The 144,179-nt window shown below is 34.9% G+C and overlaps 1 pseudogene; it reads left to right on the forward strand.

The window, feature by feature from the left end:
* Positions 1-1,897: 1,897 nt before the first annotated feature.
* LOC131058062 (ATPase family AAA domain-containing protein At1g05910-like) lies at positions 1,898-117,014 on the forward strand (annotated as a pseudogene).
* The last annotated feature ends 27,165 nt before the right edge of the window (positions 117,015-144,179 follow it).

The following is a 144,179-nucleotide window of genomic DNA, read 5'->3' on the forward strand; positions in this document are numbered from 1 at the left end:
CCTTGAATCTCTCAGTGAAAATCTCCCAAGTGAGAGTATCTATCACTAAGCCACACTTATATTCTTCCTGTCTCCACCATGTGGAGGCTATTCCTTGCAATAGGTGGACCGCTGCACATGCTTTTAGATTGCTCTCGTAAGAGTGCAATGTAAAGCACCTATCTAGGCTCAAAAGCCATGCCTCTGCTTCTACCCCGTTGGTAGATCCCCCAAAAGATGGTGGTTGAAGACGCATAACCTCTTTGATTAGATCCTCTGGATCTCGATGTGCCCTCTCATAATACACTGGTGCTACGACTGGAGGTGGTGCTAGTAGGTGAATGGACTCGGGCTCATGCCCAGCCTGACTCTCTACGGGATTAGGAGGTGGACTCCTACTCCATTCCCGTTCTACTATTCTACGGCTCCCTGAGTCCTGGTTCTCAACATTATGATCTACTGCCAGAAGCCTATCCTGAACTATGCCAATCAGGTTTTGTAGAGCTACCAAGATGTCTCGGTTCGAGTCAACTGGTCATTCGGGAGGAGCTTCTGGTTTCACTCCCAAAACCGATTCCTCCCTATCGACCTGTTCGCATGCCATGCATTCATGCCTAGGGCCTCTACCATGTTTGCGAACTTGTCATGTAGTTGGAGGCATCATTTTTAAGAAAATAAAATAAAATGAAATAAATAAATATTTTTGGAGAAATATTTTAACTAATTAAAAATAAATGTAATAAAAGTAAATATAATTTAATTAATTAAATAATTATAGCGAAATGTAATGGAGAAAGGTTCCTAGTGTTGGAAACCTTGCTCTGATACCAAAATGTCATGCCCAAACTTTTGGGCACAAACGGAATAAATTTATTTTTATTTTATTTTTTAAAAATACTTAACCTAATACAACTAACCTAATTAAGATAATGCAAAACTAGTTTAGTCTTAACTATGTTTTGAGTGATTTCAATAACTATACCAATTTGGCGAAAAACCATCTAAGAAAGCAGGGTTATAATTCTTCAACCGAATTAATATTATCTTCCATTAATAAATAATTAAACTCACTTAGCAAATAATCTCAACATTAATTGATAGGGAATATTAATAATTCTCATGTAGTCCTTTATTTGCCTAGGGTCTAAATTAATTTGCCCTAGCTCTTAGATTAAATAAACCTATTAAATAAAATTTCCATAAATTTAAATACCTTATAATTTAAAATTTAAAAGGGGCCAACTTGACCCTACATATATCATTTTATTTCCCCCAAGGATTTATCCTCCTAAAGAGTTTTAAAATCTTCTTATTAAAATGCTTCTACATTCATATAATAATTAAAAGTGCATTAATCAATTTACAAATAACTTTTTGATTCCATATAAATATAGAATTTAATTACATATATATATATGTGTGTGTGTGTGTGTGTGTGTGTGTGTGTGTGTGTGTGTGTGTAGATAAGACACACACACACACACACACACACACACATATATATATATAAACAAGTGTGAGGGAATGTAAAAATATATTCACACACACACACACACACACACACACACACACACACTTATATATATATATACAAGGATTAATGGAGCTCTTTTTCTTTATTTACTTTTAAAAGAACCCAAGAGGGTTCATGAGCTAACCCTATTCTCTTTCCTTTTTATTTTTTTATTTTTACCTCACATATTCTTTTCTTTTATTCCTATTTGTATTTTTCCCTAACCCAAAATTAGGGTTAGGGCATGTGTGTGATATTCTTATTTTGTGTGTGCTTTGTGTGAGTGAAATTTCTTTTTTTTCTTTTGGTGTGTGTTTGTGCAGGTGTGGGAGCGGCGGCCTGGGTTCCATTTCTTGGCGGAGCTGAAGGGGTGGGGTGGAGGGAACTGAGCGATGAGTATGGTGAATGGTAGGCAGAGGGAGCATTGTGCAAAGGGTGTCGAGCGGAGGTATTCCTGGATGCCACTGTGTTTCCCCACAGTGGCGGGCCGAGCACCGCCCACTGTGGGTAAACACAGTGTCGGCCGGGTGCCTTACCACTGTGGTTGCCCACAGTGGCGGTCCCCGTGCCGTCCACTATGGGAAACCACAGTGGTGGCCCAAGCCACGCCGGCCACTATGTACTTACACAGTGGTTCGGCCCTCCCGGAAAACCCCTTTTTCTTGCAAATTTTTTTTTATAAGTTTTTTTTTTTATTGTTAAAATTTCTATTTCTTTAAAATGTATTTATATATATATATATATATATATATATATATATATATATATATATATATATATATATATATATATATATATATATATATATATATATATATATATATATATATAAAAGTATATTTATATATATATTTTTGAAATATGTAGACTTCAGAATAAGACATTTAAATGAATAAAAGGTATTTATCAATATATATATATATTGCTCTTTCTTTTTATAATTCATTTAGGCATTCTTATGAGTTTTCTTTTTAACTTTAAAATACATACAGAGATTTTTCTAATATTACTTGTAGTATGTTAAAGGGGAAATATCCTCTTTTTTTTATAAGGCTAGAAAATATATGTTTTATATTCATTATTTTTTTATTTTTTTTTCTGTTTTAAGTATTCTGAAACTAATATCTACATTGCATTCTAATAGCAAGCTTAAATATAATCTTTTCTGGTAAACAAAATAAAAGTAGAATTATATGCTAATCCCTCTTTTTTTTTATAAAATAAGCTACTACTATAGGATTTATTTTCTGCATTAAATGAAAGAATAAATGATAGATTTAATTTAATTGCAGCAGCATAAATAAAACCAAAATCTAATGTATGAGCTTTCATATACCATTTCTATCTTGCATAAGGAATAAAATGAGCTTTTATTTGCAGAATAAATATAAATGCAACAACTTTATTTTTTTTTTGTAAATGAGGATTTTAAACAACTCATATATTTCATCTTCCTTTTGCAAAACTTAACCAAATAGAAGAAATACATTTCTTTAAGCAAATTAAAATACAAGGTAAATATTATTACAAATGGGTTTGAAACCCCAACTAGAACTTTCCCTTCCATAGGACTATGAATAAATACATGCACTTTTTTTCTTTTGGAAAAATCAATACAGCAATGGCTCTTTTATTTTGCTACAAATAAATACTTTTTTTTTTATTTAAACTTTTCTACAACTTAAAACAGCAACAAATCTCTTCATCTTTTCTTCCCATCCCATGCAACCTGAAATAAAAACACAACTTGACCATGGAGAGCTCACCTCCCAACCTAGGCTTACTAGAAGCCACCCCTGAGCTTGGAGAACCAAGCACTAGACGGGTCACAACCAAACAAACAACACAACAAACAAAGGGCAAACACTCAACATGCATTTTCCCATGGCAAGCTACACTCTCACCACAACTTGTGGTGAAATTTCCATGGGTGGAAGTGGACCAAATACCATTGGGGAGATTGCAAGCATAATACAACTCAAGCCACCTCATGGCAAAACAAAATACAACAAATTCATCTCCACTCCCTTATACCCCCCAAAGGCATAAAAGCCATATTTTCTCCCCTTATGACCCCCAAATGCATACACAAGGCTATGCAACAAGGGTCACAAAGGACATCCTTGAGATAACTCTCCATAAGGAGAGCCTCTCATCCAAGGTTGTCATACTTCTTCCACCCCAAGACCATCCTACTCTCCCAAGAGTAGGAGGCCTTGGACACTCCCAAAACAAGAACACATAAACAAAGAACAAGGAAAGGAAAAATTTACACTTTTCTCCTACAAAACAATTTACATATACACATCTCCTCATACAAGCATTCCTTTCTTTCAAAACAACATAAACAACATAATTAAAAGGAAGTAAAACCAACCTTAATCTGCCAATAGGTATGTTAGACTTAGTTGGGGATGAGAAACCCAAATCCACACAAACTCTTCACCAACACTTCCACAAGAATTCTATCCTACAACTCTTTTAAAAAAAAAATGCATAATCTCCAACAATGGAGAGTGGGTGATTACTCACTAAGTCCCTAATCCTTGCCTAAGAAGGCCTCTCTCACACTTCGCAACCCCTTGGGTAAGGTGAGAGTTCCCATTGGTTTCTCTTCCCAACCTCTTACATGTTGCTAAAACTGGAAAGGGAAAAGGTGAGAGAGGATGGGGAAGAGAGTTTGACAACAAAAGGGAAGGTTGTCTATCCTAGGAGGAACCTTCTAAGTTGAATTTTCGCTCACCTTGGGAAAACCACTTTTTGAGGTGACTAAACAGTCACATGGGAGTAGTAACATGTTTAAAAATACCCCTAACCCATAGGTCTACCCTTTGGACCTTTGGAAAAGCCCTAAAACTGACCCTAAGAGTCCATTTGACCCCTTAGAAACCCAACTGAAGTTAACCTACGGGTCAAACCTAAGTTGACCACTCCTAAGACTCCCTACCCAAGGCAAATTTGGGACCACACTCTTGTGTTTGAATGGCTTTGGTAGAAACAAAACTCCCTCCAAGAGACAAGTCAAAATCAATGACACTAATCAGCACATGTGTCAAGTGACACAATAAAATACAATATAAAAATCACACATGGAATTTGTCTCTTATAGGTTTACACAAATAAATAAAATCAAATTAACACACATGCATCATTTACTTTCACAAATAAAATACAATACATATGGGGTGTTGTCTCTCCAAATAGACAACCCCTGGCTTAACAAATGTACATTGGTCTAGGTTTGGTTCTCCATATTATTTCCATGGTCAGATGGATAATTTTCCTGCACATCTCAATTAACACATTAGTAATTCCAAATAATCACAATTATATATATAATTAAACACATGGATTTCATTGCACATCTAACACTCATACATTTGACAATAATAATTCAATATCCCATTCATTTAAATTTGATTCCACATAAGCAATTATCATACTCCTCAAAATTGAACCATTCATATAATAAGCATCCTATTTCTATCATCAAAATGAAGTCCTGCAAATCTAATTATGACGTACATCATTTCAAAATAATTCTATTCTAGCAACATATAAAGTTTCATAATCATAATGTATAAAATGAAGCATCAATATACGTCAATGTGATCCAAATCATGGAATCATATAGGTTCTAAATCCATAATGCATAAAATAAAGCATCCATAATAGTCTCAATATGAAAATAACAGAAAATGTTAGGATGAGTTGGGGTAGGGCCTCACATAGTTCGTAGCAGCAGCAACATACTTAGCTTCAGTAGTAGATAAAGAAGTACTTGATTATTTCTTGCTAATCCATGAAACCAACTTCTTTCCAAGAAAGAAAGCTCCACCAGATGTACTTTTTTGGTCATCAACATCTCCAGCCCAATCAACATTGGTATATGCACATAAAGTAAAGTCATCATCCTTAGGGTACCACAAACCATATTCTGATGTACCTTGTAAGTATCTAAAAATCCTTTTCACCTCACTCTCATGATTTTCTCTAGGATCACTCTGAAATCTTGATATAATACAAATAACATTCATTATGTCAGGCCTAGTCTGAGTCAAATAAAGAAGACCTCCAATCATAGATTTGTATCTTGCAGCATTTACTAGTGCAGAAACATCTTTCCCTGTCAATTTCTCACTTGTAACCATAGGAGTACTTACCAGTTTAGAATCTCCCATACCAAATTTATTCAATAATTCCCTAACATACTTAGTTTGATAGATGAAAATAACTTTGTCAATCTGAGTAAGTTGCAAACCTAAGAAAAATTTCATTTCCCCAATCATAGACATCTCAAATTCTTTCTTCATATTGTTAGCAAATTCCTTACACAACTTATCTTCACCTCCAAAATAATCTCATCAACAAATAGTTCAATAATCAGTATATCATCATTAGTGATATTATAATATAAATTACTATCAGCATTACCTATAGTAAAACGAAGCTTCAAAAGATATTTATCCAACCTTGCCAAGCTTTGAGTGCCTGTTTTAACCGATATAAAGCGTTTTTTAACTTACAAACCATTTTTGTATCATCTGATAGTGAAAAACCATCAGGTTGCTTAATATAAACTTCCTCATCAAGATCCTCATTAAAAAATTGCACACTTAACATCCATTTGATAAACCTTGTTGTTCTTATGGGAAACATAGGCAAGAAATAATCTTACAACTTCAATCCTAGCTAGAGGTGCAAAATTCTGACCATAATCAATTCCTTCCTTCTAAGAATATCCTTTACAAACCAATCTATTCTTACTCCTTACAACTTGACCATCCTCATTCAATTTATTTCTAAAACCCATTTAGTTCCAATAACATTCTTATTTTTAGGCCGAGGAACTAAAGTCCATGTGTTATTCTTCTCAATCTTATCTAATTCTTCTTTCATGGCTTTTGACCAATATTCATCTTTACATGCCTCAATTACTGATACGGGTTCAACTTGAGAAATTAAACATACTCATTAGTTGCCAATATTCTTCTTGTCATTACTCCATGGCTTTTATCCCCAATAATATGATCGTCTAAATGATTCAATCTCACATACCTAGGAGTATTCTAACTCTCTGTTCCTCTTCCCGGTTCTTCAGTTACTATAGAATTTTTTGATACTGTCGGAGTAACTGGTTCAACACACTATTTTGGTAAAGATGCTAAAAATTTAGATATAATCATTTCCACCATCGGTTCCTTCTCATAAACTCTAATTTGACCTCTATTCATCTCATCCACCTTGACATTAGCACTCTCCACAATTCTCTGAAATCTTTTGTTAAAACATCTATATGCCTTTCTTTCATTATAATAACCAAGAATAATGCCTTCATCACATCTAGGATTAAATTTTCCTATGATATCATCTCTCCTAATATAACATTTACTACCAAATATTGTGAAATACTTAACTGTAGGTGTATTGCCAAACCATAATTCATAAGGTGTCTTACTGGTTTCTCCTTTGATATGTACTTTGTTGAATGTATAAATCATCGTGCTCACAACTTCTCTCCATTAGATATGAGGTAGACTAGCTTTCATCATCATTGTCCTAGCTACATCCAAGATAGTTTCATTCTTTCTTTCCACAACTCCATTTTGCTGAGTTGTCCGGGGAGCAAAAAATTGTCTCCTTATGCCATGCTTCTCACTAAAGTTATTAAACTCACCGGATGTGAATTCTCCACCATGATCTAACATCAAACATTTAATCTTCAATCCTATCTCAGTTTCCACTTTAGCCTTAAAGATTTTAAACTTTTCGAATGCCTCAGATTTCTCCCTTATAAAAGCAACCCACATCATTCTATAATAATCATCAATGATTAGCATGAAATATCTATCACCTTGAAAAATTTTAACTCTAGGAAAGCCACACAAATCAGTATGAATAAGATCAAGAACATCATTAGATTTATCTTGTATACTCCTAAAAGAGGTTCTGACCTATTTACCCATTTGACATTCTATACATACCAGATTATAGGGCTTCACAATCTTAGGTATATCTCTAACTGCCTTAGTAGAACTGTTCTTCACAATGCAATAAAAATTCACATGAAATGGCCTCTTATGCCATAGCCAACTTTCATCAATCTATGCAATCGAACATGTCTTCTCATCGGAATTCAAATGAAATATATTACCTTTTGTCTGTGTGCCTATTGCAATCTCCAAACTAGATATGTTAGTCATTTTTCATTTTCCATCCTTGAACTGTAATTGAAATCCTTTATCCACCAATTTTCCTACACTCAGAATATTATGCCTTAAACCTTCAATTTAATAAAAATTATTAGTATTGTTCTTACCATCTAATGATATAGTTCCTTTTCCTTTGATCATACATGCTTTGTCATTTCCAAATCTAACCAGACCACCATCAAATTCTTGCAAAGATAGAAACTTCCCTTTATCTCCAATTATATGATGTGAACAACCACTATCAATTACCCATTCATCCTTGTCTTCAATTTTAGCAGCAAGTGCCTTCTCTTCTGGTACATTCTCTTCCAATGTCAAAACATCTTCCTTGATAGCCAGGAACACCCATTCCTTTCCATTGCTGAAACTACTAGCAAAATCTTTTGTCGGTTCATCATCAGAATCGAAAATGCCTTCCTCATCCACTATGTAGCATGATTTGTCTCTGTTTTTCTTGTACTTATACTTGTTCTGATATCCAGGGTTAGGCTTAAAAGATCTTCTAACTCTTTCTTCAAATCTTGAATTCCTTTTAGGACATCTAGATGCAAAATGACCTATCTTATTACATGCAAAACATTTAAAAGGTTTTTTCCTTCATACTTACTTCCTATCGGTCCTTTAGGTACCCTTCTAGAAAATATGGCTTCAATTTTGTCAAACTCTTCATCTTCTCTCTTCATATCATTTAATTCTTTTGCATACGAAGCTTTCCAATCTTGCTTGTTGGTTGATGATGTAGATGCATGAAAAGAAGGTTTAGACTTCATAGCTCCAGAAGGTCCAAATTATTCAAGCTCAAAAGTAGATAATTTCCCAACCAAAGTATCTCTATTGACAGATGTATTAGCCATTGTCCTCAACTCATTAATTACAGTAGCCTTCATCTTGTAAGTCGGTGGTAGGGCTCTCAGAACTTTAGAAACAATTTCATCTTCACTCAAAGTTCCACCACAACATTGAATTCCCATAACAATCTCATTTACCCTTTCCTTGAAGGCAGTAATATTTTCATCTTCTTCCATCTTTAGGTTCTCATATCTCACCAAGTAACCATCAAGTTTTACAATTTTAACATAAGAGTCTCCAACTTATCCCATATATCCCTTCTAGATGATTTTTTAGTTAATCCCATTATTTGTTGATCAAAAAGTGCACACAAGAGGGATTTTGTTGCTCTACAATCATTCTCAAGCTCCTTATCCAAGTTTTCCAGAGGAGGATTTCTAGATGCCAGATTATCAGGTGTAACACCATTTGGCGTGATCTCCCAAATATCCTTACAAAGACATCTCAGATGAGTCTCCATCTGAATCTTCCATACTGTGTAATTATTTCCATCAAGCCTAGGAATATCTCTCTGGAAGATAGCTCCAGATGAACTGGATGAACTTGAACTGTTAGCCGCCATAGGATCTTCCTCAAGCGGTTAAGCTTTCTGTAGAGAGGAGAAAAGCTCTGACACCAATTGTTAGATAGCTCAAATAATCGGAAAACAACCTAGAGGGGGTTGAATCAGTTGTCATAAATTACCAAAACATTTAGCAATTAAATCTTTAATACCGAAATGCTTAAGAAAAATACCAGAATATCAGTTAAACCAGTTAAGCATAAACAATAATAAGAGAATAGATACCATCCACATGACACCAAGATTTATATGTGGAAAACCTGATAAAGACAAAAACCATGGTGGGAATCCTACCCATAGTCAGATAATACTTCTACAATAAGTATGTGAATTACAATTGAGGGGCCTACACTTGTAGGAATACCAACAACCTAGAGTGCACTACTCATCACAAAAGGAGTCTCACTGACTACATAGAAATCCAAACTATAATCCAAAATAATGAATGAACTGCAATGATATCATCTCCTATGCCTAAGTATAGTTCCGGTTAAGCTCAATACCAGAGGACTAAATCCTCTTACATAAACCCAACTTGATCTCCAATAATCAACCAAATCCTTTGCCTGAATGATATTACATTATTCACATAGATAATCTCCTAATCCCATTCCCATATGATGTGATCTAAAATGATATCTTACATCATATATATACAAACCCTTGACCATAAACAATTAGGTCGGCCACCAGACAATAAACCAATTACATAATTACAACACATGTCGGCCTTAGACCAAACAAATAATATCGAACACAAAAGACATCTTGAAAATACATCAAGAGGTCCAATCCACATGTTACATTAAGCCAGTCCATAACCTAGATCAACTAGGACCCAATATAGGTCCACATGCTAAAGAAATGATCTCCATCCACCAAGTCTCAAACATGATCACCATCAACATCCTTAATCCATACCAAAGGCTACACCAACACCACTTATGCATATCATCAAAGATCTTCATTATAAGATTTGTCGGTGAAACCCTCACCAAAACAACATATCAAAATTTTGGGCAAATAGGATAGCATCTGATCACCAGACCAAAACTAACTGACTGAATATGAACATGAATATCATGAATAAGCCAATTCCATAACCAAACCATACCAGATCCAAACCAACGAGAAACTACTCAACCTACTGGGACCAAAAGGGTGTCAATAAAGCATCCAAAACAACTAGTGTTGACATCAATGAGAAAACATCAATGCAGCACATAATCAATTCCTCTAAATGGCCAACAAATTCCTCAACCGAGGTTTGACTAAGGCAAACCCCTATCCACAACCCTTCTTCCCTTCTTTTCTATGTGCAAGTTGTTAGGTCTGGGAGGCAACTAAGAGGGGGGGGGTGAATCAGTTGTCAAATAAATTCAAACCAAAGCAACTTAACCAAACTTAATGCTTAATACCAATAAACCAAACTTAATGCCGGTAGACTATTTATCAGTTAATTGCAGTACCGGTAAATATTAATGCATGAAATAGAAAGACAATATCATCCACAAAACATAACACCAATATTTGTACGTGGAAAACTTATAAGGGGAAAAACCATGGTGGGAAACATTACCCACAATCAGATGATACTACTGCAGATAGTATGTGTATACAATAGGGGGTCTGCACATGCAGAAAGGCCAACCGCCTAGAGCTCACTACTCAAACACAAATGCGAGTCACACTAACTACAATTGGATGGTTAAATCCAATAATGATGTACTACTTAAAATAGTATCTTCATATGCTGGATTCAGTATCGGTGTAGTTTTGATATGTGTTCACAAAAACCTTCCTTCAACCTTCAAATGATGTTTGCATGTATTGCTCTGCTTATTCTCGCATATACCTTAATACAAATATTTTTCCCAATTGCATATCGATCTTACAAATAAGATCTTACATATATATCAAAACCTAGGACCAAAATGTATAGGTTGGCTTTACAAAAGTTATTACAATAAAACAATTTATGATTAAATCAATAACCAATGCAATATCCGATTCAACATGTCGGCTTAATGCATTTACAACAATAATAAATCATCTCCATAGCATACCGTGCTGATCTGGAATAGATAGGCCTGCTGGTGTTTATCCTTGACCTATTTGCCGGTAACAACAAATATGGAAACACGAATATACCAATGAATAAATATCCAAGACAAACTATCCAAACGATGTCCTTGATATAACCAAGTGTTTTCCATATCATTTCAAGTGTCGGTGAATAATATATCCTGCTGGTGAATAAGATACCAATGACTGTGCATAAAGTCACTTGCTTGTCGGTGAACGTTGCCAAATCTCCAAGTGCCAGTAGGCTTGACCAGAGTTGATAGGTGTTCACATCAATGACAAAACCATATCAACATATCCAAAATACCAACAATCTCCCCCTTTGGCATTGATGGCAACACGGGATGGAAAAACCGTCAAAGTGCCAAAACATAAATGCCAAAAAAAACAACATAACCAGAGATCAAAATTCAGAGAGTAATCAATCTCTCCCAAAATAAAAATCTCTCCCCAAGAGATAAAGTCTCTGCCCCTAGGAGTGACATGTGATTTTCCATATCAATCTCTCCCCCTTTGACATCAAATTCCAAAGCAATACAAAAACTAGGTTCAAATACAAAATACCAACTTATTTAGTATACCAACTACTCCCCCTGAGAAGTAGCTCTCCTCATCAAAACCGGAGTACAAGATTTCTCTGTTAGTTCTGTTGGTTGATGACAAACATCAACTGTCTAAGTTTCTACCGGTGGGGGTATGACCCCAAGCTATTCTCTAAGATATTCAAAAGTCTCCTTAGGCAAAAACTTAGTGAAAATATCTGTAATCTACTCTTTAGTATTCACATAAACCAGTTTTACTTCTTTTGCTTCAACATTCTCTTTTAGAAAATTTAGTTTGATATAGACATGTTTAGGTTTAGAATGTAGTACTGGATTCTTAGATATATCAATTGTTGTTGTATTATCAAAATAGATAGTTATAGGTTCTTTGCATTTTACCTTTATGTCCTTCAACATTTGCTTAAACCATAATACCTGTGTACAGTTAGTTGCTGCTGCAACATATTCTGATTCTACTGTTGATAAAGATGTGCAACTTTGTTTCTTACTAACCAAGAAATTAATATACTTCCAAGAAAAAATGCTCTGCCGGTGGTGCTTTTTCTGTCATCTACATCTCCTGCCCAATTTGCATCTGTGTATGCACATAATTCAAAGTTTTCACCTCTAGGATACCATAGGCAAATATTTGTAGTGCCTTGTAAGTACCAGAAAATCCTTTTTACTGCTGATTCATGATTTTCTTTGGGATTACTCTGAAATCTTGAAACAATACATACTGCATTCATAATATCAGGTCTTGTTTGTGTTAAATACAATAGACCTCCTATCATAGATTTGTACCTAGTTAGATTAATAGGTGTAGATTCATCCCTTAGTGATAATTTATCAGTTGTAGTCATAGTTGTGGTTATCGGTTTACAGTTTTCTCTCCCAAATTTCTTTAGTAACTCCTTTAAGTACTTAGATTGACTCAAGAATATACCTTAATCAGTCTGTGAAATCTGTAATCCTAAAAAGAATTTTATCTCTCCAATCATAGACATTTCAAATTCTTGCTGAATTTCAATAGAAAAGTCTTTACACAAACCATCTTCTCCTCCAAAGATTATATCATCAACAAAAAACTTCTATAACCAAGATGTCATCATTAGTCACTTTATAGTATAAGTTGCTATCAACATTACCTTTAGAAAAACCAATCTTCAAAATATATTTATCCAATCTAGCATACCAAGCTCTTGGAGCTTGCTTCAACCCATACAAAGCTTTCCTTAACGTGCAAACCATATCTTTGTTATCTGTCAAGGAAAATCCATTAGGTTTCTCAATGTAAACTTCTTCTTCAAGATCTCCATTAAGAAATGTACATTTAATATCCATTTGATATACTTTGTATTTCTTGTGTGCTACAAAAGCCAAGAATAATCTGAGTACCTCAATTTTGGCTACTGGTGCAAAGCTTTCATTGTAATCAATTCCTTCTTTCTGTGAATATCCCTTACATACTAGTTTTTCTTTATTTCTGATTACCTTACCATATTCATTACGTTTGTTTCTGAATACCCATTTTGTTCCAATTACATTTTTGTCTTTAGGTCGGGGAACTAATGTCCATGTGTTATTCTTCTCAATTTGTTTTAGTTCTTCTTCCATAGCTTTAATACAGTGTTTATCTTCACATCCCTCATTAATTGATACTAGTTCAATTTGAGAAATAAGACATACCTCTTCATTTGCTAGTCTTCCTCTTGTCATAACTCCTTGATACTTGTTCCCAATTATTTGATCTTCAAAATGATTCAACCTTACATATTGGGGGTGTCTTTGTTTGTTGTTGTTCTTCAGTTATAGTGGAATTTTCAGATGATACCGGTGTAACTGGATCTTCATTCTGTACTGGTGTGTGTTCATTTCTCAGTATCTATGTTGCCGGTTTAGAGTCCATATACCTTGAAGTTCCTCTAAATTGTTCATCAATTTTCACATTTGTAATCTCAACATTTTTCTGTAACTAAGAAATATTCCTTCATCACTTCTAGGATCAAATTTTTCAATATACTCATCTATTCAATATAGCATTTAATTCCAAATATTCTAAAATATTTAAGAGTAGGAGTAATGCTAAACCATAGTTCATCAGGGGTCTTACTAGTTTCACCTTTGATGTGAACTTTGTTGAATGTGTAGACTGATGTGCTTACTGCCTCTCTCCAATATACATGTGGTAGATTTTCTTCTAATAACATACTTCTAGCTGCATCCAAGATAGTTCTATTTTTCCTTTCTACAACTCCATTCTGTTGGGGTGTCTGGGGTGTTGATAATTGTCTTCTGATTCCATTTACTTCACAAAATGTATTAAATTCCTTAGATGTAAATTCACCTCCTTGATCTGATCTCAGACATTTGATTTTCTTACTAGTTTCATTTTCTACCATCACCTTGAATAGCTTGAATTTCCCAAGTGCTTCTGATTTATCTCTGAGAAAAGTAACCCAACACATTCTAGAATAGTCATCAATGATTAGAATGAAATATCTATCACCTTGTAAGATTTTAGTTCTAGCTGGACCACATAAGTCAGTATGAATTAATTCAAGAGCACTATTGGATTTTTTCTGGAATACTTTTAAAAGATGCTCTAACCTGTTTTCCAAATTGAAATTCCTTTCATATCGGATTCTGAGGCTTAACAATTTTAGGTAAGTCTCTAACTGCTTTAGTTGTACTGATTTTCACAATGCAATCAAAATTTACATTACAAAGTCTCTTATGTCATAGCCAACTTTCATCAATATGTGCAATCAAGCATGTTTTTTCATTATTATTCAAATGAAAGATATTACCTCTAGTTTGATTACCGATTGCAATTTCCAAACTAGTTTTGTTCATAATTTTGCATTTCCCATTCTTGAATTGTAACTGAAATCCTTTTTCAACTAATTGACCAACAATCAAAAGCTTATGCTTTAAACCTTCAACATAGTAAACATTGTCAGTATTATGCTTATCATCAAGAGATATAGTACCTTTACCTTTGATCTTTATCATCTCCAAATCTTACCAGACCTCCATTATATTCCTGAAAAGTCAAGAATTTACTTTTATCACCAGTCATATGATGTGAACATCTTGAATCAATGATCCATTCATCCTTAACCTCAACTTTAGCTGCCAGGGCATGCTCTACCGATTGAATAGTAGGTGTCAGTTGATCTTCTGTTATAGCAACAAAGACCCATCCATTGTCTATCGGATCCTCATCAGAATCATCAGTGACTCCTTCATCAGCAAGATAACAAGACTTGTCTTTATTCTTCTAAAATATATATCTCTAATATTTAGGGTTACGCTTGTATGTTCTTCTAGCTTCTTCTTTTAATCTTACATGTCTATCAGGGCATCTTGAAGCCATATGACCAATCTTATTACAGTTAAAACATTTAAAGGGTGCTTTACCTTCATACTTACTTCCAACTGGACCTTTAGGCATTTTCCTTGCAAATAGTGCTCCAAGTTCTTCAAGTTACTCATTTTCTCTCCTGCTTTCTTCAAGTTCTCTTGAATAAAAAGCTTTCCAATCAGACTTGTAAAATGATGATGATGTAGATGAAGTTGATGCCTTAAAAGCTAAATCTTTCTTTATAGTAGCAACATGACCAAAATCCTCAATTTTAGAAGATGAAAGCTTTTCAATCAATGTATCTCTAGTTACTGATGTATTAGGCATTGTTCTTAACTCATTTATAATAGTAACTTTCACTTTGTATGCCGATGGCAATCCTCTTTAAACTTTTGAAACAATTTCATCTTCACTTAAGGTTCCTCCACAACATTTAATACCTAAAACAATTTCATTAACTTTTTCCATAAAAGCAGAAATTCTTTCATCTTCTTCCATTTTCAGATTTTCATACTTGACCTGGAAGCTCTCAAGTTTTGCAATTTTGACTATGGAATCTCCTTCATTCAATGTTTCCAAATGGTCCCAAATAGGTTTAGCAGTAGATCTATCTGATAATCCCATGATTTGCTGATTTGATAATGCGCTCAAAAGTGCTTCTCTTGCTTTGCAATCATTTTCCTCATCTTTAGCCAAGTTAGGTGGATTAGGTTGACCATGAATAGGAGTAGTATAGCCATTCTTTGTAACTTCCCAGATGTCCTTTCCAATGCAATTTAGATCTATCTCCATCCTGATCTTCCATTTGCCATAGTTAGTTCCATCAAGTTTAGGAGTGTCCTTCCTGAAATAGTTAGAAGTCATTAGATCTCCTCAAGCTGTTAAACTTCCACAAAAAGAGGACTAAGCTCTGATACCAATTATTAGGTCCCAAAGGCAACTAAGAGGGGGGGGAGTGAATCAATTGTCAAATAAATTCAAACCAAAACAACTTAACCAAACTTAATGCTTAACACCGATAAACCAAACTTAATGCCGGTAGACTGTTTATCAGTTAATTGCAGTATCAGTAAATATTAATGCATGAAATAGAAAGACAATATCATCCACAACACATAACACCAATATTTGTACCTGGAAACCCGATAAGGGGAAAAACCATGGTGGGAAACCTTACCCACAATCAGATGATACTACTACATATAGTATGTGTATACGATAGGGGGTCTGCACATGCAGAAAGGCCAAACGCCTAGAGCTCACTGCTCAAACACAAATGGGAGTCCAGTTGACTACAATTGGATGGTTAAATCCAATAATGATGTCTACGTGTATTGCTCTTCTTATTCTCACATATACCTTTATACAAATATTTTTCCCAATCGCATATTGATCTTACAAATAAGATCTTACATATATACCAAAACCTAGGACCAAAATGTATAGGTCAACTTTACAAAAGATATTACAATAAAACAATTTACAATTAAATCAGTAACTAATGCAATATCTAATTCAACATGACATCTTAATGCATTTACAACAATAATAAATCATCTCCATAGCGTGTCTTGCTGATCTGGAATAGATAGGCTTGTCCGTGTTTATCCTGGACCTATTTGCCAGTAACAACAAATATGAAAACACGAATATACCAATGAACAAAACTCCAAGAAAAATTGTCCAAATAATGTCTTCGACATAACCAAGTGTTTTCCATGTCATTTCAAGTGCCTTTGAATAATATATCCTGCTGATGAATAAGATACCAGTGACTGTGCATAAAGTCACTTCCTTGCCGGTGAACATTCCCAAATCTCCAAGTGCTAGTAGGCTTGACTAGAGTTGATAAGTGTTTACATCAATGAAAAAACCATATCAACATATCTAAAATACCAACACAAGTTGTAGGTGCATGACTGTAATTGTAAATTTAGGATTCATTTGCAGAGATGGAAAAACCTTTTTCATCTCGCGGATTTTTCGAAGGACTGTGCATAACTTACACACGGTCCAGATGAATTTTCTCTAAATTTATAGGGAAGGTCTTTATAAGTCTAAATACCTTATATCCAAAGTTACAGTGCGATCTCGAATCGGTAGCTCCTTATTTCACCCATTTTGTCTTCATTTTCTGCATAGTCAACAAGTCAACTCTTCTACTTACAAAAGAGGATAAATTGCATTGCACCCTTGAAATTCACTTAGTATTCAGATCCTTATTCACTCTAGGGTTTGGATCTAGTGAATTCAACTCCTCTTTTGAATGTAAAGTATCTCCCAAGTGAAAATCATCCTAGTGATTTCCTTTCTCTCTCCTAGGTGGGGAATCACTAGGGTTTAATTTTCCACTTTACATTTTGCTGAACCCGACGTCCTATATCTTAATTTTGATTTCTTATTTGTTAGATCTGAATAATTGCAATGTGAACTTTAAAATTTCATTTCTGAGTTTGATCTTTTGCGAAATTTAGAGGTTAATTGCATAAAAACCCTAATTTTTCATTTTGAGGAAATTAAGCGTGTGAAGTATATAATTTTTATTGTTTGTTTCAGATCTGATTTCTATTTCAAATTTGCAATTAAAATCAGTCTTTTTATTATAAAAATTAATTGGTTAAATAGTAAAACCCTAAATTTTAAGGGATCTCCTATTTCGACCTTTGACTGCTTATTTGATCTATCTAAACATCTCCAAACCAGACAATTTTTTGGAATTCGTAGTAGAATCACAATATCTTTCATCTCTGAAAATTTCAAAAAATGTTTGTCAGACCATGCGTAATTTACGCACAGTCCTTGACATTTATTCTGAAATTTGGGAGTTGGATTTGACTGTATTTTACTGCTTAAATCCAAAGATTTGGTTGATTCTATCATTTTTTAAACCTCCTAAGGTCAAAAAAAAATCAAAATTGCATGTTTGATTTCCTTGCAATTTACAAAAAATCTAGATTTGAAATTGAACTTGTGCAAAATTTGGATCTTAATTCAATTTTTTAGATTTATCATTATTTTCAGATTTGTCTTCTTACTAAAAATATTCAAAATTTCAATTCCCTCCTTTTGGCAAAATTTCAAAATCAATTGGTTAGGATCTAAAACCCTAATTTTTAAATTAAATTGGAGTTTGTGAAAATTTCAATCAAACTCATTAATTTTTAGTCCTCTAAACATTTTCCAAGTTGGCACTATCCATTAGGTCTGGTATTCTTCAAAATTTTCTTTCAATTCATCATATTTCACAAAACCCTAATTAGGTCCTATTTCAACATTCTGAGCTTAAATTCACCTATCTATAGATCATAAAATCACTAAATTTTTTGGAATTAGTAATAAAATCATCGTATGTATCATACATTAAAAAATCAAAAAGAGTTGAAGGGATCGTGCATAACATACGCACAGTCCCTAGCTTTTTTCCTGAAATTTTGGGAGACTGTTAGACTATGTTTTACTGCTCAATTCTAGAAAATTTGTTATTTTGTCGAATTTGGTTCCCTCTAACATTAAAAATAATCTCCACTTTCAACATTCAATTATCAAGATATAGTTTAAAATTAAGTGGTTAATTAAGAACAACCCTAATTTTAAATTAAAAAATTTCAATTCGACAACTTTGAATTTATAAAATTAACAGATTTTTCAAGACACCCTAATTTTAATTTTCAATCTCTTTTGGATAATTGTCATCATTCCTAGAAATTACACCATTCCTTCTTTAAATCAATTACTAAGGGCAGTGCTGACAGTAATTTATATTATAAAATCACTAATGATGATATACTGATTGTTGAAGTATTTGTTGATGACATTATTTTTGGAGGTGAAGATAAATTATGCATAGAATTTTCTAAGAACATGGAGAAAGAATTTGAGATGTCTATGATTGGTGAGATGAAATTTTTCTTAGGTTTGCAGATTACTCAGACTAACAAAGGTATTTTTATCTATAAAACTAAATATGTTAAGGAATTGTTGAAGAAATTTGGTATGGGAGATTCTAAACCGGTAAGTACACCTGTGGTTACAAGTGAGAAATTGACAAAGAAATAGGTTTCTGTGCTGATAAATCCTACAAGATACAAATCTATGATTGGAGGTCTACTTTATTTAACTCAAACTAGACCTGACATTATGAATGTTGTTTGTATTGTTTCAAGATTTTAGAGCGATCCTAGAGAAAATCATGAGATGGCGGTAAAAATGATTTTTAGATACTTGCAAAGTACATCACAATATGGTTTTTGGTATCCTAAGAATGATAACTTCACTTTATGTGCATATGCATATGCTGATAGGGCTGGAGACGTTGATGACTAGAAAAGTACTTCTGGTGGAACTTTCTTTCTTGGAAAGAAGCTGGTTTCATGGACCAGCAAGAAATAGTCATATACTTCTTTATCTACTGCTTGAGCTAAGTATGTTGTTGCTACTACTAATCGTACACAAGTTTTTATGGATGAAGCAAAAGTTGAAGGATATAAAGGTGGATTGTGATGCACTAGTAGTTATTCATTGTGATAACTCTTCTTCTATTGATATATCTATCAACTATAGCTTTTTAAAGGATAAGGTGGAAGCAAATGAAGTTAAACTAGTTTATGTGAACACTAAAGAACAAATTGCAGATTTTTTCACTAAACCTTTATCTAAGGAGTCTTTTGAGTACCTGAGAGATAGATTGGGGGTTTCTGCCCCTCTGGTAGAGACTTGATTGATGTGGTTTGGCATCAGTCTGGTATGCATTATTAGAAACACTATTCATTCCATCACTGATGTGGGATGCTACTGCTCAGAGGGAGTAGTCAGCTTTGAGATTCATAGGCTAACTTTTTTTCTTTGATATTTCTGTCAGATTTGTGGCATTCATGTCAAATGGGGAGAGATATTGATGTGAAAAAGATAAAGAAAGAAAAAAGAAAATCATAGGGGGAGAGATAGTGATGTGAAAAATTAAGTCAAAACTTTGTAGAGATATTATTCATGGGGGGAGAGACATTGATATTCAGATCTATATGCAGGAGACTGTTGGTTGTCTTCCATAGGGGGAGACTTGTTTGGAATTTCTTGGTACTTAGATTTTTTTCACATCTAGTGTTGCCATCAATTCCAAAGGGGGAGATTGTTGGCCATTTGGTGGAATTGATTATGTGTTGCATTGATGTTTTGTCATTGATGTCAACACTAGCTGTTTGGATGCTTTACTAGCACCCTTCTAGTCCAGGTAGGTTGAGTGGTTTTTGGTTAACTTGGATCCAACATGATCTGGTTAACTCCAGTATAATTTGGTGATGGAATTGGCTTGTTCATAATGGCTATACTCATATTTGGTCAGTTGGTTTCGATCTATTGATTGGATGCTATCCTGCTTACACAGAAGATTGGTTTCTGGTTCCGGCGAGGGTTTCACTGGCAGATCTTTTGGTGGAGATCTTTGATGAATTGAATAAGTAGCGTTGGTGTAGCTTCTGGTAGAGTTTCAGGATGTTGTTGGTAATCTTGTTTGAGACAGCGTTTGGAGATCATTGTTGAAGAGTGTGGGCCTATACTTGGTCCTGGTTGATCTAGGTTATGGACCGACATTAATGTAACATGTGGAGGAATTATTGTATTTCTAGGATGTCTTTTGTTTTAGTCTAAGGCCAACATGGCTTTTAATGATGTAATTGGTTTATTGTCTGGTAGCTCACCTGATTGTTTATGGTTGAGGGTTTGTATAAATAAGATGTAAGATCTCATTGTAGATCATCATGGTTTTTGTAAGAGGTCATGTTCAAGGAATGTAATATGCGAATATTGTAATGTCATTTAGACGGAGGAGTTGGTCGATCAATGGAGATCTAATTGGATGTGTAAGAGGATTTAGTCTTCTGGTATTGAGCTTGACCAGAACTGTACTCAGGCATAGGAGATGCTCTCTTTTTAAGTTCAATACTTTTTCGGATTGTAGTCTAGATTTGTATGTAGTAAGTGAGACTCCCTTTTTTGATGAGAAGTGCATGCTCTAGGATGTTGGCCTTCCTGCAAGTGCAAGACCCTTCATTGTAAATTCACATACTTACTATAAAAGTATTATCTAATTGTGGGTAGGCTTCCCACTGTGGTTTTTCCCTTTACCAGGTTTTCCACGTACAAATATTGGTGTTGTGTGGATGGATTTTATTCTATGATTATTATTTATGCTTAATTGGATGAACTTCTATTCTGGTACTGTGGTTTTGAATTGATAATGCCTTAGGTAATATATGATAACTGATTCACCCCCCCCCCTTTCATTTGTCTTCCGGTTATATGAACTGTCTAATACCGACATCATCAAAAAACTCAACTATAACTAAAGAGAAGCACAAAGAGCCTGAAAATTAGAAAACACCAAGGTATGCAAGGCTAAACCATTCGGAAAATCAGATCATTGGAGACAAAAACATGGGAGTTATGACAAGGAGAATATTGGCAAATCAAGAGGTATGTTTCAATTATCAGATTGAACCTACATCAGTAATTGAAGCTTGTAAATATGAACGTTGGATGAAATATATGGAAGATAAATTAGATCATGTAGAAAAGAACAATACTTTGAATTTAGTTCCCCAACCTAAAAATAAGAATGTTATTGGATCAAAATAGATTTTTAGAAATAAACAGAATGACAATGGACAAGTTGTAAGAAACAAGGCTATATTTTTTTTGCAAAGGATATTCTTAGAAGGAAGGAATTGATTATGGTGAAAATTTTGCACTAGTAGCTAGAATTGAAGTTTTTAGACTATTTCTTGCTTATGTAGCCTATAAGAACTACAAGGTCTATCAATGGATGTTAAGTGTGCATTTCTAAATGGATAACCTGAAGAGGAATTGTTTATTGAGCAACCTAATGGATTTTTACTGATAGATGACAAAAATATGGTTTGCAGATTAAGGAAAGCCCTATATGGATTAAAACAAGCTCCTAGAGCTTGGTATGCAAGGCTGGATAAGTATCTTTTGAAGCTTGATTTTATAAAAGGTAATGCTGATAGTAACCTATATTATAAGATCACTAATGATGACATTTTGATTATTGAACTATTTGTTGATGATATCATTTTTGGAGGTGAAGAAAAATTGTGCATGGAATTTTCTGATAATATGCAGAGTGAATTTGAAATGTTTATGACTAGAGAAATAAGATTTTTTCTAGGTTTGAAGATTACTCAGACTAACAAAGGTATCTTTATCTGTCAAACTAAGTATCTCAAGGAATTGTTGAAGAAGTTTGGTATGGAAAATTCTAAAACCGGTTAGTACTCCTATGGTTACAAGTGAAAAATTATCAATTAAGGATATATCCCCTTTAGTAAATTCTACAAGATATAAATCCATGATTGGTGGTTTGCTATATTTAACTCAGACTAGACTAGATATAATGAATGCAATCAAAATTGTATCAAGATTTCAAATTAATCCAAGAGAATCATGAAAGTGAAACAAAACGGATATTTCGTTATTTGTAAAGAACAATTGAATATGGTTTATGGTACCCTAAAGAGGATGACTTTACTTTATGTGCATATACAAATGTGGATTGGGCAGGTGATGTTGATGAATGGAAGAGAACATCCGGTGGAGCATTCTTCCTTGGGAATAAGTGTGTCTCATGGATCAACAAGAAGAAGTCATGCATTTCTTTATCTACTGTTGAAGCTGAATATGTTGCAGCCGCAACCAATTGTACTCAAGCTCTATGGATGAAGCAGAAGTTGAAGGATATACAAGTGAGCTGTAATGATCTAGTAGTTATCCATTGTGGTAACTCTACAATTATTGACATATCAAATAATCCAATATTTCACTCCAAGAATAAGAACATATGAATCAGGTATAGAATTTTGAAGGAAAAGGTGGAAGCAAAAGAAGTCAGATTAGTTTATGTGAACACTAAAGAGAAGATAGCAAACATATTCACTAAACCTTTGTCTCGAGAATAATTTGAGTATTTGAGAAATAGATTGGGGGTTTCTACCCCTCTAGTAGAGACTTAAATGATGCAGATGTGCATCATTCTGGTATGCATTATCAGAGCTATCCTTTGTTCTGGATTGATAAAATAATTCTACTACTCAGGGAGGGTAGTCAACCTCGAGATGTAGAGTTTTTTTATTTTGTTTGATTCTTTGGCACTATTGTCAAATGGGGAGAAATATATGTGAAAAATTATTGTTATTTATTGATTGCACTCCTTAGGAGGATTTTGGTGGTATTTGATCTTTTGTTTCAAATTTGGTTTAGAGCTTCACTGTTATATTATTTTGCTGGCAAATGCACACTCCAATGAGAAATTGTAGGTGATTGAAGGTATTATCATTGATGGCAACCTTACAATCATGTGATAGTGGCAAGCAGACACAGTCACCGGCACTGGCAGACTCTACACCGGCACCAAAAAGAAGATTACTAGCACCATGGCCGACAAGAATTTTGTATAGATGTATTTTGTAATTAATTGTAAAATCTTTTGTAAGCTGACACGATGGATTGTAATGTGACTCATATATGTATGAGATCATTTTAGATCATTTAGAAGGTGTGTATAATGCAAAGTATGAAAGGAATATAGCAGACCTAATATGCGAATTATTGGATGAGGGTTTATGTTAATTGCAGAGCTTAAAGCAGTACTGAATCTAGCATAGCAGATATTGATCTGAAGCAGTACAAGACATTGGATTTGTATAATCCAATTTTTTAAGTCAGTGTGACTTCTTTTATAATTGAGCAATGATCTCTAGGCACTTGGCCTTCCTGCATGTGCAGGCCCCTATTGTAAACAGTAATAGTCTCTTATTGGCGAGTAAGTGAATATTGTGGGTCACAAATCCCACTGAGGTTTTTGCCACACCAGGTTTCCTCATTAAAATATTGTGTTATGGTGTGCTTTTCATATTGTGGTTGTTGTTCTTATTTGTTGCATTATTTCTGGTTTATCGGGACACAGTTTTAATATGCTTTTCAAGTTATAAGTTAAGAATATTATTTTACCGGTCAGATACTGATTCACCCCCCCTCTCAGTATCTTTGGGAATCCTAACAATTGGTATCAAAGAAAGTGAGTTGGAAGGAATTCAACTAGAAACTCATCTTTCATTGGTTGCAACTTCCTCTGAGAGTGATATGCTAGAGGTATTCAAAAGGGTAGAAAGGAAAAGAAAGCCCTCACAGGCACCCTCACCCACTCCTAGAAAAATAAGACATAAGCAACAGGCAATGAGGCCTCCAGTTAAGAAGTTAACTCCTAAGAAGAAGAAGAAGAAGAAGAAGAAGAAGGTAAAACAAGATATTGCTCCACTGGATAAACTCCTTAGTGAAATAACAGAAGATGGAAAGTTGAAAAACTTTAGCAAACTGTACAACACACTTTCCACTGATGACAAAGAAAGCATAGAAAATAGTGTAATTTTACACTTGGATATATACAAGAAATTTTTAATGGAAATTGTTGATGAAATACCCAATAATTTGTATAGAAGACTAGAAGCTAGAAGGGTAGCCATTGTTGAGTCACCCCCCCCCTCTCAGTATCTTTGGGAATCCTAACATATTTTATAGCAGATTGTTGGCGATCTTCCATTGGGGGAGACTTGTTTGGCATTTTCGTGGCACTTAGATGTTTTTCACATCTAGTGTTGCCATCAATGCCAAAGGGGAAGATTGTTGGTCATATAATGGAATTGATTATGTGTTGCATTGATGTTTTGTCATTGATGTCAACACTTGTTGTTATGGTTGTTTACCGACTTTCGGTAGAAGGATTGGATTGGAAAGATAATCAGTTGATTGTTACTGGTATGATTTGGTTGATGGAATAAGTTTGTATGGATGGTTCATATGCTTCTGAAGTATGTTTCAGTTAGTTGGTATTGTTTTGATGATCAGATGCTATCTTATGTTCTAGTAAGCTTTCTTTATTGGTCCAGTAAGGGTTTCATCAATAGAGATTTATTGAAGATCTTTGATGTAATGCATAAGTGGTGTTGGTGTAGCTTCTAGAAGGGATTCAGAATGTTGATGGTGATTGTGGTCATGCTTCATTTGATTGGTGTCATTTCTTTGACATGTGTGGATCTAATTTAGGTCCAGTGCTATCTAGGTTATGGATCAGTTTGCATGTAACATGTTGGTGGATCCTCTTATGGGCTTCCGGGATGTTTTATTAATTGGATGATATGTATTTATCCTTATTCCAACATGATTTATGATTTTGTTTCAAGATTATGTAATGGATCTATTGAACTATCATTTGTGTGGCTGACCTAATTGGTTAGGTTCTGGGTTAGTATAAATATATGTAAGATTTCATTGTAGATCATATAGGAAATGAGTGAATAATGTAATGATAATTTGTGTAGAGGATTTGGTCGATCATAGGTGATCGAGTTGGGTTTATGTAAGAGGTTTTAGACCTCTAGTATTGAGCTTAACCAGAAATGTAATCTAGCGTGTTTGAGGCTATCACCAAAAATTCTTCTCTCTAGATTGTAGTCCAAATATCTTGAGGTGGTTGACATCTTTGTAGTTAGTGAGACTCCATTGTAATGAGCAGTGCGCTCTGGGAAGTGTCCCTTCCTGCATGTGCAGGCCCCTATTGTAATCATATACTTATTGCAGAAGTATCATCTGACTGTGGGTTGGGTTTCCCACTATGGTTTTTCCCTTTCCAAGTTTTCCATGTATAAATTATGGTGTTATGTGTTATTGTTGCATGGTATTGATTCTCTAGTTTTTATTTATGCTTTAATGCTTAATTGGTTATATCAGTATATAAGGTTTTAAGTGCTTTAATTCACATAATCTATTAACAACTGATTCACCACCCCTCTCAGTTGTTCTCTTGTTATCTTAACATTAACAAATTCTAGATATTTTTACAAAAAACCATTTCTCATGATACTTTTGAGCATGTCTAAAAGAAGTTGGGAGTTATTTCTCCCTCCTCTTGAATAAAGAAGTAAAGGGTGAGGGGAGTGTTGGTGCTCTTGCAAAGTGTTTTAGAAATGTTATGCTAGCAACAATGATATTAGAAGGATTATTGGTGTATGGAATTATGGGGTGTAATGCCTCTCTAACTATAACACGGTTAAGAAGGTATCATGATGTTGAACCTATGCTTAGATACAAATTTAGTAAGTATTATTTATATTGAAATGTTGATCAATGTAGACAAAAATATATGTTAGATCTAGTAATCACTATGATCATGATGTTATAAATTCAGTTAATTATTTGAAAGTATTATGGTTATGTTTCAATGGATACTTAGATAGAAAGGGGTGATATTGAAACACTCAAATATATGATAATGCATGTGATATTAAAATTTTCTTCCAATGATTTTAACACTTTAGTTATTTATAGGTATATGTTGATGTTTGGATAACAGTAGGAGAATGTTTTGATTATACTGATTAAAATGTGCTTATTTGACGATGCTTTTGTTGGAATCAAGGAACACTGAGGGGGGGACTGAATTAATGTTCTGCAATTTTTAACCTTATTAACTTGTCCTTTCAACCACTTAATGAAAATGAACAAAAGAAAGATGTAGAAACACAAAGAAAACAACAACAATGCCATAACACCAAATTTGTACATGGAAAACCAAGTTAAGGGAAAAACCACGATGGGGATGAGACCCACAATATAAGTATACTCTATATAAGTATATAAATATTGCAATGGAAATGCACATGCACTCAGGCACACTGTCTAGAGCTCACTACACAAAAGAAATAAGGGAATTAACCTCAGAAGGCTCACTGCCTTACAAAATCTTTAAAAAAAGATAATTGGAATGCTTGAACTGAAAAATAGCATCTAAAAATGCCAACGTACATTTCCAGTTAAGCACAAAACACTTATTCTCTAGTCGCTTTGTTCCACTATTCTACTTTATTCCAGAGCATAATTCCTTCAATTGCGCATGTGAAAATGTGCACAATAGATCACAAACACTTTTCATGCACACACTGATATAAAAAATGGTCATATCCACTAGTCTTTTATATTTGCACCATGAAATTAAGTCTTCTACATATTGGCTAAAAGAACATTATCAAAATATTGAAACATGCATACATAGTTGGCTCAATCCTAGCTCCAATGCATATGGAGACCAAAAAGAATTACCCACATGCTTCCCGAATGTTTGCTAAACATCCTTGAACACCAAAATTACTCTACTGATTCAACACAACGATCAACTAACCAAAACTTTCATACAACACTATTCATCCTAAAAACCTATATACCGGATCTTCTAGCTCAGTCAAGAATCAACACTAGAGGCTAAGATTCTAGAATAAGGTGCTCCAGACATATAACAACCTTCCTCTAGCTCCGCAACACAATATCTTCAACTGAAATGAAACACCAACCACAACACTGTAAACTTCTAGATCCACTATTCTAACTTCACCAAACTTAACCAAATCTTCATTCTGACTTTCAGTAGCATCAGATCACACATTGTAGATACAATATTTGACTTTGTTTGCCATCAATGAAAACATCAGATGATCTATACAGTGTCTTTGGGCAACAAATTTTATAATGATGTAATGTTTAGATGTTTTATGAGGTTACTTAGAATGTTATGATGTGATCTTGATTGGAGAATGGTTAATGATGTTTTTACTATATTGTATTATGTGGATATGTATGTGTTGGCATTTTGAGTTTGTTGGCATTTTGCATAGAGATTACATTAATGATATGTTGTCATTGATGTCAATTGAACCGGTAATAGTATTCATGTTATTGTTGATATTGTTGTTTTTTATATTGGCTACTAACCGGTTAGAGGAGCTTTGTGGAAGACGTGAAGCAGTATGGTAAGTTTCTGAGTTGAACTAGTAAACTGGTGTAATGGGTTAAACCTTTCTATGCATTGTAACCGGTAAAACCTATCAGTTGTTAAACCCTAACCGATCAAGTTTGTTGGTTTATTATGATGAGCGGTAATGATGGAGATATGTGTGATCATTGTATGAGGATAAGTTCAAATTGTTTTGGCACATTTGTTTATTGTCTACAGAAGGAGAAAAGTGGATTGCATCTAATGCACAATACGTGATGAGTTACAAACTCCGATGAAGCGGTGATCATAGAGCAGTTGTAATTTTCTTGAAGAATGTGAAGAGATTGTCATGATTTCTAATGGTCAAGATTGTATTGACTTGTTTGTAATCCCAATGATGAGAATTAGGTTTTGTTGTGTTACCAACCTAATTGATTTGTATTAAGGTCGATGAAGTTTTTTGTAAAGGTTGTTGGAAAGATTAGCAGAAACCTGTTGAATGTGTAGTTGCCTAACCAGTGAATGGATCTATACTTTGAGTGAAGGCAGATTGAAGCTTAAAAGGATTTGATCAAGAAAATGTAGTGTTATTCAGACAGATCAAGAAAACCTATTGTTTTCTAACAATTATAGCAGAAGTGAAATCCCTTAACTGGGCAAGCTCTAACAAGGTGGGTCATTAGCTTGGATTCTTAAATCCTCCAACAAGGTTACTCCTAACAGGGTATTGTGGCTTTCATCAATGCATATTTGTAAATATCTTAACTGGGTAATTACTAACCGGAATTAGTTCAAAACAGGACTTATTGTAAACCTTTAACAGGATTGGCTCCTAACAGGGCAAACTTTAGAAGAGTTTAGATAGCTATCCTTGTGAGTCTCATCTCACCGTAGTTTTTAACTATTTAGGTTTTCCATGTATAAACATTTGTATCAAGTGGTGAATGTTTTTGTGGTTATGATTTTATTTGTTAATTTGATTAACTTCTGATAAGGCATGATAACTAGAAGCATTGAGAAATGAATATGTTGAGTTATGATTAAGCATTGTTGATGTTTACAAGATTGAAGTTGTTTACTGTTAAGTTGTCACAACAGTCAAACTAGTTGATGTCAAGTATTCTTATGAATATTGATCTTGACTGAGATATGTTTACTTTGTGTGATTGATTTTAAGTTTGGGAACTTTGTATTAGTTTTTCAATATATTGTTTCACCCCCCCCTCTCAGTAGTCTACCAGATACTTATTATTTCATCATACCATCAATATGCACAAGTTTTTGTATATTCTAATCCATGCAAGTACACAACATTGACTCCACTTGGCGTCACGGGTCTAAGTTTGCCTATATTCCCCAATGATGGTTATAGGAGATAGCAAAATGGCCAAACATTATTACCTAGCCTAACCCATCATTTCTAATTAGGATGATTCATCCCTAATTCTCATGATTACACCTCTGGGTCGCCATTGAGGTGATGACCAGTTACCCTTATGCTTATGGTAAATGACCAGTGAAGAGTGTCTGTGCATAGTCAATTAGTCATCCATTATTGCTATTATAGTATGAATATTATTGATATTTCATCTTTAGTGCAATAATGCAATATTTTAATGGACATGGTGTTTTATGAAAATTCAATTTAAAGTGATTTAAGTGATTTTATTTTAGGGGAATTCTAGGAGTTCATTGATCTTGTGAATTTAAATTTGAATTTTTTATTATTTTATATTCCACCATAAACTGAACATATAATGTTGTTTTGGAATTCATTGAAAAACACTTAGTCTTTTCTCTTGTTTTTGCTCTCAAACCTTGTGAGGAGTGTATGAAAATGCAAAGAGTTTGATTCTTTGTGGGTAGAATTTTATGGGAATTGGATTGGAAGGATTAAATTTCTGGAGCTTGACATGTTGTTTGAATTTGAGGAGCTTTGTAGAGTGTAGGCCTTCCTCTTTGCATTTGAAGTTTCTTCTCAAGCCCGAGGTAGGAGTTCTTATTCTTTGATTCACTTCCCTACTTGAAATTATTTTCCCATGCTTAAGATTTGTTTTTATTTGAATTATCACCCTCTTCCTCAAATGAGATTGTTCTTATTCATTGGATTTTAATGTGTGCATTGTCTGATTGAGAAAATGGGTGTTTTGGGGGATTTTGATTCCTAATTTTTCATGATTCATCGTAGGGACTTTTTATTTCAATTTTTTGTTTCTTAGAGGTATTTATCAAATGAGTGGGAGCAAAATTTAGCCCAGTTCTAACCCCAATTGTAAAATTGATGCCCTAGATAGTCTCTTAGAGTCAAACCCCTAGTTCTAACCCAAATTGGTGCTTTTGGCATGTAGGTATTCATTTACTATGTCGAGTGGTCTAATTGATCAAATATGGTTCCATGGAAACCCAAAATGTAACAATTGAAGCCCAAAGTGGTTCTACTGATCACCAATGTGGTGCCTTTGATCTATTTTGGCCGGTAGTCACTATTTGGAATTGTTTAACCTAAATTGATTTTAGCATGAATTTATGATTTTAGCATGAATTTATGATTGTTTCCTTATTTTGAGACCCTACAATTTCTCCTTGGTTGTGAGACCGAATGAATTATTATGTATTTTGAGAGATTATTTATGATATTGTTATTGTTATGTTGACTGTAATAGGTATCTATGCATTGTTCTTATATGTTATCCAGAGTGGCTTTGACTATCGAGACCATTGCTACATTGAGGTGTCGTATTTGATACTTGAACCATGCCTCCTTGAGTGCTTCTAACCAATAGTTTATGTTATGAGTAAAATAAAATGTATACTATGCACTTAATTGAAACTTATTGCGATTGAAGCCTTAGGTTGCACATGTGTGTGCATTTGAGTTCTCGTGTTCATAATGAGCCTGATGTGCCTAGGGCCTAGTTCATGGAGAAAGTTGCGAGGTGGACCTTATTGTGGGACTTATGATTTAAATAACATGAGATGGTGCATTGTGTAGCATTAGTATGCATATGTTTCCCTTATGTTGAAATTCTTGTGAGGGCTTGGGATAAGTTGGAGGAATGAGACCGTCCATGGATGGATGATGTTAGTGGGCTCCTTGTCTACACAAGAGGATTACCTAAACTTTGTGTGAGTTATTGGATCTACACTTGTTAATTCACCATTTATCTCCTTATCATATAGCCCTTTTAGAGATTGAGTAGAGACCCTATTGTGACCTCATGATTGAGTAGTTGACTTGCTTGAGTGTTTGGGTCGTGTGACTATCTCCATCAGAATAGGGGGCGGACTTGAGGGTACCACATGTTGGATATTGTTGAAAAGTTTGCTGGAACAATGTTTGGTCATTAATGTCAACATATTCCTCTATGTATTCCAGTGTTGCAGGCAAATTAAATGAGTTGGTTTGGCCAGTGTGCTACATAGGAGTTGTTGTAGTTTAATAGGTTTTGAGATAGGTATCTCTAGTTGATTCAGTTAAATTTTTTAGTGGTCTACATGATGATTTGATCGAGTTATGAGATCCGGTATTGAGGTTGGTTTTTTAGTTGTTTGCGGTGTTCAATGTTCTAGATTCTTCTCTACATTGCTCTGGAATTGCAATATATTGGTTTGCGTATTTGGGACGTTCATATGTGTGCTCAATTTAGATGGTTCATAATTTGGATATCCACAAGTGAATCTTTCAGTTTGTCAGTCTGTTTAATGCGTGTTCTTGAGGTTCAATATAATGATGATAAATATTATAGTAAGTGGTGATGTTGCAGTTGTTGTTGTGGTAATTCACATTGCTTGTGGATGTTTTTAGATTGTTTTCTATTCATGTTGATGGTCTGCATTGATCATTGTGAACTTTATTGATCATTTTCTTGATCTGGTGGTTTTGTTTGATTAATGCGATATTCATGATGATTGTAGTGTGTTGGAGATGTTCATGGCTTAATTATTTGAGGTGTTGTATGATCTAGGAGTTTATTTGGGTCTAGACTATGTCTTAGTCAACATTGTTTTGGTCTACATATTATGATGTAGTGTGCTCTTGTAATTTGTGATGAGTGTTGAGATGACCTTGGAATATAGGTTGATGACTTGTATAAATAAATATAATAGTCATGTAATAAATTTATCTATGAGTGTATTTGAATGTGTGTCATCAAATAAAAGTGCAAGAAAGTGTTTTGATCTTTTGGAAGTGTGAAGAAGTTTGGCAAAGAAGATCATTCAATGTTCTTAACTAGAACTATAACCAAGCATCAGAAGATGCTATTTCATCAGTTCATGATCCTTCAAATGTAATCCGAATGTTTTTGTAGGATAGTTAGGCTTCCTCAGGGTTGTAGCCCTTCTCAGGTTACGTGGTTTGAGCAATGAGCTATAGGCAGTGTCCCTAAATGCATGTGCATTCCCCATTGTAATATTTTATTTACTCCTAAAAGGGTACTATCTCATTGTGGGTAATTTTCCACTGTGGTTTTTCCCTTAACCGAGTTTTCCACGTAAAAAATATTGGTATTATGTGTGTTATTGATATGGTGTTGATTTGTACTTTAACTGTTAATTATCAGATCTCAATTTATGATTAAGTTGAGTAAAGTTTTTGTGCAAACTAATTCACCCCCCCCCCCTCTAAGTTTGTTGCCTTTTTTCTAACACCACAAGGTCGGGTGGAATTGAACAAATCACCATTGGTGACTGGTGGACATATTCACAAGCACCTTGAAGAGCTTATTCACCCTTATGGTTACTTTTTCTTCCTCTTTCTACATTGTTGGTTTTTTAAGTAAATGTAATTTGATTTGATCATTGTAATAATTGGAAAACTATGTATTAAGAACACTCCATATGGAGGATGATGTAATGTAAACATATTGATATGATTTGAGTAGGCTTTAGTGGACCAATGTTGGAGCTAGCTACAACACATGACTATGTATGATTCTCTTTTTAGTTTTGATTGGTTTAAAGAGTCTAATATATTAATAGTGATAAATAATTACATAATCATTGAGGGAGAAAAATTGAGTCTAAAAATCTCCCCAAATAGTCCATCAAAAACAATCTAATGTACCTAGGACAAAAGCACCCCCATCCATCAGGAATTTTTCCATTATATCACCCCATGATATCTAGCCTAAACAGTTACAAAACATATACATTCGGACTTGCAGTGAGCCACTTTTAGAAGACAAAATGAAACATGGTGTATATACTATAATAAAAAAACTTAATTTACTATCACAATTTCCTTACCTTTTGTGCATGGAGACACCCTTTGAGCACCAATTTATATGAACCTACATCCTAACGATTCTTAGTAGGGAAACCAATCCATAATGTTCTACTCGACTTCTTCATAGAGCCCATCGACCTGGCCTGTTTGTGCCATGAGAAGGAAGCAACATAAGCAGGAGCTAAGAACTTATCTAAGGACCCCATTTCTCTAGCTCCCACTATATTCTCCTTGCCTCCATTGCCTTCAAATAATCCTTCACACCCACCATGCCAACTTGTATTGAGGCCCTTAAGACCTCCTTATTATTGTTTGCACTCGAAATAAGGAAGGGGTGAAGGGGAGCATGAATTCACTCACCTGTAACCACATACCACCTGGAAGACAAACCCCTTCCCTTCAAATGGAATGGACATAAGAATCTAAAAATCCCCACAGCACTCCTCTATGAGGCAGCTATCCACCAACCATTTCACTATATCCTTTGCCTTCAATTCAAAACTCCAAGCAAAAAACATTGAGGTCATAAATGCATTGCATATATATTTGAAAGAGAAATTAAGGTACTCATCACTAATTAAAATTAGGGTGGTTAACCAGCTCAAACACCACTTTTCCAAAATCCTAACACTTCAAATAAAGTGATTTTCTTCATAATTTGACACTAGGCCTTGTAGGACAACAAACAGGGTTTTTCTAGCATAATTTCCCAACCAGGTCACAAAACAAAAATATGATCACCATTTAGGATACCCTTTTTATAATTTTACAACATATATTGAAATAGATAGGGGTTACTTTGGCATGAAGGGATCCAAAAATTGATTGTCCTATTTCTTCACTAGACCTAATTAAGACAATAAATTGGGTTTTCCAGCCATAATTTTCAATGCAGGTGTGAAATAAAAAATGTAAACATGGTTTCAAACACCCATTTGGACATTTTAAAATATATCTCAAAACCAAGGTAGGTTACTTTGTACAAAATTCTTTAAAACTTGATTGTTCTACTTCTTGAATAGACTTAGTTAGATAAATATTCATGCAAAGAAAAGAACAATCACCTATAACTTTCACAAATAAAAGAATTAGGAAAATTGTGTTGGATTGATGATGATAATAGAGTTGTAATAGGTTGAGTGATTAATTTATTTGTGTTGTCATTGATGGCAACCATTTTTTCTTAGTTATCTAAGTCTATTAGACCAACTAGTATAGCTTAACCGATAGTGGAATCTTTCAGACAACAAAACTGCTAAGTTGTCATCAAACCAATAAACAAGAATAAAGCAATGATCAAGCAACCAGTATGGAAGATTGGAGAATAGTTAGATGTTGCGGTTTTGAACATATGTTTATGACATTGGCATGGAGTCTTTGATTGGAACCGCATCAACAGATTGAGAGTATCAAGCAAGTTATGATCGGAAGAACAGTCACAGGCAGGAAGAACAGAGAACTGGTAAAGAAGAGTTACTTTGATTGGTTACTGGTAGAGTTTATATTATATTTTTTATTTATGTTTTGTTGGATGATATAAGTAAAGTGTAATGAGTGGAAAAATGAGTAAGGTGACTAGATTCAATGAACCTATGGAATTGTTCCAAGGTTCTTAGCCAACTTAACAGAGTCTTTATAAGGAGATGAAAGTCATAAGATTTCATGGATCAAGAGTGAGAATTTGATCATGTGGTGGAAGAAGGAGTTAGGTTTTGATGTTTATTCGATGATAGAAGTTAAGCAGAAGTGGATCTAATCAGGTATAGAGATGCTAACAATAGATCAGTCAAACTTGTTGTTCCTTAATAGTTGGAGCAAGAAAATCCTCTCACAAGGACACTCCTAACATGGTGCGGTAGGATCCTAACATGTCCAAAGGTTAAAATCCTCTAACAAGATGACACATTAGCTTATTTTTTGTAAATCCTCTAGCAAGGTAGCTCCTAATAGGGTTGGGTCCTAATAGGCCTTATTGTAATAGCTCTTAACTAGGATAAAGTACTCTTAACTAGGTGTCACCCCTAACAGGGTGTTGTATGACCTTAACTGGTCAGATCTCTATTCTATAGATAGTTGATCCTTAAGGGTACTAATTACCACCATGGTTTTTCCCATTTGGGTTTCCACGTGAAAAATCATTGTGTTAGGGTTTGCATGCTTTGTTGGATATTTTATTTTGTGGTTATATTTCTTACATGGATATTGATTTTTTCAGATTGGTGAAACTTGTTATCAAATTTATTAAGTTTTTTCTTGCACTGATTCACCCCCCCTCTTAGTGCCTTATAAGTTTATAAATTGGTATCAGAGCCTAATTCCCTTAAGGCTTAACCACTTGAGAAGGATCTTTAAGGATAACATGGGTGAAGGTTGAATGAGTTACAGAGAGATTTTAAATAGACTTGCAGAATATGAAGAAGCCTATAATGAACTAAAGGTCAAGTACAAAGATTCATTAGCTAAGAGAAAAGAGTTGGCTAAGCAGTTGTTGGAACTCAATGAAAATAGTTCATCTGAGGAAGCAAACATTGATGCCTTGGATAATGAGGTGGAAAAGATGAATGATAAAAATTCAAGTGTGAGGAGAGAGCTGGAAGCCCTTACCATAAGGATGAGCCAAGAGTTGGAAGCTAGGAGAACAGATGAAGAAAAAATAAGAGATCAGGAGCATAAGATCGTTAAGATGAACCAAGAGATTAGTAACCTGCATGCACATCTTCATGAGGAAAAAGAAGAAAAAGAGGAGACACAAGTTGATCTAGACATGGCTATGTGTCTTAAAGAAAGTCTTACAAAGAAGAATGAGGAGCTTACCAAGGAGTCGGCTGATGCTAATGAGTTACTAGCTAAACTCAACAAGAGCACTATTATGCTTGATGAGAAGATTCATACACAAAGGAATAATGGAGATACACATGGCTTCAGATACGCAACCTTTGAACAAAAAGAGTCATCTAGTACCAAGGACAACATGCATGAAGCCAAATCAACACCAAAGACCAAGAATATCACCGATAAGAGAACCTACAAACCAGTATGTTTTAACTATCATAAAGTAGGTCATACTACCAATGTTTGTAGAAGTAGATCCAGTGCTTTTGATGGATACAGACCTAATGCATGTCAAGGTTATAAGCCTATTACTTTTGATGGATATTGCTTCAGTTGCAACAAGTATGGGCATAGAGATGTTGAGTGCAGGTCAAGAGTGATCAATCAGAGATCTTACATGAATCTGAGGTCTAATGGTGAATGGAAAAGATATTACAGATCGAAGAAACCCTACTTAATTGCAAGAGACCTTATGTGAACCGGTCTAGTCCTTATGAAATGAAGAATGGATGGAATGTGACATGTTCAATCTATCACAACTATGGTCATATTGCTATGAACTACCAAAGAAGAACTGTTAGAGGCAATGCTAGACCCTGGAGAGCATCTGGAATGGCATGGTTCCATTGTCACAAACTGGGACACCTTGGAAGGTTTTGTAAAGATAGAATGAACCAACCGGTTAATCTATTCATTGACCAGAAAGGAAATAAGAAGGTAGATGTGGAAGAAACTATAAGAGAGATGAATAAGATACGAGGGAAGAGAAGTGAGGAGAAACCATCAAAGGACTACAATTATTCACCTAGTGTGGAGAATCCCTCACTAGTAAACTAAGCTATGTATGTAGCTTACAGGGAGCGGATTATCAGATCCATTTCCAAACCCCCTAAATGTTGTGCGGTAAGTAAAATCTGCATACTTTGATGCATTATGTTGTTATGAAGTGATTTTCTGATCAAACTGATATATTTTAATGTTTCATGTGAGTTGGTAACAAGTTTTAGGGTTGAATAGTGATTAGGGTAAGTTCAATTGGTATTGCATTAAATGCAGTTGAATAAAAAGCTATTTTACAGTTTCATTTCTCACCTTGCATTTTCATGAGCACATTTGGAGAGCAACAAAAACACAAAAGAGAGTTTGATTGTTTCTTTGGTGAACTTGTTAGCGGATTGAGAAGATTTATGGAGAAGGGAATTAGAGAGAGTGCATTCTTTGCTTCAACCTTTTCTTTCAAGAAATTATACCTTATAGAAATGTGTTTCTATTTAGAAGGAAATACCAGATTCTTTGACATATCAATAGAAGTAGTATTATCATAGTGAATAACAATAGGCTCATCATAACTTACCCTTATATCTTTCAACATTTGTTTCATCCATAAAATCTCAGTACAATTGGTTGTAGTAGCTACATATTTCGCTTCAGAAGTACACAATGAAGTGCATGATTGTTTCTTACTAAGCCATGAAACCAACTTTTTTTCAAGAAAGAATGCACCACTAGGAGTGCTCTTCTGGTCATCCACATCTCCTGCCCAATCAGAGTCTGTATAGGCACATAGTCTGAAATCATCATTCTTTGGATACCATAACCCAAAGTTTTTTGTACCTGCCAAATATCTGAATATCCTCTTAATGACAATATCATGGGTTCCTCTAGGACCTGATTGAAATTTGGAAGCAATACAAACAACATTCATTATATAAGGTCTAGTCTGAGCTAAGTACAACAATCCACCAATCATTGATTTGTATCTACTTGGATTTAGTTTAGGAGATTCATCATCCTTTGACAATTTGCAACCGATTATCGTAGGAGTACTGTCAGGTTTAGAATTCTCAAGTCCAAATTTCTTAAGAAATTCCTTCACATACTTAGTTTGACAAATGAAAATACCTTTATCAGTCTGAGTAATCTACAAACATAAGAAAAAATTCATCTCACCAATCATAGACATTTCAAATTCATTCTTCATATCATCAACAAATTTCATACATAGACTTTGTTCACCTCCAAAAAAGATATCATCAACAAAGACTTCAATAATTAATATGTCATGATGATCAATTTTATAACATAGGTTACCGTCAGCATTACCTTTGCTAAAACTAAGCTTTGAAAGATATCTATCCAATCTAGTATACCATGCTCTAGGAGCTTGTTTTAATCCATATAAAGCTTTCTTCAACCTGCAAACCATGTCCTTATCTTCTAATAAAGAAAATCCATCGGGTTTCTCAATTTAGACTTCCTCCTCAAGATCCTCATTTATAAATGCACATTTGACATCCATCTGATATACTTTGTAGTTCTTGTGTGCAACATAGGCAAGAAATAGTCTTATCGCTTCAATTATTGCAACCAAAATATAAGTAATCAACTCCTTCTTCCTGTAAATAACCTTTTCAAACCAATATAGACTTGTTTCTTACAATTTGACCTTCCTCATTTAATTGGTTCCTAAAAACCCATTTAGTTTCAATAATAGTCTCATCTTTAGGTCTGGGAACTAATTCCCATGTCTTATTCTTTTCTATCTTATCTAATTATTTTTCCATTGCTTTCATCCAATTTTCATTTTACTTGCTTCAATAAATAATTCTAGTTCAATTTGATAAATTAAACATACCTCTTCAGCAACTAACCTTCTTCTAGTCATCACACCTTTCCTTTAATCTCCAATGAGCTAATCTTTATAATGATTTAGTTTCACATACTTGGGAGTCTTTGAATTTTCTTGAATTACTGACTCTTTCTGTTGTTCAATAGTCATTGTTGAATTTTCTGATGTTGTTCGAGTCACTAGTTCAATGCTTTGGATAGATTCTTTCATTATCAGTTATGGTTTGATAAATTCATCTTCTGGTCCATAGTCATATGATTTGATCTGATTACTGTCTTCCTCATACACCTTAACATTTATGCTCTCCATTCTTCTATTCAATATTTTGTTATATCTATATGTTTTACTCTTAGTACTATAACCAAAAAATATTTCTTCATCTCTTCTAGGATAAAATTTTCCTAATGCATCATCTCTTCTAATGTAGCATTTACTTCCAAAATTTCTGAAATATCTAATAGTAGGAGTATGACCAAACCATAATTCATAAGGAGTCTTACCAGTATCACCTTTTATGTGTACTATATTGAAAGTGTATACCTTAGTATTGATAGCTTCCATCCAATAGATATCAGGCAATTTAGCTTCAATCATCATTGTCCTTGTAGTATCCAATATGGTTATATTCTTTCTTTCCACTAATCCATTCTATTGAGGAGTTCTAGGTGTAGAAAGTTGTCTTTTGATTTCGTTATTTCCAAAAAAGTTTTTAAACTCACTGGATGTAAACTCACCGCCTTGATCTGATCTTAAACACTTTATCTTCAGTCATGTCTTAGTCTCAATAATAGCTTTGAAGACTTTAAAGTTCTCAAGCACTTCTGATTTTTCTTTTAAAAATACAACCCATGTCATTCTAGAATAGTCATCATTAACATAAATATCTATCACCTTGAAAAAATTTAGTCCTTGTCGGTCCACATAGATCAGTATGAATAAGATCAACAATTTCATTTGATTTATCATGTATTCTTCTAAAAGAAGTTCTAACTCGCCTACCCATTTGACATTCTCTACATATAGGATTAAGAGGTTTAACAATCTTCGGAAAATCTATGACATCCTATGTTGAACTGATCTTCACAATGCAATCAAAATTTACACGATACATCCTCTTATGCCAAACCAACTTTCATCAATCTAAGAAATCAAACAAGCCTTCTCATCGGAGGTTGAATGAAGGATTTTTCCTTTGGTCTAGGTTCCGGAAGCAATTTCCAATCCAGATCTATTGATGATCTTGCATTTTCCATCCTTGAATTGCAAATAAAATCCTCTATCCACCATCTGACCTACACGTAAAAGGGTTTTCTTTAAGCCTTCAACATAGTACAAATTATTAGTATTAGTCTTACCATCCAATGATATTGTTCCTTTGCCTTTCGTCCTACATGCCTTGTTGTCTCCAAATCTGACTAGTTCTCCATCAAATTCTTGTAGTGTTAAAAAATTTCTCTTGTCACCGGTCATGTGATCTGAGCAGCCACTATCTATAACCCATTCATCATTTTCTTTAATTTTAGTAGCTAAAGCCTTCTCGTCAATATGAGTTGGTTCAATGACAAGTTCAGGAGAATCATCCTTGATAACAATAAAGACTCAATCTTTACTGGAGCTTCCATTACTGGTTTCACTTATAGGTTCATCATTGTCATCATCAGTAATGCCAAAATCATCATAACCAACATAATAACATGCTTTATCCTTATTCCTTCTAAGTCTAGGTCTACTCTGATATTCAGGATTAGGCTTATAACTCCTCACAAATCTTTCATCATTCCTAGCAGCTCTTTCAGGACATCTAGAAGAAAAATGAACAATATTATTGCATGAAAAACATTTAAAAGGGACTTTTCCTTCATACTTACTTCCATCTGGTCCCTTAGGAATTCTTCTAGCAATCAGGGCTTCCAACTCTTCAAGTTCTTGCTCTTCTCTTTCAATGTCCTCCAAATATTTAGCATACAACTCCTTCCAATCTATCTTCTACTTACTAGAGGCAAATGCTTTAAATGCAGTTTCAGTCTTAGTAGCACTTCAAACTCCAAGTTCCTCAAGCTCAAAAGCAGTCAATTTCCCAAGTAATGTATCTCTAGTAAAAGGGGAACTTGACATTGTTTGGAGTTCATTAATTACGACAACCTTCATATCTCACCTAGACACCTTCAAGTTTTGCAATCTTTACTGCTTGGTCACCTTCATAAATATTTTCAAGCTTAAACCAAATCTACTTTGCATTCTCCAACTCTATGACATTCAATAGCTTTTCATCAGATAGGGCACTCAACAATGATTATTTTTCTCTAACATCATTTCCATCTCTTCTGTTCATCAATAGATGTTGGTGTTCTAGAATCAGGATCCTGAGGTATATACCATTTCTCCATTGTCTCCCAAACTCCATTTCGAATACATCTCAAATGAATCTTCATTCACTCCTTCCATATTTTATAATTTGTACCATCAAATCTAGGACTCTCCTTCTGATAGGGGTTGAATGTAGAACTTGATGCTAATGCCATCAAATCTCCTCAACCAGTAAATATTTTACAGAGATAACCTTGCTCTGATACCAATTGTTGGAATGAAATTATATTGGTAGAAAACTGAGAGGGGGGTGAATCAATTTTCTCACAAGTATGGCAGTTAATGCAAATTATAAGATTTATACTGAAGAACAACACAATGAAAGATAAAGCATGAAAGAACAGTAAACATGACACCAATATTTTGACATGGAAAACCCGGTAAAGGGAAAAAACATTGTGGTAAACCCTACCCACAACTAGATAATACTTATGTAGTAGTATGTGAAATAATTACAATGGGGATTACACTTGCAATCAGGCCAAGAGCCTAGAGCTCATTGTTGGCATTGTATTTTCATTGATGTCAACCAGTATGTATAACATGTCACCAATATGGTTGGTTACCGGTATGCAAGGTGAATGCAAGATGCAAGATGTTACCAGCATGGATGTTCACCGGTAACTCAACATGACCACCGGTAAGAAAGCATAATACAATAGAGAAGAGTGTAATCCACCATAGGCATGATTATAAGGATGTGCATTAATGACATATTTTACTCAAGGATAATACCAGTATGAAGGCAAGTGTAATATCACTGGTAAATAGACTTAGTGGAAGAATTGGTGTGTCTGATGAAAAGTCAAGTCGAACCACCGACATAATAGAGGAAAGAAGGCATGAAGGATAACCGGTATGGTGACATGTACCAACATGGTTAGTGAACCGGTGAGCAAGCACTCATAATATTTCTTGGTTGGTGAATGAATCTAAACCAGCTCAGTGGACTAAATAGAGGTGGATGCCAACAAGGATGATAGGTGGATACCAAGTGGCAAGCATCCAGAGGTCGGTGAAGTGTCCATCAATGTGGTAGGTGATGAGCAGGTCATCTTTAAATAAGGAACTTGTAAACCAAGGGTCAATGACAAAAGATGTGCAGCTCAAGGAAGATCAAGATGTAGAATATTTTTTATGTAAACCAAGCAAGACAATCCAATCTTCATTCTCATTGGTTGAAGGAAGCAACTTAGGCATTAATGGTGATTGACATAGCAAAGTCAAAAAATAAGTTGCAGGTTGCTAAATATAGAAAGTGTGTATAGATGTCATAAGAAAAATAGTAGTGATGTTTGATCTACTATAGATCATCAATCAAAGAGATGAGATCCAATCAGATTTGATACGGATTGAGTTGTTGGAGAAAATCCCTAGCGTGCCATCGTTTGAACTCTAGTCTTAGCGGGAAAGCCAAGTACAAATATGCAGACCAAAAATGAAAGAAGATGATGCTAGATGTCGGAAAAGACAAAGTAACTGGGAGAGAAAAGAGTGATTAAAGAGAAGATCAAAAGCATATAAGTGTTGGAGTTGACTGAAAGAAAAGTAGAATTGGTAAGAGGGTTTATTAGAGGTTTTACTAGTAAGATTAGAGCAACCGACAAGATACAAGAAAGGATAAAATTTGTGTGAACCGGGAAGGGAGATTCAAGAAGAAAGTTGTTGAAGGTGAAGGAGAAAAGAGAGTGTACCGGTGGAGGTCATGCAAGATAGAATGAGGGTGAAAAGGATATAAATAGAGGACAGCGAACCAGTAGAGAACTGAGCAGAGGACAATTGGTAGAGAAGAATTAAATTAGTGACATATTTAGATTGCAAGTGTTACAAAACTTATTTGTAACAAGACTATAACTATTGTATTGTTTATGATCATTGTGATCACTGAGTTGGAGCTCGGTGCAGGGGTTGGTGCTCCTTGGGTTGGTTCCCTAAATATTGTAACTCTGTTTATGGTGAGGCTGGATTGGAGCAGTAGAATCCAATAGAATTTGTCACTGAGGTTTTTCCCACATTGGGTTTTTCTCGTATATCCGATGTTATGTGTTGTGTTTCCTTGTGTGTTTGCATTTGATCACTTTCCTTATCTCACCATTATATCCTCCTTGTGTTTGATTTGCTAACCGGTACCAAGATTTATATTTAAAAGGTTTATAATATTGGGAACCACTGATTGACCCCCCTCTCAGTGGTACATTGTGTTCAAAAATTAGTATCAGAGCCTAGGTTCTCGATCATATAAGTTTTCTCTATCTTGGGTAAATTCTCGTGTTAGAACACAATGGCAAGAAATGAGTTCTCCTCCTCTTCTAAAGCTCCCATGTTTGATTGAACCAACTATGTTTTTTGGTGTAGAATAATGGAAACATATATGTCCTCTCTAGGATTTGATGTTTGTATGTCTATAAAGAATGTGTTTATTGTCCCTAGTGTTCCTCCCACTAACTTGGACTATAAGAAGGAGTATGAGAACAATGCAAATACTAAACATGTTATTCTCAGTAGACTATCAGATAATGAGTTTGTTATGGTTATGCACTAATCATCTACCAAGGAGACTTGGGATAAATTACAGAGATTATTTGAAGGAGATGCGAAAGTCAAGGAGGCCAAGCTGCAATCACTAAGAGGTCATCTTGAAGGCTTGAAGATGAAAGATGAAGAAAAGATTGCAGATTATCTTTATAGGGTAGATGAAACTATGAGCGCCATTAGGGAACTTGGAGAAGAGGTTGTTGATGAAGTTACTATCAAAAAGGTACTTAGATCACTCACATCTAAGTATGATACTAAGGTTTCTGCTATATATGAAGCCAAGGATCTAAAAAACCTTCACAATGGATGAGTTATATGGCTCCTTAATTGCTTATGAGATGAGGACAACCAGAGAAGGCTCTTCAAGAAAAGAAGTTTCTTTCAAATCCATCAAAAAGGGAAAAGAAGAGGTTTCTCATAAAGGATCAAGTGAAGACTCGGATGTAGAGGTAGCAAACTTTGTTAGAAATCTCAAGAGAGGATCTGGTAAGTATAAAGGAAAGTTGCCACTCAAATGCTTCAACTATGGTAAACTATGACACTTTGCTACAAAATGTCCCTATAGAGAAACCGATGGAGATAAGAAAAGGAGCTCTGGAAGAACTTTCATTAAAGATAAAGAGAAGAAAGTTTATTGGCAACGAAGAAAAAATTGTTGAACACAATGTACCATTGGGAGGGGGGTGAATCAGTGGTTCCCAATATTCTAAACCTTTTGAACCAAACTCTTGGTACCAGTTAGCAAATCAGGCACAAGGAGGATATACCGGTGAGCTAAGGAAAGAGATCAAATGAAAACACACAAAGATCTCAATACATAACACTAGATATACGAGGAAAACCCAATGTGGGAAATCCCTCAATGAGAAATGTTGTTGGAGACTACTGCACTGATACAAACTCACAATACGTACTGATTACAAAGTTTAGGGCACCAACCCAAGGAGAACCAACCCTTGCATTGAGCTCCAAATTAGTGATGTACTAAAGATCAGATTAATACAATAGTTTTAATCTTGTTACAAATGAGTTTTGTAACTCTTACAATGAAAAACTTCACCAGTTTAACTCTTCTCAATTGGTTCTCCCTTTCTCAGTACTCTATCGGTTCTTTGTTCTTTGTTTATACCTTTTTTTGCCCATATTTTATCTTGCATAGCCTTCACTGGTACACTCTCTTATCTCCTTCACCTTCTGCAAATTTCTTCCCGAATCCGCCTTGTTAGTTTAAACAATTGTAGTTCTATTTGGCAGCTTGTCGATTGCTCTAACCTTGTCGGTAAAACCTCTAATAAACCTTCTACCGGTTCTACCTCTCTGTCAAAAAATCCAAGACTCAAATGATTTTGATCTTCTCTCTGACCACTCTTTGCTCTCTTAGTTACTCTATTTTTGTCAGCATCAAGCATCATCATCTTAAGTCTTTAGTCTACATATTTATACTTGATTATTCCCATCAACAACTGGATTCAAGCTAGGCATGTTATGGTTTTTTCTCCATCGAGTATGTCTGTATTAAATCTAATCAGATCTCCTCTCCTTGATTGATGATTTGCATTAGATCAAACACCACCACCATTTCTGATGACATCTATACGGGCTTTCTATCTTTAGCAACTTGCAACTTGTTTTTCCAACCTTTCTTTATCATTCACCATTAATGCCTCAGGTATTTCCTTCGACCATCGAGCACAAATATCAAATTGTCCTACTTGATTTATCTAACCAAAAACCTTCTACATCTCAATCTGCCTCAAGCCACACTTCTTCTTGACCTGTGATTCATGGGTTCTTTATTTAAAGTTGACCTGCTCATCACCTATCACATCAAATAGACGGTTTTCCTACCACTGCATGCCTGCCACATGGAACCTACGTGTCATCCTCAGACACCATCCAACTCAACCCAGTCTTCTATGTTGATTTTAGTTCATTCACTAACCAAGACACATGACTAGTGTTTTATCGGCTCATATACCCTACTGATAAATCATATTGACTTGGAATTCTTCTGGTTTTGTGTCCATACTTCATGTGATCCAGCAATCATTCACTATGTTGGTTTTTCTTCTTCATGTCCATACATGCTCACCGATGGATCTCCTTATTGCATCTTCATACTGGTAACATACCTACCAATTGTCATTTCATATCGATTTCCAATATTGTCAATTGATACTCATTGGATTCATATGCGGTCATTGAAGGCAACAAGATTCTGTAGAAGGCATACACTAGCATTGGAGGCATACATCGACAAATACCGGCATTGGAGTAATCAAGGTCATAACCAACACCGACACTGACATCCAACACTTATGTGAAGCCGACATCAGTTTGGGATCTGAAAATTTTTATTTAATCATTTTATAATTGTTGTATAGGGCTAGCATTGAATATCTTTTGTAATGTATTGTAATCTGACATAAGGCATATTGTTTGTAAAGGGTATATAAGTCAGTTTATTAGGTCATTGTGATATAGAAGAGTGTGTAGGACAAGGAAGAAAAATAGTGTGGTGCTAAGGACATGTATATAGATCATTTGTATGTGAAAGTAATATCATGCAATGATCAGTAGATGGTTTGTAAAGCATTCTTGGAGAAAATGAGATATCGGTAAAAGGGTTTAAGAACTGGTACAGAAAAGAGCTATAACCAAAACTCTTTTTGGCATAGCAGATGCATTTTTTGAGCTCACCATTCTTGTTTTATCTCAGCATAAGCTTGTAGTCAGTGAGACTTTTTTTGTGTTGAGCAGTGTGTTCTAGGCAGTGTGCCTTCCAGCATGTGTAGGCCCCCATACTATGCAATATCTTTCACATGGCCAGTGAATTGATATTGTGGGTCATAAATCCCACCATGGTTTTTCCTCTTTGAGGTTTTCCATGTATAAATTCTATGTGTTGTGATTTTCATTCATGTGGCTTGTTTATTTACTTCATGTTATATGTTTCTTCATTTACCGGTTTATATGTGTATGTTGTAATAAGGTAAAATCTTATATTACCAACAGAACATCGATTCACTGCCCCCTCTCAGTGTTCTTGGATTCATTGTTTTCAAACATCCAATACTTACTTGTCAGTTATAATCCCATACTAGTTGACATCAATGACAACACAATACCAACAATCCCCTTATTTGGCATTGATGTCAACACACTCTATTCCTTCACCCTACCCATTGGACCATTCTCCCCCTTTGACAAGAATGACAAAGGGTCAGGGTATCCTTCCATCTAATTCATTCTCCATCGGTTATGCATTCTCCCCGTTTGATCTCTATCCACTCAATCAACAACATATAAGATGGAGGATAGAGACACCAACTGACATCAATTGTTCATAAGAGTCAAATGTGATTGTACTATAAGTGCTACCAATTGGGAAAGTAGATTCTCCTAATGATGAAATTCTCATGGGTATTCCTACAATAATTTCCTTCTTTTGCAATTTGTTCTTCCAATACACCTGTCTAGTGTTCCTTTCACCCGATGGTCCAATTGTGATTTTTATCAAAGTAAAAATTGAATAGACATTGAAGGAACTTTCAAATGAAGACCAATGAGTACTACCCAAAAGCTCAAGCATGTCCATACTGTAGCATAATCACTTGATCTCCCCTTATGTCCAACATATGGTCCAAGAGATAGGAGATTTTACAATGAACTCCCCATGAACCATAGATATTCATACACATTTAAGTGCATGAAATAGGTGATACCACTCCTAACTTGTGTCTCAGATACTCAAAACTCTTTAGTGCTAGAGGCTTGGTGAAGATATCAACCACTTGTTTACCTATAGGGACATACTCTACGTTGACTTCATAGATCTGTCACCTCTCTGGGAAAATGATATTTGATGGAAATATGCTTTGTCCTTGAGTGCATAACCAGATTCTTTGATATGTTAATTACACCAAAATTGTCACATTGGATGTAAATAGGGTCAGAAATCTTTACCTGAATATCCTTGAGGGTCTTCTTCATCCATAGCACCTGAGAATAGCATGTGGCAACAACAATATATTATGCCTCAGTAGTAGATAGAGAAACTAAATCCTGCTTCTTACTATGCCATGACCAATCGATTACCTAGGAGGAATGCACCACCACTTGTTCTCTTACAGTCATCAATGCAGCCTACCAAATCAGCATCAGTGTAAGCATGCAAGATAAAATCCCCTTTCTTGGGATACCGTAGTCCATAATCAAGTGTCCCTTGTATATACCAAAATATCCTTCTGACTACAAAATCATAAAATGTCTTGAAAAAGATCTTAAAAATCATAAAATGTCTTGGAAAAATCTTAAAAATCATAAAATGTCTTCAAAAAGTCATAAAAATCATAAAATGTCCTTAAAAAAACCATAAAAATCATAAAATATCTTGAAAAAAGCCTAAAAATTAAAACATTCATAAAAAGCATTTAATACTGGTAATAGATAAGTGTAGTACCCCTACCCTAATCAATTTATAATCTCGATTTAATTTGTAGGTCTCAGAGACAACTAAGAGGGGGGGGGGGGGGGTGAATCAGATGTCTAATAAATTGAAACCAAAAACTTATTAACCAACTTAATGCTTAATACTGGTAAATCAGTTAAGTATGTCGGTAGACAGTGTTAACAGTAAATTGCTATACCGATAAGAATTAATGCATGAAACATAAGCACAAAGTCATCCACAACACATGACACCAATATTTGTACGTGGAAACCCTATAAGGGAGAAACCACAGTGGGAAACCTTACCCACAATCAGATGATACTACTACAGATAGTAAGTGTACAAGAGGGGTCTGCACATGAAGAAAGGCCAATAGCCTAGAGCTCACTGCTCAATCATAAATGGGAGTCACACTGACTACAATTGGATGGTTAAATCCAATAAGAATGTACTGCACAAAATCGCATCTTCATATGCTGGATTCAGTACCGGTGTAATGCTGATATGCTTCCACAAAAACCTAACTTCATCTTCACATGATGTCTTCGTGTATAGCTCTTCTTAATCTCGCATATACCTTCTCACAATTCTTTTCGCATTCCACACTTGATCTTACAAATAAGATCTTACATTTATACCATATCCTAAGACCAATTTTAGTAGGTCGGCTCTACAAGATATTACAATAAAAACATTTTATGAATAATATAATATCCAATGCAATAACTGATTAAACATGTTGGCTTAATTCATTTACAACAATAATAAATCATCTCCATAGCGTGCCATGCTGATTTGGAAAAGATAAACCTGTCGGTGTAACCCTAGATAACCTGGACCTATTTGCCGGTAAAAGAAAATATGAAAATAAGAATATACCAATGATTATTACTTCAAAATAAAGTGTCCACATGATGTCTTCGACATTACCAAGTGTCTTCCATGCCATTCCAGGTACCGGTGAACATTATATCCTGCCGGTTAATCATATACCGGTAACTCTTGCACAATTTACTGTTTGTCAGTGAATGTTGTTGGATATCCAGAGTAGGTGTATTTAGTAGGTGTTGACATCAATGACAAAACCATACCAAAATACCAACAATCTCCCCCTTTGGCATTGATGGCAACACAAAATGGAAAAACCATCAAAGTGCCAAAACAGAAATGCCAAGTGTAAACCCAACAATCTCCTCAAGGTGACAATCTCTCCCCCTGGAAGCAATTTGATGTTATGCTAGACCAATTTTCACCATAGATATCTCTCCTCAATTGATAATGTGTTTTTCCATATATCTCTTCCCCTTTGACATCAAATGCCAAAGCTACAAAATTTAAGTCCATACAAAAATACCAACTAGTCCCCTTGAGAAGTAGCTTCCTCATCAAATACCGGAATAAAAGATTTGTCCATTTAATTATGTCGATTGATGATAATCATCAACTGCCTAAGTCTCTACCGGTGGAGGTATGACTCCGAGCTGATCTCTGAGATACTCAAAAGTTTCCTTAGGCAGAGGTTTTGTGAAAATATCTGCAAGTTGTTCTTTAGTATTCACATAAACCAGTTTTATCTCCTTTTCTTCAACTTTTTCCCTTAGAAAATTCAGTTTGATAGAAACATGTTTTGTTTTAGGATGTAATACTGGATTCTTAGATATATCAATTGCTACAGTGTTATCACAATATATAGTAATAGGCTCCTTGCATTTTACCTTTATGTCTTTCAACATTTGCTCAAGCCAAAGTACCTGTGTACAGTTTGTTGCTGCTGCAACATATTCTGATTCTGCTATTGATAAAGATGTACAACTCTGTTTCTTACTTAACCAAGAAACTAATCTCTTTCCAAGAAAGAATGCTCCTCAAATGGTTATTTTTCTATCATCCACATCTCCTGCCCAATTTGCATCTGTGTATGCATATAGATCAAAATTTTCATCTTTAGGATACCATAATCCAAGATTTGTTGTGCCTTGTAAGTACCGAAAAATCCTTTTTACTGCTGATTCATGATTTTCCCTAGGATTACTCTGAAATCTAGAAACTATACATACTACATTCATAATATCAGGTCTAGTTTGTGTCAAAAATAGTAAACCTCCTATCATAGATTTGTATCTAGTTGGATTAACAGGTGTAGATTCATCCCTTTGAGATAATTTGTCATTTGTAGTCATAGGTGTGCTTATTGGTTTAGAGTTCTCCATCCCAAATTTCTTAAGTAGTTCTTTCAAGTACTTAGATTGACTAAAAAATATGCCTTTATTAGTCTGTAAAATCTGCAATCCTAAAAAGAATTTTATTTCTCCAATCATAGACATTTCAAATTCATGCTGCATTTCAAGAGAAAATTCTTTGCATAATTCATCTTCTCCTCCAAAGATTATGTCATCAACAAATACTTCAATAATCAAGATGTCATCATTAGTTACTTTGTAATATAAATTGCTATTTGCATTTCCTTTAGTAAAACCAATCTTTAAAAGATACTTATCCAATCTTGCATACCAAGCTCTTGGAGCTTGTTTTAATCCATACAGAGCTTTTCTTAATCTGCAAACCATATCATTGTCATCTATCAAGGAAAATCCATCAGGTTGTTCAATATAGATTTCCTCTTCAAGATCTCCATTAAAAAATGCACATTTAATATCCATTTGATAAACTTTGTAATCCTTGTGAGCTGCAAAAGCCAAGAATAATCTAACTACCTCAATTCTGGCTACCGGTGCAAAGGTTTCATTGTAATCAACTCCTTCTTTCTGAGAATATCCCTTACACACTAGTCTTTCTTTATTTCTGACAACCTTACCATCTTCATTGAGTTTGTTTCTAAATACCCATTTGGTTCCAATTACATTTTTATTTTTAGGCCAGGGAACTAATGTCCAAGTATTATTTTTCTCAATTTGTCCTAATTCTTCTTCCATAGCTTTAATCCAAAATTTATCTTCATATGCCTCATTGATAGCTAATGGTTCAATTTGAGAAATAAGACATACCTCTTCATTTTCCAATCTTCCTCTTGTCATGACTCCTTTAAGTTTGCTTCCAATTATCTAATCTTCAGAGTGATTCAGTCTTACATACTGGGGTGTCTTATTCTATTGTTGTTCTTCAATTACCGTGGAATCCTCTGATGATACCAAAGTAACTGGATCATCATTCTGTACCGGTGGATTTAATGTAGGTCCATTTGTCATAATTTCTATTCCCAGTTCAGAGTCTATATACCTTGAAGTTCCTCTGAATTGTTCATCAATCTTTACATTTGTACTCTCAACAATTTTCTGTAATCTTTTATTAAAACATCTATATGCTTTACTCTTAGATGAATAACCAAGAAATATTCCTTCATCACTTCTAGGATCAAACTTGCCAATATACTCATCTCTTCTAATATAACATTTACTTCCAAAATTTTTGAAATACTTAAGAGTAGGAGTATTACCAAACCATAGTTCATGAGGGGTCTTACCGGTTTCACCTTTGATGTGAACTTTGTTGAATGTATAGACAGTAGTGCTTACTACCTCTCTCCAGTACAAATGTGGTAGATTTTCTTCTGATAACATACTTCTTGTTGCATCCAAAATAGTTCTATTTTTTCTTTCAACAACTCCATTCTGTTGTGGTGTTCGAGGTGCTGATAACTATCTTTTGATTCCACTTACTTCATAGAATGTATTAAAATCTTTAGAAGTGAATTCTCCTCCTTGATCTAATCTTAAACATTTAATTTTCTTACTGGTTTAATTTTCAACCATTGCTTTGAATAGTTTGAGCTTCCCAAGTGCTTCTGATTTTTCTCTGAGAAAAGTAACCCAACACATTCTAGAATAATCATCAATAATTAGCATGAAATATATATCACCTTGTAAGCTTTTAGTTCTAGCTGGACCACATAAATCAGTGTGAATTAAATCAAGGGCATTATTGGATTTTTCTAGAATACTTTTGAAACTAGCTCTAACTTGTTTTCCAAATTGACATTCCTTGCAAATTGTATTCTGAGGTTTCACAATTTTTGGTAGATCTCTAACTACCTTAGAAGTACTGATTTTTACCATGCAATCAAAATTTACATGACATAGTCTTTTATGCCATAGCCAACTTTCATCTATATGTGCAATTAAGCATGCCTTTTCACTGTTATTCAAATGAAATATATTACCTCTAGTCTGATTACCGGTTGCAATTTCCAAACCAGTTCTATTCAAGATTTTGCATTTTCCATTTTTAAATTGTAACTGAAAACCTTTCTCAACTAATTGACCAACACTTAAAAGATTATTTTTTAATCCTTCGAAATAGTAGACATTGTCAGTGTTATGTTTACCATCAAGAGATATTGAACCCTTACCTTTGATTGAACAGGCTTTGTCATCTCCGAATCTTACTAAACCTCCATTGTATTCTTGAAAGTTCAAGAATTTACCTTTTTCTCCAGTCATGTGATGTGAGCATCCTGAGTCAATAATCCATTCATCCTTTGATTCAACTTTAGCTGCTAGGGCTTGTTATACCGGTTGAGCAATAGGTACTGGTTGATCTTTTGTTATAGAAAGAAAGACCAATCCATTGTCTGTTGGATCCTCATCAAAATCATCAATCACACCTTCATCAGCAGTGTAACAAGATTTATCTTTGTTTTTCTTAAATCTGTATCTCTGATATTCAGGATTAGGTTTGTATGTTCTTCTAGCTTCTTCTCTTAGTCTAGCACGTCTATCAGGGCATCTTGAAGCCATATGACCAATCTTATTGCAGTTAAAACATTTAAAGGGTGCTTTACCTTCATACTTACTTCCAATTAGGCCTTTTGGCATTTTTCTTACAAATAGTGCTTCAAGTTCTTCAAGCTCTTCATTCTCCTTCCTGGTTTCTTCAAGTTCTCTTGCATAAAAGGCTCTCCAGTCTGATTTTTCAAAGGATGGAGCAGATGATGTTGATGCTTTGAAGGCCAAATCAGTTTTTATAGTAGTAACAGGACCAAATTCCTCAATTTCAAAAGCTGAAAGTTTTCCAATCAATCTATCCCTAGTTACTGATGTATTAGGTATTTTTCTCAACTCATTTATAGCAGTAACCTTCATTTTATATGCTGGTGGCAAACCTCTTAAGATTTTTGAAACAATCTCATTTTCACTCAAGGTTCCTCCACAACATTTGATACCCAAAACAATTTCATTTACTCTTTCCATAAAAGTAGAAATCCTTTCATCTTCTTCCATTTTCAGATGTTCATACCTGACTCGGAAGCTTTCAAGTTTTGCAATTTTGACTGTGGAATCCCCTTCATTCAGTGTTTCCAAATGATCTCAAATAGCTTTTGTAGTGGACCTATCTGATAATCCTATGATTTGTTGATCTGATGATGTGCTCAAGAGTGCTTCTCTTGCTTTGCAATCATTTTCTTCATCTTTAGCTAAAGTAGTGGGAGCAGTCGTACCAGCTACAGTAGCAGTATAACCATTCTTAGTAACTTCCCAGATGTCTTTACCAATGCAATTCAGATGTGTCTCCATTCTGATTTTCCATGTCCCATAGTTGGTTCCATCAAGTTTAGGACTATTCTTTCTGAAATAATTAGTAGACATTAGATCTCCTCAAGTTGTTAAACTTCTGCAAAAAGAGGACTAGGCTCTGATACCAATTGTAGGTCCCAGAGACAACTGAGAGGGGGGGGGGGGGTGAATCAGTTGTCTAATAAATTCAAACCAAAAACTTATTAACCAACTTAATGCTTACTACTAGTAAATTAGTTAAGTATGTCGGTAGAAAGTGTTAACAGTAAATTGCTATACCGGTAAGAATTAATGCATGAAACATAAGCACAAAGTCATCCACAACACATGACACCAATATTTGTATGTGGAAACCCTGTAAGGGAAAAACCATGGTGGGAAACCTTACCCACAATCAGATGATACTACTACAGATAGTAAGTGTACAAGAGGGGTCTGTACATGCAGAAAGGCCAACAGCCTAGAGCTCACTACTCAATCACAAATGGGAGTCACACTGACTACAGTTGGATGGTTAAATCCAATAAGAATGTACTGCACAAAATTACATCTTCATATGTTGGATTTAGTACCGGTGTAATGCTGATATGCTTCCACAAAAACCTAACTTCACCTTCAAATGATGTCTTCATGTATAGCTTTGCTTAATCTCGCATATACCTTCTCACAATTCTTTTTGCATTCCACACTTGATCTTACAAATAAGATCTTACATTTATACCATACCCTGAGACCAATTTGAGTAGGTTAGGTCTACAAGATATTAAAATAAAAACATTTTACAAATAATCTAATATCCGATGCAATAACCGATTAAACATGTTAGCTTAATGCATTTAAAACAATAATAAATCATCTCCATAGCATGCCATGCTGATCTAGAAAAGATAAACCTGCTGGTGTAACCCTAGATAACCTGGACCTATTTGCTGGTAAAAGCAAATATGCAAATCAAAATATACCAATGATTATTACTTAAAAATAAAGTGTCCACATGATGTCCTGGAGATTACCAAGTGTCTTCCATGTCATTCCAGGTACTGCTGAACATTATATCTTGCCGATTAATCATATACTGGTAACTATTGCAGAGTTTACTATTTGCCGGTGAATGTTGCTGGATCTCCAAAGTAGGTGTATTTAGTAGGTGTGGACATCAATGACAAAACCATACCAAAATACCAACATAATCTTGGTTAGTTTATCATAATATAATGATTATAGTCAAATGTGTTGATTTAGTGCATATCTGTTAATGTGGTTTTCACACCAAATGTATGCAAGTTGTTTAGTGTCCCTATTTCGTGTTATTATATCGGGCTAACGCTTTCATTAAGTTTATATATGTATGCATGTATGACTCTTGGTTGCAGGAGATTTCAGGTACAACGCCACATGAGTGCAAGGTTAGTCTTCACCTCGATTTGCAGGTTTGAGTGTACCTCTTTAATCCTCAGAGTTGGATTGGGTGGTCGTAAGACCCTAGTTGACCATAGTCATGCTCAAGTGAGCATCGTCAGTCGTCGTTAGTATTCCCTTTTGTTTGGGTTTCCGAGTCATCTGTCTGATTGACCTTCTTGGTTTGCATGTTTGATGTGTATGGTTAAATTAAGTAATTTAGTCCCTAGTATTTAATTTGATTAAATATGTGTTTGTGCATTAAAGATTAATGGACTAAATTAAACAGGATTTCTTTATGTGATTTATCGTTAATTTGAATTGCTCGATTTAAATTGGGAGCAAGTTCAATTAAATGGTTAAATTTAAATATTAAATGTATTATGTTTATTCCTAAGAAAAGAAAGATTTAATTTTAATTGAAATAGAATTAATTTTATCTTCTTGGCATTTTGGAAATAGAAAGGTTAAATTGAATTAATTGAGAAAATCAATTTTGAATGGAAAAGCAATTTAATTTATTGATATAGTTGGAAAATAAAGATTTTTGTGATTTATTTTAAATAAAAATTTTAAATCCAAAAATGGGATTTTTGGTCAAACTTTTCCATATAACCTAGACTTTTGGAAAATATGGGGGATTGACTTTTTTTTGGAGAAAAAAATATTTTTTTTGGAAAATATCTTGGATGAAAGATTTGGGGATTTTGGAAGGAGAAGGATTCCTTGAGCTACAGGTTGGGGCTCTTCATCAGATCCTTTCCAGGAATGCTTATTGAGGTAGGAATTCTGGTTATTAATTAGTTATTGTTTAAATTTAAAAAAAATGGGCATTGGATGTTCTTCATGCTATTTGGTTTTAATTTCTCCATTGATTGCCTCAAGGTTATGAATCATTGTGGAATTAGTTGATATTGGTTAAGATTGGCTGATTGCTTGTTTCTTGTATGAAAAATGAGCTTCCTTATGCCCAAAAGATTATTTATTTGGTTGGTTATTCCAACAACAGCGCTCCCATGGGGGTTTGTGTGCTCCCATTGGGAAGTAGCGCTTTCCCAAGGGAAGCGTGAGCTCCCAAGGTGGTGGCACACATGGGGGTCCACGTGGGTACCCTCCCCCATATTTTTTGTATTCTTACAAATTAAAATGTTTTTTTTTAATATTTTTTTTTATTATTTAAAAAAAAAAATATTTATATAATATTTTCGTTAAAAAGAAATATTTTTTTAAATATATTTTTTTATATAAATAAATATATATATATATATATAATAATAATTTATTATTATTAATATGTTTTCTAAATTAAGTTTTAATAAAGCTTAACTATGGCAATTAATTAATAAATTACAATTAGCTGTAATTAATTAATTGTATGAGAGGCAATATACATTAATTAATTTTCAAAATTGTATTTTATTATTAATGCATATTTTTGTAATTAAATACTTAATTTGTTAATTCCTCTATTAATTATTAATTTGTTATATTTAATTAATCGTGGATTAATAAATATATTCATTAATTAATAGCTATTTTTAGTAATTTTCTTTATGTGCTCAAGCAAACAATCTGTTAATCTGGGAATGGATTTTCTTTATTTGGCTTCCTTAAATATGTATATTTCGTTGATCTATATAATATAAATTGGTTTTGGAAAAGACAAATTTGTAGGATTTATTTTGAACTAGTATGTCAATGATGTTTTAATTTGAAGATTAAATTGGTTAATGGTTGTCTGATTATATTCATGTGAACTTGGTTTAAGAACTCATTATGGCTTATTATGTGTGTTCGATCTAAAGAACCTTAGAGAGTTAGAAAACCAAGAACAACCTATACCTAGAGGAGGTATATAACTGTAATTTGTCTTAGATCATTTAGAAAACTTGATCGACATTTAATGTCTAAATTAATTTGGAGAAAGATTGTATCCTCTGTTTAATGCCTATGTGAGTTTAATTTTTGTATTCACTTTTTCTTCAGTAATGGCAAGCCTTGCTTTGTTTGATTAGACCCTGTCGTATGGTTGATTTGGATACTTGTTTCAGTCCTCGGTCTTGAGTTTGATTGTAGTTTTGTGGTGGTGTCGTATTTGGTCATATACCTTTTCTGAGTGCCTCTTTTGAGTCGTAATTGACCAAATGGATGTTCCCTCCTTTTTGAACTTCGTTTGTCTGACCATGTGTATTCCTTGGTTTCTGAGGTTGCTTGAGTATAGTCTTGTGTCGTATCGGAAGTGGCTTTCGATTGGGGGTTGTGCCCAAAGTGGTTGCTGGGTAACCCATCGAAAGTGAGTCTAATAAGTGATAACCTAACAGTAGATTAGAATGTAATCTCTAAGTAAGATAATTGTGCCTCACATATGAGACGACTGCTAACACAGACTTGACATGCTGTGAGAAGGCCTGAAATGGCAAACCATCATCCTTGTCTTCAGGAAAGGATGTGTGGGTCCACATGAGGCTTGGATGGGTCAGAGGTTTGGATTAGGTTGCCAAGGTAACCAAGTGTATGGGGCCCAAACCTATGAAGACCTACCAGGGTATCCATACCAGGTTGTGTGATGACACTTGTCTCTACATTCGCTAGTGTGTGTTGATGTATGGTCTTGATAGAAGCACTTTTGCGGAGTCGTCTTGTTGCTTATGCCCTTGTGAGTACCTGGTTTCATGTTAGACCTTGGGTGGTGATGAATCAGTTTTGTGGATGCTCTTATGGACCTTCTATTAGCTTCGATTATGTTCAGGTGGATCCTTTCCTTTTCAGGGATCATTTATGTATTTATTGACCGATGTGGTCATTTGTATATTGATTATGTTTCGCCTTGATGGCAGGATTGTAAATTATGATAACTTCATGTATTCGTAACTTTATTAATTATCAGAGGGGTCTTGCAGTTGAGCAGACCCAGAAATGTAGCCCTTTAGGGGTGAACTCTGAGATCATCTTGTTGTTATGTGATACTTTTGTCCTTATGTTTCATGTTTAGTGTTATCATGTATGAATAGCTTATGTTAGAATGCATAAGTGGATAAGATGGAATTAACTTTAAATGCTTATATGCAGTCCTTTCTTGAATGTTGTAAATTGGAATATGAAATAATGTAGCTTAGGATAATGGATTATATTCAATCGTTATTAAGGAAATTAAATGTGCATGAAAGATCTCATATGTTTATGATGAAAATTCTAGTGTGTTAGGGCTTATATTTTAATGAAAAGCTTGAATGTAAGGTATGAATGAATCATAATGGATAAACATTAGCATGTGATTTATATTTTTATCTATCTGAAAGAAATTATCCTTGTTTAGGAATTCTCTCGTTATAAGATAATTAGCTTATTGGATTAATTGTGTGAGTTAAGTTAATTGTATAATTAATTAATCACTTTGGGAAACTCTTTAGGTGGTAGTTGATGCCTTCTGCTATGTAATTTGAATCTTTGATATCTTGTTGTATCTTAATGTTGTGTAACTTTAAAAAAAAAAAATTATTGCACTCTATTCTTGTGTTATGGCTTTATCCCTTCGGGGTTTCCTCGCGGGGCATTACATTTGGTATCAGAGCCCATGTTACAAACACTAGGATCTCTAGTTTTGTTGTGCCCTTAGTTGCTATGAGGTGTATTGACCTTACGTGCATGCTTGTCCTCCCTTGTGTATGTGAGTGATTGAGCAGACCTTAACTTGTGTGTAACGTGTGTCTTCACACCTTGTTCTCACCTTCTTGATGTTGGTGTTTTGAATGATTATATGTGCTTATTGATGTCTTGGTCTACGATTACTCATATTCTGAAAGAGAGCCGTATGTACCTTCCTTATTAATCGTTGTGTTCTTTAGACTAATCCATTTGGGTTGGTTCGTGCTTGTCTTGAATCTGAAAGTGCGAACTGTGCTTGTTTAAGAGTATGATCTAGCTTAGTGTTGTCCAGTTGAAGGACTTGTATGGTAGATATTGAATTTTTATTTCGGAGCAAATTGAATGGTTATAACCCTTCCTCCTCTCTCTCCCTCTTTCTGAAAATTAAAATATTTGGGGTATGTGTAATGATCTTAGATTTGAGTTTTCCTTTTTGCAAAAGAAAGGTTGTGACTTCTTGAACCCTTGTGTGAACCCTAAGACGCTTATGTGTTTAGATAATAAAAGGGCTTTGGGTTGAAAGTTAATATTGGTTGTTGGGAGAAAACTGTATGTTTACATTAAAGAATTCTCCATGTGTAATGTAGGAGTAACATAATTAAATTCTATCTTATGTAATGTGCATTAATATGCGGATAGTTGTTATGGGAAACTGCTTTGTTTGTAAAAAGAAGTATTAAAGGGAACATGTTATAGTAGCTTCGAGAATATATTAATGTGTTCTGTGAAAGATTGTTTTATGTGTTGCATTAAACTAGTTGAATCAAGGATCTATTTTAGCAATGCTCCATTGAACTTGCTTTTGGATATATGTAATTACCTTATTATATTTAGAAAGTGTGAATGGCAAGCTTGTTTGATGTGCATGAATTAATATGTATTATTTTGGTGATAGCTCCTCGCTTACCTTTTGATCGTAATTTGATTTTCAATGATAGGTTGCAAATTATGACATGTGTCTGTATTGTATTATAGTAGTGAGTGTTCTCAAGAGACCTTGCATCATCGATAAGATTACCTGTTTTAATCTCTGTTGTTTGGAAAACTAGAATATTCTGTTGCAACCATAATAATTGGAAATGTCATGTTAGTTCGATTAATACTCTTCTAAAACGGTAACGAAATGAAAACCATGCAATTAAAATGATAGGCTTATAGTGAGCAATTTTATATTGTAGTGTGACATTGTTGATCTTGTGTCTTTGTAGGAAATAGTTTGATTATCAAACTCTCTTTCCCTTCTCTTTGCCTAGATTATAAGATTTTTTAGAAATGGTATTAAAGAATGCATTGATTTAAATAGAATGTTTATAATGCATGTGAAATTATACTGTTGCATTTTGGCTTCATATTGAAAGATGGAAGACCTTTTTGGAAAAGAATTTTCATAGTTAGTAATGTGGTTTTGAATGCTTAGTGAGATTCAAGAAATATATAGGAATGATGTTATTTCCTTATGTAATTGTGAATTGTTAATAATTTCAGTACTTGTTTCTAGAATAAGCTTGATTCAGTTATTCATGTGGGGAGCATAATTAAAATCTTCCTTTAATAGATGTTAGCGTACTGAAAAGTACTCCCCATAAATGTGACTAAACCAGTACTGGTGTACTCATGTGTATTGTAAGAAACCAATACTTATTATATGTGCCCATGGATTGGTGAAGTAATCAACCATGGAGGATATGTTGCTTATGAGTATGGGAAACCATACTATTTATGTGATGTTGCTTATTTGTTTCCCTACTGAGTACCAAACCTCGAGTTGTGGGTAACTCAGTATGTTAATGGGTAGTATTAGAAGTCACCATTCCTTGAATAGTATGGATTGGCATACGAGTAATGTTGGCGCGAAGCGACTTTTGCTTCTCTATTTCGAGGAATGATATAGTTATACTATAAAACTGTATCAAAGGTGTAGTCAATACTTTCCCTTTTGATGAATCTATTTATAGGTTTATGTGTGGCAGCCTATTCCTTTCCTTTATTTGAGCATTTTGATGGCATTTCTTGAGAATAGTGATGGTGTATTTTGGAGGATCCTTTGCCTTGTCTTCATGAAAGGTAGGTTTATCCACATGAGCTGCCAGTTAGTATGTGTTGGTGGGCCTGTGGGTGGACCTTAGTTAGGTATACCTATAACTTACGATGAGTATCCTATTAGATATGTCGCTATGCAGGACGTGACCTGCACGTGCTTTTTTTTCCACAAGGTACACTACCATGCGGGATACGTCCATTGCTTGTCTTCTCCACTTGGGGTATTGCCATGCCGCATGAAGACGTGATGCAGGGTGATGGCGAGGTGCACACCGCCATGCCATGTGGGTAGTGTGACTATATTGCACCACATGAAGAGTTGCTGCAATAGCTAGACGATTGTTCCTTCCTTCCTCGTTGCTGGCTAGACACTAGTCACATAGTGGTGTTATGTGCAGTTGTGATATTCTTTATATTTCTTTGGGGACCAGCAATTTATTTTACTTTGACTTTGAAGGTTTAGCCATGATCTTGTGATCTTTTTCACTTTTGATTTGGTGTTGCAATTTCAGATTATTTTATTGCCTTACTGTTGGAATTGATGATTTATTATCTTTATTCATCTATACTTTTGTGGCTAAACTAGTTTATCCTGATTGTTTTCGTATGCTGGTCTTGTGTTGAAATGTGAAATTCCTCTCCAAGGACGTATGATATGAACTTGGTAGAGTGTGTACGAGGAAGTGGAAATAAGGAACCTTGAGGATGGGGGTATGTGAGGCTGTGATGCAGCTAGGATCCACTACCTACCTATGTATGGTGACTATCTCTTGGAGGCTAACCACCTTACTCAACAAGGGATGTTCACGAAGATCTTGTATGGAAGGTAGCACCGCTATGGTGTGCCTAACACCATCGAGCCTTTGAGTGAGATATTGGATATTTATGATCATATTGTTGTTTTGAGATCAGGCATAGAGATGTTGATCGTGCATGTTATCTTTGACCGAGCATTAGACTTGCTCACATGTGGCCTTTTGAGTTGTGCATCCAAGTTATGTGGATGGTTATTCTGTGTATCATGGAGTAAATTGTGCTAACTTGTCACTATGTTATGGGACATAGTCATTGGAAGGCTTTCTTATGCCTGGCAAGTGTAAACAATTGAGTTATTTACGTTGCTCTTATTTCATGAAAGTTTAACTTGGTTGTAGAAATTGAATTTTGAAGCTAGTTCTCTGCGATAAAGTTTTATGAAAATGATGGATTAGTAAAAGAAATTGATCATGATGGCATGTTTTCATGTCATGATTGATAGATGAGTATGGTAATTGCTGTCTACCTTTTTGTAATGCATTAATTTGCTGTAATGAAAGGGAGAAGATTCTTATTTCTCTGCTATGATTATGGATAATTCATAGAATGTTATAAGAAATGTATGGATTTAGATGTATCTTGCCAATGAGTAATGGCATTCGTAAAGGATTTAGCAATAATATTTCATTTATTTATGGAAAGATTCCTATGTGTAATTTCATATTTGTTGAATAAGTTTCAGGGCTTAAGCGTGCGACATGTTCTCCATCTAGCCTTACGACTTCCAGGAGTAAGTCGGAACCTAGGGGGGAGAATGTAGTACCCCTGCCCTAATCAATTTATAATCTTGGTTTAATCTTGGTTATTTTATCATAATATAATGATTATAGTCAGATGTGTTGATTTAGTGCATATCTATTAATGTGGTTTTCGTACCAGTTGTATGCAAGTTGTTTAGTGTTCCTATTTCATGTTATTATATCGGGCTAACACTTTCATTAAGTTTATATATGTATGCATGTATGACTCTTGGTTGTAGGAGATTTCAGGTACAACGCCGCATGAGTGCAAGGTTCGTCTTCACCTAGATTTGCAGGTTTGAGTGTACCTCTTTAATCCTTAGAGTTGGATTAGGTGGTCATAAGACCCTAGTTGAACATAGTCGTGCTCAAGTGAGCATCGTCAGTCGTCGTGGGTATTCCCTTTTGTTTGGGTTTGCGAATCGTCTGTCTGGTTGACCTTCTTGGTTTGCGTGTTTGTTGTGTATGGTTAAATTGAGTAATTTAGTCCCTAGTATTTAATTTGATTAAATATGTGTTTGTGCATTAAAGATTAATGGACTAAATTAAATAGGATTTCTTTAGGTGATTTATCGTTAATTTGAATTGCTCGATTTAAATTGGGAGCAAGTTCAATTAAATGGTTAAATTTAAATATTAAATGTATTATGTTTATGACTAAGAAAAGAAAGATTTAATTTTAATTGAAATAGAATTAATTTTATCTTCTTGGCATTTTGGAAATAGAAAGGTTAAATTGAATTAATTAAGAAAATCAATTTTGAATTGAAAAGCAATTTAATTTATTGATATAGTTGGAAAATACAGATTTTTGTGATTTATTTTAAATAAAAATTTTAAATCAAAAAATGGGATTTTTGGTCAAACTTTTCCATATAACCTAGACTTTTGGAAAATATGGCAGATTGAATTTTTTTGGAGAAATTTTTTTTTTTTTTGGAAAATATCTTGGATGAAAGATTTGGGGATTTTGGAAGGAGAAGGATTCCTTGAGCTGCAGGTTGGGGCTCTTCATCAGATCCTTTCCAGGAATGCTTATTGAGGTAGGAATTCTGGTTATCAATTAGTTATTGTTTAAATTTTAAAAAAATGGGCATTGGATGTTCTTCATGCTATTTGGTTTTAATTTCTCCATTGATTGCCTCAAGGTTATGAAACATTGTGGAATTAGTTGATATTGGTTAAGATTGGCTGATTGCTTGTTTATGGTATGAAAAATGAGCTTCCTTATGCCCAAAAGATTATTTATTTGGTTGGTTATTCCAACAAATCCTTCCAATTCTGGAAACCTCTTCTTGCTAGAAATTTTCATTTTAAGTCTCACAATGAGACTGTTTAAAAAAATGAGGGTTTGTCTTTTGGAAAACTTTTTATAAAACAAAAACAAAAAAAAAAAAAAACCATGTTGCTGGGAATTGGTTTTAAGTCTATGTGAGACTGTTTATTTATTTATTTTTACTGTGTTTAGACAGTAATTTATTTTTAAAAATAAAATTAAAAAAATAAAATAAAATAAATATTATATTGGGTAAACCCACCCTGACCTCGTGGAAAGGGGGTGTTGTGTGTCCCTTTGGGAACAACAGCGCTTCCCATGGGGGCTACGTGCTCCCTTTGGGAACAATAGTGCTCCCATGGGGGCTGTGTGCTCACATTGGGAAGCAGTGCTTTCCCAAGGGAAGCGTGAGCTCCCAAGGGGGGGCCCATGTGGGGGTCCACGTGGGTACCCTCCCCCGTATTTTTTGTATTCTTGCAAATTAAAATGTTTTTTTTTATTATTTAAAAAAATATATATTTATATAATATTTTCGTTAAAAAGAAATGTTTTTTTTAATATAAATAAAAAAATATATATATAATAATAATTTATTATTATTAATATGTTTTTTAAATTAAGTTTTAATAAAGCTTAAATATGGCAATTAATTAATAAATTACGATTAGTTGTAATTAATTAATTGTATGAGAGGCAATATACATTAATTAATTTTCAAAATTGTATTTTATTATTAATGCATATTTTTGTAATTAAATACTTAATTTGTTAATTCTGCTATTAATTATTAATTTGTTATATTTAATTAATCGTGGATTAATAAATATATTCATTAATTAATAGTTAATTTTAGTAATTTTCTTTATATACTCAAGGAAACAATCTGTTAATCTGGGAATGGATTTTCTTTATTTGGCTTCCTTAAATATGTATATTTCCTTGATCTATATAGTATAAATTGGTTCTGGAAAAGACAAAATTTGTCGGATTTATTTTGAACTAGTATGTCAATGATGTTTTAATTGAAGATTAAATATCTTATTTAATTGGTTAATGGTTGTCTGATTATATTTATGTGAACTTGGTTTAAGAACTCATTATGGCTTATTATGTGTGTTCGATGCAATGAACCTTAGAGAGTTAGAAAACCAAGAACCTATACCTAGAGGAGGTAGATAACTGCAATCTATCTTAGATCATTTAGAAAACTTGATCGACATGTAATGTCTAAATTAATTTGGAGAAAGATTGTATCCTCTGGTTATTACCTATGCGAGTCTAATTTCTTTATTCGCTTTTGCTTCAGTAATGGCAAGCTTTGCTTTGTTTGACTGGACCCTGTCGTATGGTTGATTTGGGTACCTGTTTCAGTCCTCGGTCTCGAGTTTGACTGTAGTTTTGTGGTGGTGTCATATTTGGTCATATCCCTTTTGTGAGTGCGTCTTTTGAGTCGTTATTGACCAAATGGATGTTCCCTCCTTTTTGAACTCCGTTCGTCTGACCATGTGTATTCCTTGGTTTTTGAGGTCGCTTGAGTATAGTCTTGTGTCGTATGGGAAGTGGCTTTCAATTGGGGGCCGCGCCCAAAGTGGTTGCTGGGTAACCCATCGAAAGTGAGTCTAATAAGTGATAACCTAACAGTAGATTAGAATGTAATCTCTAAGTAAGATAATTGTGCCTCACGCATGAGACAAGTGCTAACATAGACTTGACATGCTGTGAGAAGGCCTGAAATGGCAAACCATCATCCTTGTCTTCACGATAGGATGTGTCGGTCCACATGAGGCTTGGATGGGCTGGAGGTTCGGATTAGGTTGCCAAGGTAACCTAGTGTATGGGGATAGAACCTATGAAGACCTACCAGGGTAGCCATACCAAGTTGTGTGATGACACTTGTCTCTAGGTTAGCTAGTGTGTGTTGATGTATGGTCTTGATAGGAGCACTTTTGTGGAGTCCTCCTGTTTCTTATGCCCTTGTGAGTACCTGGCTTCATGTTAGACCTTGGGTGGTGATGACTCAGTTTTGTGGATGCTCTTATGGACCTTGTATTAGCTTTGATTATGTTCAGCTAGATCCTTTCCTTTTCAGGGATCGTTTATGTATTTATTGACTGATGTGGTCATTTGTATATTGATTATGTTTCACCTTGATGGTAGGATTGTAAATTATGAGAACCTCATGTATTCATAACTTTAATAATTATCAGAGGGGTCTTCCAATTGAGTAGAACCGGAGATGTAGCCCTTTAGGGGTGAACTCTGAGATCATCTTGTTGTTATGTGATGCTTTTGTCCTTATGTTTCATGTTTAGTGTTATCATGTATGAATAGCTTATGTTAGAATGCATAAGTGGATAAGATGGAATTAACTTTAAATGCTTATATGCAGTCCTTTCTTGAATGCAGTAAATTGGAATATGAAAGAATGTAGCTTAGGATAATGGATTATATTCAATCATTATTAAGGAAATTAAGTGTGCATGAAAGATCTCATATGTTTATGATGAAATTCTAGTGTGTTATAGTATTAGATGCATGGCTTATATTTTAATGAAAATCTTGAATGTAAGGTATGAATTATCCTTGTTTAGGAATTCTCTCATTATAAGATAATCAACTTATTGGATTAATTGTGTGAGTTAAGTTAATTGTATAATTAAGTAATCACGTTGGGAAAATCTTTAGGTGGTATTTGATGTCTTCCGCTATGTAATCTGAATCTTTGATATCTTGTTGTATCTTAATGTTGTGTAACTTTAAAAAAAAAATTATTGCACTCTATTCTTGTGTTATGGCTTTATCCCTTCGGGGTTTCCTGGCGGGGCATTACAACAAGCATGGAGTTTTGCACTTCAACGAATTCATGACATGACAAGATTATGATTGAGAAAACATAAAAACATCTGATTGACATATTAAAACTAAACACATGAACTGTGAACAAAAAAAACATTCGGCATGAAACATATTGTTTGCTTGTTTGCCTATTTTCTCTTGATTGTTTCTGATTTTCTTTTTTGGTGACATAACTTTTATCTTTTCCAGGATGTCTCTGACTAGAGATTTTATCTCTAGAATGTCATTGACTATAAAGGCGAGGATGGGGCATGTTCACTTGTTTGCTGCTTGCGGGATATTCCTTAGGAATATGATGACACGTCTTAGGGCATGATCGCTTAAGATCATCAAGGACATATTGCTCTGATACACACTGAGGCATTCCTTTACTATTTGATATATTTTCTTTCTCGTAATTGGTGTGACTGATTCATTTGGGTCTAATTGATATCCAAATGATTTTTTGCCTTTTGCTATAATAAGATCGATGATGATACAAGCACTTAAAAAGCACAAGAATTCTCATCACTTTTATATCCTCTTTCTCATCATTCTCATGATCATTACTTTTCTCTTCTCATCCTCCTTCTCATCTATCTTTTTCATCATTTCTTTCTTCATCTTCTTCATTCTTCTTATTCTAGTGTGGTAAATCAAACACTTTATCTAATTGATGCAATGTCTTTGAATCTTTAATCTCTTTATCAACCACCTTGCTTCTTGCAATCTCAATGCCCTGGATCAATCAATCAATCATTGGATCACCTTATCTTGCGCTAGCATCAATCCCTATCAACGTAATTAGCTCAATCAGCTTAATTAGCTTATCAATTTGACTATACTATTCATTTCCATCAATTGTTCAGTTACGCCTCATCAACTATGCATTTCTATTAAATGTACATCTCAATCTAATCACTTGTGCAATATCAATCATCCAATATTCTCTCTTGTGATCTATTGAGAGATCAATCTCCATCATTATGTTCGATCAATCTCTCAAGGGGGCATAGCCAATCAATCATTATCCTTACCAGGACACCTCTGGGGCATATATCAGTTGATCATTTTCTTTGAAAGAATGCGACAAGCTGCATTGTCTCAAAGAGGGGCAAAATGTAGACACATAAAAATTTCCATTAATTTGTCCTCATTTAATTTTAAATTTCTCCAAACATCAGCCGAGTCCTTATTATTACATTATTGTTTCTCCATAATTCATTATTCATAATTTCCATCTTTTATTATATTATTATTAATCTCTTATCATTTATCCATTAAATTTATTAAATAAAATATTATATCATATTCATATATACACCTTCATGCATTCACATTATACACATTTCTCTATTTATTTAATAAAACCCTCAAATATCTCCTCCTACCACTTACTATTTCCCATTTACCACTCATCTTCCCTATACCACTCATCTTGCATTATCCCATATTCATCTGACAACATGAACTCGCCAGGAGAAAATTTATTTAAACAAGGCCCCCTCTCTTATTTGGGAATCTCATCTTTATGCGTCGAACTTATGTCAATTTGCATCCCATTATCTTAACATCTTCTCTGCTATCTTTCCATTCTCAAATCTTGATTTCCTCATAGCTTTTTGCATAAGTGCTTCTGAGAGAAAATATATATTAAATGTAAAATCTTGGCGAATAGGAGTGCAATGGAGTGGATTTTTGTTGCATGCATGTGTGTTTTAGCTTAGATATTTGCATTTGCATGTGTGTGTTTTGCAGGTACTTCATTGTTGGATGTTGGAAGATTGAATCTTGTATTCAATCCATTTCCTCCAACTACAGTTATAAATATCCCCCACTTTGGAGCACAAAGGATCCCATCTCATATTAATTTAGGCATTGCTACTATAGGCATATCCATTCTAGAATATCATTTGAGCACTGTTATTATAGGCAATTTCATCTTAGATCTAGTTTAATTTGATCATTTTCTAGCTTAATTGCATCAACATCATAGTTTAATCATGCATATCATTAGCTTAATTATACTCTTGGATCAATCTATCATAATCAGTCTCATCTAGCTTTCATATCATCATCATTTCAAATCCTTCGTCTACGTGTAGTCAAGTCACTGGGATTGCTTATCCAAATCTGAGAGAAAATCCATACTCGCATCTCTTAGGAGGCAATAGGTCTCTTTGTCATGGTTTATCTTTTGTTTGATTTCAATTTGCTAGCCATGCTTGTAATGATCTATGGAGTGTTTGTTTTGCAGCTGCAGCTACCCTACTTCACATGCACGACAATATCTATTACCATATTTGCTTGTTCAGATGTTTTTGGTATTATATTGCTAGATGATTTTGTGTTAGTTTCTTGTAGAAGTTTCCTCATATCTTCACCATCTGATTCCATACTAGGATATGTTGGTGCTCTCCTACTTCTTTGAGATGAAGAGGGAAATACTCGTATTGTTAACAAATTATGAGGTATGTATTTTGAGGGTATCCTAGGCTTGTTCAGTATATCTAGTGTACGTTACCTTGCCTTTGTTATCTTTGGTACATGTTTATATCCCAAACCTTGATTATTTGGGTTTTCATGTGGTAAAACAGGTTCTAATCTGCCTTGCTTCTTTAATCCCAATCATGTGGTACCATCGTGCCCATGTTTTTGTAGCATCATGAAACTGTTGCCATATTGGTGTAGAGGTAACCTGGGTATTGTCATGTCATCTTCTTCTCTATATATCCACTAATTAAAATCTCCCTTTAGAGATTCTTCTTGTAAGTCTCCCCATCTAATGAAAGAGTATGAATCTGAGTACTTCACTATCTCTTTTCCTTTATCTTGCTTCATCACTATGTTCTGAGGCTTCCCAAAAGACCTAGGCAAAAGGGACGATTGTTTGCCATTCAAGGTACTTGAAATGGAATATTACCCACAACCAACTTCCTTAATTTGTAAAGAATATGTGGTAGGTGTAGTTTTTTCTATTTTTGTGACTTTCAACAATTCCAATTGTAAGTGAAGTGGAGATGTTTGATTGTTTGGTACTTGATTGTCTATGCTTGCCCTTAAATAATTGAAGTGTTGAAAAGGGTTTGGGTCACCATGAACGGTGATCTCAATGCCATTGTATGGGAACTTCACACATTCGTAAAAAGTTGAAGGTACTTCCTACATGGCATGTATCCATTAACGACCTAATAGAATATTGTACCCCAATTCTTTGTTTAGGACTTGAAAGGTGATGTCTGTTGTGACTAGTACTATTTGTATTGGCAAAGTCACTACACCCTTAGAAGGGTGTTCCTCATCATCATAAGAATTGATATTGATTCTCTTAGTAGAATCAATATAATGTTCAGAATATCCTAAAGATTTAATCAAATGCAATGTGTGTATGTTAAGGCTAGCTCCACCATATATAAATACTCTTTGAACTTTCTTTTGGTTAATCAAAGCTTTCAAGTGTAAGGGATCATTATGCATGGGTCAATATGTAGGTACATCCTTCTCAGTGAATGCGACCTTTGAAGTTGCCAAGTTTCCAACCATGGAATGGAATGTGTTCTTGTTAATATCTCTGGCAACAACTGAATCTTGTAATGCTTTGTCAAGGACTAACTTATGAGCTGGCGAGATGCGCAGTAACTCAAATAATAAAATTTGAGCTAGATTTCACTTCAACTGATCCACCATATTGTAAATGCTATTTGTTGAAGGGGGATTTGAAGTTACCCCTTGCAATGTGACCTTTGATCTTCTAGTGGTGACAACCACTATGTCATATACTGCACTAAGTTCATTTATGGCATAATAAAATGCAACATTAGTATAATTGGCATTATTGTTTTGTGCATTGGAACTAGAAGCCTTTCCTTTGATCTTTGAAGATGGTATGATCTATGTTTGGTGTCTTACTAGAATCCATAGTAATGTCACCTTGATCAATGAGATCATGTATGAGGTTCTCTAGTTTGTAGCAACTTGTTGTATTATGGCCTTTATTGCGGTGGTATTCACATAAATCATTGTCATTCCACCAAGAAGGCTCAAATGTGTTGGCATATGATGAACCGACATGTTGATATGATGATAATGTATGTTGTCATTGATGTCAATAAGTGTAAGTGAACCGGTATGTAGATTGGAAGAAGTTGGCAAATTGGTATGAAGAAATACAGTGAACCAGTGTCGGGGTTTCACTGAGTGTGACTATCGGTTGGTAGTCTCAGTTATAGGGTTTCCTGTTTGGAAATATCACTTGTGTGATGCAACCGATGACATTCTGTGTTAAGTTAGCTAAGAGATGAAGATGAGATTGTGATGTCACATCATCTTTGTGCACATGAAGGATTTCCTTGAGGATCTTGCATGAGAAGATCGACTACATTAAATGTCTACCTCGGGAATGAACATTCTTCTTAGCGGTATGAGAAGAAAGTGTGATGAGTTACTAATTTCTATGTGCAGTGAAGATTAGATGATGCATATTGTCTTGTGATATGTTTGAAATTGTATTGCTCTATGCAAAGTGTTTGGACGGTTAGGATTGGACCTCTTGTATTGTAAACCTAAAATGCTTAGGGTTTACGGTTTATGCTACTGACCTATAAATGGATGGATCAACCAACTCCATGATGAGCGATGCTCCTATGCTTACTGGCCTGCCTGTCCGTGAAGGGTGATCTGTCTATAAGGTTGATGATGTTTGTTATTTTAAGTTGTTGGCAAATGTTGTGTGTGTATCCAAGCAATGAGATACTTGCTAGACCAGTAAGAGAAAACCGCAGAGTGTGATTGCAGAAGTAGAGGAATTGAAAAGGATCGGCCTTACAATATAGTGTTTTTATCATATCAAAGCTTTACCTATTGTATTCTAACCATTTCAACAGAAGGAAAATCCCTTTGCCGGGTAGCTTTAATAGGCTTACTATAAATCCTCTAACCAGGTGACTCAAGATTCATTGAGTTCTTCAAATCCTCTAGCAAGGTAACTTTTAATAGGGTTTCAACCTTTAACAGGGTATATAGCCATCCCTTAACCGGGTGATCTTTAATAGGATCGGTTCGTAGCAAAACTTTATTGTAAAGTTTTTAACCGGACTAGGCTCCTAACAGAGCAAGCTTCAAAAGAGTTCAAAAACAAGCTTGTGGGGATTCATCCCCATCGTGGTTTTTCCCATTTGGGTTTCCATGTGAAAAATTTGTGTGTCATGTGTTGTGCATTTTTCATGTGATGATTAAGTGTTCTTTGTTTAAGTGATTATGCATGCAGAGCTAATGGTTATGGTATTGGTGACACACCACATGCATATGTTTATGGGTAAAGTAGTTATCAAGTATTAAATGTATTTGAAGTGTTCAGACTTACTGGTCTATGTTGTCTGAAGTCTTACTGTGTTTAACCGATATTGCCATGGTTAAGTTCAGTAATGAAGACAACCAGTTAGTGTTGTTTTAGCTTGAAATGATTGTTAGAAAGTATTTGACTGTACTGATTCACCCCCCCCCCCCTCTCAATACCAGTTAGGGAATATGTTGTTCATCATTATTCATCAATTGGTATTAGAGCAACTCCAGGTCCTCGGTGATATAAGCTTAACCACTTGAGGTAAAATATCCCGCCTTAATGATGAAGAGGGAAGGTCCTAAGTTTAATAGAGATAACTTCAAAATATGGAAGGATAGAATGAAGATCTATATCAATAATTTGGGTGCTCAACACTGGAGCTATGTTGAAACTGTCTATGTAATTCCCACTAGCACTTTAACTGATGATAAAAAAAGAGAGATTCAAGAAAATGGGAAAGTCATGGAAGCCCTTATTAGCATTTTGTCTGATATTGAGTTCATTGATGTACAAGATAAGGACATTCCTAAAGATGTATGGGACACATTGGAAACTATTTATGGCGGTGATGAGCATGTTAGACAATCTAAGGAAGAGAGCCTTAGAGGAAAATTTGAAGACATGAGGATGGTTGAAGGTGAGACCATTCAACAATATGGCATAAGAATCAAGACTTTTGTTGGAGATATCAAGAAAATTGGTGGAACAATTGATGATGCCACCATTGTCAGTAAAGTTTTGAGATCATTGTTACCGGTCCATGCAATCAGAGTTGCTTCTATTCAAGAACTAAGGTCTATTGACAAACCCAAGGTATCCTTAGACTCTATCATTGCAAAGTTAACTGCATATGAGTTGAATAGATATGATGGCAGTGTTCAAAAGACTAAGTCATCTTCTAGAGAATATGTTGCACCAACTGGAAAAGGAAAAGAAGCAAGTACCAGTTATGAATCCATGCAAAGAAGAGGTATGGATGATGAAGAAATTCTAATTGAGTTTGAAGCTCTTCTTGCCAAGAGACTTCCAAAAGGTACCGGAAAATACAGAGGTAAGCTTCCTTTAAAATGTTTTTCCTGCAATAAGATAGGACATATAGCAGTTAACTAGAGAGGTTTAGAAAGTATAAAGGAGGAAATAGAAGAAATTGTCTTGTTGCAGTGGATGAAGGTATTACTGATGAAGAATTTGAGGATGAGGAAAATGAAGACATGGTATTTGTAGTTGTAAAGGAAGAAGTGTCTGACAAGAAAGAACTTGTCTCTTGCATTGACAACTCTAATGAGTAGATAATTGATAGTGGTTGTTCTCACCACATGACTGGTGATGGGAGAAAGTTTTTGTCTCTAGAAGAATATGATGGAGGTGTTGTAAGATTTGGCAATGATGCACCATGTTTGGTGAAAGGTAAAGGATCCATCGCACTGTCTGGAAAAAGCAGTGTAGATGATGTCTACTGGGTAGAAGGTCTTGAGCATAACCTATTGAGTGTTGCTCATCTAAATGATAAAGGACTCATTCTAGAGTTCAAAGGTGGAGTCAGCAGTATAAAGGTAAAAGTGGTGAACTTATTGCCATCGGTAAGTAGACCAGAGGTAACCTGTTTCAGTTGAATGCCAAGATAAGTCAGTGCCTGATGGCGAAGTTTGATGACAGTTGGATATGGCATAGGAGACTTTGTCATATGAACTTTGATAATATTGTAAAGGCTAGTAAGATCAAGGCAGTAAGAGGATTACCTTTTCCGAATAAACCAGATAATTCTTTGTACAGAGAATGTCAACTTGCGAAGATGTCTTTTTCAACTTTCAAAGGTAAGTCTTTTTCAGCAGAAAACTTATTTGATCTTGTGCATATTGATTTGTGTGGTTCTATGAAAACTAGAAGTATTCAGGGAGATAGGTATTTCATGATTCTTACTAATGACTGCTCAAGAATGATGTGGGTCACATTCTTGAAAGACAAGTCTAAGGCATTTGGAAAGTTAAAAGCCTTTAGAGCATTAGCAGAGAAGGAAAGTGGTCAAAAGATAAAATGCCTAAGAACTGATAAAGGAGGTGAATTCACTTCTGATGAATTCAATAAGTACTATGAAGATAGTGGTATCAAGAGGTAGTTGTTTGCTCCAAGGACACCACAACAAAATGGCATAGCAGAAAGGAATAACAGGACTATAATTGAAGCAGTTAGAATAGTGTTGATCCAAGGAAAGGTTGCTCACACTTTTTGGAGAGAAGCAGTGAGCACTACAGTCTATACTATGAACTGGGTAATCATCAAGAAAGGTAGAGTTAAAATCCCTTATGAGTATTGGACTGAGAAAACTCCCACTATGAGTTATTTTAAAGTGTTTGGTAGTAAGTGTTATATCAAGAGAGGTGAGCATCTGAACAAATTTGATGCTAAAAGTGATGAAGGAATATTTCTGGGATATTCCACTAAGAGCAAAGCTCTCAAGTGCTACAACAATAAAACATGGAAAATTGTTGAGAGTATCAATGTCAGGGTTGATGAGTCCCCTAAAAAACCTAAGGAAACCTGCAGGGAAGAAGTGGAAGATGAACCACGTATAGCCTTCAAGGAACCAGTTAAGAAAGAAACAAGTAAAGATCTCGGTGTTCCTGTCCTGATAGAAGTTGCAGTAGGAGAAGAAGAAGAGGTAAGTGAAGAAGAAGAAGAAAAACTAGCAGCACAAGCCAGAGTCATTCCTAGGTATGTAAAATTGCATCATGATCTGAAGCAAATCATAGGAGATAAAGATGCAGGGATACTCACAAGAAGAAAGGTGAAAGAAAACTCTTGCATGATTTCTGAATTAGAGCCCAAGAATTCCAGAGAAGCACTTACATATGAAGACTAGATTAAAGCAATGGAAGAGGAGCTAGACCAAATAGAAAAGAATGCAACATGGTCCTTGGCACCCAACCAGAACACAAGAATGTCATAGGTACCAAATGGGTCTTCAAGAATAAGATAAATGAAGAAGGCATAGTTGTGAGGAACAAGGCAAGACTTGTATGCAAAGGATATGCTCAGGAAGAGGGAGAAGACTATGGAGAAACCTTTGCTTATGTGGCTAGACTGGAAGGTGTCTGAATGCTACTTGCATTTGCAGCATTTAAGGGATTTAAGGTTTATCAGATGGATGTGAAGTCTACATTTTTCAATGGAATCCTAGAAGAGGAAGTATATATTGAGCAACCGGAAGGGTTTGCCTTATCAAAAGATAGTAACATGGTGTGTAGATTACACAAAGCCCTGTATGGATTAAAACAAGCACCTAGGGCATGGTATGAATGGTTACACTCTCATCTTGTGAAGATTGGATTTCAGAGAACAAGTGAGGATAGAAAAATCTATCTAAAATTTGAAGGTGATCAGAATTTGATCTCTGAAGTATTTGTAGATGACATAATCTTTAGAGGAGATGATAAAATGAGTCATGCTTTTGCAGATGGAATGAAGAAAGAGTTTGAGATGTCTCTGATTGGAGAGATAAAGTTCTTCATTGGTTTACAGATTCAGCAAATGAAAGAGGGTATCTTTATTACCCAGTCCAAGTATGTCAAAGAGGTATTGAAGACCTTTGGCATGGAGGAGAACAGACTGATTGGTACACCGATGGTGACCGGCTATAAACTGACTAAGGAAGATGATTCAGTGTTGGTGAATGAGAAGGAGTACCGATCAATGATTGGTAGGCTGCACTATGTGGTGCACAACATACCAGATATTGCTCATGCAGTGGGCATAGTAGCTCGTTTTCAAAAAAGTCCAAGAGAATCCCACTTGGAAGCTGTCAAGCAGATTCTTAGATATCTGAAAGGAACAGTTGACTATGGATTGTGGTCTCCATATAATGGAAACTTTAACCTCAAAGTATATACCGATGCCGATTGGGCAGGTAATGTGAATGATCGAAAGAGAACAACTGGTGGAGCATTCTTTCTTGGTGGAAGACTAGTCTCGTGGACGAGTAAGAAGCAGAGCTGTATTTCTCAGTCTACAGCTGAAGCAGAATATGTGGTAGCATTTATGAACTGCACTCAAGCAATCTGGATGAAACATGTATTGGAAGGTTTCAAAGTACTTGTATCTGAACATGTGAATATATTTTGTGACAACACAAGTGCAATAAATATTTCTAAGAATCTAGTATTGCATGCTAGAAATAAGCACATTGAGCTTAAGTATCACTTCTTGAGAGAAAAGGTTCAGAATAAGGAGCTTGTACTAGAACATGTTTCCAGTAAGGAGCAACTATCAAATATATTCACTAAGCCCTTACCGAAGACTACATTTACCTATTTGAGAGGTGAATTAGGGGTTCTGCCCCTTCATGAAGTCAACTAAAGTTGTGTGATCCACATTAGTCAGGTACTATAGTGTCAAATCTTTCAAGATTGATGTGTTGAAGGATGCTACTCCATAGGGGGAGTAGCATAGTGCAGAATGGAAGCTTGTGCCTCCACTTTGGCATTGTTGTCAAAGGGGGAGAAGATATCTGATGTATGGGGAGAAGATATCTGATGATGCAGAATACACTGGTCTATGATGTCTATAGTTGCAATGCTACACTGAGTATTGCCATCAATGCCAAAGGGGGAGATTGTTGGCATATGATGAATCGACATGATCATATGATGATAATGTATGTTGTCATTGATGTCAATAAGTGTAAGTGAATCGGTATGCAGATTGGAAGAAGTTGGTGAACCGGTATGAAGAAATGCAGTGAATCGATGTCGAGGTTTCACTGAGTGTGACTACCGGTTGGTAATCTCGCTTGTGCGATGCAACTGATGACATTTTGAGTTAAGTTAGCTAAGAGATGAAGATGATATTATGATGCCACGTCAGCTTTGTGCATGTGAAGGATTTCCTTGAGGATCTTGCATGAGAAGATCAACTGCATTAAATGTCTACCTCGGGAATGAACATTCTTCTTAGTGGTATGAGAAGAAAGAGTGATGAGGTACTGATTTCTATGTGCAGTGAAGAATGGACGATGCAGATTGTCTTGTGATTTGTTTGAAATTGTATTGCTCTATGCAAAGTGTTTGGACGGTCAGGATTGGACCGCTTGTATTGTAAACCTAAAATGCTTAGGGTTTAGGGTTTATGCTACTGACCTAGTTGTTATCTATAAGGTCGATGATGTTTGTTATTGTAAGTTGTTGGCTAATGTTGTGTGTGTATCCGAGTGATGAGATACTTGACAGACCAGTAAGAGAAAACTACAGAGTGTGATTGTAGAAGTATAGGAACTGAAAAGGATCTGCCTTAGCATATAGGGTTGTTATCAGATCAAAGCTTTCCCTGTTGTCTTCTAACCATTTCAACAGAAGGAAAATCCATTTGTTGGGTAGCTTTAATAGGCTTACTACAAATCCTCTAGCCAGGTTACTCAAGATTCATTAAGTTCCTCAAATCCTCTACCAAGGTAACCTTTAACAGGGTATATAGCCATCCCTTAACCAGGTGATCTTTAATAGGATTGGTTCCTCGCAGAACCTTATTGTAAAGTATTTAACCAGAATAGGCTCCTAACAAAGTAAGCTTCAAAAGAGTTCAAAAACAAGCTTGTGGATATTCATTCCCACCGTGGTTTTTCCCATTTGGGTTTCCACGTGAAAAATCTGTGTGTCATGTGTTGTGCTTTTTTCATGTGATGATTAAGTGTTCTTTGTTTAAGTGATTATGCATGCAGAGCTAATGGTTATGGTATTGGTGACACACCACATGCATATGTTTATGGGTAAAGTAGCTATCAAGTATTAAATGTATTTGAAGTGTTCAGACTTACTGGTCTATGTTGTCTGAAGTCTTACTGTGTTTAACTGGTATTTCCATGGTTAAGTTCAATAATGAAGACAACCGGTTAGTGTTGTTTTATCTTGAAAAGATTGTTAGAAAGTCTTTGACTGTACTGATTCACCCCCCCCTCGCAGTACTAGTAAGGGTATCTATTGTTCATCATTATTCATCAATAGGTTCACTAAGGGGTGTAAATCTTCTTCTGGGTGCGCCTGCCCTTGGTGGTCTTGGATTGCTTGATTGTAGTGCATTGGTGTTGTTTATCTGAGTTAGATTCTTACTAGCAACATCAACTGGTCCTTAGAGAGATACTATTGGTTGAGCTCTATTTACAACACATGCATCAACAACTCCATCGTTTGTGACATTCTTGTTCCTAGACCAAAATTTTGGTCTTTCATTGTTTGTACTTGTGTTTGGCCCATTATCTTTGTGGTGTTTCATTATCCCTTGATCTAATATGCCTCTTTCACATTTGATGCCTTTTCCCGTGATGTCTTTAAAATTGTTTAGGCATTGCATTTGTAATGGATACTTAATTGGAGGTACATGATTTTCATTGAAAATGTCTTCTTTCTCAGCTTCAGGGATATGACTAAGACATCTGCGGTATAAACCTCTCCAGCTTTGCAAGAATGTAGTAAAGGTTTCTCCTTTATTTTTCTTTGTTGCACATAAATCTATCAAGATAACTAGAATATCTATATTGAATGCAAATTTTTATATGAATAACTCAACCAATTCACCCCACGAAGCAATCTTAGGTGGGAGGTGTGAAAACCATTCTAATGTTGTCCCTCCAAGACTTTTGGAAAATAGCCTCATTAAGTATGTATCATAATGGGCTACCTCGATACATATCATGAAGAATTCACTGACATGAACTCAAGGATCACCTTTCCCTCTATATTTGTCAAAACTTGGAGTTTCAAAATGCATGGGAAAAGGTGGCATGTATAACTTTTTGTCAAAAGGATATGAACAAAGGTCCTCCATTGTATAGCTCCTTTTATCATTGACTATTTGCATACTGGTCATCTATTTCTAAAGATTCTCCATTTGTTGAGTCAGGATCTATGTTTGCATCAATGGTGTATTGGCTTGATGAGTATTTCTCACAAAAGGAACAGTATTGGAGTAACTTGAGCTTTCCAAAATGTTGATTGACCATGTAGTTGTGTACCATAATTCCCACTAGGTTGTGTAAAGTATGAAAATTGTGTATTGACATTCGACTAAGTTGATCTTGTTATCCCTTGATTCACATTTTAGCCACTGTAGGTAGATCCACCTGAAACTGAAGCTTGGGTTATACTTGTTGAAGAAGGGTTTTGAGCAATTTTAGCTTGCATTGTTACACTAGGCATTGTTTGAGATTTAACATTAGTACTTGCCAATGCAACTGTTGATGGTGTTGAAGTTGTATTTACTTGAGTATTTTGAGATACACCCTAGGTTGATGTTGCAAGTGTTGCTTGAGTCTGTGTAATAGTAGGTACTCAAGGAACAAAAGTAATGCAATGTCACACCTGGTGGCAATATAGCTGAAATGTTCACTCCTGGAGGCAATTTGGCCCCATTTTGGACTAATCGTGCAAGATATTTGTCTCTATCATTATTGATGAGAGTGTTGCAAGATCTTGTTGGGCTGCTTCCAATTCTTTTTTAGTTAGATTATGTTGTATTTCATCAATGGAGGGCGTCATGTTTATGTTTGTTGATAAGTTTGCGGGTCTCCAACCCGGTGTTTGTTGATTTGTGGACAAGTTCATATTCCATGTTGGGTTAACCGAAGGGTCATTATTAGGTTCCATCTGATGTTTTGCCTTTTGAGCACTTGCTAATGGCATGAATGTTATTTCAATGTGATCTTGACTCTTTAAGACTCTCTAAAATGCGAATGCAAGACTCAACTAAATGTAACCAGGTATGCTTCTAAGACTTTCTAAAGACTAAAATGCAAACAATGCAATCTATGAGTGAAGACTTGCTATCAACGATTTCAGAATTCAAACACAAGATCTTTAGCGTATTGCTGAAATGATTTTAAATATTCCTCTTCTTTGATTTGATTTTTGAGGTCTATGTCAATTTGTATTGACTTTCAAACTTCCTCATCTATGACAGCTTGGACTATGTCGTATTGGTCTTGATAAACTATCAATTCTTTAGCAAGAATATTTAAACCATCAATTATTTCTAGTTGAACATTGTTCGACCCAAGATTGGGTTGCTCAAATGGGAATTTCTCATCTCCTTTTAGACCGATATGCTAAAGATTATAATGCAAACTATATGGAAAACCTAGGAATGATTGACACTTTGTTTTAAGGAATCTAACGAGGATTTAGAAACTCTGCTATAGTGTTTTCAGCCAATTGTCTGATGGCTTCCTTTTGAGATGCCTTTTTTTTTTTTATAATCTCATTGTCTATGATGGTCTCAACTATATCGTACTGAGCATGATCAAATTTTAGTTTCCAAGCAAGGTCGTCCAAACTATCAATTATTCCTAATTGGTCATTGTTTGGCCCAAGATCGGGCTCAAATGGAAATTCATCATCTACTTTCATACATATGTCTACTTTCTCAGCTTCAGGGATGTAAATAAGACATCTGCAGTATAAACCTCTCCAGCTTTGCAAGAATGTAGTAAATCTTCTTCTTTCTTTTTCTTTGTTGCACATAAATCTATCAAGGTAACTGGAATATCTATATTGAATGCAAATTTTGATATGAATAACTCAACCAGTTCACCCCACGAAGCAATCTTAGGTGGGAGGTGTGAAAACCATTCTAATGTTGTTCCTCCAAGACTTTTGGAAAATAGCCTCATTAAGTATGTATCATCATGGGCTACCTCGATACATATCATGAAGAATTCACTGACATGATCTCAAGGATCATCTTTCCCTCTATATTTGTCGAAACTTGGAGTTTCAAAATGTATAGGAAAAGGTGGCATGTATAACTTTTTGTCAAAAGGATATGGACAAGGGTCCTCCATTGTATAGCTCCTTTTATCATTGACTATTTGCATACTGGTCATCTGTTTCTAAAGATTCTCCATTTGTTGAGTCAAGATCTATGTTTGCATCAATGGTGTACTGACTTGATGAGTATTTCTCACAAAAGGAACAATATTGGAGTAACTTGAGCTTTCTGAAATGTAGATTGACCATGTAGTTGTGTATCATAATTCCCACTAGGTTGTGTAAAGTATGCAAATTGTGTATTGACATTCAACTGAGTTGATCTTGTTATCCCTTGATTCACATTTTAGCCATTGTAGGTAGATCCACTTGAAACTGAAGGTTGGGTTATACTTGTTGAAGAAGGGTTTTGAGCTATTTTAGCTTGCATTGTTACACTAGACATTGTTTGAGATTTAACATTAGTTCTTGCCAATGCAACTATTGATGGTGTTGAAGTTGTAGTTGCTTGAGTATTTTGAGATACACCCTAGGTTGATGTTGCAAGTGTTGCTTGAGTCTATGTAATATTAGGTACTCAAGGAACAAAATTAATGCAATGTCACACCTGGCGGCAATATAGCTGAAATGTTCACTCCTGGAGGTAATTTGGCCCCATTTTGGACTAATCGTGCAAGATATTTGTCTCTATCTTTATTGATGAGAGTGTTGCAAGATCTTGTTGGGTTGCTTCCAATTCTTTGTTAGTTAGATTATGTTGTATTTCATCAATGGAGGGCATCATGTTTATGTTTGTTGATAAGTTTGTGGGTCTCCAACCTAGTGTTTGTTGATTTGTGGACAAGTTCATATTCCATGTTGGGTTAACCAAAGGGTCATTATTAGGTTCCATCTAATGTTTTTCCTTTTGAACACATGCTAATGGCATGAATGTTATTTCAACATGATCTTGACTCTTTAAGACTCTCTAAAATGCGAATGCAAGACTCAACTAAATGTAACCAGGTATGCTTCTAAGACTTTCTAAAGACTAAAATGCAGACAATGCAATCTATGAGTGAAGACTTGCTATCAAGGATTTCAGAATTCAAACACAAGATCTTCAGTGTATTGCTGAAATGCTTCAAAATCTTCCTCTTCTTTGATTTGATTTTTGAGGTCTATGTTAATTTGTATTGACTTTCAAACTTCCTCATCTATGACAGCTTGTACTATGTCATATTGGTCTTGATAAACTATCAATTCTTTAGCAAGAAAATTTAAACCATTAATTATTTCTAATTGAACGTTGTTTGACCCTAGATTGGGTTGCTCAAATGGGAATTTCTCATCTCCTTTTAGACCCATATGCTAAATATTATAATGCAAACTATATGGAAAACCTAGGAATGATTGACACTTTGTTTTAAGGAATCTAACTTGAATTTAGAAACTCTGCTATAGTCTTTTCAGCCAATTGTCTGATGGTTTCCTTTTGAGATGCCTTTTTTAAAAAAAATCTTTTTACTCAATTTTTCATCAAGATGAATAGATTTCCAGATCTCATTATCTATGATGGTCTCAACTATATCATACTGAGCATGATCAACTTTTAGTTTCCAAGCAAGGTCATCCAAACTATCAATTATTCCTAATTGGTCATTGTTTGGCTCAAGATCGGGTTGCTCAAATGGAAATTCATCATCTACTTTCAGACCCATGTATTGAGGTATGTTTCTTAGACTCTATTGCAATACTTAATTCTATATGAGTGGATGCAACTTGATTGAAGACTACTCTTTTTGTGATGTGAGGACTTGTGCAAAAACTTTGTGCAGTATGATGACACTAAAGGACTTATACATTAACTAGATGTCTACGACTTAAGATCACTTGAGAAAGACATGTTTTTTATCTTTGAATTTTGCAAAAGTTTTGGTTTGATGTTGGTGTTGATGTTGACACTTGACTTTGTTGAGGGACTTGATCTTGTTGATGTTTTGACTTAACCTGGTTGAGGTTCCACTTTGTTTTTGGTATTTTCTAAAATGTTTGAATTTGGTGAAATGTAGCAAAGGACATAATAGACACATCAAAAAGAATAATAACATTGAAATAATACTTCTTTAAAGAACTTTTTCAAATTCTCATGAATGTTGGAGTCTTTTTCAAAACCCCATTTTGTTTTCGTTTTAATTGGTCAATCGATAGAACATCAAGTAGACTCTCCTAATGGTCAAAAGGTCACAAGTATTACCACAAACCACATCTTGATACTCCATTAGCTCAAACAACCCTGTCACACCGTAGGGTGCACCCATTTTTTTACCTTTTTTAAGGAAATTAGACCAAAGAAGATTGCTCCTCCATTGGCCTGTTATCCTAGGAGATATATGGTGAGTGTCTTGGGGGGAAATTGTTCCCCACCCTTGCACTGTGATAATCCAAGTGTCTAGTTACTGACAAAGTTGGGTTTCTAATTTCTAAGGTGTTTAGAAAGAGTTTCGTTTGAGTGGTCACAATCAACATTGTTTTACACTCTATTGAGGGAGGTCTCCCAGTCTGTAGATGTTACACTCTACAGATTTTAACGTACCGTATAGGCACTGAGGGAGGCATAATGTTGTTGTGACAACATGTAACACTCATCGCATATGATTTTTATCACATAAACGTTTATTTAGAATGGCTTGGATTACTTGGCTTTAGCCGTTGCCACTTAGGTCATTCCCTCTCACTTGGCCTTATGGGATACTTGGGAGGCGAGCCTTCTAAAGGTGTTATCCTAATGTAGTAAATGAAATAAAGCATGAAAAAAGGTGGGTATGACTTTTTGACTACCCAAAAAGGGGAGAGCATATACCTATCACTTTGAAGATAGGAAGAACACTGATTCCTTTTAAACCTTCATTGCAATGTTTTCTAAACATTAGAGATGTTACTCCAAAAAGGCATGGGGTTCATTTTAACCATCATAGCAATGATGAAAATTGTATTATTCTTTTTAACAACACCAAAAGAATTTTTTGACTCTAACCTTGCAGAGAAAATAACGTTAGTAGACATATCATGGGCTATCCAGCCTAATTTTCTCAATTAAAAATCTATATATTTTCACAAATAGAGAGCAATCTTGATAAAAACTAGAACTAAATAGATATAGAATGCAAAAAACCTATACTAGCAATTGCGAATTACTATGATAGAAATTGCAAATTGATATCTGAGCAATTGTGTAGCAATATCAGGTTAATTGCTCATCAGTTAAATGCAAAAGAAATTTTTAATTTATTTTTAAATAAACAACAACAAAAGACAGAAGATAGAAATTTGATTTTGTAGTGATTTTATCCAAAATCACATGAGCCATCACATTAATGTCATCATAAAATTTGTATTTGGCAATGAATCAATGGATGCTTATATGATATTGGGTGATTGCTTCTTTTTCTTCAATTTCTCGAAGCTCTCTATCTTCTTTTAGGAGTCTTTGGTATGCTCTTTGTTCTATCTGTGTGGGGGAAAAAGTGAGACTAGGTTAACATGCCCTAATCCTACCTTTTGACACACATTACGGAATACGAAAGAGCCTAGAGATATCACACAATTGGCTACTTCTTTTGGTGAAAGAGAGAGCCATGGGATATCTATTAGGATTTCTATTCCCTTGTTGAAATTGTAAGATCAAGTAATGCAAGTTCAAACCCTAATCCCAAAATGCAAGTATGAACTAATAGCAAGATTGCAGAATTGAGATTAAACAATGAACAGCTGTAAATACAAGGATGAAATAAGAATGCAGATGTGTACCCGGAGTCAAAATCGGACTGAAAATGTTCAGGACGGGGGCGCGAGCGCCACTGTCTTGAAAACTGCACCGAAAACTGCTGTTCTACACTCTGGAACACTGTCGGAAAGCTGTCTGTCCGGAGGACTAGGGCGCCCAGCGCCTCTATCCCAGGGACCAGGGCGCCTAGCACCCCTGTCCTGGTAGGACCAGGGCGCCCAGCGCCCCTGTCCCAGTCTTCTGCTCTGCAATTTGATACAGAGTGCTATCTCGACCTTCTCTCTTCGGATCTGTATCCCGCGGCATCGTCTGAATCCCGAAACCTGCAATGATATCTGAAAAAGGGTGTATGGGCAGCTATATAGGGTTTTGCCTTAGTCAAACCCCCGCTTCGGTGATTTCCACCTCCATGAATAGGCAAGTTGTTTTGTAAAATGTATTGTGTGTGCAGACCTAGTGTGTGTGCAAGGTCCTAAAATGCAAGAAAGCAAACTAGAGCAACCTAGAAAGTAAACCCTAATTGCTTGTAAATGATAACGTAAATGCCCTAAATCAAGATGCAAAGTGATCTAAAGCATGAATAAATGATGTATTGAAGCTTATGTAAAGACATGAAAACAACATGAAATCATACCCAACCCTCAAGGGAGGAGTACAAGCCAATCTTCAGTCGGTAATCTCCTATTGTTCTTCAATGTCTTCCAAGCCCTAAATGGATGAATGGAATTGATAAATTCTTGATAGAGGGATGTTGTAAGATGTTGAAGTCTTCAAAGATCTGCTCTTTCACTGCATATGAAGTTCCTGAAAACAAAAATCGGATCCTTTCAAATGAAGAAAGAGAGCTCTTATGTATGAAACCCTAGGTCGCAATTTCGTCTTTTGGCCGACCTAGAGATTGAATATCCCACCAATTTCTTGGGGTTAAGCTTTATTTTATGATTGGATCGCACTCCTAAAATTTTGGGAAAAATGTCCGGGACCGTGTGCACTCCGGGCGCCATGGTCCCGACAACTTTTCACCAAATTTTCAGGGCCGTCAGATATGATGATTTTAAAGAGAATCCCGAAGTTACAGGTGATTTCGAGATGTTTTTACCTTCGAAATTAAGCCCCCAAGCTCAGAATAGGGCCTAATTAGGGTTTTTGATTAAGTGATGTATTGGAGGAATAAAATGAAAGGGGCCCGCTTTAATGAAAGGGCCCAACTTTGTGATGTGGAAGATGGTGAAATAGAACCTTTAGACCTAATTAATTCGATTAATTAAGTGCTAAAGGGGAAATACCATGCAAAGTGCAACTGTGCCAAGGTGGGTGCTAAACTAGGTGTTAAATTGTACTGCTTTAGCAAGTGCGTACAATTTATGACATTACATTTAGCCCCCACTTTAGCGGTCATATGAGTACTACGTGCATATGCAAGCTAAAGTATAGAAAGTAAACATTATTTGAAAAAGGATATATCCATAAGTTGTCGGACGAAGCCCCCAGCGGCATCTGCAGTACACAGTTAGGAACCGTACCCTACAAAACACACGTTAGATCACAGAAATCACCTAATGCTTACTAAGGAAAGGGATGAAATTTGTGAGTAGCTATATGCCCCCCCCTATTTTGACTTGCTTATTAGGGAGGTGAAATAGGGTAGCATGTTTACTTATGACAAATTGTGTAAGAGAGTATTGATGAGGGATGTTCACTGAAAAGGCTTCATCAGAGCACTTTTTGGAACATCCCGAGAGTAGGGGAATGAAAATATGATTCCTACGCAATAAACGGTTTGAAAATCGCATCTCCCAAACTCAAGTTATGATGAAATGAGTGAAAGAGGAAAATTAGGGTTTTGAAAATAAAGGTACAAGAATGAACGTATATACCTTGAAAGAGACACTTGCATTTGTCACTTTATTGATTCTGAGTACTGTTCATTGCAGCGGAGCCCACATAGCTATCATCATGCCAGGCCGTGATTGACGATGAGCCACTGGACGAGGTGAGTTGACTGAACTTTGACTTTTGATTTTCTGCATTTTGACTTTTCTGTGATCGTATGTGGGCCCTGAAGGCTAACCCGGGGCCCACCCAGGGCGCCATGGTCCCTGTGGGGCGCCCTGGTCCCCCCAGGGTGCCATGGTCCCTGACAAGGGCGCCATGGTCCCTGACAGGGCGCCATGGTCCTTGACAGGACACTATGGTCCCCAATCAGGGCTTGGTGAGGGGTTTCAGGACTAGCACATGATGTTCGACAGTTTGCATTAGCGATTTTGATGATTGAGTACTGATTACGGTTATGTTTTTGTGTTGCAGGGCCTTCCGTACATGAGAGAGCATACAGCGGGACATATTCTTCGCAGTTTACGAGATCAAATTCCGCAGCTTACTCAGTCAGAGAGAGACACACTGTCGATAATAGGATTATGGTATGTGATCCTCATGCCAGCCATTCGGTTCCATCCTGCGATGCTGATGGCATTGATGGAGCAATGGGATCCTGACACATGCACATTTCATCTTCCAGTGGGGGAGCTGATGGTTACACTCGAGGATGTGTACTGTATACTTTGTCTGCCTATTAGAGAAGCGACTGTTACATACGCGACTGATCGGTCAGTGGAGGATCATCAGAGAGAGCAGGTGTATTGCATAGGGAGAGTCATGCCAAGCGAGACGAGAGGTCGCATCATGGTCAGCTGGCTCTTACATCCTACAGGGGAGGTACCCCTTCTGAGACGCCTTATGATAGCCATCATAGCACTAGCCGTCTGCCCTAATGGGTGAGGGACACACATGCATGGGGGTCTCACATGGTGTATCAGAGCGATGGAGAGACACAGGAGAGTGTATGCTTGGGGTCGGAGTATGCTTGCACATCTCTATCACGACCTTGAGGAGTACGTATTTGGACAGGGGTTCAGTTTGATGACATGCACACTTCTGCAAGTGTGGATTTTAGAGCACTTCACATGCACCAGGCCTGTCGGCTTTCCGCTGAGTACAGCGAGTGAGCGACCTAGGGTGTTCGCTTATCCACTTACCAGCGAGTGGAGATTTGGAGATTTGTTATATTGGAGAGTGATTTTTGATAGACTGACAGCTGAGGTGACAGTGTGGAGACCTTACCTACGGATGCACAGATGGGATGGGATGGAGAGATAGTTAGCATGCCTACAGAGGAACCACCTACTGCGGGGATGATATGCACACATCATAGTCCCTTTCTACTTCGACCGAGTGTGGAGGCAGTTCGGGCTAGAGCAGTGTGTTCCAGCCGATGTGCCCATCTATACTCGACACTCACGGGTCCTTCCCAGACCTAGAGCAGTAGCGAGACCGACGATAGATGACATCAAGACTACAGACTTAGAGGGATCTGATCAGGATGTAGTCACTGACTACTCTGCAGAGCCTGGAGCATAGCGCAAGTACGTCTCATGGTTTATTAGATCATATCCAGGTCCTATCTTTCCACCAGATCATCCGATAGGCTATCTAGGCCCATGGAGACATGGAGACCAAGATGAGGACCAGGGATCCAGGTCAGAGGAGCCAGAGGAGGGAGAGGGTCATGAGGAGGTGGGAGATCCTGATCCACCTACAGTCGATCAGCCCAGTACCGAGGAGGAGGAGGAGGATACAGATAGAGAGGAGGACGAGGGAGATGCAGGTGATGATGCGGATGAGGACGAGGATGAGGATGAGGAGGAGGATGATGAGGAGGAGGATAGAGATGATGAGGAGGAGTCGGATGCAGCTCCCCACCATTCAGGAGACGATACCATAGCTCTGGATCCACCTCTTATTCCCCAACAGGGGGAACATGAGGTGATACGGAGACCTGTTCCTAGTACCGTCCAGCCCACACCCATCATGCACAGATTATTCGAGTGAGGGGAGCCTAGTGGTGCCTAGGCACAGATGCTACCATATCATGATCCCTACTGGCGTGAGGGAGATCCAGTTATAGTAGTTTTATATTGATTGATTAATGTTTTGATGATATAGAATGGTACTAAAAAAAAATCTGTTCTACTACCATAGCTAATGTGTAGGAGTGGCATTCCTTAATTCAGCAGGCAATGACAGACATTTCCATGATAGCACAGATCCCCAGTTCCTCACAGATTGCCTATAGGCCTCAGGGGAACACAGGTCGACATGAGGACTTGTTTTCCCCATTCCGAGTACAGGTAGATATATGGAGGGAGAGAGAGAGAGTCCTATCAGAGGACCTCTAGCAGGCACGGCAGAGAGAGAGAGTCCTATCAGAGGACCTCCAGTAGGTGTGGCGAGATCTAGCAATGGCTCAGGCCGAGGCTACCACCTATCGCGCGATCCTTATGGATAGGGATCGTAGGAGTTCCTCTCGGAGTCACTCACGGTCTGTATCGCGCTACACACCCATGGGTCCACCTTCACGGCCAGATCAGGAGGGAGCATCCAGTCGACACTCTCCAGCCACTAGCCCTAGGGATAGGAGATGATTTTATGATGTAAAAGAGAGGTCACATTTTGGATATACAGTGACCTATATTTGTATACGATCCACACATATATATATGTATATATACATGCTTCTCTTTTGTCTCAAATGTGTTATCTTTAATGCTTAAAACAATGTATACTTTGTTTTGATTAAATCTAATACATCTGGTAAATGTACATGTATGTTCAGAATTTAATTTCCATGTGATTGATTTCTCAATGCTCCATGATTAAATTGAAAAATATTTAATCAAGTACTACATTGATGATAAGGAAGACATATGCATTAAGTCTAAGAATCATATAACTAATGTGATTTAATTTTGAATTTAAACACAACATGATACGATTCTACTTAACACATAAAGACACTATATAATATGCTAGCATAATGGGAATGTAAATCTTTCATAATTTACATAAATGAATTCAAGACAAACCATAAAGTAAGAAGACACGCTTGTCAGGAACGAAGCAATATACATTAAACAACATAACATTTAATTCTATTTTGCTTTAATTAAGAGACACTAACATATTATCCAATGTTGAAGAATTGAAAAGAAGATAGATGAAGAATGAAGAATTAAGCATAATATCTACGCAAGTGCATAGCATTGATAGGTTCTTTAAGAGGCATACCATCTACATCCGCTATTTTGTAAGCACCTGATCCATAATCCTCAATAACGATATATGGTCCAAGCCAATTAGGACTAAATTTTCCCTTTTCTGCAGGTAAGGCATTCACATTGCGCTGATTCTCATAAAGGACTAAGTCACCTACTGAGAAGGAACGTTGAATGACCCTATCATTATAGCTTCATTGTATGGTTTTGTGATACGCTTGAATATGCTCAAGAGCGTTTATACGCTGTTCATCAAGCATCTCAAGCTATTGAAGTCGTTGTTCTCTATAAGAGTCATCATCTACTATACCTTTGAGAGAAACCCTAAGTGATGGAATCTCTAATTCTAAGGGCATAATAGCGTCAGCACCATAAACAAGATTATAAGGAGTAGTTCCCGTAGCAATTCGTACACCTGTTCGGTAGGCCTAAAGAGCATAGATTAGCTAGTTACTCCAATCCTTACCATGCTTATTCACAATTTTGCGAAGAATTTGTTCAATTATCTTATTGGATGATTCGGCTTGACCATTTGACTGAGGATAGTATGGTGTAGAAAATCGATGTTTGATATGATACTTCTCGAGGAATTTCTTCACGTCTTTGTTCTTAAATGATGTCCCATTATCTGAGATTATAGTAGAAGGTATCCCGAATCGAGAAATGATGTTTTCTTGACAAATCACTTCAGCAGTGGTAGAGTGAAGGGGAATAGCTTCTACCCACTTCGTAAAGTAATCTGTTGTGGTTATAATGAAGGTGTGTCCTTGAGATGAAGGAGGAGAGATTTTACCAATAAGATCCAAACCCCATGCGGAAAAAGGCCAAGAAGCTACTTGAGAACGGAGTTCTTGGGCAGGAGCATGAATCAGATTATTGTGTTGTTGACATTGATGACATTTTTTAACAAATGAAAAGGAATCCTTCTGCATAGTTTGCCAATAGTATCCCATGCGAAGCAATCTATGAACCAAGGATTCGCCCCCAAAATGCCCCCCACAGGCACCTGAATGTGCCTCTTCAAGAGCAACAGGGATTTCTGACTTGTTAAGACAATGAAGGAGAAGACCATCATAACCCCTTCGGTAAAGGACATTAGAAAGAATGATATACCTAGCAGACAGCTTGCAGATTCTAGCCCTAGTGTTCCTATTAGCGGAATCAGGAAAGGTACCATCGGTCAAATATCTTATGATATGCGAGTACCATTCATCTGAGTCTATAAAATCACAACATGTTACCAAGCTAGAATCGTCTACAATAGCTGGAGAAATAAGGTTGTGAATAACAAATTTAAGATCAATCACAGGGTCCTCTAAAGATACAAGAGAAGCCACACATGCCATTGCATCCGCATGTCAATTATCTTTTCGAGGAACAGGTTCCATGGTATAAGAATCAAATTTCTGTAATAAAGAGATGGCAAGATCTTTATATTGTGATAATTTGTCTTGTTTTGCTTGATATATTCCTGTTACTTGTCTTATAATCAATTGTGAATCTCCATAGATATGTATGTGTTTTATGTTCAGAGCTAAGGCTGCTTTTATTCCCGCTATAAGAGCCTCATACTCAGTAATGTTATTGGTACACAGGAAATTTAGACAATAGGATAAGGGAATGGGTTTCTTTGTAGGAGAAATCAGAACAACACCTGCCCCTGATCCCGTACGACACTTAGAGCCATCAAAGTATAACTCCCAAGTTTCATCTTTCTCTATAGAAAGAATGAAGTCATCAGGAAAGGACTCAGGGTTAGGGAAGGAGAAAGGTGAAGGGGCCTCAACTAAGTGATCGGTCAACGCTTGTCCTTTAATTGCTCTTTGTGAAACAAATTTAAGGTCAAATTCAGTTAACATCATAACCCACTTAGCTAGACGTCCTGATAAATCAGTTTTAGAGAAAAGATGTTTCAAAGGATCAAACTTTACCATGACATGGACTTCTGAATTTAAAAGATAATGTCTCAATTTCTGAGTCGCAAATACCAAGGCCAAGCATTGTCTTTCTATCGTAGAATATTGGGTCTCATAATCTAGTAAGGTACGACTTATGTAATAAACCGGACATTCCTTACCATCTTTATCATGTTGTGCCAACAATGCTGCGAGAGCATGAGAGGAAGCAGCCGTATAAAGAAGGAAGGGTTGAGAAGGTTCGGCCGGTCGAAGGATAGGAGGATTAGTTAAATACATTTTTAAATCTTCAAATGCTTGCTGACAATCCTCATTCCATTGAAAACTGATATCCTTTTTAAGAAGTTGAGTAAAAGGAAAGGTACCATCCGCAAGCTGAGACACAAACCTATGAATAGCTTGAATCTTTCCTTGTAAGCTTTTAAGTTGAGACACATTTCTAGGAGGTGGCATGTTGACAATAGCATCTATTTTCTTAGTATCCACCTCAATCCCACGATGCGAAACTATGAACCCTAATAGTTTTCCACTATCCACACCAAAAACACATTTGCGAGGATTCAAGCGCATGTGATATTTATGAATTCTTTCAAAGATTTGATGAAGGATTTTAACATGATCCATGCGAAGAAAGGATTTGGACAAAATATCATCAACATAATCCTCTAAAATCTTATGCATATAATCATGAAAGATAAGGGTCATCGCTCATTGATAAGTTGCACCGGCGTTTTTAAGTCCAAAAGGCATCATTATCCAACAAAATGTACCCCAAGGAGTGGTGAAAGCAGTTTTGAATTGATCTTGAGGGTTAATAAAAATTTGATTGTAGCTTGAAAAACCATCCATGAAGGATAACAAGGCATGTCCTGCCGTAGAATCAACTATCATGTCAATGTTTGGAAGAGGGAAATCATCCTTTAAAGAAGCCTTATTTAGATCCCAAAAGTCAGTACACATTCTTATTTTGTTGTTTGGTTTAGCCATAGCGACAATATTTGAAATCCATGGGGAATAGTCAATAGGGCGGATAAATCCAGCCTCCAATAATTTTTCAATCTCAGCCTTAACAAGCAGAGCCACCTTAGGGTTCATTTTTCGAATCTTTTGTTTCATGGGCTTAGCATCAGGAACTAAGACAATATTATGAGTAACGATCTTAGGATCTATACCAGGCATGTCAGAATATGCCCAAGCAAAGATCTCAGGGAATTCATGTAATAGTTCTTCATATTGTTTCTGTTCCTCTTCATCCAAACATTTCCCAATTTTAATGACTTTCTCTTTATTGCAAGGATCCATCTTAACATCAGTGGTGTCACTTATGAGAAGATTACTTTGTTGAGGAGTATCCTTTAATTGAGGGAATTCTTTCACAATCTCATCATTATCAATCTCTTTTCCAAAATAGGCATCAGTGTTCAAACAATAAGGGAGTCCCCTATTGTGATGATAACGAGGAAGAGTGTCATAGGCTCCCAAGAACTCAGCTAAAGCATCGTCGATAGGGAAGACATCCAATGCATAGGCACACGAAGGATCCCCATCAATATACTTAGGATGTTGTATTGATAAAGATGTAGAGATAGCATTAACACTAATGCATGGTCTTTTAGAAGCTTTAGTACGTTTGCAGGGATTAAAGCCAAGTCCAAAGGCATAATTGTGAAAATTAGTCTCTAGAGGAACTCGTATCCCTTGTTCATGAGCACCACAACCTTTTCCATGATACCCATGCTTAGCAAAAATGCGAAAACCACGACCATAACGATCAGCCATTTCAGGAAGAGAAGGTGGTTTTTCATAAGACAAAGAATCAAACTCTTCATAATTAGAGATGTGAGGAGAAGAAGTTTGAGAGACGGCCACAAAATTATTACTCATAGATTCAAGTAAGGTTGATTGATTTTTAGTTTCTTCTTTCTTTTCAACTTTATGATTTTTAGCTTCTTCCTTCTTTTCAACTTTAATTTCTCTAGAAGGAACCTTATATTCACCCACAAAGGTAGGATTAAAATCAAGGGATCCCCAATCGTCGTCTTCGAGGATCTTCCCAGGATCAAAATCCTTCTTATGTGTAGTTTCAAGTCGAGAAGAATCTTCTCCAAGAGCTCCAGACTCATCCAAAGAATTTTGATCATCAGAGAGCGAGGATTCACCGATAGGTATCTTATTTAAAGATTCATCACTAGATGAGGACGGCTTTGAAGAACCTCCCTTAGAAGTGGATGTTTGCAAACAAGCTTGAAAATTAGTATCACCTATCAAGGTATATGTCTTATTGTTATAAATAAATTTAACTTGTCTATGCAATGTAGAAGGGATAGCTTGCATACTGTGAATCCAAGGTCTCCCCAGTAGCAAGTTGTACGTTAGATTTCCCGACATAACATGGATAGGTGTAGGCAAAGTAACAGGCCCCACTGTGATGGGTAAGGTGATAGTACCTAATGAAGTTTTAGCCACATTATCAAAGCCTCGAATAGGACGAGAGTCCGGTTCAATTAAGGATGTATCCACATTCATCTTATGCAAAAGATTAATGCTACACACGTTAAGACCAGAGCCATTATCTACTAGTGTTCGCCTTATAGCCGTGTCTTTCATGATAACCACAATCATCAAGGGATCATATTGATGTTGGATTTCACTAGTAGGCAACTCATCTTGGGTAAACACAATTTGAGCTTTAGGATTCATCACAGAGTTAACCAAAGATGATATATTACTAGATGTATTCGGTGGAGGAACATTCAAATCTTTCAAGGCATCTTGTAACATTCCATGATGAGCGGAAGAAGTTTGAATCAAATCCCAAAGGGATATCTTAGCAGGGGTAGCTTTAAGTTGTTCTATGAGATCATACTCCTTTCCAAGAACTTGTAAAATATGTGGAGCTTGAGGAAGAATTGGTTGAGGATTAGGAAGGGAAACTGGAATAACAGGAGGGGGATTAGGTTGCCTATTATTTCTGGTATGATAAATATGGGCAACCGCATGATAACTCTCTCTAGTTATTTGCTTGGCATAATTATAAGGACTTATAGGTTTTCTTCCTTGCACAGTGATGATTGGTTTATTCGGGGTACAAAAGGAATCATGATCATACCTTCCTTGGACAGTAAGGAGAGGTGACTTAGAAACTTGAAAGGTGGGAGAAGGACAAGCTCCTTGGACTTCAAAGAGAGGCCTTTTATGCTCATTCAAGTTTATCATGTTAACTAATTTAGAAGTTTTGTTCTTGTTTAAAGATTTCGATAAAGCCACAAAGTCATCAAGAGCATCATCCAACAAAGCATGATCATATCTATTGAAAGGTTTATCTTTTGATTCAAAAGGAGACATCTCATCATAGAGGGGATTGGTGAAAACAACCATGTTACTAGATTTAGTGGAAGAGTTGATAGGAATGTACCCTTGAGAGGACTCATTCAACTTATCTTTCTCATCACAACGAAATGGCATAGTAACAAGGTTTATGAGTTTTTGGTAAAATGAAGGTTTGGCATCTTTAGGGTTTAAAAACTCATCTAAAGCTTCATCTAATTCGTCTTGGCTATACTCATAATAATCATTGAAAGCATGAACATTTTGCAAATAAAAATCTGACATTTTGAAAAGATTACACAAAACTTAAACACCCAATGCAAAGAAACACACTTTTTTTTTCTTTTTCTTTTTAATGAAAATGAAATGAAAACACACTAAATCTAGATCTAGATCTAACAAATGCAATGCAAGAGGAAGCAATGATAGTTTCACGTCGGGTTCACCAAAATGTGTGGGGGAAAAAGTGAGACTAGGTTAACATGCCCTAATCCTACCTTTTGACACACATTACGGAATACGAAAGAGCCTAGAGATATCGCACAATTGGCTACTTCTTTTGGTGAAAGAGAGAGCCACGGGATATCTATTAGGATTTCTATTCCCTTGTTGAAATTGTAAGATCAAGTAATGCAAGTTCAAACCTTAATCCCAAAATGCAAGTATGAACTAATAGCAAGATTGCAGAATTGAGATTAAACAATGAACAGCTATAAATACAAGGATGAAATAAGAATGCTGATGTGTACCCGGAGTCAAAATTGGACTGAAAATGTTCGGGATGGGGGCGCGGGCGCCACTATCCTAAAAACTGCACCGGAAACTGTTGTTCTGCACTCTGGAACACTGTCGGAAAGCTGTCTGAAAGCTGTCTGTCCGGAGGACCAGGGCACCCAGCGCCTCTGTCCCAGGGACTAGGGCGCCCAGCGCCCCTATCCTGGCAGGACCAGGGCGCCCAGCGCCCCTGTCCCAATCTTCTGCTCTGCAATTTGATACAGAGTGTTGTCTCGACCTTCTCTCTCCGGATCTGTATCCCACGGTGTCGTCTGAATCCCGAAACCTGCAATGATATCTGAAAAAGGGTGTATGCGCGGCTATATAGGGTTTTACCTTAGTCAAACCCCCGCTTCGGTGATTTCCACCTCCACGAATAGCCAAGTTGTTTTGTAAAATGTATTGTGTGTGCAGACCTAGTGTGTGTGCAAGGTCCTAAAATGCAAGAAAGCAAACTAGAGCAACCTAGAAAGTAAACCCTAATTGCTTGTATATGATAACGTAAATGCCCTAAATCCAGATGCAAAGTGATCTAAAGCATGAATAAATGATGTATTGAAGCTTATGTAAAGACATGAAAACAACATGAAATCATACCCAACCCTCAAGGGAGGAGTACAAGCCAATCTTCAGTCGGTAATCTCCTATTGTTCTTCAATGTCTTCCAAGCCCTAAATGGATGAATGGAATTGATAAATGCTTGATAGAGGGATGTTCTAAGATGTTGAAGTCTTCAAAGATTTGCTCTTTCACTGCATATGAAGTTCCTGAAAACAAAAATCGGATCCTTTCAAATGAAGAAAGAGAGCTCTTATGTATGAAACCCTAGGTCGCAATTTCGTCTTTTGGCCGACTTAGAGATTGAATATCCCGCCAATTTCTTGGGGTTAAGCTTTATTTTATGATTGGATCGCGCTCCTAAAATTTCGGGAAAAATGTCCGGGACCGTGTGCACTCCGGGCACCACGGTCCCGACAACTTTTCACCAAATTTTCAGGGCCGTCAGATATGATGATTTTAAAGAGAATCCCGAAGTTACAGGTGATTTCGAGATGTTTTGACCCCCGAAATTAAGCCCCCAAGCTCAGAATAGGGCCTAATTAGGGTTTTTGATTAAGTGATGTATTGGAGGAATAAAATGAAAGGGGTCTGCTTTAATGAAAGGGCCCAACTTTGTGATGTGGAAGATGGTGAAATAGAACCTTTAGACCTAATTAATTCGATTAATTAAGTGCTAAAGGGGAAATGCCATGCAAAGTGCAACTGCGCCAAGGCGGGTGCTAAACTAGGTGTTAAATTGTACTGCTTTAGCAAGTGCGTACAATTTATGACGTTACACTATCCTATCTTGTCTTTCCCTCCTTGCACTTGAGATTTCAAAGGTTACCTTTCCTACAATTGGATTAGACACATTTTATGCAAAAATTAAAAAATTCTCAGAATTGAAAGATTTTTATGGGTTAGGTGCGCAAGATCAACTAATTAAGAAACAACAAATAAACAATTATTTTTCCCCTTTTTTGAGCAATTGCGGTGGATTTTACTGTCAATTGCAATGGATTTTGATGGCAATTGCGGATAAATATTTGCAATTGCAAATTTCTGTCTGATCAATTGTTGATTCTAGTTTTCTGTGCACGCATGTATTTGCAAAACCAATTAAAACAATAGACGAAGGTTAGATCTGATTCACGTCAGGTTCACCAATTGTTCTCATGTATGAAATCATCAAATCCAAGCTAATTAGACTAAAAGGATGAATCACAAAATCCTTAACTAATTAAATCGATTTTAAACACTGTATAATGAAATAAATGATAGAAATAGAAAGATTAAACTAAATTAAAACTCCATATTCTCAACCTGTGCTTCCATTGTTCTTCTTCATAATTGTTGGTGTAGGTGGCTCTCAGGTATTTCACTGATTTCCTGCATAAGATGGACAATAACTTTGAAGACTCTGATTCTAGCTTGAATTGAGAAAAAGAGCTTGAATTTATATATTTTCAACACAAAGAAGGTGAGAATTTGAACTCAAGTGTTGATTGATAGACAACTAAAATTGATTGATCTGTTAATAGAATTGATTGAGGAGTCAACTCAATTGATTAACTAGTAGACTGAATAGACCAGCTAGTTGACTGAGTTGATGAATCAGATGCCTGAATTGATTGGAGAGATAAGTAGATTAATTGATAATTGAGAAAAGGTGATTGAGAGTTAAAAAGGGTGATTGATGAGTTAGCTACGTTAACTAATTAGATAACATATTTGATCAATCAGTTCAAATTTTATCATGTGTTGTAGGGATTTAAAATTGAATTTGACTTTCATTTTCAATTTGGATTTAAATTTGGACTTTCGAATGCTAAAATGCACATGAAATTAACTGAAATTCAAATTTGGTGAAAAATAAATTTGGAAGAAATGAAATTAATTGAAATGAAGTGAAATTCGAATTAGTGGAAAATGAAATGAAATTAGATGGAATTAATTAGAATTATAATTTGGGGATTGGAAGAATTAATTAATCAATTAATTGAAATGAAATTATTTAATCATAGGAAACTGAATTAATTAAATCATAACGATTATTTAACTAAGGAAATTTTTGCAATTAATTAAATAATTGATATTTAATTAATAATTGAGATAGGGTTAATTGATTAAATGATGAAATGATAAGAATTCGATAATTAAAAATGTTAAATGTTCTAATTAGAATAAATATTTAACTTAATCAAATAATTAAAGAATTACTTAATTAAATAGATGAATAATTAGTGTAGAATTAATGAGATATTTTTAGGTGTCTACACTAATATTATTAGATAATTGTATAAATATAATTTTTTAAATTAAATAATTAATTTAAAATATTGAAAATAAATTAAAATAAAATTTTAAAAAATGAATCTATTATTTAATAATTAAGATTTATTAAATAAAAAAAAAATTATTAATAGATCTTAAGGAAAATTAATTTCTTTTAATAAAATATGTTTTTTTATATTTTATAAAATAATAGTAAATACAATAGTTTGAAATAAAATAAAATAAATTTTAATAAATGAAATGGCTTTAAAACTGATATCATTTTAGATTTTCTCAAGACTATTGAAAATACCTATACCAATTTATATAATGTATACAATAATATTATAAAAAATATATAATATTCTAAATGCAATTATTCTCAAGTAAACAAAATAATCTAAACTTGTATATGTATAGCGTGTAGAGTTTGAACTCGTCGCGATGTTGCATTAATTAGATAACGAAAAATGGCTATTAATAGATAACGAAAATGGCAATGAATTTATGAAATTGCCAATAAAATATTTAGTTTTCCATAAATAACAAAATATTAGCCAATAAAATTAAATAATTTTCAAATGGTAGATAAAAATCGCTAATACACTATACGGGGTAGAAGAAGCAATAAACAGAAGAGAGAGGATAGAGCCAAAGAGAAGGGTATTATTGGTGTGCTGGATTACATAAAGAAAACCAAGGGAGGAGGAGTCTCCCTTGGAAATCAATGAAAATAACAACATGGAATGTCAGGGGTCTATCGGCCCCTGACAAAAAATGCTTGGTCAAGAGGGCTTTTCAAACAATTTCAGGAGACATCATCATGTTGCAAGAGACCAAGCTCAATGAAGAAAAAGCTTTCTTTTTCAAATCTTTAAGTAGGATGTGGGATAGTGTCTTTCAAGAGGCAAAAGGCTCCATGGGTGGACTGGTGACTCTATGGAATCCAGATAAAGTGATAGTAGAATTGATTAATAAGCAAGATAATTGGATGCACTGTAAAGAAAGAACATTGCAAGAAGATTTGGAATTCTCCCTAATCAATGTTCATGGACCGACATAGACAAAGGAAAAGAAAAGGGTTTGGAAAGAAATTACAGATCAGATCAGAATGTTCGATCCGGAGAAAACAATTGTAGCAGGAGATTTTAATGCAATCCTCAACAATGATGAAAAATGTGGAGGTTTAAGAATGAATACCCGAGTGATGGAAGATTTCAAAGATTTTGTAGAAAATAATAACCTTTTTGATGTTGTTCCTAAAACTGGAAATTTCACTTGGACCAATAGGAGGGCAAACTTTTGCAGAATTTCTGAGAGATTGGATAGAATATTTGTTGGTTCATTTTGGATAAGAGGTAGTTTTGATCTGGAATACAACATCGAGCCCATAACACTTTCGGACCATTACCCAGTTTAGTTAACTTGCACAATACCATTGATGAAGGTGAAAGGCAACTTCAAGTTCTTAAGGATGTGGTGGAGAGATTCAAACTTTGAAGAAAACATGGAAAAATGGTGGAAAGAATGTAAAGATATTAAAGGCACTCCTAGTTTTTGTTTTGTTCAAAAGTTAAAATATCTCAAAAACAAGATCAAAATATGGAATGTGGCTTCCTTCAAGAACATCTTTGCTGAAAAAATCAGAGTGGAAGAGGAGATAAATAGGATTAATAATCTGGTGATAGAGAAGGGGATGGTGAATGAAGAATTACTTGAAGAGAATTTCCTTAAAGCGGAACTGGCAGAAATACTTCTGAGAGAAGAAATGTATTGGAGCGACAAATCCAGGGAATTATGTCTTAACAACAAAAAAACAAAGAAGAAGAAAGAGTCGCTGTCTGCAGATCGCTATCTGTAGCTGCTTTGTTTTGTATGAGCTATGGATGGAAAAGCGTCAACCTCCCCTTTGCCCACAAAACACAGTGGAGAGTCAAAGAAACAGAAACAGAAGGAGAAGAAGAATTCGCAAAAGAGAGCCCTGCGCAGGAGGTAGAATCTCCACCACAGCCTGCAGATGTATCATGACAAGCATAAGTATGAGCATAGTTCCAAGCTCAAGAAAAGGTGCCTTGTATCAGCGTCTTGCCTCGCTGAAATGCTGCAACCCACACCTAATCTATGCAATGTGGCTTATTTAAGTGTAAGTCAATCTCTTACAATGCGTCTCTGTTTTTATCGCAACTGGAAAATCCAACAAGTGACGTGTAGGGAAATTATCGGTTGTGTTCCTGAGATGGTGTTTCACTCCTTGTGTGCAATGTTTTAGTTTGCCCCGGTTTGCCACCATATTTCTCCTCGTATTTTTATTGTATGCGAAAATGCACATGGTTTAGAATGAAAAAACTTTCTTTTGCCAGAGGATGTTTCCTTGTGTCATAAGCTTTTTTCTATTTGTATGGGTTCATGATTTATCATTCTTATGTATTTGCAACTCAAATTTAGATGATGTTTTAGTGTATGCGAAAACCCCTTCTATTTTTTTTTTCCCCTCTTTCATGAGGATGTATAATTCTGGTTGTATCCAATCTTATGTATTTGCAACTTAGATTTAGATGATGTTTTAGTGTATGCGAAAACCCCTTCTGTTTTTTTTTTCCCCTCTTTCAAGAGGATGTATAATTCTGGCTGTATCCAATTTTCAATTCACTTGGGTTTATCATCGAGGACCTAAACCCACAAGAATTGAACACTTTCCTTTTGGTGATTGCTCCAACTTGTACACTACAGTTCCGTTGATGGTTTTAATTTTTGCAATGGCTTAGGTTTTGTTATGGAATATAACTGAGGTCTTATTTATAAATTTGTAGTGGGTAGGGTTTTATAGTTCAAAGCAACATAAGGTAAATGGAAAAAACAAATCATCTAGTTGAATTCTTGCATGAGTGTACTCTCATACATCAAAATGGTGTCTTGTTTGGTGGTTATCTTAAAAAACTGATATCTTGTTTGGTGGTGATTTAGTATAGGAGTTGTCCTCCTAATTTTCTTTTTAGATGTCTATGAAGTTATCTGATTGTCCATGAACTTGAAGTTTGGAAGATATATAACATTTTTTTAGCTTTACATAGGGTAGAATAATCCCCTGCTCTAGGGGCATTTGTTGTTATATTCTTAAGTCTTAACAGCTTCAGTTGATATCATAGTTAATGAACACTCATTGTAAAGACATGTCAATAACAATGCAGTGTTTGTAGCCAAATGAAGAAATAAATCATATAAATGTAAACCAAATTCTTTGTTAATGGTGGACATTATTATAATTTCTTGGATTATATTTCATGCCTGTGTGCACTTCATGTCTTATGGTACTTATGTATACTTGCTTCATGTGTTAAGTGAATTCATGTGTATACTTCATGTGTACACTTCATGCTTTACATGTATTCGTGCCTTATGTGTATATTCTATGTTTTGCATGGATGCTTCTTGCGTTATGTAATTCATTTGTATAATTTGTACTTTACACCTTACGTGTATTCATGTGTATGACTCATGCCTTATGTATTCATCCATATGCTTCATACTTTATGTATTGGATTCATTCATAAAGTGTTTCTGTATACCTTTCTCATGTATGCTTCCACCTCTATGTGTATTGCCACCCATGTGTTCATCCATGGATGTGCTTTGTATCTTATGCAATTATTTCATGTACTTTCAGCATGAATTCTTTTTGTTTTGAACGAATTCCCCTTATCTTACATGTTTCAACATGATTGAATATGCTTAGTTATTCCATGAGTATGCTTTATGAGTACTTATAAATGGGGTGATTTTTTTAAATCATCTAGGCCCTTCTTTTTGCAAACATGGGTTTCATACTCCTAATAACATGGGAAGGACAACATAGGGATTACTGAAACATGACGATACTATGAAAATCTATAGGATGGAAGAATGTGTAACAGTAATATAGGAAGGAAGAATGTGTAAGAGTACAATTGCTCAAATCATGAGGTGATAATATAAGAACTTGATGAGTATAGAGATTTTGCCCATAAATCGTCATAAGAGGAGAAAGGAAACATGTTGAGAATGCAGTAACACAAAGATAATATTAGCCATGTTCAATTTATTCATGTTATATTTAATACCAATCTACCACCTCAGTTTACCAATATGTCAATATCCAATCATAACAATCTATATGGTTATGGACTATACGACATGAAGGAGTGATACCAGACTTAATTAATTGAGATCTTATTCATTACCCACCTCTATTTGGTAACTATGATGTTAGTGACATTCACACTGCCCACTGAAATTTCTCATTGACTCAACATTTTCCAATATTAATACATACTCTTTATGGATGTTAAGATTAAGCCAAGTTATTATTATTAACTTTTCATATTGTTATCTAGGTCAAACATCTTGCACATTCTCGAATTAATACAACCTCTACATTTTGGGAAATTTATCCCTCTAATTGGGGATTCAGACATATTCATCCAACAAATTATAAATCAATAAATTTAGACATATCTCATATGTGTATTCCTCTCATGAACAGTATGTAATGATAGAGTAAAATCATCATTTGCGGTTTCCTTACAATAACTCCTGCAATCAGAAGTGATACTCAAAAGTAGTATTTATCATTTTGCAAACTGCTTATCACAAATTGTTATGTTCAAAATTTGTACCTCGCATGACTGAACATAATCATCTTCCATGATATCAAACCCCTTTACAAATGTTATTGCATTTTATCATCTCTCGAGCAATGGTGTTAGGCTACAACTACCATACAAAACAACAATATTCAGTGAACAAATTTCTAAGGGCACCATTCTATAAGGCATAGGCAGCATGATAATCTCACAATTAAGGTCATTTTTCAAATCATCATATTGCCAACCTAACTAGTTTTTGCAAACACAATTGGATGGCCTTGATCCTTTCCTCTAGAAGAGAGCGGGCTTGTCTTAAGTTAAATCATGCAAATTTGCCACTATTGGTTATAACTCACACTCAAGGTAAAAGCATATATGCCTTAATTCAAACCTACAACATGTAGTAATATCAGAGTAGAGTCATCTTGAGCACTACCATTGTGATCACCCTAATTTGAAATTGCTTGAGGACAATCTGGGGAAGGGAAGACTGTCATGTCCCCACATTTATAGTAGAAATAATTAATATAGTTTTTGCCATATAAAATTATATGTTAAAAACATATCAAAATTATTTTATATCACAATAACATTAAAATAATATTATATATTATCAATTTACATTTTATATTGAATGATGTTATTATATTAACAGTAAATAATATTATATTATCAATTTACATTTTTTATTGAATGAATTTATTATATTAACAATACACATTATATTATAATGGTGATTTGTATTAAAACTTATATTATTTCTGTTAACCAATTAACCCCTATATTTACCAAGGCCCGATAACCATTCTTTAAAGGGTGGTTTGAATAGTTCCAAATCGGGTTTTATATGAAGCGATGCTCTTCTTGAAAAGAGCCGTCAGAAATAGAGGGACATCAAATCTTCAAAAAGGGGGGTGTTGCCTATTAGGAGACCATTGTGGCTCTTCACCACATGGGGAGGTAGGATAAATACCCCCTTGTGCAAATGGGAATAGGGAGAATATAGGAGGGGAACAAGAAAGTCAGATTTGCTGGCAAGGATAGAGAAATGTACAGAAACTGCTAGCAAGGATAATAAAAGAGAAGAGGGCCTGTAATGGAATATAATAGCTGATATTATATATATAAAATTTTATATGGTCTTAATTAAATTAATGGAATTAATATGATATAAAGTTCAGAAGCAAATAATGTATAATTATTAAAATAGCATTAAAATGATTATACATGAGAGCACTATTAGACATAAGACACACACATATATATCTATTAATGAATTCAGAATGAATAAGGAAATCAAATTCAGTTTGTATAAGTTGCTATAATACTGTACCATGCTAATAACATAAAATACAACAATAACAATTAATGAATAATTCTGATTTAAAGTAATACTAACAAAAATAACTGTTAACAATCTGATATAAGACACTAAGGAAATATAATATGATGAAACATAATAACTATGTCAAGTACAAATTAATTATCATAATTAGTTCAACTGAATGACAAATATGACTTCATTGGAATATCACAAAAGGTTCATTGTAAATGAGGGACTCTCTTAAGTATGCCACTCCATAGTGGATGCCTAACACTTGCCACATGGAGCCAAGAGGGGTGAAGCATCTTCTCTTGGGCTTAAGAGAGAAGGCAGTTGTGATGAGGGGGAATAGCAATAGAACACCTCGCTGGGTATGCCACTCCATGATGGATGCCTAACACCTACCATATGGAGCCAAGGGGGATATGGTATTCTACCCTTGGGCCTAGGAGGGATGGTTTCTAGGACACCCTATCCAACTAATGGACTAAAGGAATTGATTAGTAACTGACTTACAAACTAACTTTATATAATAATCTGATCTCATTTAGGAAATATAATAATATGATTATATCCTGAGTTACCGGGTTCGGCCCCCTAGACCCTTGGTACTAGTCCGGTACGGTCCTGGTTCGGGGTTTGGGTCCGGTTCACCTGTGGATCGGACAAGGTTTGTGGTTCATAGGCCTGGTTCGAACTAGGGCTAACTCAAGATGACCCAAGGTCAAACCCAAGAGGACCCAAGACGAACCTAGGGGTCTGACAATCCAAAAATGGATTTTTTTTTTTGCCAAATTTTTTTTTTGAAATCCACCACATAAAAAATTAAAATGACCCTATGTCTCAAGCCACACACCTATACATCTTACAACCAAGAGAGAAGCACAAGTCTTTACGAAAGAACAAGTCAGAAATCACAATTCCCGTTTGGGAGAATGCACCTTGATTAGAATTTTGACTTCTTTGGCCTTGTTCTTGACATCTTAAAAAAGCAGAAAATTGATACACGCCATGGAGTTCTGTGTGGATTTGAAGGTTGTAATTTGGTGTTGGCAGTGGGGGAACAGCCCCTCGACCCCGTCCTCTACAGCGATAGGGAGCACGCCTTGGGTGCTGCCCCGGGACCCTGCGAGGGGCACTGCATATATATATATATATATATATAATTTACATGTTTTTGTACTAACGAACCCAAACCCCTTTTCAAAATTTTGCCGTACCGGTGTACCGGGTTCTTCGAACCCGAACCAGTAACTTAGATTATATCCCACAATTATAATTCTAGCAGCCATTAATATAGCAAATTTGATCATTTTTCAGTTTAAGTATTATTTCATATATGTTCTCTAATTTTGTTGTAGGAAAACAGTATACAAAGGTACACCTATAAAACACAATTACCTATTTATAGATTTGGCCAAATTTAGATTAAGTTAAAGTGTAACTAATTAGGGGACATTACAATGGTATCAGAGCATGATTCTACCAGCCTGTTGGACAAAACAACTACTCAGTTAGGACTAATTCTTCCAGTCTCTTCTCAAATAAATAAAAAATTGAATTGGTTAGGCCAACATTGCATTCTTATGAGTGTGCCTTTAACTGCTTCGTGTCTTATGTGTTTCTTATGTGTTTTGAGCATGCCTACTCCATGGGTGTTTTATATGTACACTTTCCTCATGTATACCTTGTGCTTGCACCATGTCTATCGTGTGTCTAGCATATGTGTTTTATATCTTATGTGTATTTGTGTTACTTCATGAATGAGATGTTTTCAGATGTCTATTCCATGAATACCTCTCTCTTGTATGCTTCATGATCAATGTGTCTTCAGCATGTCCACTCCACAAGTACCTTTCTCATATATGCTTGTACCTTTTGTGTATTTATGTATTACTTCATGGTTTACATGTACGATTCATGTCTTGCATGTATTCATATGTATGGTTCGTGCTTTACATAGCTCGTTCATGCCTTGCATGCATTACTTCATGCCTTGCATATAGTCATGTATGTTGCTTCTTGGCTTACATGTATCCATTATTTCATGCTTGTGTGCACTTCATGTCTTATGGTACTTATGTATACTTTCTTCATGCCTTAAGTGAATTCATGTGTATAATTCATGCATACACTTCATGCTTTACATATATTCGTGCCTTATGTGTATATTCTCTGTTTTGCATGGATGCTTCTTGCCCTATGTAGTTCATTTGTATACTTTGTACTTTACACCTTATGAGTATTCGTGTGTATGACTCATGCCTTATGTATTCATCCGTATGCTTCATACTTGATGTATTGGATTCATTCATACTTGATGTATTGGATTCATTCATAAAGTGTTTATGTATACCTTTCTCATGTATGCTTCCGCCTCTATGTGTATTGCCTCCCATGTGTTCATCCATGGACGTGCTTTGTATCTTATGCAATTGTTTCATGTACTTTCAGCATGAATTCTTTTTGTTTTGAACGATTTCCCCTTATCTTACATGTTTCAACGTGATTGAATATGCTTAGTTATTCCATGAGTATGCTTTATGAGTACTTATAAATGGGGTGATTGTTTTAAATCACCTGGGCCCTTCTTTTCACAAACATGGGTTTCATACTCCTAATAACATGGGAAGGACAACATAGGGATTACTGAAACATGACGATACTATGAAAATCTATAGGATGGAAGAATGTGTAAGAGGAATATAGGAAGGAAGAATGTGTAAGAGTACAATTGCTCAAACCATGAGGTGATAATATAAGAACTTGATGAGTATAGAGATTTTGCCCATAAATCGTCATAAGAGGAGAAAGGAAACATGTTGAGAATGCAGTCAGACAAAGATAATATTAGCCATGTTCAATTTATTTGTGATATATTTAATACCAATCTACCACCTAAGTTTACCAATACGTCAATATCCAATCATAACAATCTATAGGGTTACAGACTGTATGACACGAAGGAGTGATACCAGACTTAATTAATTGAGATCTTATTCATTACCCACCTCTATTTGGTAACGATGATGTCAGTGACATTCACGCTGCCCACTGAAATTTCTCATTGACTAAACATTTTCCAATATTAATACATACTCTTTATGGATGTTAAGATTAAGCCAAGTTATTATTATTAACTTCTCATGTTGTCATCTAGATCAAACATCTTGCACATTCTCGAATTAATACAACCTCTACATTTTGAGAAATTTATCCCTCTAATTGGGGATTCAGACATATTCATCCAACAAATTATAAATCAATAAATTTAGACATATCTCATATATGTGTTCCTCTCATGAACAGTATGTAATGATAGAGTAAAATCATCATTTGTGGTTTCCTTACAATAACTCCTGCAATTAGAAGTGATACTCAAAAACAGTATTTATCATTTCACAAACTGCTTATCACAAATTGTTATGTTCAAAATTTGTACCAAGCGTGACTGAACATAATCATCTAGCACAATATCAAACCCCTTTACAAATGTTATAGCATTTTATCATCTCTCGAGCAATGGTGTTAGGCTAAAACTACCATACAAAACAACAATATTCAGTGAACAAATTTCTAAGGGCCCCATTCTATAAGGCATAGTCAGCATGATAATCTCACAATTAAGGTGTTAGGCTACAACTACCATACTAAATCTCTATAATTTGTTTATGTAAGTTTTAAATTGAGTCTATTTTCTTCTTTGTTTTAGTATGCTAGTGTTCTTCAGCATTTTACTAGGCAGAGATGAATATTTATGCTGATTTAAATAATAAATCATTTTTACTTTGAAAATTTTCTTCGCTTCTCATTGATCTGTGCTTTTTGAGTCATGGATACTTGAGACTTTTGTTTATTACAATACATCCATCATTCTATGATTTTTTATGTAGATCATTGTGGATTTCTCATTTCTCTTGTAAAAGCCTCTAAATTATTTTGATTTCTTTTCTCAAGTGCATAAAACTGCTGGTCCTTCGAATCAAACAAAGAGCATGAACATGTAGGTAACCGATAGAGTTCTCAGCTACTCTTTCCAAGAAATTTGTACTTGTTATACTGTCAAATATGTAGGCATCTTTCATGATTGAATTTGTATGCTGAAGTTGCTTATACTGGCAGTCACATACGTCCACTCCACCTTGTTCTACAAGAAACAGGACAAATTCTGTCAATTTAGAGCATTATGAAACAGATAACATAGACACAGAGGATGCAGATCTGATGGTAGGATTTTCTCCAATCTCCATTGTTTCTGGTTTTTGTTAAGATATAACTTCTCTTGCCCAATACTTTGTTGCATAATATTATAAGTTTGGGTATCAATGGTTGCAGAGACAAACTTATCAGCCATCTACTATTAAAGTTGAGAATAACCCTAGCCAGGATGAGCAGTCGAGTCCAATGCAAGAGAAGAGGACAAGAGATACTATATCTTTGCCATGGCGAGAAGGACTTCGGCCTCGAAAGTCAACCATCTGACATTCTTCTCAAGATTTTGAAGACCAGGAATGCACAGAGGAGGAAGATGATAGAAATAAAGGGGAGGCGGGGGCTGAAGGAGAGGAAGATGAATTTGAGGAAGAGGGTGAGGAGGGTAAAGAACAAGAAGGAAGGAGATGGTATGCTCTCTGAAATTGCACTGAGGCGAGGAGGTTTTCTCTTGAAAAAGAAGTAAAGCAACGACTGCAGTTTCCACCACGTAAAGTACTGCATAAAGGAATGGGAATAAAAAATGCATGTGATGCAAGATGAGGTGGCTCAAGGGTGGAAAAACATTGTTGTGCACAAAGAGTTGATGATTCAGATGATTCTCTTCTTGTGGATGAGATGGATCAGGGTCCTATTGGTTCATCATCATGGATGCATGTGGGAAATACAAACTTTGGTCAGCAATGGGTTTGTGGAGGACTTGACATGCATAACGCAACTGCATGGGGTTTGAAAGTTGCAGCATCTGGATGGGGACACCAAGGTGATATGTTTGGTTATGGAGGTGTAGGTGCACAACCTGCTGAGCCTAGTTCAAAAGGTGGAGCTGACATTCAACCCTTGTAGGTTGATGCAACAGTGAGTTTTGATGATATTGGAGGGCTTTCTGACCACATTGATCCATTGAAAGAAATGGTTTTTTTCCCTCTTCTCTATCTTGATTTCTTTGCAAATTATCACATTTGTCCTCCAAGGGGAGTCTTATTGTGTGGTCCTCCGAGAATTAGAAAAACGTTGATTGCAAGGGCTTTAGCATGTGCAGCTTCCAAGGCAGGACAAAAAGTAAACTTTTACATGCGAAAGGGAGCTGATGTGCTCAGCAAGTGGGTTGGGGAAGCTAAGCGACAGCTGAAATTACTATTTGAAGAAGCACAAAGGAACCAACCATCCATAATATTTTTTGATGAAATAGATGGTCTTGCCCCAGTGAGGTCTAGTAAACAAGAACAAATTCACAATTCTATTGTATCTACGCTTCTTGCTCTAATGGATGGTCTAGACTCTAGAGGTCAAGTAGTGCTTATTGGAGCGATAAATAGGATTGATGCTATTGATGGAGCTCTTCACCGGCCTGGTCGGTTTGATCGTGTAATGCCCCGCCAGGAAACCCCGAAAGGATTAAGCCATAACACAAGACTAGAGTGCAATTTTTTTTAATTTTTTTTTAAAGTTACAACACATAAGATGCAACAAGATATCAAAGATTCAGATTACATAGCGGAAGACATCAACTAACACCTAAAGAGTTTCCCAACGAGATTACTTAATTTTCACAATTCACTTAACTCACACAATTAATCCAAAGCTGAATATCTTAATAACGAGATAATTCATAATCAGGATAATTCCTTTCAAAAGAGGGACATATAATTCATAAGCAAAGATTCATCCATTAAGGTCTATTCATAATCTTCATTCAAGCTTTTCATTTAAAATTACGCACCATACATCTAACATTCTAATACACTAGGATTTCATCATAACATAAGAGATCTTTCCAAGCATATATAAATTCCTTAACAACAACTGAGTATAATCCATTACTCTAAGTTACATTCTTTCATATTCCAACTTATTGCATTTCAAAAGATGATTGCATACTAGCATCTACGATAATCTCATCTAAACCACTTACACATTCGATCAACATGGCATTCAAGAAGGAACCACATATAAACATTTAAAGTTAATTCCATTTATCCACTTAACCATTCTAACATAAGCTAATCATACGTGATAAAGCTGAATAAAGGAAACATAAGAGAATACATCACATAACACCATAATGATCTCGGAGTTCACCCCTAAAGGGCTACATCTCCGGGTCTGCTCAACTGCAAGACCCCCTCTGATAAATAATAAAGTTAAGAATACAAGAGGTTACTCTATACAATCCGACCATCAAGGCGATACATAAGCAATATACAAACGACCACATCGGTCCATCAATACATAAACGATCCCTGAAAAGAACAGGATCCAGTTGAACATAATCAAAGCTAATACAAAGGTCCAGGAGAGCATCCATAAAACTGAGCCATCACCACCCAAGGGCTAACATGAAACTGACACTCGCAAGAGCATAAACAAAAGGACGACCCACAAAGGTACTCCTAACAGGACAAAACGACAACACACTAGCGAACGTAGGGACAGGTGTCATCACACAACCTGGTATGGATACCATGGGAAGTCTTCATAGGTCCCGGCCCCATACACTGGGTTACCCTAGCAACCTAATCCAAGCTTCCGGCCCATCCAAGCCTCATGTGGACCCACACATCCTCTCGTGAAGACAAGGATGGTGGTTTGCCATTTCAGGCCTTCTCACAGCATGTCGAACCTACGATAGCACTCGTCCCATGTGTGAGGCACAATATCTTATTTAGAGATTACATTCTAATCTATTGTTAGGTTATCACTTATTAGACTCACTTTCGACGGGTTACCTAGCAGCCACTTTGGGCGCGGCCCCCAATCGAAAGCCACTTTCCCATACGACACTAGACTAAACTCAAACGAACTCAAAAACCAGGGAATACACATGGTCAGACGAACGAAGTTCAAGAAGAGAGAAACAATCATTAGGTCAAACACGACTCAAGGGTAATCACTTACTGACGGTACTCTAACTAGAGACCCGACCAACAACGGTCAACCACAATCATCATTCGACTCACACACAAGGAGGATATGATCAAAACGACACTACCACAATACAACAGTCAACTCGGAATCGAGGACTGAAACAGGTACCCCAAGTCAATCCATACGACAGGGTCCTACTAAACAAAGCAAAACATGCCATTTCATAATTAAAGGCGAATACAGAAATTAAACTCGCAAGGCAATAATCAGAAAAGACAATATTTCCTCAAATTGATTTAATCATTACAAGTCGATCAAGTTTTCTACAAGATCTAAATTAGCTTACAGTTATCTACCTCATCAAGGGATAAGTTGTTCTTGGTTTTCTAACTCTTTAAGGTTCAAAGCATAGAACAGACATATAAAGTCATAACGAGTTTTTAAACCAATTCATATTAATAAAATTCAGACAACCATTAATCAACTAAAATAAGATATTTAATCTCCAATTAAAAACGTCATTAACATACTGGTCCAAAACCGACCTCTACAGTTCCATACTTTCAATCCCAGATGCATAATACGGACCACGGAATATAAAAATATAGAAAGAGAATCTAAATGGAGATAATCATTTCCAAAGTATATCGTTTAAATTTCTAATGCCCAACGATAAATATTTCACTACTCTTCAATTACTCAAATGATATGTTCTACGATAATATTTAACATCATCAAGTAGTAATTACATCGTATTTCAACGATTTTCCAATAACACATTATTCTATTTTGTTTTTAAACAATACTACCTCAAATAGCCATCTTCCCTAATCAGCTAGAAGGTAAAATCTAAATTTATTAATCCAAGATCAATCAGAATGACATCAATGATATTCGGTTGTGAAATTATCAGTTTTAGAACTTAATTGGAAGGGGTGAACAAATCATGAAATGAAATTGAATGATTAATTCACCTATAAACTCCATTATATAATTAATCAGTATCAAGTTATCCTTTATCCTGAAGAGGCAACCTTAATCGTAATTACAATTCTGATTATAACTTAACATTAAAACAACTTACCTTCAAATAATATTAAATATTAAATGCATTTTTTTTGATACAAAAAAAATATATATATATAAAAAAAACATCTTAAAAACTTATTTTGAAAAGAACATTTAAAAAGGTGCTAGGGCGGGACCCACCTCCCATCGGGAGTGGCTGGGCGCCCAAACCCTAGCCGTAGGTGGGGTAAGCACACAGGCGGTGCCACAGTGGTGCCCGCAGGTGCCGCGGCGCCCTGTGGCCACCGTGGCCCCTGCGGCCACCGCCGTGAGCCGCAGGCGCCGTGTGCAGCGAGCAAGGGGAAGAAAAACGCAAGGGGGAGGGGAGGAGGAGCGGGTGGAGCTCCGCTCCCCGCCCTCCGAACCCCAAACGAAGACGTTTTTAAAAAAAAAAAACAACGAATGCACAGTTCGGTGATAATATAATATATTTTCTTTATTTTTAAAAATTTGCTGTTAAAAACTTCATACACAGCAAGGAACACACACAGTCTCACAGAGACAAATAAATATTTTTTTTTTCTTTGTGATTATAATTCTTTCATAAGCAATTATAAAAAAAGATATACCCAGATCAGGAAAGGGGGAGATTTCTCCAAAGCCAATCAGCATAATGGTCAAACAAGATTGTTCTTCCCAAATTTAACATCTAATCTGCCAAACCCCCAAATATATTTCAATTTTATTTATTTAAAATCAATCTTAGCAAACCAGAAATTGATTTGAAAACACAGAATGAAATCTAGGAGGGATAATTCAAGATCTTATTCCAACCTACTCTTTTAATCAATCAAACTGATTTCTCAATAACAAATCCAATTCTTTCAACCAGAAATTCTTTAGGCAACAAGAAAATGATTCAGAATCCTACCTTCATTCGCAATCTTGGTAGAGATTACTGAAGAGCCCACCCTATAAGCTCAAAAATTCCTCCTCCTTCCAGAATTCCCAAATTTCATCTCCAAAATCTTTTCAACCAAAAATTTCCTCCAAATTTGTCCCTCTCCCAAATTTTCCCCAAATTTGGGTTATATGGAAGAGTTGACCAAAAATTCTATTTTTGGAATTAAAAATTTTATTTACAAATAATTCTCAAAATTTAATCATTTTCTAACTATAACAACAAATTGACTTGCTTTTCAATTAAAAATCGATTTTTCAATTAACTGAAATTTAATCTTTCTAATTTCAAAAGCCAACAGGATACAATCAATCTATTGCGATAAAATACAAGACTTTCTTTTTCAACAGCATATATAAAATGCATTTCATATTCAAAATCAGTTATTTAATCGAACTTACTCCCAATTTAAAACGAGCAATCCAAAATCAACGAAAATCGCATAACGGAATCCCGATTAATCTAGCCCATTAATCTCTAATGCACAAATACATATTTAATCAAGATAATTATTAAGGACTAATTAATCAAATTCACCATGCACACCAAGCACGCAAACCGAGAAGGTCAACCAAATAGACGACTCGCAAACCCAAACAAAAAGGGATTACCGACGACAACTGGCGATGCTCACTGGAGCACGACTAAGGCCAACTAGGGTCTTACGACCACCTAATCCAACTCTAAGGATTAAAAAGGTACACTCAAACCTGCAACCAAGAGTCATACATGCATACATATATAAAATTTAATGAAAACGTTAGCCCGATATTAATACCACAAACTAGGTACACTAACATCTTGCATACAACTAGTGTGAAAATCACATCAATAGCTATGCGTAAAATCAACATCTAACTATAACATAATATTACGATAATCTAATCAAGATTAAACCAAGGTTAGAAATAGATTAGGGCAGGGGTACTACAGATCGTGAATTTGTATTTTCCTTACCCGATTGTAAAGCACGAGCTGAGATATTAAAGATCCACACAAGAAAGTGGAAGAATCCTTTATCAGAGGAATTAAGAATGGAATTAGCAGCAACTTGTATGGGGTATTGTGGTGTTGATTTAAAATCTTTGTGCATAGAAGCTGCAATTAATGCTTTCCGTGAGAAATATCCTCAAATATACACTAGTGATGATAAGTTTGTCATAGATTTGGATTCTGTGAAAGTAGAGAAGCATGATTTCTTGGAAGCTATGTCTACTATTACTCCTATTGCCCATAGAGGTGCAATAGTACAGTCAAGGCCATTGTCCCTAGTAATAGCTCCATGCTTACAAGGACATCTAAAAATAATCAGTGATTATATTTCTGACAACTTCTATGTAGTGGCCAACGGTGATAAAAAAGATTCATTGAATGACAGTTCTCACCATCTTGCCAAGTTACTTCGATTTCCTATGGTTCTTCCATTCCATTTGTTTACAGACCAAGACTTCTACTTTGTGGGAAGGAGGGTGTTGGCTTGGTATGGTTTGAAATTGCTTTCATAGATGTTTACACATCTATAACATGATTCTGTTTTTTAAAACTTTTGAATTGGCTGGCTTCTAATCTAGCTACATTTTTGAATGATGCTATATTTCTACTTTTCTTGCCAGGATCACATTGGCCCTACAGTTTGACACAAATTAGAGAGGTTCCCTGTGCATTGTCTTGGGCTTCCATCACTTTTATCCGACCCAAGTGCACGGATGCCTGAGGAAGCACTAGTACACATTGTGGGAGAAGCAAGGAGGACTACTCCTTCTATCTTGTATCTGCCTCAACTTCAACTTTGGTGGGAGACGGTGTGTATATCACTACATTAGTACACTTATACTTTTAAAGCTCTACGCCTTTGGGATTTCTTGTGATATATTTGAAATCTCTTTGTTTTTATTGCTAGAGCTTCCTAAAATGACTATATATCTGATTTTGTTTGTTTCATTGAGCTTCATAGGCCCATGATCAGCTAAGAGTTGTTCTACTATCTATACTAGAAGAATTGCCATCAGACCTTCCTTTATTACTTCTTGCAACCTCCTCTATACCCTCTGATGAATTGGATGGAGAAGCTGCATCCTTGTTTGGTCGTCGCTATATGTATGTATCAAGGACATCATTGTCTTAGTTTTTGTATTTTTTCTGCTTAGTTTGTTCAAGATTATGCTAAGGCATGTGAATCCTTTTCTGTATAGCATTGAGTACCAGGTACCTCGTTAGCTTCTGACTCTGTATAAATTGAATTTGTCATTGAATTGAGTGTACATGATATCTGGTACACCTTGAATGCATTGCAAATTTTATTTTGGTTTACTATAATAGAAGGTAAAATCCTGAATGGATTACATTCTTTTGCTTTATGTGTAGTTACCAAGTAGAAAAACCAAGTTCAGATGACAGGTGTAGATTCATCTCGCAACTGGTTGATGTTGTTCTTACTATCCCTGATCAACAAGTAGTAATTACTCCTAAAAAGAATGTTTCTAATCCCGAACTTCCAAAGGTACCAAAAGCAGCAAGAGGACCAAGTGAAACTGAGCTACGTGCCAAGGTAGAAGTAGAGGAGCATGCTATTCGACGACTCTGAATGTGTTTTCGGGATGTCTGCAGCAGGTTTTGTAGTGATGCATCAATCATTATTTGATTCATTTGTTGAGGATGTGTTTACCAAGTGAAAATTAATATTGAGTGCTTATATGTATCCACATACAATGTGCAGACTTCTATATGAAAAACGGTTCAGTGTCTTCCATTACCCTGTCATGGATGAAGACGCTCCTGACTATTATGCAATAGTTCAAAATCCAATGGATATCACTACTTTACTACAGCGAGTAGATAATTGACGTTACTTGACAAGCTCAGCATTCTTGCAAGATGTGGAACTAATTCCAGCCAATGCAAAAGTAAGCATGATTGGACATGCCTATGATCCTATCAGCTTTATGGGGTTGAACAAAAATTTGTTTTCCATTCATTCCTGATAATAACTATCATTAGTTTTGCATAACAGGCATATAATGGTGATGACTACAATGGAGCTCGAATTGTCAGCAGAGCATATGCACTAAGGGATGCGGTATGGTTAAATATGCTAATAATAGAGACATACAGTAATCGAAGTTAAAATGTTTTATGTCAAGTAGTAAGCATTTATTGTTCACTTTGCTAATCCTTGTCTTACGCATAATCAGATTCTTGGAATGCTTTCCCAAATGGATCCTACACTAGTTGCCTTTTGTGATAAAATTGTTGCTCAGGGTGGGCCAGCTCATTTGTTAGAGGATTCAACTAAAAATTTTCCTTCGAATCCTGTTGCTCAACCAGTTCATATTACAAGAGCAAGTGAATGCTTATGCAACGTTCAGCCTGATATGAATGTATCTCAAAGTTATGAGGTCTTGAAGCGCTCAAAGCAGAATAGTGATCCTGATCAAGGTGGAATTATGCTTTGCACCATGCCACTTGTAATCCTTTTTTATTTTTGATATTTAGAATTAGAAGCACAATTGTATTGAAATTCTCAGAACGTGTTTTTTCTACAGGTAAAGTTGTGGCTGGGGACTCTGATCCATTTGCTGAGGACAGATCACAACCCATGGAGATTGATACTCCTGGGCAGAATACTCTAAAAACAAAATGCCTTCATGGTAGTGTGACACATGAGGCATTTAAAGGTGTGCAGCAATGTGAGGCAAATAATCAAGAAGAAATAATGAATCAGCCGGAACGCAAATCCTCTTCCAAAGTGCCAATAAGCAATCACTTGGCAGAACAGATTGAATCAATAGAAGATAATTTTGTGAAATGTACCGAAGGTTATGGAATCTCAGAACTTGAAAGACTTTATGCTCTAATTTGTCGAAGGGTGATATCCTTAGCAGATGCGAACAAACCTACAATTATTAAATTCTTGAAGGACTTCTCATCTGATGAAAGCAATTTTCATAGATAGTTTTGTAACCGAATGTCCTATGAAGTGTTTTTGGGGCTCTAAATTGTCGAGGGGTGATATCATTGAAAGATGTGGACAAAACTACGATTTTTAAATTTTTGAAGGACTTCTCATCCGATGAAAGAAAATTTTAAAGAGAGTTTTGTAACGGAATGTCCTATGAACTGCTATGCTACCAGAAACGCGACGGGAGAACTTCGTTTCATGTTTTCCCCGTCGCGAACAACGGTTGCCAGACTGCTATCTCACAGTCAGAGAAATTTAAAGGAGTGAATTTTGCAGTGAAGACCTTAAGCCTGCTAGAGGGGAAATAAGAGAAGATATCATTAATACTGTGATATATGCACAGGAAATCTTGGTAATACATAGGTTTCAGTGAGAATATGCTCACTTTGTAAACATATTTCTTCATGATATTGTTCTCTTTCAGGTCGAATAAATTGATTTTTTGTTATTGTCTCCATGGATGAGTGTGTGTTGCTTTCAAATTGATATGTCAAGGACATTGATATTGGTCTTCTTAGTCTTTCTGAGTTGCATTTTCCATTTACTGTCTTCATTCAAGGAATGGATTAATCTGGTCTAAATGGAATATGGAGTAATGTATGTTCATCTTTGGATTTCTCGGAAGAATTGCAGAAAGTGTCTATTGGTGGGAGTGTTTCTATAATGTAATAATACAAAGGCGCCCCTTGGATGTGAATTTGTAGTGTCATGATGAGTCTCTGCATGGTTTGGTATTTGACTTTGTTGCCCGGATGACGCACTGATCTGAGTAGTTATTTGTTCAAAGGTCTAAGCATTCATTGGAATTCAAAGATGAATCATTTGAACACTTTATTTTCAGTTATGTTCTTTGCTTTGTTAGCTTAGGATTCTTCATGTTCTTTGATTTAAGAAGTGAGATAGTCAAGAACACTGTCAGTTTGAGAAAATCTTGCATATTATTTTATATCTGCTTGTTGTTGCTAAATAATATATCATTTTTGATAAGGGATACCTTTAGGTCTAGCAGAGCCTAAAGAGCAAAAGGTGTCAACCTTTGGATTGAGTTTTGTTCGTTGGCCAAACTAACATTTAAAATCAAGAATAAGTAATCGCAAAGCTTTAGGTTTTAATGGGTGCAATTTTGGAAAAAAACGTCAGCACACTCAACTTGTGACTACACAAGACTAATGGTTGTGTAAGCAACTAGGCATTATACTACTATTGGAATTAGTATGACAAAAAATGTTCCAAACAAATTACAATGTAATATTGAAAGAATTTTATTAAGATGAGAGTAATAAATCACAGCTGTGAAAAACTTAAGATCTTTTTGAAATGCTGCATGTTTGATGTTTGTGGTTTGTGATTTGAACTTCTTGATTTAAAAAACTCTGTTTAAGGCCTTTAGTACATCTTTAATTAGTGAACATTGACCAGCCAAAAAAAATAGATTGGTTCAGTGGTGGATAAATGAATCGCACCATTTAGATATACTTCATCAACCTAATATGGTCCTAACAACCTTGTTTGCATCTTGATCTTATGATCCTTATATTGTGAGTCATAAAGGAGAGTCCATTCACCCTTTTACAACATTTTTGTCTTGATAAAGAGGTCTTTCCACTTAATTTAATATTTTTTCACTATCTCAATATGATGGAAGGTTTCTCTTAAGATAAAATCAAGAGCATTAAGTTGCATCATTCTCTTTTTTTGGGCTGCTAATAAGTCCATAATGAATTAAAGTTTTTACCTTAATGTATTGTGTTCAAACTCAATTGGAAGGAAATATTTTATCCCATAAACTATTTCATATGGTGTAAACAAGTTGTAGTCTTAGTAACAATCTATCAAAGAAATTGGCCTATGCCATATTTAAGTACCTTAGTAACAAACTATCAAAGCCTCTTTGATATAAAATATCACCAAGGATAGTGAAGTATGGTGTACATTGGAGGAAAGTTTTGTGTTATTTACGTGAAAGGTTAGGTGGTGAAGTTTGACCATGGTGGTAAGCATAAATATCATGATACTAGGGTGAATAAGGACCAATAAATTGTCATATAAGTTCAAAATTAGGGACATTGTGTGGGTATTAATAATTTCTCAACAAGAACTTAGAATGTCGACTATTCTATGGTATATCCAAGACACATTCAATTATGGCTATAGTATCATCAACTAGATTGTTATTCCAACTAGATCTGCAAGAAATTATTCTTGGAACTATTTTCCATGTATTTGTAGGTGATCAATTCACCATAGTTTGTTTGATATTCATCATTAACCTTTTTTACTATTAGTTTAGAATAACCATAAACAAGGATGTGTTGGATATTCCATTGAATTGTTATATTAAGACCAACAAGAAAAGCTTCATATTCAACAACATGGTTTGCACATGGAAAGCTAAATCTAAATGCTTTCAACATGGAATTTCCTTGAGTATAAACAAGATTCAAATGCTTGCTCCATGACTAGTACAAGAACAATCGAGACATAACTTCTATATAGAGGTCTCTTCAATAGTAAAGATAGATTCATCAAGATTATCTATAACGAATGGATGATTATCTATAAGAGGTGCCTTAAATAATTGATCCATAGAAACCTATGCTTTAATTTCTTTTTTATCTTAAAACTTACTGTCAAATTCACCTAACAATGTTACTCTCTTAGCCATATTAATTGCAAGAGAATTTTTGAATAAGAGGCATTTGAATGGATCCAATTAATAAATGAGATTTGCTTGGTGACTAAGCATGTAATGTCACAATTTTTGTGTACAAAAAAGACTACTAAACATTACCGTTCCATAGAAATATAGGAAAGGTCATTTTTCATGAGTGTTTGATTGATAATAGATTGTTTTCTCACAATCTTGTTTATCATTTTGTGCTAAGAGTGCGCCCAAGGAGACTAATATAGTTGATATGTAGAAGTATGTGATTATTTTAATAGGAGACATAAGAACCATTGGTGATGCAATATAGTCTTTGATATGATCAAAATATTCTCAGTAGGATTCATTCCATTGAAACCCACCATTTTTCTTGAGAAGGTGGGGAAATGGTTGACATTTGTAAAAAGTTGTGCTATTAATCTTCATATGGCTAGTAGCTTTCCTTGAAGTCAATTATATTATTTTAAAATTTTAAAGGGGTGGCATATCCATGATAGTTGCAAACTTAGAAATATAAAAATCTATATATCATTGAGATATAATAAAGATCAAGAGTTTTTTTGATGTTATACCAAAAATACATTTCTTGGAATTAAGGCATATATATATATATATATATATATATATATATATATTTATATATAAGGATTCAAATATAAATTCAAGGACATGAGTGGTATTCTCTTATTTTCTATTTTCCCATTTGAAATATTATCTAAATAAACTTCCACAATTTCCATGGAGCATGTCATGAAATGTAACTATCATTGCCCTCTGATAAGTAGCTCCCACATTTATCCATCTAAAGGTGTTACTTGATAGAAAAAGATACCTCAAGGGAATTATGAAAGAAATTTTGTGTTGGTCTATAATAGCAATTCAAATATGATTACAACTCAAAAAACTATCCACAAGTGATAGCATTTTATAACTAGCTACGAGATCAATAATTATGCCAATGTTGGAAGGATGAAAATCATCTTTTTGGCAAGATGCAATAACATATTTGAAGGATATACATATGCATATTCCTTTTATCTTTTTTGACATGAATTATAATGGATATCCATTCAAGATAGTCAATTGGGAGTATGAAGTTAATATTTAAAAGTTTTTGTAGTTCTACTTTGACTAGTAGGGCAATTTTAGGATGCATCTAATGTAGTTTTACTTAATTGAAACTTAGCATTAAAAAAACCATGCATGGAGGTGAACCAAAATAGAAGGGTCCAATCCAAACATGTTAGCATAGGACCAATAAAAATATATGAAATGTGCTTTACAAAGTTGATGACACTCTGTGTTCTTTTGGAGGATTTTAAGATGTAAATATATAGATTATTTTTTATCCCCAAATTTTTATGAATACTAAGAGGTCGCGGGGGGGGGGGGGGGGGTGAATTACTATGCCCAAACTTTTAACAAAACTCTTAAGCAATTTTACTGCAGACCAGTATAGTAGTTTAAACAATAAACCGATTAAAACACAAACAAGCCAAATAGAAAATAGAGAATTCACCCACATAAGCACAATCACCAAAACACAAGATATTTTGACATGGAAACTTAAATGGGAAAAACCACGATGAGTAAAACTCACAAGTCAACTATCTGCAGAATAGTAACCAGACCGGTTAAGGTTAGATCGGTTAAGGTCAGATCGGTTAAGGTCAGACCAGTTAAGGCCTTACAATTTTCTTCATCAGAATAGATCTTGTTAGGAAACCAGATCTTTATTAGGAGATAAGTCTTGTTAAAGACTACCTTGTTAAAGGATTTCAAATTCACAACTGTGAACCACCTTGTTAGAGGATTTACAAAAGGCTTGACTGGGCAAGCCTACCTAGTTAAGGATTTCAGACTTGTCGAAGAGATTAGTAATCCACAAGTGAATGATCTAGACAATAGCATATAATGCTTAATTAGATCCTTGACATCTCTTTGTTAATCCATTGGAACATTACTTCAGTCTTCTATCCTTTTCATGTTCAATCTCTATCGCACGATGCTTCTATAACAACTCCACTTCTTCAACATACATACACACATACATTCATTCCTATAAAAACCCTAGACATGATGTCCTTAAATAGGAAGCTGATTTCATGTCAGTCCAATGAGATTGGATTACAATTTCCTAGGTTTAAAGCATCTTGAGACATTTGGTAACATGACATAGAAGCACCACCAAAGAGTCGGTGGATGATAACTCATCACACTCTACCATTTTACTTCTTAAGCACAATATACCAATAAACAAAGACTGGTAAACTGGAGCATAGTGTTCTGATAAAAAATATTGACTGCCGCTAGGGGTCCTTGTTCCGCTTGAGGTCTTCATACCACTTGAGGTCTTCATCACTAAACAAATCTTTATTTTCATCTTTTCTATGTTTGATAGCACATTAGAGAGGGTTTCTCTAGGGGATTTTTGTTTTAAAAGTACGACTAAGGAACTCTTCCTCTTCCCCAAAATAGATAGTGGTATCAAGATTGATTTCAAATTATTTTATATGATCTCTCATTTTAATACCATTGCAGAGTTCCAAGAATTTGACAATTATCTCATTATCCTGAAATGTTTTTAAAGGCATGAGGTTTTTCTAGTCTCAATTAATAAGTGACGCATATATAAGTTTTGTGGAAGAGATTGGTGATATATAAAAAATTGAAAGAGGCAAGATGGTCCATCCCATGGTATTTTCAATATTGTCAAAGGTTTCCTTTGTATTCATAGAAGCTACACGGTGTACATTATTTTTATAATTAAGTAGCATGTATCCTAATCAATGATGGTGAACATTGTATTGTACTTGAATCAATTCAAGAATATCTTACTCATGTCAGCCTAATTTTTACAATTCATGTTTTCACATATATGTGTAGACATCTAGAATTGCCTTAACGCCCGTGAATGCCACTTTTACTAATTTTTCCTCTTAACTAATTAAATAATTTAAAAAATATTTAACTCATCCAACTTTATTTTCCTATTCTAAATTTAAAAATTAAAATTCCCTCTCTTCTCATAATTAAATAATTTTTAATTATTTAATCATCTTATTTTATTGTACTATTAATTGGATATTTTTATTATTTAATTAACCCCCTCATCCCATTTAATTAAATAATCTATAATTAAATATCTCTTCCTATCAATTTCTCACAATCAAACAATTATTCCAAATTATTTAATTTACTGATTAATTTAATTGTCCACCCCATTTCAAAAATCAATTTCTTCCAAAATAGATAAAATATTTATTTTAATTATTTCTCCTACAACATATGTTTAAAATGGCTAATTATTCCCTCCCATTAACTACCACCGACTTCCACTTCAACTCATAATCACCTTTTTTTGATCGAGCTAATTAATCTACCTCACTCCCAATCAATTCAGATAATAGCCTAGTCATCTATCCCAATACATCAATCAAGCCAATTGGCTAATCAGTCAGTCTGACTCACATGAGAAATCAACTCTCAATCAAATTGTCTCAACAATCCTCAACCATTGATAATTCCGTTTCTATTTTAATGTGAATTGTTGATCAATATCATGAAATCTATAAAAGAAAACCTAATTATCATTCATCAATAATCATAGTCTTCAAATTTTTTTGTTATCATGTTGTAGGAAAAGTTTGATGATTTTGAGAGACATCACATACAACACAAAAAGAAGGAGAGCAATGGAAGTCTCTTTCATGAATTTGACATTGGGTTTACTTTGTTATTGATTTTTATATTTTACTCTTACATTGATCACGATTGAGAATTTAGAAGTTGATTTGAGTTTGTGGTTTCTCATTTGATCTATTACATGTTTCACATTTTACATTCGTTACATTTGATGAACCTGATGTGAAATCATGCATTAATTAAATCTATTATGTGGGTTTTTAAATCTTTCAAGTTGCAAGTTTTATGTGTTGCATTCAAGGAATCTTCACTACATTTGCTTTAATTGGTAATGCAATTGCAGGTTGCTATGCCACATTCACATAAAATCGTGACGTGTACACAAAGGAAATTATCACACACACATAAATTCACAATGGGGTGACCCCACAATACTTGGTTACACTTTTTCGTACATCTTGATTTTTGTTGAAATCATACATTTTTTAAGAAAATATAGTGATTTAAGCTAGAAGAGGTCCCATTTGAAGTAATTAATTGAGGAGAGTTAGATCAAAGGCTCTTAGATCAAAATTTCTTGGATAGAGTCTCTCTACTTCTAAATCATACCCGCAATGGAGTCTCCTTCGCAACTATCAAAATGTTGATTAAAACCCACCTTTACATTAGGTTTTGGGGGTCAAATGAATTCATTTAAAAGTTTTGAGTTTTAAAGTATTTAGTCCTTATTATAAACTTTCCAGATAGTATAATTTTTAATATATTTAATTTCATTAATATATTTATTTTTTATTTCTTATGAATTTAGGTTTTTCATCGAAAATTAAGGATGTGTTTCACACATGTGGAGAATTTGAAAAATAGAAAATTAAAATTGTACAAAAATATATTTTCCCTAGGTATTGATATCCTCATTTCAACACAAAAAGAAGAAGCTAATTCAAATGCATAAAAAAAGAGTTATGCATTACAAAATATGCATCTGTCCAAATTACAATTACTCTATCTTCAAAAATTAACTAAAAAAAATTATGTAACAAAAAATTATAAAAAAATGTCCATTCACTAGATATCAGTGTGACAATTCCATATTTCAAAAGGCAACTGGGAGCATTGGAGAAAGGTATTAACATCCATCACAAGACAAACTACATAGGATTAATTGTCACGAACCCTATTATTCCATAATTATTTAATTAAGAAAATAATGTTTATTTTTCAAATGAAATTGAAATGAAATAGAACTGTTAATGAAATAAGAAAGGATATCGAATGTACTGATATGATTTAAATACAATTGAATGATCAGTAATAATTTTTATTGTAAATTGGGATCGTCATTGCTAATGAGTGATTGAGTGCAAAGTGAATGCAGGAACAGGTGAACAATGATGAAGGCGAGAATAGGGTTCAGGTAGAGTTGCCTTAGCTCTTGTATTTTGTTAGGATAGATGGAATCTCTCTCACACCACATTAGGATTTATATTTGCATCTTGAAAATATGGATGATTTAAATGACCTTATTTGAGTGTTTGTTCAAATTGAAATGATGAATTTGGAATGAGAAGTAGATTGATTTAAATGTTTATACATGTGCATTAATTGCATGATGTGAGTAGTGTTTGAATTAAATCTAAGTTGTGTGAGTGATTATGAAATATTATACTTTATTGTTAAAAGAGATAAAATGTGTAGATGATTCGAAAAGGAATATCGACCCTAGGTGTTATGTTCTCTTTAGATATGTATAAATGTATGAAAAAAATTTACTTATGAGTTTACTTTTGTAAATTGGACAATAGTATAAAATATATATGTATATGAGAAATTGATTTAACCATATACATGTATATCTATATAGTTATAAATATCCAATTATATACGTATTCATTCGAGATTCAAAATATATATACATTATATGTGTATATGAATTCTAATAATAATGTGATCACGAACTTGTAGATATGTATGTAACTATTGTATATGTAAATAGATTTATGAAATTAAATTATTTAATGAAAATCCGATATATATATTTAATTATAGAAAAAGGGTTTATTAATGAACATGCTATCAAATTTAATATTACATATATATATATATATAATATAAAAAGAACTAAAAGTAAAAGTAAAAGAAATTATAAAAAAATAATAGCAAACGACAGTGGTGGCGGGTTAGTTGTTTAAAAAAATAATAATAAACAATAACAAGGGTAGTCGATATTACTGTCGACCACCCCCCTTAATTAAAGGGAGGGGTCGGTATTACCACTGACCACCCCTCCTCCCATTTAAATTAAAACTCCACCACATTGCAAGAAACCTCTCCCAAATACTAAGACCTACTCCACGTTGCAACAAACACCGACTATTTAGAAAGTGACACCAAGATGTAGGATAAATGCAAGACATGCGTATTATAGAAGGAGTCGACATGGCAAAAAGGGACTTAGACAACAGTTTGCAGATTTTAAACAATATTAACACCAACCACTCCTTTTTAATTAAATAAAAGATTATCCATGTTGCAATCTGCCAAAACATGTGGCATGCATTAATGGTAACGTGGGTTACCAGCCCACGTAAATCCTCCAATGTCTACCTTAATCAATGTGAATAGTAAGAAGTTAATTTAGCTAAACCTTGCATGTCGATACTAGTTGACTTGGCAGGAAGTAAAAGCCACAAAGACTTGGAAATTACTTACAAAAGGATCGGTATTAATGGCGACTCAGAGAAAACAGCGAGTTAAGAGAAGGTAGTTGTTGGGTTGGTAACGACTATGCATGGAAACAAACACGTAGAGTTTAAGATGATCGAACCTTACAAACATGATGTATTTGAAGAGATGTCAAACTCATTGAATTTGAATGAGAAGAGTTGGTTACTGCAATTACTACTAAGTCATAGTCGACTTGGCATCATGAGTACTTAGAAACATTTTACAACGACATGTGCAGTTGGTGTCAAGAAGTAGATAATTCATAACTTTACATGGTGAACAGATAGGTGTTCAAATACGATTAGGATTGTTATGATACAATTAGATCATGAGTGGTGTCACTTAGAATCAATCCACCTCTAGGAGAGATAGCCCAAAAGTAGGAAAGGAAGGTAGACAACAACACTATATATAGACAATTGAGTTGGAAGAGAGGGGGAGGGAGATGGAAGAGGAAAAAGGAGGAGATGCAACTAAGGATTAGAGAATGGAAGGAAGAAGAGAAAAGTAGTAGAGGTTTAGATGTGTTTTACGATCAAGTTGTAATCATCTCAGATTTAGAGTCAAATTTTAGAGTAAAGTTTAGAAATAAAAGAGATAGAAAAGAGTGATAGGAAGGATGGAGTTAGTAGAAGAATCAATAGATGGAGAGTGACAAAGAGTTTGTGAACCATCTTGAAAGAGAGTAGGCAAATGTGAAGAGGGAAGCGAGTTCATCACCTCAAGCTAGTAACAAGAGCATAAGGAGGTAGGATCTACCTTAATTATTTGGTCATTATGCAAGGATAGTGAGTGAGTCATGAAGTTATATATAATTATTTATTAGAATAAATTTTGATTGAGACAAGCCATGATTAGAACAAAATTGTGTGAACTCTCTTTTGAATAGCCTTATAGAGAAATGTATTATGAGGTACATATGATTAAATAACTATGAAGATGCATGGAAAATGCTAAAGAGTGATAGGAATTGTATCATAGGTTGCTTTAGATATTCTTTAAAGGATGATCTAGTTTTTGACTTATGCAATATTCTAATGGAAGAGATAGAATCATGAAAGGAATCATTGTTAATTGTTCAAAAATTAAGTTCATGTAAATATAGATACAATAGTGAAATACTTTCTTAAGTTTGTTGATAAACTTAGTGAAACTCTCATAGATCACCCAATCCTCTAGAAATTAAGTAAGAGGATAGAGAGAAAAACTTTGAGATTGAACCACGAAGAAGATGAAATAATAGGATAACGACTTATTAAATAATGAAGTTATTTTGATATCACAAGGAAAGACTTACACTTGGAATTTTCCATGAAAAGTAAAGATGGTTATCGAGTGTCTCATTTAAAAAGCCTTGTAGATAGGCGTTTATGAACTTGTATCATATTAGATTGTCGATATGGTAAATTAGTGAAGTCGGTGTGTTAAGTTTCAAATCATGAAAAGTCACATATTAGTATTAAACTAAATATGATGTTTTGAGAAAAGTGGTAAATAAACCACAACACTTGGAAAGATAGAGAGAGTTTAGATGAGATAAACTTAGAATTCTAAACCATAAGAAATGGAATGCATGTTAATGATTATGCTATGTTTTGATAATTGAATAAAAGAATGTGTACTCATTTTATTCAATTTATATGTAAGATACATACATGTGATACACCTTCTTAATATTTTTTATCTTGTCTTTAAAATTGCTTGAAAGATAGAAGGAAAATAATGTTTTCTTTTAAATGTATATTTGATTATCCATAAAATATTGTTTCCTGTCAGATAGGATTGATTGTAATAAAAGATTTCCTCTATCAATTTCTATTCAAATGAAAGATTGTCTTCTTAGCATAGTATTTTATCTTGCAAGAAATAGGAAGCTAGAATTGAAAGGTGAAAGATTGTCTTCTGTATGAATTTATTCTAGATTGTGTGAACAAAGCTAGATAGGCTTGTGTTTGTGGAAAGTTACCTTCCAAGACGGGTGCCGAATGTGGATTATAGAGAGAATAGTTGCTTTTCCAACTATCTATTTTTGTTGTGCATGGCATTATACTCGGTCGAGTAATCAAATTGAATTAACCATTGAAATAACAGAATTCTTTTATTTTATCCTCTCTACCATATCCTAGATTGATAATGAATGCTTGTTTCTTAAAAGAGTTAGAAAAATGAAAATGCTTGTATCATCTAGGCACGCACCAGATTCCATCTTTCCTGTCAAATTTCTTTTGCTAAGCAATTCGTGCAGGATCGGGTATTCTTGATTGACCAAGAATTCCAGGGAAGTGTAAGCTTCAAGGTTGGGCAGAAAAAGTGCCTGAATCTTGTTCTCGTGTTCATGCTAAAGATTGCATTGGTAATAGCCTGGGTTGCAGATCAATGGATGCATCTCACCCTTTACTTTGTATTATTTCATTATTGAACTTGCAACAACTTGAAATGCGTAAGTATTGTATGATCGAAATACTACTTTTATCAATTTTTTTGAATAAAGAATATTTATCTTTTATAGAAATTTTGTGTTTATTACGATCTAAATAGAATGATCAAATGAAGCTATGGACGGAAAAATGGAATGAAATAGATTTCTTAATTGATTTATGAGTTTATTTAAGAATAAAGAGTATTTCAGCTATTATTTGAAGTTAGCTTGATTTACGTCTTTACATTAATTTTGTTACATGTAGTTGAAAATGCCCTTCTAGGTCCGTGTATACAAAAAAGTGTAAGCGTAGAAAAGGAATGTGAATTATTTGATAGATTGCCTCAAAGAAATAATTTCTCAACGCCTTGATTGTAGGAGATTAACAAAATGGATTTGTTGAAAAGGCTTTAGAAACATGCAACCCAAATTAAATGGCAGGTGTGAAGTCAAAGTCTATAATATAAAAAAAATAGATAAAATGTCATTATAGGGGCATAACATCTTCAAACATGAGGCCAATGGGGATAAATATTAAAAGGGTCTAATATATTCTTAAAACTAAGCTTATGATGAAGGTCTTTAAACCTAAACATGAATTAAGCTTTGTCTCTTAATAAAAAAGTTTTGATGTGTTCCTTAAAATTTTAATTTCTATGCATCAGTGATTAATATCTTACCTTAGTCCTAAATTATGAAACAATATGTTCATATCCAAGTCAATTGTTTGACTTTGATGTATTACATACTATACACATTAATGTTCATGAGTGAATATTAAAATACTAGGAATTTCTTTGAAGATAAAATATAACTTAATTACATGTGAGCACTATAGATCCAAACTCAACAGAAGGTCCGTATTATCTAGCTATTAAACATAACATTGATAGCTTGTAAACCAAATAATATGAAATTTTATACAAGATTATAAAGATCACACATTTTTAAATTCTCTACCAAATGACCACATAACAATCTCTAGGGCCTATTAGTATTAGTCTCAAATCTTAATACCATTTTTGCATAGATGTGGCCAACAAATCTAGTCTAGATCAAATTCTTATCAACTATTGAATTCGTTTTATGCCTTGTAATTTTCATACATTATAGAGAGTTGGCTATTATAAATAGTATGTTCTATACATGCTAATCAAATTCCTTCTACATGACCTTATCTATTGAATTAATTAGACTTTTGTTTAAGTATATAGAGACCTACAACATCTCTAATGGGGCCAAGCATAAGTTGATAGTTGAAACACCTAAAAATTCAATAGCTATCATTCTCCACTCGTATAATAGCCATTATTTGGTACTTATAAATCTACTATGATATCAATAGTGACCACAAGAGTGACAATGTATGTCCAGTCTCCATTAATGAGTGGCTTTAAAACATAATGAGGCATCATGGTTAATTATTTCTTAGTTCTTCTTTCTACCATGAAATACCTAGGGTACTAATAAAAATATACCCTTCTTATTGTCTAATGTGCTTTAGCACAACACACAAAGTATAAAAACTACTAAAATCAAAATTATAAGCAACTAATGATTACAACTATTGGATTTGACCATATAACTTCTTGATTATGGGGTACTACCCAAGAACATACCTTAATAGTGCCATCACTAGATCATGTATTCTCTTTTTATCATAGATAAATCTTCAAGGTGATCAACACCCTTGGTGTAAAAATAGGGATATTATTAAACATGCATTCGTAAAAGTAAACCCAAAAATTTAAATGAAAAAAAAAAATCGAACCCAAATTAGATCATACTTTCATTATTCAGATAAGAAATTTCCGTAGACAATAACTTTTATCATTCAGGTAAGATACTTCAATAGAAAATTACTTGTTTTGTCAAAGTAGGAATATTGTTGACCTTTACAATAAATGTGTGGTTTTGTATTCACAATTATTCTAAGTTCATTCAACATTATAGTTGTGGGATATTACTATACAGGTTATCTTGTTTTATATATGTGTAGAGTGATATTTATATAGTTTTATAGTATTTTATTTCAATGCTTTGTTTGTATCATTTTAGCATATGATTTGATTATTTTTATGTATTTATTAATTTAAAATTTAGCTGATTAAAATAGTATATTTTATTTTCTTGTTTAGAATCATGTTATTTCTTACTTGAATAGCTTATTCATCATCAATAAAATTATATAGAGGATTTTTATAGACAATCTTCATTATTTTGGACAAGTTCCCTTTGTTATCTTGTATCTCCATTTTGTATCGCATTCTTAATTTTTTCTGATCCTTGAGGGATCTGGGCTAGATCGGAGGTTTTCTTCCCCCCATTCTTTCCTACTGATGCCCACACCGAATGGAGGTGTAAATGTAATTCTATCTATTTTTTAAAAATTAATAAAATTCTTTGGCCTCGACCTTTTATCGATCAAAAAAAAAAAAAATACAAATTTTCATATTTCAAATCTAATAATTCTCAGATCCAACCATTACTCACTTATATGAATGCCAAATTTTAATTTCATATATCGAGTGTGTACATATTTTAAAATTTCATCCTAAGACATTTTCACATTATTCAAGAATGTTTTGATAGAACATTGAAAAAATTCTTCTCTTTATTTGCATATGCATGTCATTCAATCACATCATAAATCAATCTAAAGTTAACTTTCTTATATCAATTATCATCCATTATCAAGCTAACACTTAAAGGTACATTCTAGTACAAAACTTCAATTGGCTTACATTTGCAATATTAGGCACTTGATATAGTGATGTTCATTTTCCTATTGGTGTAAGGGCATGGTTTTGGAAAGTAAAATTCTACAATTTATGAAGTTTTGTAAGTAAGCTTTAGATTGTGTGTGGAAGAGGTAAGATCATGCAATGGCATAAATAGTGCCACGAGTTCTTCATGATTGATAAAACCACATTGTTTGCACATAATAGCAAAAAGATAGAGCACAAATGATTATAGTCAATGTAATGTCCACATGATAGTTGTGCATGAGTGATAGATGACAATCAAACAAGATCAATAATTAATTTTGGATGTCATTAGATTATCTAACCAATATTAACTATAACATTTTTAAGATTAGCAATGTATGTTGTGTCTTTAGGGCATTAGATAAAGTTTATAACTTTTAATGTTGGAGCTTACTACATTGGTAATAAAATTCGGGTTTTAGCCACTAAATTATTTTATAATACCTTTTTGAGCCTAAGAAACTATGCAATATCTCATTATAAAGTTTAATAAGTATTAATTTTGTGTATATATTCAAGGTCTTGTCATTGTCCTTACAATAGGAGTTGAACCTAAATATTCATATAGTCAAGATTGGATATGTATATATTTTATCTATAAATGTCTATTCATTGTTATTTGAGTTATTGAAAAGCATTGTTCTCATACCATCTCCTTGTTGAACACACCACATGAATGAGAGGGGAGGGGGGGAAGGGTAGAAGTGGGGGGGGGGGGATTAGTCTGGACCTAAAAGTTTACATAATTTTTAATCTTAAATTAAAGTTCAAGTCACAACTATATAAAATTACCGCTATAATAAATCATGAAAGCACAAAACACAACAAACACATGAGCACAAGATTTAAAACAATCCTTGGAGTAATTTTTTGGCACATCACTTGGAGGGAAATTTCAAACAGTCCTTATAGGTTGCAAGTTAATGCAATTTGGTAATTTTATGTAATAATGGATACCATAAGAATAATTGGGAGAATAAAAATGGGGGTCATCCAATGGTGCTTGAGGGCCTTGAGACATTTCATGGGCTTGATTAGGAGTTGCATGAACTATATCATCAAGTGAAGATTAGATGACTAATTCACGTGATTTGATAATGATTACAAATATGCAAGCCATTAGATCAAAGCAAGATCAATGGCCACCATTGTCTTTGCTAAATTTATATTATAAAATTATAGAAAATAACAAAAAGGAACTTATATAAGATAAATATCATCATAGGGGCATAACATCCTAAGAAGAGTGCATGTCCTAGGGGGATAGAGGCAAAATAATAATGAAAATATTGAATTGACAAATGTTACCCCAAATATGAAACCCTTGGCATGAAATATCACACAATATGTTAGTGCATGATTTCATCAGGGAGAAACACAATGTAGTCGAACATGATTTTTGTAACAAAGTTGTATGCTTGAATGCTTTTCTCCTTGAATGCATACTTGAACTTGAATTGCTTGATTATGCTTGGTTGAACTTGGCTTTAGAGACTTAGAGTTTGAAATGAGAGAGAGAGAGAGAGAGAGAGAGAGAGAGAGAGAGAGAGAGAGAGAGAGAGAGAGAGAGAGAGAGAGAGAGAGTTGTGTTTATATGTAGCTTTTAAACCTTTTCAAATTTAATTTTCAGGTAACGTTAATAAAGGTAAGTAAATTCCCACAATTTGCAAAGTCAACTTTCATCTTTTGAATTTTGAGTCTAATTTGTTTGGACAAGGGCACCCCACTCTATTCCTAGAAAAATGAGCCATGAAAAAGGTTGTGAATAGGGTAATGCATCAGTTTTAAAGAAACAATCGTAAAACTAAGTTGAATTAGGCATAAATTACTTGAAAAAAATACCAAAGTGGTTCCAAACCTAGTGTCAAATTGTAAAGGTATACAATTTACGACAGTACAATAACTTGTTCAATTTTTTATGTGAAATTGTTGAACTTTTTTTTTTCATTGTCACTTAGAGGCCTAGTTTGTCCCATCATGATCCTTACAGAAATATATTTTATGGTTTTTGAAAAAACATGACCACTTTTTGTGGCCCCCCTTTTTCTCACCATTTTTTTTTAAATTGTAGCTTAGAAAATAAATTTGGCGCATTATAACTCTTATTTTCATACATTTTCAATTTTATAAGTCTTTCTTTTTTTAAAAGAAAAAAGTGGCCACTTAAGAGCCCCATTTGGCCCCCCATTTTCATACACTTACTCCTAATGAAATCTTATATATAGATATTCCCCTATGGAACATATAAGATTCTTTTTATATCTCCCTCAACCACAGTTTTTAATGCTTCTATTTTCTAATGACTCTAGTGTGACTTGCTTTCTCAATCATTTTATCTTTTTGTTTTGTTTTGTTTTTTATCTTTTTATCTTGGGTTTTCTCACTACCTTGTCCTACATCCTTTTTGGTTATAGAAAATATGTATTGTCTCAATCATGCCTATAATCAATGTGATATTTTATTTAAATTCTATCTAATTATTAATAGAGTAAGAGAAGGCCCTTATCCGTATCTTTAATTACCAAAGAAAGGAGCATAAAAGCTTCAAATCTCAACTAATAATGTTAGATGGATCATCATATTTTAGATTATTCTCATCTTGTACTTTTACAAACATTTTTAATATTTTCAATTTAATCATGATATATTGTTGTTTAATGTGCTTGATGTATGCAAAATAGTAGATTGACCTTTTTTTATGTTAATATTTTACTTGTCGACTAGGCTCCACTTATTCTTTCTTAATATTTTGATTTTTCTTTGGAACCCATTTGAAATTAGCATCTTCAAATAAGGTGGCATCGAGATTGGTGAAATTTGCTTCCTTATTTTTCTTTGGAGCATAAATATGGAATCTTCCATGTTTTCATATATGGAGGAATGAAATTATTATTGTCTACTACTATTTTTTCCCTTTTTACCCTTTTTTTTTTTCCTTTTGATATATTCCTTTGGTATAATTAATAAATTCTATATTTGTGTTCATAAGAAAATTCTATTTAATGTTCCTTACTCTTATAATCATAACAAATGTCACAGAGAGTGTCTAACATAATTTTCAAGTGTGAAGTGACTTGACCCTAAATTGTAATCATGATCATTTTAATCATTTGGAATATCTTTAAAATATTGTAATTATCACAAAAAAGATTTAACTAATGAATTTTTTCTTTGGTTTCATACAAAGTTTCTATTTGATGTTTGTTTCCTTTGCAATCTTATAAATTTCTTTGTTCGAGTGACAACATAATTTTCAAGTTTAAAGTAGCAATATCGACTCACTCCAAAAACTTTCCTATCGATTACAGTTCCTTCACTTAGCTCTTCCTACCTATTACAAAACATCATACAATAATAACATTACTGCTTAATTGACATCAATAACATACCATTAATGCAATCTTCATGCAAATTCCAACAATCTCCCCCTTTGGCATTGATGGCAATACAAATATCAATACCATTGATTGTTGTGATTGTGAATAGGAATCTTGGTTTAGAATTTACCATTGTACTCTCTTTGTCTTCATCTTGTCTTCAATTTGTCTTCAGCTACTAGCTGGTTGTACATCATACAATTCTGCTCACAATAATCACATAGTTCTTCTCCTCCTTTGACAACAATGCCAAATAAAATGTAAAACAGGCAATGTAAAACTTCATTGTGCAGCATCAACAACCTACAACTTGATTCTCCCCCCATGGAATAACTCCACTTCTACACCAATCTTGCTGTAAAATTCTGCAAGTAGCTCTGGGACTGATGTAATCTACATCATGCTCAATTTACCTCATGAAGGGGTACAACCCCTAACTAACTTCTAAGATACTCAAAAGTAGTCTTAGGAAGATGTTTAGTAAAGATATCTGCAAGTTGCTCCTTGGTAGAAACATTCTCTAAGATCACATCTTTACTTTGCACTTTTTCCCTCAAGAAATGATACTTCAATTCAATGTGCTTGGTTCGTGCATGCAAGACAGGGTTCTTTGAAATATTTATGACACTATTATTGTCACATAAGATCTTTATAGGTTTTCTAAACTTCATCTTGAAACCTTCCAAAATGTATTTCATCTAGATAGCCTGGGTACAATTCATATAAGCTGCAACATACTCAGTTTCAACAATAGATTGTGAAATACAACTCTTCTTTTTACTACTCCATGAAACAAGTCTTCCTCCAAGAAAGAATGCTCCACCGATTGTTCTTTTCCGGTCATCAACATTACCTGCCCAATCTGCATTTGTGTACACCTTCAAATTAAAGTTTCCTCCATATGGATAGCATAATCCATAGTCAACAATACCTTTCAAATATCTAAATTTTTTGTTAGTTTCTATCAAATGTGTTTCCTTTGGATTCTTCTGAAATCTTGCAACTAGACCAATTGCATGATCTATGTCCGCTCTCCTGTGAACAACATAGTGCAATTTTCCAATCATTGACCTGTGCTCTTTCTCATCAATAGATGTGGCCTCATCTTCCTTAGACAATTTACAACCTGTAACCATTGGTGTCCCAATTGGTTTATAGTCACTCATACCAAATGTCTTGAATACCTCTTTCACATACTTATACTGTGTGATGAAAATACGACTCTTCATTTGTTGTATTTGCAAACCTATGAATTTTTTTTATCTCCCACTAGAGATATTTCAAACTCAATTTTCATTTCATTTTGCAAAGTTATTGCTCATGTCATCATTTCCTCCAAATATGATATCATCTACAAACACTTCACTAACCAATATTTTATCTCCTTCAGATTTAAGATATATTTTGCTATCTTCACTGATCCTATGAAATCCTATCTTCCTTAGGTGTGAATGAAGCCTTTCATACCATGTTCTTGGTGCTATTTTCAATCCATATAGTGCCTTGTGCAAATTAAATACCATGTCCTTCTTGTTTGTTAAAGCATAACCATCTGGCTGCTCAATGTATACTTCCTCTTCTAGTATTCCATTCAAAAATGTTGACTTTACATCCATCTAGTATACTTTGAATCCTTTATGAGCTGCAAAAGCCAATAAAGTTTTGACACCTTCCAGTCTAGCCACTAGTACAAAAGTCTCACCATAATCTTCTCCTTCTTCTTGTGCATAACCTTTGCAAAACAATCTAGCTTTGTCGCGAACTACAACACCATCTTCATTGAACATGTTCATGAAAACCCACTTAGTACCTATTAAATTTTTATTTACCAATCGAGGTACTAGAGTCCATGTGTTGTTCTTCTCAATTTGTTCAAGGTCCTTCTCCATAGCTTTAACCCAATAATCATCACCAAATGCTTCCTTAGTAGTTTAGGCTCAATAGTGGAGATCATGCAGGAATTTTCTACGATTCTTCTTCTGGTTTGCACTCCAGCATCCTTATCTCCAATAATTTATTCAGGATTGTTATTGAGTCTCACATACCTCAGAATAAGATGATCATTATCTTTGGGTTCATCTTCATTATCATCATCTTCTTCTAAGTCTACCTGTTTTGGTTGAATTGGTACATCAAAATTTGCTTTACCAGTTTAAGGTTTCACAGGTTCTGGTTCCAAAAACAAAATGAAAGGGTCCGCTTCCTTTTTCTCTACATTGGTTTCTCCTGAGACTTTAGGATACTCATCCACTCAAACATCAACACTCTCAATGATTCTTTGTGTTCGGTTGTTAAAACACTTGTAGGCCTTACTTTTGGTGGAATAAACAAGAAATATACCTTCATCACTTTTAGCCTCAAACTTGCTAATATAGTCACCTCTCTTAATAAAATTTTTTCTACCATTTAATTCAAAAGCAGTAAGTTTACCAATAATGGAATCAAGGGCTACCTTGGTTTTGTCAATAGATTTCAACTCCTAAATGGCTGCAACTCAGATAGCATAGACTGGTAGCAGGGTTCTCAATACCTTACTACCTACTGTGGCATCATCCATTTTACCACCAACACCCTTGATCTCACCAACTATCTCTTTTATCCTCTGACCATACTGTTGGATATTCTCACCTTCCGCCATCCGTATGTCATCAAAATTCCCTCTTAGACTCCTTCCTTAGCAATCTTCACATGTTCATTATCGCTATAAATCTCTTCAAGTTTCTTCCATACCTCACGTATAGTCTCCAGACCATGAACTATTAGGACCTAGAGGCAACTAAGAGGGGGGGGTGAATCAGTTGTCTATTAATTTCAACCCAAATATAACTTAACCAAACTTAATGCCGGTAGATAGTTTAGCAGTTAATAATAGTACCGATAAAGTTTAATTCATGAAACAGAAAGACAAATAACATACATAACACATAACACAATTATTTGTACATGGAAACCCTGTAAGGGGAAAAACCACGGTTGGAAACCTTACCCACAATCAAATGATACTACTGTAGATAGTATGTGTGTACAAATGGGGTCTCCACATGCAGAAAGGTCAACTGTCTAGATCTCATTGCTCAATCACAAAATGGGAGTCACACTGACTACAATTAGATGTTTAAATCCAATCATAATGTACTGCTCAAAATAACATCTTCATATGCTGGATTCAATACCAGTTAAGCTTTGTTTGTCTTCCTCATACCTTCCTTAAATCTTCAAATGATGTCTGCATGTATAGCTCTGCTTATATTCACATATATCTTATTACAATAAAATAAATTACAAATGAATCAATATGTGATGCATCATGTCAGCTCAATACATTTACAATAGTAACAAATCATTTCCATAATGTGTCGTGTTGATCTAGAATAGATAATGCTTGTTGGTCCATAACCTAGACCTATTTGTCGGTAACAACAAATATGCAAACTCAATTGTACCAATAATCAAATCACCAAAACCAAGTGTCCAAACAATGTCTTTGACATAACCAAGTAATCTCCAGATGATAACAGATCATCCTTAGTGCTGGTGAACAATATAACTTGTAGGTTAACCAGATACCGGTGACTGTATATAAGTCACTCAACATGCCAGTGAGCATAACCAAAGATCTCCACAAGGATAAGTGTTGACAATGGTTGACATCAATTACAAAACCAATGCAACACATCCATAATACCAACATGAACATCAACATATTCAGTATCAGATAAAGAACTTATAATATCCTCTAGTGCTTGAATGTTTTCTTGTTGCTCTTCCTTCTGATCATCAGTCATAATTCCAGTAGGTGCAACATATTGAGTATTAATATGCTCCCAATATTGATTTCCAAGACAATTGATATAAATTTTCATTCTGTCACTCCATATCTTGTACTTCTCTCTATTAAACTTTATACCTTCCTTCTTCATCATGATTTACAAGATCTTTACCTCAAATTGTTAGGATTAGACCTTATTGGACCTAAGAACCTGGCTCTGATACCAATTGATGGTATTGTGAAAGAACAAGGATCCGGTCAACTAATGAGGGGGGGGGTGAATCAGCAGATAGAAAAACTGATAAAACTTCACCAATCTCAAAATCAATCTCTCAAAGTAAACTTAGAACTATCAATGCAATATCTCTGTCAAGATAAAAACTGTCAAACTAAACTGGTTGACTGTTACAACAGATAACAATAATCAACTTGAAAGTTATAACCATTCAAAAAATTTTACTGACATAAGTAAAACTTCATTTCATATTGTTGTCGGTTATCATGACTTATCAAAGTGGAATAAGTAGTTAAGAAAATCAACCATAGAAACATAACCACAAAAACGTTCACCACTTGACACAATATTTTTGACGTGGAAATCCAAATGGGAAAAACCATGGTGAGATGGAGCTCACAAGAAATTTTGAACTCTTCTGAAATTTTCCTTGTTAGGAGCCAAGCCTGTTAAAGCTTTACAAAAGGTCCTATTAAGAACTGATCCTGTTAGGAACCACTCGGTTAAGGGATTGACTATAATGCTTTGTTAGAAGAAATACCTTTTAAGGAGTAACCTTTGAAAAGGATTTAGAATCCAAGATAATGGATCACCTTGTTATAGGATTTGAATAACACCAAGCTTGTTAGAGCTTACCCGGTTAGGGGATTTAACTGCTATAATTTTTAGAAAATAATAGGAGTTTTCTGATCTGTTTGAATAACACTTCACTTGCTTGTTCAAATCCTTTTCATGATACTATCTTCCTTTACTCAAACTGTAGATACATCATCTGGTTCGGCAACCACACATTCAATTCAACTTTGCCAACACACTCAAACTAAACAAATCATCGACCTTATAAATAAATCAACTAGGTCGGTAACACAACGAAAACCTAATTCTCATAGAGATTACAAACAAGTAGGTTTAAGTATGACTATTGCATTACATAACAATCTCTACACATCATTCAAGAAAGCCTCGACTGGTCCTTGATCACCACTTCATCGAACTCTGTAACTCATCACCTGCTTTGCATTATATGCAATATACTTGCTCATTCCCAATACAAAAAAAATGTTACCTCAACATGCCAAAATCACTTTGAAACTCTCTTCATACAATATGCATGTGTCATAATCATAACCGCTCATCATCAAGTCATAAACCAATATAACCAATTCACCAAACCTAATTGGTTAGGGTTTATCAAAATAACAGGTAGGGTTTACTGGTTCAACCCTCTAATACTTAGCAATACCAATTCACTCCACAAACTTTCCTACCAGTTACAGTTCCTTCACTTAGCTCTTCCTACCGGTTAAAAAACATCATTACAATAATAACATTACCGGTTAATTGATATCAATGACAACATAACATATCATTAATGCAATCTTCATGCAAATGCCAACATTGACTATGGAGAAAATAATGACCATAGTAATTGTGGTTTAGGATCTCCTTGTAAAATGAAATAAATAAAGGTACATGAGGAGGTGAAATTTTATGAATAATAGTCATAAATGTTTTTTTGTAGAAGTATGGGAAAAGGAACAAACATGCAAGTTGTATCCATAGGATCTATATCCATAAGTGTATACATCACATAATTAGTTGTATGTTTGAATACCTATTAGTGTTCAATATTTTTAGATTGTGCATGCAATGAAATACTGTTAGCATATCTTTTTCAATTTCATTCTAGTGGAGCAACCTAACAATTTCCCTCATGATTCATACAATTCATATGAATTATATTATATTATCAATGAGACTTATAATTTTATGCTTCAAAACCACACAAGTGTATGTATGGTGTAAATTAACTCTATGAAATTTGTAGAGGGATTATTCATTATAACAATCAAATAATCCTTAAGAGGAATCCACTACATTAATAGTGTAGACACTTAAAATTGTCCTATTTAATTAAATAATTTTTTATTTATTTAACGAATTCATTAATCCTCTTCTAAGCCTTTCCTCATTTAAATAAATACTTTTATTTATTTAAATTTTCCTTTTCCTAAATTAAATAAATACTTATTTATTTAATTGATCCCATTTCCTCTACTAATTAAATAAATCTTTATTTATTTAATTAATTCATTAGCCTTTTCTATCCATGACACATGTCACTCATCTCTTAATTACTACACTACCTACCCCCTTTATCATTTTATTATTTTCTCTACCTACCCTCTAATCCTAGCTAACCATTTATCTTTACACCTCTTAATCGTATCCCTCCATTTCTTACAGTGTCTTCTATATAAGAGGATGCTTCTTTCATTATGAACCCTAATCATTCAAATCAGCGAATGAGCATTCTAATCAATCTTATGCAATCAAGCCTTTTTGCAATCAAACTATCAACCACATTTTCATTTTTTGTTGAGCTCTTGTGCATACATAAAATCTAAGAGCAAATATATCAAGCAAGATCAATGGAGATAAGAAGAATGAAGATTCAAACCGTAGTTGACATGTGATGGTATAATCTTTTTTATTTTGTTGATTTGCATTGTCTTAAGTAATCTTCATATGTTATGGTGGATCTTTGTTGTTGTTAGTCTAGGGTTTTGTGGTTGAATTCATTTAGTCTTTCAATATTATTGTTCCATTATCCAGTTTTCACCATACACATTTTGGCATGCCCAGTGGGACTCTTGTCCCTTTTGCATTTAACATCTTTTGTTGCAGATTTTTGTGTTTTTGAACTTCCAGATCTGACATTTTCGGATGACATTTAAACTTTTTGCATTTGCACCCTCTGAAATCATGTTTTTTGTTTTTTTGTCACGTCTGCACATTCCAAAATCCCGTCTGTGTTTTTGACAACATTTTTAGTTTCCAGATCGCAGGTTTTCATTTCAGTAGTGTCTATGCAGTCTTGAGGGACGTCTGTGAGTTTAAATCACGTCCACGCATTCCAAAATCATGTTTGTATTCTTGACAACATTTTTATTTTCCAGATTGCAATTTTTCATTTCAATCATGTTTATGTAGTATTCAGGGGTGTCTATGAGTTTAAATCAAGTTTGTGATTGGTTTAATAGTGCTTGCATTCTCTGCTTTTTTTTTGTGTTCTGCATTTTTCAGTTCCTCACTTAGGGTTTCTATTTCATCATTTTGTCTTGCATTTAGGGTTTTAAATTTGATTCATTTAAGCTAATATCTTGTGATCCAACTAACGAAGTGGTGCAATTTGTTTTTGGAAGCAAATCGTGAATCAAAGGCCCCTATTTTTCACAAAGTGTTTTGGGATTTTGTTAAAATAAACCTAACTTGTTTGCTTGCAGGAAGGGGTAATTATTTTAAACAACCCAAATTACTAATAAATATTTGTTGCAGGGCCTTGGCATGGGTTTGATTTTGATTTTCATTATGTGCTTTGTTTTCATAGATTAGCAAACACTTCAATTGGTGCACTAAAATTGAACCAATGTCTTTTGTGTCTTGAGCAATAGGCTCTTTGTGTTTAATCTTTAGAGGGTCTGCCTCCCCACGTGGTCACTAGGACTACTAGTGAGGAGGGAATGACCCAAGTGGTAGTGACACAATACCCCATCTTCTGAACCACTATATAGAACTGTATCCATGGTGAAATCCATGGGTAACATGTGTTGATTAGTCCACACTGATACTATGTCTCCCCATAAACCCGTTTGATCAAATTTATTTGATCAATATTAGGGCACAAAGTGGAGCTAAGATACCTCACGATTTTGGCATGTCCCAAATAATAGAAAATTGACCTACTCAAGAAAGTTAAGTCAACATGGATCAAAGGAGACCTAATAGTCGAGGTAGTAGAATATCATGTCCCGTGCCTAAGTCACCATCATCCTTATTTTAAAAATCTGAGATTTCAAATACACATGATCAAGCTTATGATACTCAAGAAAGAACATCTCATGAACAATTTCGTCTATGCAGACCCTTATGGAAATCTTATGTGGATAAATAAATCCAACCACACACTAATACTAAGGACCAAACACAAAGACCTTGGATACCCAGAGGAATGCTTAAAATTTGGATACAAGAAAACCCCATGTCAAATTTGGGGGCAATACACAAGAGAAAAATCATGATATGCCTTATGACCCTATATCGGGTGGTCCCTACATTCATTATCATTATAGAGTCCCTCCATATGAACATGTTTACGATCAATACCATCCATACATGCATTATCCTCCTCCTCCACCCAGTGGATCAAGCATGGGATATGGTCCAAGAATTTAGACTCCACCCAAAAACAATTTGGAACAACAGATCAAGGACTTACAAAAGAAGATGGAGGACATCAATACACCAAAACCAGCTTACACAATGAGAGATATATGTCCCTATCCATTTGATAGAAAAATTCCAATGCTTCCATTTCCTACACACTTTGTAACACCAAACTTTGAAAATTACAGACGCAAAGGGGACCCTAGGCACATATAAGACAATTTTTCACAGCTTGCATTGAGGTAGTAGCAGAAGAAACACACTTGATGAGATTGTTTCCACAAAGCTTAGGTGAACAATCTATGGAATGGTTCTCCCAACTTCTACCTAGAATTAAGTCATGGGGTGACTTAGCAGAGGCATTTATCCAACATTTCTCATATAACATAGAGATAGATATAGCAGTTGCCACTTTTTGTAAAACCAAACACAAAGTTGGGGAGTCCTTTTCATCATTCTTACAAAGATGGAGGAATTTAGCCAGCAAATGCTCCTGTGAAATTCCACAAAAACAATTGGTAGAGATGTTTACACAAAATGTCAACAGAGAAAGTGGCTATGACTTGAGCAAAGCTTGTTTGTCCACTTTTAAGGAAGTTATTGAGAGAGGCTTAGCAACTCAGAAGGTCTTAATTGAGAAAGGTATCATCAAGATATTTTTAAAAAATAAAGAAGATTTTAAAGGAAAATACAAGCCATGATTTTGGAACAAGAAAAAGAACACAATAAATGATGGGGTTGTTGATGCTAACATGGTGAGACCAAAAACCACTCTTTTAGGACCAAGTTCTTCTACAAACAACCAAGTAAATACACAAGGAACTTCAAAACCATGAAGGAAATACACCCCATTGGGGGAAACACTTGAGTCAGCTTTTAGGAATCTAGTAGCAAACAAGCTAATAAAAATTCCAGACAATCCTCTATATGAGCCAAAATTCAAACCAAATTGGTGGAATGATGATGAGTACTGCAAATATCACAAGAGAAAGGAACATAAAACAAGAAATTGCCATCGCTTGAAGAACATTATAAAGGATCTTATTCATAGAGGTGACATTGAGATTAATGGACGTACATCTAATCAAGAACATGAAATGTTTAAGGAACCATTCCCTAAACATGACAAGGGAAAAGCCAAAGCCATAGATAATCAAGCCAACTATACCAAACTATCCTATGACTATGATTCAATTGTTAACTACATTTCAATGGACAACCATGTTTCTACTATTATCATAAAGGACAAAATGCCTAGAAGTTCTACCCAAAGAACCAAAGTTGTCCTAAAAGGAATTGTACCTTCTTCCGAATCCACCTCTGAATGTAA

The sequence above is a fragment of the Cryptomeria japonica genome, chromosome 2 (assembly GCF_030272615.1).
Source record: "Cryptomeria japonica chromosome 2, Sugi_1.0, whole genome shotgun sequence".
In the NCBI taxonomy this organism is placed as follows: Eukaryota; Viridiplantae; Streptophyta; class Pinopsida; order Cupressales; family Cupressaceae; genus Cryptomeria; species Cryptomeria japonica.